The following is a 140,874-nucleotide window of genomic DNA, read 5'->3' as shown; positions in this document are numbered from 1 at the left end:
CAAATACATCAAAACACAACAATAAAAAACTGTTTTCTGAACTTATCAATATGACTCTGTCCTTCACAGGATAAGTAAAATGGATCACTGCAAAAACTCAAAATCTTAACAAGAATATTTGTCTTATTTCTAGTTAAAATGTCTCATTTTAGTAAAAAAAAATCTCATTACACTTAAAACAAGACTCATTACTGAAAAAAATGTCACCTGTTTCAAGTAGATTTTCACTTGAAATAAGTAGAAAAATCTGCCAGTGGAACAAGATTGTGTTGCTTGTAATAAGAAGATAAATCTTGTCCCACTGGCAGATTTTCCGGCTTATTTCAAGTTTTTCTGGTGATGACTCTAAATGTTGAAATAGCAGTAATACCACATTCATTGATGAAATGACATAAGGGATGGAAAGAGGGGATGGCAGTTTTACAGGGGGGATGATTTGGACCTTTTTATATTCCCCCCTCACCCCCCCTCAACTCCAGTACTGGTTATAATGGATAATGAATAACGATATAAAAAAAAAATATGTGTGTGTGTGTATATATATATATATATATATATATATATATATATATATATATATATATATATATATATATATATATATATATATATATATATATATACACACACACAACTGTTGTGTCACAACATGTGCAATATCTGTCTACCTCATACACATCCTACCTGCTTTTTTGCACTGTTTTTCTTTCTTTCCCGTACTGCACTACTTTTTTATTTTTCATTCCAATATATATACTGTTTATATTTTGTAATGATACATTTTTTACTTTTTTTTTTTTTACCCTTTCCCTGCATGTGTGTGTTGAGTGTACTGTTGCTGCACAAAGGAAATTTCCCCATTGAGGGAGAAATAAAGGAAAATCTTATCAAATAGATAGATAGATAGATAGATAGATAGATAGATAGATAGATAGATAGATAGATAGATAGATAGATAGATAGATAGATAGATAGATAGATAGATAGATAGATAGATAGATAGATAGATAGATAGATAGATAGATAGATAGATAGATAGATAGATAGATAGATAGATAGATAGATAGATTTTCAAAGTGGTTGAAAGCCAGCATGTAAGTTATATCAGTGTATCAAGAGGAAACTTTTAGATATTCAGCTTAGCTAAAGCAACTACTACTGATTACAGATCATGACAAGAAAAAAAGGAACTTCTTTGTAGTGATGTTCCTTTCCAAGCTATAATTTAGTAAAGTGTAATAAAACTTAAAACTGATAGATAGATAGATAGATAGATAGATAGATAGATAGATAGATAGATAGATAGATAGATAGATAGATAGATAGATAGATAGATAGATAGATAGATAGATAGATAGATAGATAGATAGATAGATAGATAGATAGATAGATAGATAGATAGATAGATAGATAGATAGATAGATAGATAGATAATAATAATAATAATAATAATTCATTTTATTTGGAGGCGCCTTTCACGACACCCAAGGTCACCTTACAGAATAAAAACACAGGAAATACAAAAAAAATACAATAAACATCCATACAAGTAACAAAACAAATAATATAACAGTAGACAAACAAACTGGTGGGAAGTAGTGCGTGATGTCCGGTTATAGTGAATGGGCAAGTTTGAACAGGTGGGTTTTGAGTTGTGTTTTGAATGTGGTGATGGAGTCTATTTGTTTTATGTGTGGGGGGAGGGAGTTCCAGAGTCTGGGTGCCGTGCAGCTGAAAGCTCGGGCACCCATGGTGCTAAGGTGTGAGGTGGGAGTGTAAAGGAGTCCAGCAGAGGTTGAGCGGAGGGTGCGGGAGGGGGTGTAATCTTGCAATAGGTCACAGAGGTAAGTGGGGGCTAGGTTGTGAAGGGCTTTGTGGGTGAGGAGGAGGTTTTTGTAAATGATACGGTATTGGACTGGGAGCCAGTGGAGTTGGATGAGGACGGGGGTGATGTGATCAGATGACTTGGTGCGGGTGATGATCTGGGCGGCCGAGTTCTGTATGAGTTGCAGTTTGTCGGTGAGTTTGGTTGGGAGGCCAGTGAGGAGGGCGTTGCAGTAATCAATACGGGATGTGATGAATGAGTGGACCAGGATTTCTGTGCTGGATTGGGACAGTGCTGGACGGAGTCTGGAGATGTTGCGGAGGTGAAAGAATGCAGTCCGGGTGATGTTGTAAATGTGAGGTGCAAATGAAAGTGTGCTGTCCAAAATGACGCCGAGGCTCTTGACGTGGGGGGAAAAGGGTACCGGAAAGCCGTCGATGATGATGGGAAGGGCGGGAGAGGGTTGTGACTTGGTGAGGGTGGATTTGGAGCCGATGAGATAGATAGATAGATAGATAGATAGATAGATAGATAGATAGATAGATAGATAGATAGATAGATAGATAGATAGATAGATAGATAGATAGATAGATAGATAGATAGATAGATAGATAGATAGATAGATAGATAGATAGATAGATAGACTGTTTGTAGTTAAGTCAGACTGACTTGGTTTATTTAATTTGGTAACACTTACTGTACAAAAGTCAAGATCATTATACTTGCTACTTTAAGTTTAAGTAACTTCGCAAAATTAAATAAATACAAGTATTGAGTTAAGTCAGACTAACTTGAAGATCAAGTTCATTATACTTTTTATTTTTAAGTTACAACTTCACAAAGTTAAGTAAATACAATTTAGTTTAAAGTAAACTTAACAAGTAACTATGCAGTAAACATGACTTATGATCATTAGTTATACATACTTACCTTTTTAAGTGCAATTGGTTTCCTAGATTCTTTAAGTAAGCTCAACTTGTCAGATCTTAGGGTGATATATAAATATATATATATATATATATATATATATATATATATATATATATATATATATATATATACACACACATATAATTCTTTATTTTATTATTTTCATTGAAAAAAGGTCAAAGATATGATCGGCTCCTGTTTATGCATGAAATGAAAAGTTGTTTCTACCAAACTCCATTTATTTAGGTTTGTTTAGTAATTTCCTATTTAAATGAGTGTTAATTACCAACTTGTTCTCTAAAACTTTTATATTTTTGCATTTTTGATTGAAAAATCTTAACATTTTCACTAAGAACACCAAGACCGGGACCCCATTTATGTAGACCTGGCATTAACATGCCTTCTGAGATATCCAATCACAAGTGGTTCTTGGTGCTTACATTCACACTTGGCATACTGTCCACCAAAATGCACCTTGAAAGATTGAATCTGACCTTCCTGCTCCATATGCAAATAAAAAGGAGAGCCTTGTGCAATTAACAAACACAAAACTCCCTCACTACACACCAAATGTGTTATTATTTTTAAATGCAGGTGCAGTGGCTGGAGATAACTATCCCTGAAAAATAAAGAAAAGAGGAGAATGTGGGCTCAAGTGTCCCAGATTAACTTCAGCTGTGTCCTGAGTTGAACATGCATTAGTACTGGCCACTTATGATCGGATATCCTTGAACGCATTTTAATAGCAGGTCCGAACAGGGTCAATTAATCTGTCACCACAACTGACCCATCTAATCAATTAATTGTAGCAGTGCCAATCAAACTTTAATTCAACTTGTGTTTCTTGTACTAAGGAAAAAATTGTTCCGATGCCATTTTTTTATCATCCAAAAAAGAAAAACCTGTCAGAACAAATTTTCTTAAGATTTGATCCAGAAGTGGAGCTCAGGAGAACGAGAAAGTTCTTTGATGCATTAAATTAGAAATCGGTCTCAACTCAGATGACGTTTTCAGAGCATCCCTGTAGGTGGAATAATTCAACTCTGTTTTTAATTTGACACATTGTGACTAAAGAGTAAACTAAAGATGATGAAGAGAGAGATTAGAGCCCCGCAGGTGCACTAATAGATGTTAACTGTGTTTGCATCACACATTTCTCATGGGTGTGTCTTTCTGCGAGTATGGGATGGCAGCTATTTTTGATAAGTTAACATAGTCATACTTCCACGTTGACTCATGTCTTACATGCTTCCACCTCACATGTTCATCCTGCTAGTGCTCACGCAGCAGCTTGCAGCATTTTTTCAGTTATTTCTATAACCCAAGCCAAAATTGTCATTGCTGAAACGGCCATTAAAGGAATTCATGTTCATTTTATACCTGCTGGGCTTCAGCACGGTTTTATTATATTTATCTTTATATTTTGGATATAAGATGAACAATTTAGACCGCTCCATCCATCAATCCACTCGTGCACACTGAGAGGAGCTGGTTAAGGTTAAAACAAATAAATTATCTCATCTCAGCGTTAAACTGTAACCCCGATTTGACTTTTGATAAGTCATCTGTTCAGTGAAAACAGTAACCATGGGAGTAAGAATGTCACAATACCATTGTTAATCCATAAAAGGAGAATAAAGGGAAATTTGGACCATGACACCATAAATTGTATTAATCATTAGTTGTAGTAGGAGTAGTAGTATTAAATGATTAATAATTAGCATAAAGAAGATCTTTTATTTTGCAGAACTGTGGTGGGCCGATGACCCGTCCAGGGTGTACTCCTGCCTTTAGCCCCATGAGAGCTGGAAGAGACGCCAGCAGATCCCGTGGCCCTGAATAGGAACGATTAGCATTGATGATGGACGGATGGATGATTGTACAATAAAATGTTATCAATAAACATCATGAATAAACTTTCACAACCAGCCCAATCTCTGGAGGAAGTCAGGCCGACGTGGACGAGGAAGGCGGTTTTCATGCGCACACATGTGAGTAATTCCTCTTTTATGGTTTTCAGCGTTTATCTGGAAGTAGTGACTGTTTCTGAGGGTCGTTATGGAAACAGAGGATGTTAAAAATATGTTGCTGGTCTGTAGTTTTATTCTTAGAGTGTGTCTCAGCAGGGCTTTTGGGTGATTCCCCGTCCGTCTCACATGCAGCAGCGGCAGGATAAAAATGAACCGTGTGTTAATCAGGTAACGAGGACACACAGTGACGTCTGTGTTATATGTTCATAAAGTGCACGTGGTACTTTGTAGTGGCACAGATTCCCTTCCTGTGACTTTGTGAGAGCAAATTGCTCAGTATCACCTGATTTAAAATAAACTACCATAAAGTTTGTCTGTATTTTCTGCTGATAAGAACAAACACAAGCCGTAAAACTGTGTCCTCTGTCGCCCTTAAGTTAAAATCCTGCGTCCACAAAGAGGAAAATACAGGCATATATGTGATTTCTTCTCAAGCACGTTTAGAAAATAAAGAATTATTAAAGAGAAAAACAGTCTACAGAAAAGTTTTGGACATTACATCTTAAATCTTAGATAAATGCAGCCTCAAACGAACAACTTTCATTATTATTTTATAACGAAAGCTCAGGTCAAGTGCTGGAAAAACTAAATCCACCCTCACTGCTGGATTGAGAGAGGACGGCTGATCACATGCACTTGATGAGGTGATCATCAGAAGGTGAGAAACGCTATAAAGAGCATAAGTGTTGGCGTTCAGGTGTGTATTATCAAAATGCTAAGGAGGAATGATATCAGCAATGATCTTAGAGAAGCATCTGCTGCCACAAGTCAATGCTGGAAGGTTTATCAGACCAGCAAAACTGCATCAGAATGAAGAGGATAAAGGTTTTACAAGGCCCTTTTCAAAGTCAAGACCTCAACCTAATGGGTAAGGCACTGGCCTCCTATACCAGGGATTGTGGGTTTGATGTCCCCCTAGGTTGGCTATGTTTAAAAATGTTCAATGTAAAACTGAGTTTAAACCTTCAGATCCAAATTTCAGAACAGCCAGATTTTGTAGGGAGCGGTTGTCTAGTGGCTACAGAGGTGGACTTGGGTCTGACTACCAACCAAGATGGACCACCTTGGGCCCCTGAGCAAGGCCCTTAACCCTAATTGCTCCCTGGGTGAAATGTTATGTTTATTCTCTCAGATGTAAGTTGCTTTGGATAAAAGCGTCTGCTAAATGACAGTAATAAAGTAATAAAGAACAGTGGGCCAGAAATTCATCACGATAACACGAGAGACTGATTACATCAGAGTAAAATCACTTTAGCTCGTCCAGAACATGGTTTCACTGGCTGTTAAATCCTGGGGAGTATTTAGTTACTCACTTCTGCAGCCTTATTGTTACAGAAAAGAAATAATGACCCTGTAATTTGTCCTGTCTTGCTTTTCATCTGCTGTTGCGTCTTTTCATAACTACATCGAGGTCGGCTGATGCCTCTCCATCGCTGTCGAGGACTTTAGGCTGAGGGAACGAATCTGGGGCAAAGTTCACAGACGTACTTACTCACACACACATGCAAACAGACACCAACACGTGCACACAACTATAAACAACAGCCTTCTTTGGCTTCTTTCAAACGTGGATCATTGACAAATCTTGACTCTTGAGCTTTCCCAACTTGAAGACTTGTTACGTGATATAAATATATATAAATATAGATATAAAAAGATTTAGTGGGAATGAAAAAAAGATTTTCAAATGGGTTGAAAGGCAGCGGGTAAATTATATCAGTGTATCAAAAGGAGACTTGTAGATATTCAGGTTAGCTAAAGCAACTACTACTGATTACAGATCATGACAAGAAAAATAAAGGAACTTGCTTCCCCAACTTGAAGAATGGTTACTTACATTCATGCTAAAAGTGTACGTGCGCACAAAAAAATCCTGATTTATAAAACCGTGTGCACGCACACCTGCACGCAATGTTCTCTTTATAAATCACAGTCCACCTAGAAGGTTGCGCAGGTGAATTTGCCTCATATCCCGCCCTCTACACGCCCACTTTCTACCATGAATGGTCAATGCAAAGTACTTCATGACTGTGTTTGCATATAAATGAGCCTGCTGATCACGTGCAGCGCCTGCCTGCAGTCTGTTTCCTACACTGCTGTGCGTCAGGATGAATGAGACATGTGTGGAGCCAGGCCACCGTGCCACTAAATTTGTCAGAACCATGTTTGAGGCACAAATGACTTATACATTTATTGAATGCGAATTTTTACGGTTCACATAGACAAATTCATTTTCGCTCGGAGCCCTTATAGCAATGTGAGTGCTGGTAGACCCGCCTATTCCGGCGGGTCGGTCTGTCTAACACTGGACCCAGTTCAGCACATAGATCCAACTGCACTGCTCTAGGGAATCGAAATCGGCTTATTAGCCAGTCATCATCATGGGCCAGGAAATCTTCATGGTCCCTAAATACTCTCTCCATACTGATCCTGCCATTTACGTGATCCTCAAGCAGTGCCAGCGCATCCATTGTGCAACATTACGCACGGCTGTCACCACACAATTTATATTCTTACTCAGCAATTGGACTGATTGTTACACACCTTGTCACGATAAATAATCAATCTGGTGCTATTCACCACTCCATACCATTTGAAGATGGAAGTATGATATATGAACGTAGTACCTACTGCAAATACAGGCGTAATGGTTCACTCACGGAACACATAGATCTATAACACTGCTGGCTTGGGTGTACATGGATCTATAAGTCTGATATGTGATGACCAGAGGTGTCAAAAGTCATTACTCAGGTAAAAGTATAGATACTAGAGTTTAAAAATACTCCTGTAGAAGTTGAAGTATCAACTCAAGTTTTTTACTCAAGTAAAAGTATAAAAGTACTGGTTTCAAAACTACTTAAAGTATAAAATTAAAAGTAATGTAAGGGGGAAAAAAGCCATTAAGGACAAAAGCTATTGAAAATGAATGCATCTTAGCATAATGCAAATATATTAAAGGACCATATATGTGTACTATTGAGCATTAACATGTGTTTCAGAGAGCAGGAGATATGATGACTAGTTGCCTATAAGTATTGTAATGGTGCAAAAAGTCAAACTTCAGAGGCATGTTAACATTTATCCTAACCTTTATTGGAATGTACATCCAAGTTTAGTTGCAGGAATCTGAGGGAACGGATGTAAGAACAAAACTGGACAAGAACATCTGTGCCACAACTACAACCAAACTCTATCCGGATGGAGCAATTTAACTAGATAGTTTTTTTTTATGGCCGAAATTAAATAGAGTAACGAGGATGTTTTTAAAATGTAAGGAGTAAAAAGTACAGATAATTGCGTGGAAAATGTAAGGAGTAAAAGTGAAAAGTCGTCTAAAAAATAATTACTCCAGTGAAGTATAGATAACCAAAATCTCTACTTAAGTAAGGTAACAAAGTATTTGTACTTCGTTACTTGACACCTCTGGAGATGACATTAAAAGTATGACATGAATCTGGCTTCATTTCACCACCTCACCTCCTGCGTCGCCAGTTCCCCATATTTTCAAAATGTTTGTGCGCTAGGATCAACGTTTGCATAGAGATACGCACATTTTCCCGTTAAGTTTATTTTTTATAAATCCCAACCTTTGCGTAGAAGATGGCGTGCGCATCTTTTAAGCCCTGTTTTGTGCGCACGCAAGCTTTATAAATGAGGCGAGGTTTTTAAAAAACCTACTTAAATGTTTTCTGTCTTTTCATGTTTGACTAAAAAATAAAACAACAACAAAAAAACTGTGATGGTGTACACATCTTCTGTTCCCCGTGTTAATAATAAAGTGAGTGGGAAACCCTCAGAAACTGTGTTTGAGGTGGTTTAAACTGGTTACAGCAGTCATAAGAACTACGAGGGGCCAGATATGTCCCAGAGTTCCTGAACTGGGTCACACTCGGGTTCTGGCGTGTGCTGTATGGGCCGGATCTGGCCCAAATGTCACCCGCTGCAGGTGACCTGGGATATGATCAGTGCCATTAATGCCATGTGTGGAGTAGTGCACACTAAACATGACATAATCTCAGGTGCCACGATGGACATAAACATATATGGACATGAAGCATGAACTCTGCATGTGAGTCTTCATGAGTGTTCGTCTAGTCAGCGCGTCGGAGGTGATTTCCATTCAAGACGTGTTTCATTCAAGCACTTCCTCTTTTCTGCGTGCAGGCCAGATATAAACGCTGGAGCCGGCTCGGGTCCTTCATCACACTCTGGGAACTCACTTCACAGCCTTCTACAGATCCAGAGAGAGGTTTTGGTGCCGTGCAATCGTTGGAACATGTGGACCTGTGTCTCCGTCAGCCGTTGGATCTGTCTGCTCAGCCTGGCTGCCGTCATGTCCCTCTCAATATCACGAGGTAAGCATGAACCCAACAACTCAGCACATGCTTGCAGGGAAATTAATTTAAGTCATTTTTAATGATTATTGTGATAAGAAATGCACGTTTTTTTTTTTAAGTATGAATGATTAAGTATCTTGAATTTGAAACTTATTTTAGTTCTGAATTATAATAGACTGGTAAGTTTAAACGCCTTTTTACCACCCCAGAGGATGTGAACACGTCCTGTAATAGCACTTTTAATTGATTGATTGAAATCTTTATTTCGAGCATACATTAAAAAAAAACAATTACACAAAACAACAAAAAAAGAATAAACAGTCATTAAACAAAATCAAAGGGAAATTAACCTTCATGCTTGAAAAGGAGTAGGACGAAGTAAAAAACTTATGAGGTCCTACCCCTTGTTTCTATTTCAATTTTGCTTGAAAATAAAAATAAGAAAAAAATATAACAGCAAGCTTTACTACTTTATCCCCCAAAAATTATACCTGTTGAAAATAGTACAGCACTTCATTGCAATATTATACCTCAGCCTTATAAATATAAATATACTTGAGCATTATAAATATTATACCTGAGCTTTATCAATAAAATGTTATACCAGAGCAAATATATATATATATATATATATATATATATATATATATATATATATATATATATATATATATATATATATATATATATATATATTATATATATATATTTTTTGTTTGTAGTTCTACACGACTGTAATTTAAAATTAATGTTCCCTTAATTCATATCTCCCACATTTGCTGTATTTGTCCGGGTAAAGAGTTATTTCTGGCTTTGTATATTATGTGTGCAGTCCAATATTTTGAGCCACTAGGGGCGCCCTCTGTCATGTTAATGCCAGCAGTTTGTGATAAACTGCCTCCCTGTGGCCAGAGGTGGTACTGCTACATGGAAAGGCTTTAATACAGTCCGAGGTTTCAGAGCAAAGAATGATTCTCTCAGGGCATCTGTAACCATAGCAACGGCATCCCTGACACTGTTTTCCTCTCTCTCCCTGTTGGGACGGTGCAGTGGACTCCAACAATCCGTATGTAGCGCTGGAATGCTGCGACAAGATCAGCGAGAGAGGCTTCAGGAGGATCGCTCAGTGTTTCGAGCAGGAGCCGCGGCCGAACTGCAACATCCACGCCTTCCTGTAAGTGCAGGTCCCCGCCAGGTTCACGCTGCTCCCGGCCTGCTTCACCGGCCCCCGGAGTCGAAATGGAAGCTTTAATAATCAGCTTTATTTGTCTTGTGTCTCTGATCTAAGGATTATAAACAAGAAGGGCAGGAGGCAGTGCATCAATGCAACCTCACAGTGGATCCACGCCAAGTTGGACAAGGTGAGCATGACGTCACATTTAAGGAAACTTATAATAATAATAATAATAGTAATAATAATATTAATAATAATAATAATAACAACAACAACAATAATAATAATAATAATAATAATAATAATAATAATAATAATAATATAATAATAATAATAATAATAATAATAATAATAATAATAATAATAATAATAATGATTATTATTATTATTACTATTATTATTATTATTATTATTATTAGTAGTAGTAGTAGTAGTAGTAGTAGTAGTAGTAGTAGTACTAGTAGTAGTAGTAGTATTAGTTGTAGTAGTAGTAGTAGTTGTTGTAGTAGTAGTAGTATTCAGTGCAGGAAATCATGTTGTAGTAAAATTGCAAGTTTAAAGAAACTAAACTATTTTGGTGTTTCAAGAATTTTTTAAACTTTTTGAAATACAATCTAAATGTTATGTTCCTGTTTAAATGTGTTTAAATGAATTAGTTGGATATTTCCTTTAGTTATTAGTTATTTTTACCCTCTCAAACATTTTGACTTTTTTTTTATCTTGCAAACTTCTCAAGAAAATGCCAGATGGTTGAATGTGGCACAAAATAAATAAAATATTCAGTCTTTAGATGCGCCTGAGGAGTGATTTAACAGCAAATAGAAAGACCATGTTTTGACTGACGTGTTTCCCATCCTCTCCCTCTCTCTCGTCCTCTTTTCCTTGCAGGGAGAGCTGGAGTGTCCTCCCGTCTTATCGTTACAGTCAAGTCCGAGGAGCTGATGAAGTGTGAGAGAAAAGAAGAACCAAGAAAAGCCACCACTGATTAACTATTTATTTATTTTACATAGAGAATGTATTTAAACGTACTTTATTTTTTCATTTTGTCAAAAAACTGTTATTTTCTAATTTATTTGATTCTGAGATTGTTGCCAGTTTCAGTAAGTTTTCTCTTTGTAACCTCGGAGCCAGAAATACACATTAAATTTGTTTTAAGAGTGTGCGGAAGTCTTGTGTTTTTCCATGACTCACTGTCTGATTTCCTTCAGACGCAACTAGGACGAAAAGACGCCACGGTGAATGAAGGCAGTGACCAATATTCAGACTTAATGTTATAAAAACGCTCCTCAAGTCATACAATACTACAATAACACTGCAGAAAATGGATCGATGGATGGATAAATATAGATTGTACATCCAAAATACTGATTAATAATGCATTAATTAGAAGGTTCCACACAGTAAACATTATTAAGAGACCTTATATGGCTTTTTAGGGGAATTAAGATATTTAAGTTTTTAGATGTTTTGAAATTGGGGTTAGTTAAAGCTATGGGTGGATGGATCATGACACATAGGGCCTTGGACCATTCAAACAAAACAACACAAAGAGATAAAAAACATCCCATTTCATTAGAGATTCAAGTCTAAAGTGCTGAAAACACTCTGGACACACCTTTCTTTACAAGAAATAGTGTGGATTAAGTCTTTACCTGTCAGGACGGGTAACTAATGCAGCAGTCTTGGTGGTAGAACCACGACTAATGCTTCAAAAATGATAAAAGTTTTGTCAGAATACTTTGATTTTAATGATTTCAGCTGCAGTATTGTGATTGTGCAGGTGTGGTTAGGAAGTCCATCCAGATGTTTGAGCATGCGCAGTGCAGTGCACAGCTGGAAAAGGTCTGAATATTCCTTCCAACATAACAAACATACATTTAAGGCACCTGCATATTAATAAAACATCAACCGTGATTATCAACAAGTGGAAAAACGAAGAAAGTGCCCAAGATTCACTTTAGAAAAGAGGTTTGACGGAGCCGGCTGGAAACTGAACCCGTGTTTGAACTAAAGCGCCTTTGACTACTTTGTAATAAAATGGGGAAAAACAAGTCCACCCATACTAGGACCTGAGTAGAGGAGCAGAGGTGTCAAGTAACGAAGTACAAATACTTCGTTACCTTACTTAAGTAGAAATTTTGGTTATCTATACTTCACTGGAGTAATTATTTTTCAGACGACTTTTTACTTTTAATCCTTACATTTTCACGGAATTATCTGTACTTTTTACTCCTTACATTTTAAAAACAGCCTCGTTACTCTATTTCATTTTGGCCTTTAAAAAAAACTATCCAGTTAAATTGCTCCATCCGGATAGAGTGAATTTGGATGTGGTTGTGGCACAGATGTTCTTGTCCAGTTTTGTTCTTACACAAGTTTATTTCAGGAGAGGAAATAAACTGGCTGAACAGTATTCCTGAGTCCTTCCATGCAAACACAACGCAGAGCCCAAACCGGCTACACATGTGTTGCTCTAAGATTCCTGCATCTAAACTTGGATGTACATTCCAATAAAGGTTAGGATAAATGATAACATGCCTCTGAAGTTTGACTTTTTGCACCATTACAATATGGTAAAAAATTACTAGTCATCATATCTTCTGCTCTCTGAAACACATGTTAATACTCAATAGTATACATATATGGTTCTTTAATATATTTGCATTATACTAAGATGCATTAATTTTCAATGGCTTTTGACCTTAATGGTTTTTTTCCCCCTTAAATTACTTTTACTTTTATACTTTAACTAGTTTTGAAACCAGTACTTTTATACTTTTACTTGAGTAAAAAACTTGAGTTGATACTTCAACTTCTACAGGAGTATTTTTAAACTCTAGTATCTATACTTCTACCTGAGTAATGAATGTGAATACTTTTGACACCTCTGTAGCGGAGGTAGGCACGTGACTCGAAGATGAAGACTCTTCGGTCTGCTGCAGTTTTTGTTTTCACCACCTGGTGGCGGTAAAGGTTTAACAAATGCTGATCTTTGGAGCGGGCCGGCCTTTACATGCTGCAAACCTGAAAGATTTTAGTATGTTTTGCTGTTTGTTTGTTTTTAAAGTCTCAGAAGGACACAAAGCACAAGACACACGTGTAGTTTCATGACTGGCCGTGCTGAAGTGGTCTTTGAAATCTGAAACAATTCATGTTGATAAAACGCTCATAAAAGACATCAATTCATGACGCCCACATGACGTCTGAACATTGGTTATATATAATTACATGACTTTACTATGTTAAAATGATGTAATTATCGTGCATTTTATAATATTTTATTGTAGAACAAAGCCTCGTTTCTTTTAAGTCGGAGCTTTAAAGGAAATATGAATTAATAGTGACTCATTCCAGTAGGTTTCCATTGCAAGTACCAAAATGATTCAGCCTGCATACATACATATATAATTATATACATATATATATAATTATAAAACAAATATGAGCGAGTCATCAACAATGTTCAAAGGTCTGATACTGAGTCATAACAGGCGCTGCGGCCTAAAAGGCGCGTGTAACGCTGTCAACCTAATTAAATACCGTTTCATAGTAAAAGCTACCAAATCTAAGTCCTGCTTGAACAACAAAACACTACATGTTAAAAAAGGCTAGCTCCCCTTCGCACATGACTACAAAGGGGCTTAAAAGGGGCTGAAATAAATGTATAAGAGCAAAACGAAATTTAAGATCATTGATGGGCGAGAGCACGAAAACCCCCTGCAGCCAAGCACGCAGCATCATTTCTTCTTAGATGATTTCCTCTCTCTTAAACTGATTTACTGTTGTTTTGATATTCCTGATAACAGCAGATACGTGTAGGATTTGGATTATAAACTTAGGACAGTCAACAGTCTTTAAAGGTTGTCCCTAAATCTGGCTCTTAATGATTTCAGCGTCCTGACACCGGGTGGATCTAGAGGATTTGAGGAGATCTGGAGGAGGACTGGAGCCTGAGCAGTTTGCATGCAGGATGCTACTGATACTCTGATTAACATCTCGTTAGTAACAGGCAGATTTTTATTGCAGGAATTGTTCACACATTCTTAAAGTGGCGTTTTGAGTTATTATTTGTCTTTTCCAGACGTCACTTTTTTTTCCATTTAAGTTGCATGTCTGCAGTTTTTTAGCTTTCATGACACATGTTCATCACAGTTTTGTAATATATATTAATATATATATATATATATATATATATATATATATATATATATATATATATATATATATATATATATATATATATATATATATATAAACTAAGTATTGTTTTTTAACATATTTTTATTTTCCTAAGGGAATGTATATTTTTTTAATATAAAAAAATCTATTTATGTTTAAAAAAAAATATTTTTATTAATATATTGCCTTAAAATAATAGATATATGTATATATAATATATATATTTATTTTTTTTAAATACATATCATCTGAACTTCCTGTTTTCCTCTTTAACACCATAAACAGCTCCAGCTCTTTCACATGATGCTCCTTTAAATACTTTATAAAGTTGCCTGCTTTATTTTTCAGTAACATATGTGTCCCTGCTGGACACCTCAGCCCTGCACACTGAACTTTCCTGTGTAGAATAAACACCCTAACCCAACACAAGGCCAATATTAGCTCCGTTCAGCGACCCAGGTCCTGCTGCTTTCACAGCTGTCGACACAAAACAGGAACTGCAGCATGGGATGAAAAAGGGAGGATCTGACAGGATGGAGGGAGGATTTTTGTAAAAATGACTTAGTATCGGATGATGCACAGACATAAATAACTGCAGATCCTAATATTTTCATTTTCAGAATCCGTGAATATTTCTGATGCTGGTTTGGAAACCAGAACATGTGATAATCTGCTGCCCTGGTTCCTTTATTTGATTTATTTCAACAAACAGGACACAGATAGTGGGTCAGTGATATTTTTTGTGAAGCAGTATCTTTTTAACTTGGACCCCCTAAGGGTGTCTGCTGTCCCCTTTATTGACATGAAATGAACTATAATCATGACTCAGTTGACGTCAGCCTGCTTCTTGATGATGAGCCACAGTCCGGTCACTGAAGGCAACATTTGTGAAACTAAGAGGATGGTTGTTGAGTTTAGGAAGATAACTTGTAAAACAGCTCATCAGGGTCTATGTTTTTTAAGGAAATTCTCGCGTTTCCCTTTGTGCTTTTACTGAATCAGTGCTCTCGTTTCCCTTTAGTGTCGTGGTTTAGTCACTCTCCTTCTTTAATCCAGACACCTAACTGGTGAAGCAGTGAGTTGCAGCTTTTCCCAGTATCCCTGAACTCCACGCAGCCAACATCAAGGCTGATTTTAAACCTATTTTAAAAGAGTTTAAATTAGAGACGTCAAAAAAGATGGCAGAGGTTTTTAGTTCCTGCAAGTAGGACAAAAAGGTTCAAACACATCATTATTGTATTTCTTTATTTATTTATTCATTATCAAAGTCTTCTTTCATTTCTTTTAAATATATCGTCGCCTCAAGCATCTTATTTCAGCGTTTTAGCATCTTAATGCTTTAGTCAGTTTAATTGCTGAAGTCTCCTGGAACGTGAGAGCTTTGTTGCTTCAGCGGTTGCGTTGCGGCGTGCTCATCTGTGTGCCGTGGGTGTCGTCGTCTGAGTGTGAAAGACACGTACATCAGTACAAATAAAAGAGCCTGAACATGAAAGTATCAACGACGGTAACCAAAAAGGTCAAATCTGATGAAAATAAGCAGACGCTCTGATGAGAAACGAAAGAGCAAAAGTGGTGAAAGCTTGAAATAATGCAAATTGCAGGATTAAACACTTTATCTGAGTCAGGATTAAAGCTTTGCTGATTAAATTAAATAATGATCCACATTAGAGTCTGAAAATACAAAACTACCAAGAATATTCATATATAAGTTACTTTAACTGAGTCAGCAAAACCATAGCAAGCTTTTTCCCACATCTACTTATTTGTTTTAACTTGCAGCTGAGAAACAAACCCATAAACCCACCAGTTACTCCAGATTCACATGAACGGATGTTCTCTACATGGAACATGATTGATTTAGTGCCACCGCAAAACCACCTCCATCTACCCACCAATCAAAACTTCCCTGAGAGGGCAGCAAGTGGTTTTATTCTGACTCTTATCTTTGTGAACTCTCCTATGAAGATATGTAGCCTGCAATGATTTTGAGTGCTGTGTAACACAATAATAACTATTTAAAAAGTTGTTAAATCTGTATTCTCACAATGTTTTCCAGTGTATGTTTCCCAACTTCCTGTCTGCGCTGAGCACACATGAAGACTGCGACTCTCCTTTTCTCACATCCCGTTTAACGCGGATATGATGAGCGTGACAGCGCTTCTTCTTGTGAATGACAGGGTCTTTTGTGCGGAAAGAGAGTAATGGTGAGCATGCACATGACCAAGTCAATCTTCTGACACTTTGACTTATTTTGAATCACCACTTCCTCTTTCCTCTCCATTCACCTCGCAGCAAATACTAGAGGAAGGGAAGGAAGTCATTGAAGGAATTCAAGGAAACTGTTTCTCCCGTGATGTGGAAACCAAAAAGTCACCAATTTTCCGCTGTGAAAGTAATTTCATTTAAGCATCACACACACACATATATATATATATATATATATATATATATATATATATATATATATAACTGGTGAAGCAGTGAGTTGCAGCTTTATATATATATATATATATATATATATATATATATATATAAACACCTGTATTTAATCTTGATTAACTCTTTAAGAAACAACTAAACATGACATATAACTAAAGGTATAATAAGTGAGTGTAAAAGAAATTATTCAATAGCCTGTAGAAAATTACAGAAATTACTCTATTCAATCACACATTGAGGTTACATGTTGCTTTTTCAGTGTCTTTCGCTCGCTTTTCACCGGGGTTGTGCAGCCACATTCCTGACGCTACCTTTGGCTGGAGGTGTTTAATAATAATAATAATAATCTGTCTGTCGCGCTGACTGACTTCGTCCTCCGTGCACAGTTTGCAGCCGGTGTCACGCCGCTGGAGTAACTTCCCAGGTTGTCATTTCATACCAAACTTCTTTTGATCCTGTTATTTATCTCTCAAGGCAGAATATACCCCCTTTCCACCAAACAGGCTCCAGGGCTGGTTCTGGGCCAGTGCTGGTGCTGGTTCACAACTCGTTCAACTTGGGAACCAGCTGAGAACTGGTTCGCTTTTCCACAGCTCGGGTGCTAAGGGGAGCTACGTCATTACGTCACTGCGTTTGCGTTGGCGTCAAAGTTGAAGCAACAACAAGGTATCTGCTGTAATAGGACTTGGTCCCCGTAGCTCCTCCAGGGACACATCTGTAAAAGACAGGTTGTCTCCTCCTCAGACCACTGCTGCTTTGCTGCATCCAGATTAATTCTTACTTGAAAATGTCTCCGTCTCCCAGTCTTGCTATTGCCGTTGGTCTTAATAACTCCCCTCCGCTTATGTAAGCGGTTCTTTTCTCTAGACAAGCAAAGAGTTGGTGCTACGTTGGAATCGTTTTTTCTGGCCCGGTGCCAGTTCTTTGTCAGTGGGAAGAGAAAGCCCAGTTCCACAATCTGCACTGGCCCAGAACCAGCCCTGGAACCGGTTTGGTGGAAAAGGGTTAACAGATCCCTGATAGAAGTGGAATGAAACTTTAATTCTCATTTATCTCCACACATTTCACTCAGCACACCGAGGCTGAATAAACTCTAACAGATGAAACTGCCCTTTCCACATAAGACTTATCAAATTAATGTAAAATGTTCCTGTAAACACTGAAGGACCCAAGTGTCCTCCAAAGGGACAATCTGCTCTGTCCTTTCTTGTTGACAGCCTCAGAGCTGCATCTGTAGTCCTCAATCCCATCCTCTCTCAAAATGTAATCTCTTTTGCCTTGTTCATGTTCAAATGTGATTTCTTCTACACCACGCCACCAGGCGGTCCACTAGTTCTGTGTACCCAGCCTGCTGGTCACCACTAACACCCGTTGGAGGGTGTCTGGTTTAGAAGTGTTGGGGTTTAATCTCTGTGTTTTGCAGATGATGTGGTCCTGTTCGCGACATTGGACATTGTTCTCAGTTAGAATGGGTTGAAGGTCCTTTCGGGAGCGGGGTGCTATCTCAAGCGAAGGAGTTCAAGCATGAAGTACCTACCATCATGAACTGTGGGGTGGCTGGTCTCTCCTTTAAGAAGAGGATGAAAAGCCCAATCACCTGGGAGGAACTCTGAGTGCAGTTGCTGGTCCTGCACATCGAGAGGAGGCAGCTGAGGTGGTTCGGGCATCTGGTTAGGTTAAGTTTTTTCTGGGCTTGAAACACCTCGGCGACTTCCTGGAGCTGGAAGATGTGACTCTGGGTCTCTGGTTAGACTGCTGCCCCCACAAACCAAATCCAGATAAACGCAAGTTAATTGATGATCTTATAAGATCTCAAGACATCAATTCAAAGCCACGTGTAAAATCTTTGTCAATGTGAGAAACTTGTCACCGATGACATTAACAACTCACCTCGGTCGATGTTGATGTGATTCAGTAGCCAATGAACCACAAGGTCTCGGCTATGCCCTGCCTCCTCTTTGTAGAGCGATGCAGCGCTGGTTTGACACTCATTTCAGAATTACAACCACAACAAGAAAAGGTGTAACAGAGGGAGACAAGATGGAGAGAAAAGAAAAGTATAACCAAGAAAGATGATTGAACTCGGTTACAAATTCGTTACAGATGCTGGCTTTTAATCCTGAGACTTTGGAGTTTTATCCAAATAATGCAAATGTAGAAGGATGTAGCTGAGCTTTTTTTGCATTAATAATTTTAATAATTTTTAATAATTAATAATTTTTTTGTATTAACAAGCACAAAGTCAGAATTTTAGAGTTTTTAAAGTCTGAATTTCTGACTTTATGAAGACAGGATTATAAAGTAATAAAACACCCTTTTGTTGGTGCACAGATATGTTTTTGAATATAAGATGATAAACATGAATGAAGGATGGCAAACAAACTAGAGTGGACTCTAGAGAGGGTTTTCTGCAACTCTGGCTCAGTAAGTCCTCTATCTTGACCTTAGACGTTCTTTTCCAATCCCTCTGGTGTGCTGAAGTATCATTAGTCAGGACAATGAACCTCCTCAATGCTCCAAATACGCTGCTCAATGTAAAACCGAAAGTTGCAGCGATTTCTACTAGAGATGAAACAGTCTGGTTTCACTACCTTTATACCGAGATTACTCACCCGGAAGAAAGTTTCCTTCTGCTAATGCAGATGCAAACTTGTCAAAAGGATCATGAATGCTGGACTTGTACGTTTCCGGTATAAGACACCCAGAATACTGCGGCTGTGAAGTTGTTCCCACTAATCCAAAGTCAAAAAAATATTTCCAGGTTCACGCATGCAAAACAATTTGTTGTCTACGGACATAACACATCCAGAGTCACCAGAAACAGTGACTTTAAAGCTTCAAGGTCACTTCCTAGCTCATGAAATGGGGTGCGAATGAAACATAAAGAGGAAATCGTCTTCAGACACTTCAATGGCAACACAACTTTGATCATCTACTGTATATCCTCTCCGTCCTCTTCTCTCACACCAACCAACCTCATGTCCTCCTTCACTACATCCATATATCTCCTCTTCGGTCTTCCTCTCGGCCTCCTGCCTGGCAGTTGCCGGCTTAGCATCCTTTTCACAATAAACTCACTGTCCTTCCTCTGTACATGTCCAAACCATCTCAGCCTGGCCTCTCTGACTTTATCTCCAACACATCCCTGATCTTATCCATCCTCGTCACTCCCAAAGAGAAGCTAAACTTTTTCATTTCTGCCGCCTCCAGCTCTGCCTCCTGTCCCCTCCTCAGAACCACTGTTTCCAAACCAAACACCATCACTGGTCTCACTACCGTCTTGTCAGGGCAGTTGCTAGGAATTCTGGGCCCCCTTAAAGAATATTGCCTTGTGCCCTTTTTTTTTATTGCTGTAACAATAACAAATCTAACAAAACTTTTTTTGTTGTTTTTGGCTACTCAAAGGTCGCACTAACACATCTTTACAAGACCACATTGAACACATCATGATAACGTAACAGACGTTCGTTTGATGCTCATAATTACAGATTAGGCTAAAAAAAAAAAAAAAAATACTGATTAGGCTTGAATGCGTCATAATACAATCCACTGCAGACAGAGACAGTCACTGTAGTAGCAACGTTATTAGTAACGTTCAGTTAGCGACTTTTTTTTATTCATGACTGGTCCAGTCCCGAGTGTAGCCCAGCCGGATGACAGCTAGTAAGTTGCAGCTGCGGCTCATCAAGGTAAGCTAATAGTTTCAACTGCATTGCACACTCTAGCCCACTTTTACTCTCACCATTCTTGGAGAAGAACAGTTTTATGTCCTGGGCCCCTGCTCTGCTGCTCTTATTTCGGGCCTCCCTTTTCTAATCTTTTCTGGTGCCCGGATTTGTGCTTTTTGGGGGGCATGATAGCTTTCCACCATCTAGCTACTGTACATCTAGTCCAGCTGTGCTCTCACGTTCGGGCAGCGCGCTGCTCACTCGCACAGAGCTGGGTGGACCAAACCATTTTTTAAGAAGGGAAGGGGCAAAGGGAATTATCGAAGTGATTTAAATTAGAGAATATTGTGTGACTGGTGGCTCTGTTTGAATTTGGATTCATTAGTATGAGTATATATTGTGTATTATGTATGCATAATCATTTTTTCATAGGTTACTGGGGGGGGCATGTGTGGGCCCTTGTGGGCTTTGGGCCCTTATAATTGTCACCACCTTTCCCCCCTATACGACGGCGCTGCGTCTTGTAAACCTCTCCTTTCATTCTTGCTGACACATCACTCCTGACACTTTTCTCCACCCGTTTAAACTTGCTTGGACACATTTCTTCACCTCTTTTCCACACTCTCCGTTGCTCTGGACTGTTGACTCTAAGTAGCTAAAATCCTTCTTTATCTTTTCTCCCCGTAACCTCACCTTTTCACCTGTGTCCATCTAAATCACACACATGCTACAGCTGACCTTCACCCTTCTCCTTTCCAATGCATACCTCCACCCTGCTCTCACTACAGATCACAATGTCATCTGAAAACATCACGGTCCATGGACATTCCTGTCTGAGGGGGCTCATGGCCGATCCCTGATGCAGTCCTACCTCCACCTTTAACTTTTCTGTCACACCTACGGTACACCTTACCACTGTCTTGCAGCTCTCATATATGTCCTGCACCACTATGACATACTTCTGTACCACTTACATCCTCATTCAGTACCACAGTTCCTCTCTCCCTCTGTCATAAGCTTTTACTAGATCTACAAAGACAGGATGAAGCTCCCTCTGTGTTTCTATGTACTTCTCCATCAAAATCCTCAAAGCAAATACCTCATCTGTAGTGCTCTTTCTGGACATTAAGACATACTGTTGCCCACAAACGCTCACTTCTGTCCTTAGTCCAGCTTCTGTGACTCTTTCCCATAACTTCATTTGTGGCTCATCAACTTTATTCCCCTGTAGTTGCCACAACTCTGCACGTCTCCCTTGTTCTTAAAGATTGGCACCATCACACTTCTCCTCCATCCTCAGGCCTCCTCTCGCCCTCTAAGATCTCCCAGACACTTCCATACCTCCACAGGTGTATCATCAGGACCATATATCATCCTTCAAAACCCTGACCTGCTGCACATTCTTCCCACCTTTCTCTCTCTGCTTCGCCAACCTGTAGCGATCTGTCTCTCCCTCCTCACTGTCCAACCTAGCATACAAGTCCTCATACGCCCCTAGTTTGTCCTTTGCCACCTCTACTTTCAACTTACACTGCATCCCTGTACTGCTGTCTACTGTCTTCCATCCCGTCAGTGTCCCACTTCTTCTTGTTGACCTCTTTATCATACAATCCTGCACTTCCTCATTCCTCCACCAACCCTCCTTGTCTACTGTCCTCCCAGATGACACACCAAGTACTGTCCTGCCCGTCTCCCTGATCACATTAGCTGCACTTGTCCAGTCATCTGGAGGCACCTCCTGACCGCCCAGAGTCTCGATTCCTCTCTGAAAACCACACAACATCCTTCCTCCTTCTGCTTCCACCGCTTTGTCGTTTTGTCTGTCTATGTTCCAACAATAGCCTAATAATAATATTAAAATCTCATCCGTACAGCAGCCTTTGTATCACTGACCCCTGTATTTTTCTACAAATAGTTGCATCAGAACAAGCCTGACAGTCCTTAAAAGCTGCATATTTCCGATAAGCAGTGTGCAGAATTCCAGATGAGGTCAAAGTAGTCACAGTCTCACTATTTGAAAAATGTAACTCCTCCAGTGTTATCAGTTTCTTGCTTGCACAATTTACACACTTTGAAATTTATGGGATTCCTTTGTTTTATATAGTCTCTCCTTTCTTTAAGCGGGAAATTCACTCAGTCTTCAGAAAAAACGTTGAAACCGAGAATGAGAAGTGAGCCCTCAGGAAATTAGGAAGCTAGGTTTATTTTAATCTTCTCTCTGCCAACACCGTAAATTGCTGTGTAGTTTAATTCAAACCACATGTCTTACCAGATCATTTCCTTTCACAGTTTTCGTTTGCAACATTTTAAAAGTCCATGCATTAAACAAGTTCATACATTATAAAATGATATCTTTAGACCTCTTAGATTTCCAGCTCTCCTTACTGTTTTTTTTTGTTTTCTAATACAATTAAAAAAGAAAAAGTGCATAACAAGTGTGAAAGTTGGTGCGTTATCAACCTCCTGTCTGAACCCCCACAGCAAAGCTTCTCATAAATTTCTCTCGGCAGCATTATATATAGATAGCCCTCACGCCCTAAACAGATAACCGTCTCATCTAAATACCCTCATGAGAAGAGATTTTTAGCCGCCATTTCATCTCTTACCCAAAAAAAAGGTTATCACTTTCTGCTGTTAAAAGAAAAGTGGTTGGTCACTTTGTTCATTTTGGACTTTTGTTTTCTGTGGAAAAGCAGTCGAGATATTACAAGAACAGACCAAACCGAAACTGTGCTAAGTGTGACTGACTGCTTACACGCTGATGTAATATCCTGTCCTCTTCTTTTCTTTCCATTTTGCCAGTGACTGGCATTTCCCTCATTCCACATCCATTCTCTGAAGCAACACCAAGAAGTTTGTGCAGGGCCTTTTCTGTACATGAAGAGGATAAGTCACTGCTGTGACACTGTCCAAAACTTTTGCCGATAGCAGGTATAAGAGACTGTGAGAACTAGACGATGCATCCTGGGATTAAACCAACAGTCCTTCAAGTGAAAATAATCTTTTAACATGTAAAAAGTTACGGCACATCATAGTTAAAGATAAACGTTTCACTGTTTGCAGATGACACTTCTGTTTACAGATGTGTGTGAACACAGGGTTTTATGGCTGTCAGTTCCTTAATCAAATGCTTTGATCACACCTACCATTGTATTTTATACATGAAAAGCTATTTCCACACAGAGATTGCAGTTTAAAGATGCACTGGAGATCCCATCTTCATACCGCCTCCACCTCTGCAGCTGTGCATTCACACTGATCCCCCAAAAGCACAATCCCCACACCCCCATTGTGTGCTTTATCAGGTGGACACCCTGGATGCCCTTCACAATTCCAATGACAGACTGATTTCATCCCCTGCAGAGTTTACAACTAACTTCCTAACCTCACGCCCCCCTTACACCTCTCCACAATGCTAATTCAAACAGTAATCATTTCTCCCCTTGTTACGGCTCTGTCACAGCACTGTTAATACTGTACCTCCCAAGGCTAAACTGTGATGGACGTGAGGTTGAACCCAATAATAGCACAGATTGAGGCCGGTGGAACAGTTCAATTTATTAGCCAAAAATAAGGTATTTAAAAATTCAGTCCTTTGACGCAGAAACCTTCAGGCAGGGAATCCGAGTAATCAGGAACCAGACAATCGACGAGCAGGCAGAGTAGTCAGGAACAGGTAGTGTCAAAAAAACAATAAGACAATCCAGAGAAAACTGCTAGAAGGCTTTGCATGGAGCTAAGACAACCAGGCAAAGACTGAGTGGAACTAGTGGGTATATATCTGGTGAGGGAGCTCAGGTGAAGCTGGTTGCACTGCAGAGGTGGGAGTGGCAGGAAGGTGGTCAGGTGAGGGAACACAGGTAAATGTGGTTGCACTGATGAAACTGGCAGTAGGAAAGGAAAGCCAGGAAAGGATCATAACCCCAAATTCTCTGCCAGAGAAGCAGATTAAACAGGTTGTGAAAAAGGGGCTTGTGATTCCTACAAAGAAGTTTTTTGAAAGAAAGGGAACGAAGCAGGGAGACAAAGTCTGATCAATAAAAGAAAGAATTGAGGACCAACATGAGGCACATTGCCATTAGAAACTGATTATTTTGATTCATAAACTTTTAATCGTAAAGGAAATATCAGCTGTATTCTGATCCGAGTTTTACATTCCAATCATGTGATTGATAAGTGTGTTCCACTGTAACTGCACAGATTGTCAGATGTGACACATCTGTGTGGCTGGAGGGCACGGTGGCCGCATGGTCCACCAACCATATTGCTGATGATTACCAAAAGCCTAAAGGACACAAATATGACTTCCTAAAAATGACAAGAGAAAAAATTGTGATGAGTCAAAGTGTGAGTGGTTTAAAAATGAAAAGAAATTTTTAATCCCATATTACTGGAATGGATGGATGATAATTGTGGGATTATCCACTTATCTGACCCTGGATAGGCAGCAGAAGATGGATGGATGGATGGATGAATGGGTGGATGGATGGGTGGATGGATAGATGAATTGAAACTTAACTCAATTTAAGTAAGGGATTTCTCACGCCTCCACAGAGAGATGGTGAAGAATATTGAATGAATTTTCCAGTCGAGAAGAAGTGATGAAAGTGCATGTGGGTCATTTCCTGGTCGCTCCGTGGAATTCCCCTTAAATCAGCATCTAATTCATTCACATGTCGAAAGACCAAACGGAAGATGACCAAACCACTTCTGCTTTTTCAGCCCTTAAGTAGCGCCGGTCTCCACAAACCGTCAGTTCAACAAGCTCTCAAGAGTAACGGAGACGACAGACCAACAGAGACGACAGACCAACAGAGACGACCTCCTCCGGTGTTTTATCTCATATTTATCAGACGTGAAGATGCTGAACTCTGGAACGCTGCTGAAGAGCTTGCTGCTCGCCGTCGTCCTGGTGGCTGTGGTCGAGTCTGGACCAAGTAAGTTACCTCTTCAGATAAAGTTGGTACTCAGTCTTAAAGATCACTTCTCTTCCATTAAAAATGAAATGATTTAACGTCTAATTGTGTTTCTGTTCCTCTACAGTGCAGAAGCTGTCTGACTGCTGCACAACCGTCAACAAGCTGGAGATAAAAGAACCAATCAAGGGATACCTGGTCCAGAAAGCTAATGCACCATGTGTCAATGCAATCATGTAAGTATGAAGAGCCATATTTATGAAAATTGTTTTTAAATGTCACCACTTGGTCCAAAGAATATAATGAAAAGGCAAATTAAATGGATGCGAGAAGCTAAATGTCAATTATGTGCTTTTCCTGCAGCTTTCAGACTGAGACGGGGCTTTACTGCAGTCCTGTGAACGCTCGCTGGGTTTTCAACAAGATCAGAGAATTCAAGTGAGTTGGACATCAACATCTGTAAACATTTTTTTTTTCCATTTTTGTTTAATCGAACCTTCAAGTCTCAATAAAAAATGTCTTTTAACTTTTCACAGGAAAGCAACGGCTACTGCGACTGCTCCGTCTGTGGTCACGGCGTCTCCTGTCTCCCTCCTCTCCATCATAACATCCACCACCTCCCCTCCATCTTCCCCCCTCTTTTCCTCCTCCTCCTCCCCCACGATGCCGGTGGGTGAGAGCATCTCAGAGAGTAAAGACGAGTAGGATTTCATCTCCACCATTGCCCGACGATGACAACAAGCAACGTTTCTGAAGAAATTCCCTATTTTTCATCGACTCAACTTTAAATTATTGATTTCAGCTTCTTTTAATGCCAGTTTTGATGAAATTATTTATTTTTTAAATTAACTATCTAGTGTGTACACAATACGGGATTATATTTATGAGCAAGTGTGTTTATCAGTGTTTACAAGTTATTTAAAACATGATAATCTGTGTCATATTTTTATTTCAACATACCTGAAGACGTGCGAATAGAGTTTTAATTTTTATTTATGAAATTGTCCTGATAAGATATTATGAGCTCTTTGTTTACTTGAAAACTTGTTCTAACTTTTCACTTACGAGTGAACATGAGATAATAAATGTTCTTGTGACCTGACATCCTCTCTGTATCTGTTTATATCTGTTTTATTCATTTATTTTTTCTGGTTAGATTAGATTAGAACTGATTCCAGTTATTGTCAGAATTAAAAAGATACCGCGAAACAAAATGCAGTTTCACATCTAAACCAGATGTGCAAATTGCTAAAGTGCTGAGATGGTATGGTAATAACTAGGGGCGTAACAATATATCGTGCCATGAAATTTCGCGATACAAAAACGTCACGATACGTGTCGTGGAGGTGACAAAGTGTATCGCGATATTGGGTTATTAATATTAATCTATTGTGTTGACTAGTAACGCGCATTCCGACCGCGACCGCGCCTCGACCCGTGGACCAAAATCTTACTCCGCTCAGAAGAAACTAGTCCCGTTTTGCGGTCCCGTTTTGAAATCTGAACTTTTACTTATGTAAGGCTGGTGTAGAGTTAAGCCTTACCTTATTAAATTAAACCTTTTTTGGGGTCGTGAGTAGGATAAACACGTGGGAAACTTCTGCTGAGTTCCAGTGTACTTTAATGTCCGCTCAACAGCGTAGGATTTTAGAACATCAACACAACACCTAGTGCTGTATCACTCGGCCCAATCTAAAACAGACTAATCACTACAGATAAACTGACTACATTATAGTCCCTGATTTACATCAGAATATAAAGAATATATTTATAAAATTACCAAAATAACCTTCTTAACAAAAATAAATCTCCTCTTACACTTATAAGGTGAGCATGAATCAATCTTTTTTATGATGTAAAATTGTATGTATTTATTTACTTTTATTTATTTATTTAATTTTAGTTGTTACATTTCTGGAAAAGAAAAAAGTCAAATCATACATGAGAGAAACTATTCAGTTTGTGGCAAAATATTTTTACTTGTATGAAACTGAAGATGCATAATGCAAACCTGACATTTACTTTTAGTTCAGTTTGTGGAAAATGGTTGGCCTGGCTTTCTCTTTAAAACTTAAACAGTTATAAAGCATTACAAACTGCAACAATAGGGCAAATGCACAGCATTGGTTTGTATTTTGTGTCTTTCAAATAAAAGACAATTTTTTCCAGTCATATGTTCCTCATTCAAGGTTGTTAAAAAAATACTGCTCTAATATCGTATCGTTAGCGTAACCTCAATATTGTGTATCGTACCGTATCGTGAGATTAGTGTATCGTTACACCCCCTAGTAATAACATAGGTGCAAATGTGCAAATCCAGTGCATAAAGAGGGCCTGAGGTCAGTCACAGTCCTCATGCACGGCAGAATAACATGCCAGGAATCGCAGTCAATGATTAAAGCAAACAAGAGTGTGTGTGAGTGGAGAAAACTGCTTCCAAAGCTGCTGGTGTTGAACCTAAGACTCCTACGACATCTCCCTGTCTGGAGGTCTTGGGGTCTGTTTTTATAGCACCTTGCAGGGCTTCATTGTCTGCTATGATGCTCCTCACCATATCACACTATGATGCATGTTGTCGGGAGACTCTGCAGTGCAGCAGTACATCAGATCTGCTCCTTGAGGTCTGCTGTCCCGATGTTTTAGATGCTTCCCAGCTCACCTGATTCAAATGCACAGGTCATAAACTTCATTGTTGCAGATCCTGGTGACAGGCTGATGGGGATTGGTTCATTTGAATTCGGTGTGTTGGATTGGACCTGGGACGCATGGAAAAAGGAAGGACAGCGGAAATTGAGGACCGGATTAGATGACCCCTGTTGAACAAAGTCTGAGGAGACATGACTTTTTCAGTTTCCTGGAGAAGGAGAGGAATTACTGTGCTTTTTTAAGCAGACTGGAGGTGTTGAAGGACCAGGAGAGGGTAGTAATAGTGCATGTGATGTCTCTGGGCAGGTGGAAGGGCCGGCACTTGAGCATTCGACTTTCCAGATTGACAGAGCAGTGATTTCCTGTTCCACTGGACATGGGAAGTGGAAACAAGACCCCGAGGTACTTGAACTCCTCCACTTGGGGCAGGATCTGATCCCTGGCTCCAAGAGGGTCATGGTCTCAGATTAGGAGGTGCCGATTCTCATCTCAGTCGCTTCACATTCGATTGGGAATCTGTCTAGTGACAGTTAGAGGTCATGGGTGACACCATCTCCAAAAGACAGTGACCCAATTGTGTGGTCGATCATCAGGACACCCTCCACTTCGGCTTTGTTTAGAAAAATTCCGTCCATAAAAGTGATGCCCCTCCCCCACCCCAACAGGAATCTCTGAGGGTTTCTGCCTTCACCAGGTCCACAAATCACATGTAGATTGGATAGGATGCCTCCTGGATTTCTCCTTGGTGAATGAAGTGTCTGGGAAGTCCTGGTGTCCCCCCGGGACCCGACCCCAGTAGAAAAACGGATGAATGGATGACTGCCAGCTACAACTCTGGGTTCCTCCCACATTTAAAAAAACATGCATGTGAGGTTTTCTTGTCTACATGTGACCCTGCGATGGACTGGTGACCTGTCCAGGGTGAATCACAACAGATCCCTGTGACCCTGAGTAGTTGGAAGAAATGGGCTCAGATCATGGACGGATGTCTTGAACCCAATTTATTGTATAAAATACTCTTAAATAAATACATGGATAAACAATAAGTTGTGGTGTCTGTAGTGGCACTCTGTTCACTCATATTTTTACCACCTTTTGAGTCAGTCCACAAAAACACTATTTTGGACGCGAGCGATGAGATTAAAGTAAATTACAATGTCTAACGCACGGTCAAAAGACTGTGTTGCTTCCAGCATTTTCTGACTCAAACTGAAAGTGAAACTTAACTTCTCCTTACATCAAACCACAGTCACAAAATTATTTTTTATTTTTTATTTTTTTTTATTTTTGTAATTGCATCACAACCTAAAATACAAAACATAGAAAAGACTTTATCATGTACACATTGCTAAATTATGGATTTTAGACCAATGTAAACCTTATGAGTTATAATGAAATTATCCATTACCTATTTTTAACTGTTTTAACTAAATTATTAATCATTACCTAATCAGGCCCTTACTGGCCTTTACAGTGTCATTAGACTAAAGTTGCTTTTGTCAACAAAAAATATGACTAAATATCATTGTCAACGAACCTTTATCACCTGAGGAAAACGAGACGCGACGAAAATGCTGGTCATGTGACGATAACAATAATTAAATATATAATGCAATATCGTAGAGGAATAAAAACGAGACTAAAATGTAGATTACAAAATAAAAACTAAATAAAAACGAAATGTTCTATCAAAGATCCTTAACCTCCATGTTTTCAGTAGTTTCCTCTGGTTTAGTTCTACTGGGTGACGTTAGTCCTCAATCCCAGTCGCTGCAGCGGGGAATCAGATCCAGAAGATGCAGCTGCAGAGTTAGAGGCTGATGCCGTTAACGCAGAGCTCTAGGTTCACGTCAATTAAAAACAAAGTTACATAGAGAAACGCAGGGATCTTCTCCCTCGCTGGGAGAAGAAGAAGAACCATCTTTGGATACACTTTCCTACATAGACGTGGAAAAGAAAACCCAATGTGTCGTCAAAAAAGAAAATGACGGGGAGAAATGTGGAAAAATAAATATGTTGTAAAGTCAAATTAGAGTCTTCTGTATCTGGAATGAATGTATTCTTGAGTCTATAAGTTAACAATAATATAATAATAAGATAACCTTGTTTGAATTGTAAAATGGGTTTGGCTAAATACAATCTTTGACTAAAACGAGACTAAAATGGTCCTGGACAATTCTGACTAAAATAAGACTAAAATGCTCAGACTTTTAGTCGATTGAAACTTGACAAAAGGAGAATGAACGTGACTAAAACTAATAAAAACTAAAATGACAGTTTGATCCAAAGACTAGACTAAAACTAGAATTGAAACAGGCTGACAGAAACAACACTACATTAGACAAAGCATATTTGCCTTTAAAGTTGCTGAAATGAACTGAAATTCAATTAATTCAGCTTAACTAAGGGATTCTTTACACCTCCTCAAACATACAGTCACAAAAGTATGAATGAACATTGCGGTAGAAAAGAAATGATGAAAGTGCATTTGGGTAAGTTCCTGGTCACTTTGAGTAATTCCCCTGAAATCAGCATTTTTATTTCATTCACATGTTGACAAGTCAGAAGATGATGACTAACTGCTTTGACTTCTCCGGCCCTTAAGTAGCGCCGGTCTCCACATGTCCCGGCAGTTCATTGAGCTCTCTGAGGAGGAACAGAGACGACAGACCAACAGAGACGACGTCCTTTGGTGTTTTATCTCATATTACTCAGACGTGAAGATGCTGAACTCTGGGTTGCTGCTGAAGGCCGCGCTGCTCGCCGTCGTCCTGGTGGCTGTGGTCGAGTCTGGACCAAGTAAGTTACCTCTTCAGATAAAGTTTGTACTCAGTCTTAAAGATCACTTCTCTTCCATTAAAAGTGAAATGATTTAACGTCTAATTGTGTTTCTGTTCCTGTTCAGTGCAGAAGCTGTCTGACTGCTGCACAACCGCCAACAAGCTGGAGATAAAAGAACCAATCAAGCGATTCCGGATCCAGGAAGCTCAGCCTCCATGTGTCAAAGCAGTCATGTTAGTACAAAGACCCATGAAATATAGTGTTTGAAAATATATGTCTAATGATAAAGAAAAAGATGACCATTTTATTCTTGAAATCGATAGAATAATCATTTTTAAATCTAGTTTTCTAATATTAAGAGTTTACAAGAAGCTAAATCCTCATAATTTGTTTTTCCTGCAGCTTTGAGACCGAGTCGGGGCGTTACTGCAGTCATGGAAATGCTCGCTGGGTTCGCAACAAGATTAGAGAGTTAAGGTGAGTCAAACATCAATATCCCTATTGATCGGTATCAGTTTATTGTCTTCACTTGTTTAAATCAAACCTGCAAATTTACTCACAATCTTCCTTTAACTTCACAGGAAATCAAAGGCTAAATGAACTCCTCCGTCTGAGGCCACGGCGTGAACATATTAACATTAAATTAGTAATTTTTATTTCTTTTGATGCCATTTTGGAGAAATAATTTATTTGTAATAAAATGGAAGATTATATTTATGATCAAGTATATTTATCAGTGTTTACAAGTTGTTTGCAACATGATTGGTGTCATATTTTTATTACAACATGCATGAAAAAGAGCTAATAAAGTTTTTATTTATGAAATAGTCTGACTCTGAAATATTATGAGCTGTTCTAACTTCCTCCTGAAAGTGAACTTGTGCAAACTTGAGATAATAAATGTTTCTGTGACTTAACATCGACTCTCTACGTGTTTATTTCCGTCTTTTTTTCCTGATATTTCCTTTTTGGAGAAGTTACAAAACAGCAATCGAGACTTTCATGCACTAAATAGTTGGAGTTGTCCTCAATAATGACGCTCTGGATGTGTCATATCTGCCGAGTGTAGACGTCTTCCTGGAAGCTCCATGAAGCAACCTGACATCCATTTCCAGTTTGGTTGGATAAATCAGTTTTTCTCATTTCTGTTGTCACACACTATCAGAAAGGATTTAAAATAAAACAATGAAAATTTGATCAAAGTGTCAACTTTAAGCTTTAATTTAAATAGTTTCACAAAACTTTGGTATTTATCAGTTAGAAATTACAACCATTTATAAAAACTGACTTTTTTTTCAATGTTCTTGCACAATTTCCATAAATGGGTTAGTTTGTATTATCAAACTATTAGTAAATAAATGATACAATTAAAGGGGAACTTAAACATTAAATGCAATCATTTGAACTCTACTTGCGATGACAGGAAGTCTTTACATAATAATTACCGTCATATTGAATCATCCCTATATAATAGGAGAAATAATCTTTATTTTTTATTAAAATAACAGTCTTTCAGGCTATTTACCATTTAAAGCATATAAATCCCTTTACATTATAAAATATGTATTACTTGTATTCAGTACTCGAGTTGTAAAAAAAAATCACGATTTTATCGTATGGGGACAGATAATTTGTGCTGATTACAAATAATATAATATATTACAAATAATTGCACTGACCAAAACACCTGCAGAAATACTGCAGGAATGACATAGCAGCAGTTAAATGCAGCCTTCTGTAAGCTTTAAATATCCACTGGGCTTACATCTAATACATCAAAACACAACAATTAAAAAACAGTTTTCTGAACTTATCAATATGACTCTGTCCTTCACAGGATAAGTAAAATGGATCACTGCAAAAACTCAAAATCTTAACAAGAATATTTTTCTTATTTTTAGTTAAAATGTCTCATTTTAGTAAAAAAAATATCATTACACTTAAAACAAGACTCATCGCTGGAAAAAACAACAATTTTCACCTGTTTCAAGTAGATTTTCACTTGAAATAAGTAGAAGGATCTGCCAGTGGAATGTTTTTGCTTGTAATAAGAAGTTAAATCCCACTGGCAGATTTTTCTACTTATTTCAAGTGAAAATTTACTTGAAACAGGTGAAAATTGTCAAATAAGTTATTTTTCTGGTGTTATTTTTCTGGCGATGACTCTAAATGTTGAAATAGCAGTAAAACCACATTCATTGATGAATTGACATTGATGATTTGGACCGTTTTTATTTCAGGGGGAGACCACCCCCCCTCATCCCCCCTCAACTCCAGTACTGATTGCACCAGATTACAGTTCAATTGCTAATTTATCTGCAATCCATGAAGCGAAGTTTTCCCTCCCCCCAAAAATAACACAGAAAAGCTTGTGTGATTACGCTTTTAGTTGTCGTCCAGCCATTCAATACACGTAACTGACATGGATGTATTCACAGTGATTCATTATGAGCTGTAAATGTACCTGTGTACGGTTTATTTACCGTTCAAAAGCGAGCTCATTGCTGTCTATCCCATAGACTGAAGGGTGATTTATGGTTCCGCGTTACACCGACGCAGAGCCTACGCCGTAGGTAACGCAGCGACGCGCGGTACACTACGCGTCGCCGCGTACCTTACGGCGTAGGCGCTGCGTCGGTGTAACGCGGAACCATAAATCAGGCTTAACATGACAGCGCGGCTTTGTTTTGGAACTTTCGGGGTTTACATGAACCACGTGACCGCTCTGGCGGCGAGATCAAAGGTTGTCGCCACTGTTTGATCCACTGCTCTGCACAAAACTGCGTCAGCGTGACGTCAGAGCAGGTGGACTTCATTGACGTATCTTAGCAACAGACCAGGATCGCACGTCATTCCCCTTTGTGACGACATAAAGCAACAGAGCCTTTATTAGGGCAGCGCTGTTAGAAAGATCCAGAACTTTACTGAATCAGTCAAAGTACACGCACGCACCAGTCCTTGACGCGTTATATAGCTGTTGTTTGACAAAGCTTATCCGACCAAAATATCAGAAAGTGACTCCATAATCGTTCACTACTCAGTAATAGTTCTCTACTCAATTATACTGAGTGACTCAGTATAATTCTCTATAATAGAGAATAGAAGCGAATAGCTATTGTTTGACAAAGCTTATCCGACCAAAATATCAGAAAGTAAGAGATGTACAAGCCCGTGAAAGCAAATTATGCCGAGATGGCCCGCAGGTCTCAGCAGCAGCCAACGGCGACTGACTGGTGGCAGATGGCGCCGAAACCTCAGCGTGTGGTCCGTAAACGCCGTGCACCTGAAAAACCTGTTGCAGCTGCACCTGAAAAACCTGTTGCAGCTGGATCTGAAAAACCTGTTGCAGCTGCATCTGAACAACCTGTTGCAGCTGGATCTGAACAACCTGTTGCAGCGGGATCTGAACAACCTGTTGCAGCTGGATCTGAAAAACCTGTTGCAGCTGGATCTGAACAACCTGCTGCATCTGAACAACCTGTTGCAGCTGGATCTAAACAACCTGTTGCAGCTGCACCTGAACAACCTGTCGCAGCTGGATCTGAAAAACCTGTTGCAGCTGCACCTGAAAAACCTGTTGCATCTGAACAACCTGTTGCAGCTGGATCTAAACAACCTGTTGCAGCTGCACCTGAACAACCTGTTGCAGCTGCTGGACTTCCAGATGTTCAGTCTGCCAATGAGAAGAAGCAGCAGGTGGCGGAAGGAGACTGCCATCGCAGTAAAGACTGCAGGTTCCCGATGTCACAGTCCGAGTTTCAGACAATACTGGAAGACAAGGACAAACGCATCCAGGACCTGGAAAAATTTACCAGGAAAATGTCAGACGAGATCGTGTATCTGAGAGGAGAACAACACAAAGATTCTCTCGTGGAGGAGGACTTGTACCGCGAAAGGGAGCAGAGAGAGTCCGCGGAAAGATTATGGACAGAGCAACGGCAGGAGATGAGCGACATGAGGGCGGTGATGGACAAATTACAGGCTATGTTGCAAAATAAGAATCAGGAGTTGATGGAGGTGAAAAAACAGCTCAAATCCCAACGAGCTCAAAAGGAGAAAGAAGTGGGTGAAAAGGCCAAGGCCAAGACCAAAAAGATCCACGAGCTGCAGGCGGCCGTCTCAGCCGAGAGAACCTGCAGAGAGCAAGCCGAGGAAAACTGGACCCAGAGAGTGGAGGAAACGGAGGCGGCTCTGCTGCAGATGAAAGAGGAGAAAGAGGCAGCTCTGCTGCAGATGAAAGAGGAGAAAGAGGCAGCTCTGCTGCAGATGAAAGAGGAGAAAGAGGCAGCTCTGCTGCAGATGAAGGAGGAGAAAGAGGCTGCTCTGCAGCAGATGAAGGAGGAGATGGGCGACCAGGAGCGCCAGTGGGAGGAGGAGAAGTCCCTCCTCCTGGCTGCACAGGTGGAGACAAGCTTCCAGCTGAAGGAGCAGCTGCAGGAGGCGCAGGAGGTGCTGCACAACGAGATGCAGCTGTGGAGCAGAGAGAAGTCCTGCCTCCTGCAGGAGATCTCTGACATGAAGGAGGCTCTGCAGAAGACGGAGCAGGAGAAGACGGCTTCCATCGAGGCCCTGACGGGCCAGATTCACAGTTTTGAAGTGCAGTTGGAGAACACAAAGAGAGAGAAACAGAAGAAGAAGGGACCCATCAGGAGATTCTTCCAGAAGTTTAAGAAGAGTGCAGACACCCCTCCCCAGTCCAACTCTTCTGCTGAAACTCCTGAAGCCTAGTTGTTTCCAGCAGTGACTGCAAATGTCACCATGTGGTGACATCAGTGGGGGAGCGTGGGTCTGGGTGACATATGTACATAAAACCAAAAACGGGCCGTACAGTGGGTGTCATGGTGTACTGGTTCAAATCCCAGTTCCCCCCACAGTTGTAAATTACTTTGTGTGTTTTTTTCCTTGAAGCAGAAAGGAGCCACGTCGTTGGGGCGACTCGCCCCGGGTATCGATGAGAGCCATTCATCGACGCGCGACTAAGTGGGGTCCATCTTCAACTCCCACCGCTGGCAGAGCTTCAACCACATCTATTAATGTAAAATAGTTCTGTATATATATTGTATGCATGTTAGTTATTTAATGTTAAATATTTATTGTAATTGTCTTAATATTTCATGTATTAATTGTATTGTGGTTTGTATATGTATATGTATGCTTTCGGCAACAATGGTTACCATTCATGCCAATAAAGCCAATTTGAATTGAATTGAATTGACTTGAATGGACACAGTGTATATAAAATAAAATGATTGTGAAGCAAAAAAAAAAAAATGTTTGTGTTGAACCTAATTTCTCTCCTTGAGAGATTAGAAGTTATAGAGATACCATTTACATTTTTAAGAAATCAATATTAAAAACAAAACCTCAGTCAGATACGCTTATACTCAGTACTCGACTTGTAAAAAAAAATCAGGGGGGGTGGTGGATTTTATCATATGGGGACAGATAATTTGTGCTGATTACAAATAATATAATATATTACAAATAATAGCACTGACCAAAACACCTGCAGAAATACTGCAGGAATGACATAGCAGCAGTTAAATGCAACCTTCTGTAAGCTTTAAATATCCACTGGACTTACATCAAATACATCAAAACACAACAATAAAAAACTGTTTTCTGAACTTATCAATATGATTCTGTCCTTCACAGGATAAGTAAAATGGATCACTGCAAATCTTAACAAGAATATTTTTCTTATTTCTAGTTAAAATGTCTCATTTTAGTAAAAGATATCTCATTACTCTTAAAACAAGACTCATCACAGTAAAAAACAACAATTTTCACCTGTTTCAAGTAGATTTTCACTTGAAATAAGTAGAAAAATCTGCCAGTGGAACAAGATTTTTTTGCTTGTAATAAGAAGATAAATCTTGTCCCACTGGCAGATTTTCCTACTTATTTCAAGTGAAAATTTACTTGAAACAGATGAAAATTGTCAAATAAGTTATTTTTCTGGTGATTACTCTAAATGTTGAAATAGCAGTAAAACCACATTCATTGATGAAATGACATAAGGGATGGAAAGGGGGGATGGCAGTTTTACAGGGGGGATGATTTTGACCATTTTTATTTCAGGGGGGGGGATGCCATCCCCGCTCATCCCCCCTCAACTCCAGTACTGCTTGTATTATGTAATATGTTTAAATGAAGTCCGGAGGCTTTGATACAGATGTGAAAACAGGTCTTTTATCTGGAAATATGTTTATTAGTCATCCTAAAACCTGACCATCCAGGGCTGTGGCCAGGATGCAGAGTCTTACACGGGTCTTTGCAGCTTCCTACCTGCTGCCAACCTCTCCCAAACCCCCCGTCTACTCCAAGATCACCCAAATTACAATATTCAGCAAACACAAGGCGAGTAGATAAAATTAAACCTCATAAAGATCCAGACAGGAAATGCAACTGAACGTCATCGCCTCCCTCCAGCTCTCTGAATGATGACATTCCTCCGACCATAGGCTGAGGGGGCGAGCAGTTTTTAATAAGGTGACATTTCAGCTGACCTGGATGACTAATAATTAGATCAACCTCAAGGGGTTGTATTTGGACCCGAGCGCTTCACGGATTCTAGACAGCATTATCTCGGCTTGTAAGGCAAGGCAAGGCAAGGCAAGGCAAGGGAACTTCATTTGTATGTTTCTTTTGTCCCAGTTAACCAATATGATCTCATTCCTCCAGGCACATACACATCTCAGTGTGTCTATACTTCACACACAACACCTTGGCTTATTCATTTCATTAGCTATTATTTATTTGCAAATGTCAGTTTTATCTATAACAGCAGAGAACTGAACATACCTGGTTATTTTCCATTAGAAAGTGAAAGGCAAAGTGGATGAGTGGCCCGATTCATTAACGGGAATCCCTCTGCTCCTATTTTAGTATTTAAACAAAAAAAAAACATGTATGTGTATATATATATATATATATATACACATACATACAAGTTTTTTTTGTGTTTAAATACTAAAATAAGAGCAGAGGGATTATATATATATATATATATATATATATATATATATATATATATATATATATATATATATATATATATATACATATACATACATATATATACATGTGTGTTATAATAATGATATTGGATAAACCAGTGCTTTAGTGGAAAAAAATAAATAACGGTACTCAACCTATTGACTTGACTTTCTATCTTGCAAATATGGGACCAAAACATAAGTGATACAGTACGTTTGTCTGTCTATCTTTCGTTTCATTTTACAAAAGTACAAGGCCAGTTCTTAGCCACTTTTTAGCAACAAGGCAATTCAACGTATGTTGCATAATGAAAACATAAACTAAAGAGAGAGAGAGGATTATGAGTTCCGTGAAATAATAAAGAAAAGTTTGACTTAATCCAGAGTTACAGTGAAGTACTGAACTTAAATTAAGAATGGTTTAAATAATTCAGTGAAACACTTGGGTTTTTATTCTCGATTCCAAGAAACTGAGTTGTTTTCTGGAGGTTTGTTCTAGATCTGTGGAGCATAGAAGCTGAATGCTGCATCTGGGGATGAGAGCAGACCTGGACCACAAGACCCGAGACCTGCAGTGGGAGGTTTTTCTGACCACAAGCTGTCATTTGATTCTAATAATAAACAGTTTTCACCATTGCAACGCTGCTAAAATTAGTAATATTGATGTCTCACAGCGCGTTTCCATCACCACCACATCTGTAATTTATGCTCTCACGAGGTGGTTTTTCAGACATGTCGATTAAACAGTTTAGTGCAAAAGTGTAATGGAAACGTTTTTTGTTCACATCTCCAGTATCACTGGTCATGTGACCGGGTCATGTGAGCATTTGAATGACCATCTGCTGCCTTCATCTTCCTTTGGCCGACTAGTTTTAAACTAAAAAAGATGTTTGGGTTCGGGAGAGGAGTCTCGCAGGACGGGTTTCTGGGGGAGTCATAAGAAGAGGTCTCATGGGACGACATTTCACAAGAATTACGCTCATTTGAAAAACACTAGTCAGCTCAACCTCAGGAAAGAGGGTTCAGTTGACTCGGTTTCAGAAACCAAGGTTACTCACTCTGAGTCTGTTACCGTGGTAACTGTCTCTGTCAACTAAACCCGGCCGAGAGCAGGTTTGCTTCATGATACCCTGGCGTACTTCCTGTCTCCTGCCCCAAAGAATTAAATCTCATCAGACTCCGTCTAAACGATGACATGTCCCGTGTGCGTCAGGAAAAAGCGTATCGGTGGTCTGAGAAGATCTAATGTTTAATGTGACAAACCATCCAGGACTTGTACCCTGATGAGGTTTTTATAGGATGATGCAACTTTTCTTTTTGTCACAGTTAACCGATATGATCTCATCCCTCCATGCAAGTACACATTTCTCCCACAGTGTGTCCATACATCACAAAAATACCTCAGTTAGTTATTTATATGCAAATGTGAGTTTTCTTAACATAACACATTTTTGTGGAAGCACGGGACTCCCCATGCTCTTTTTTCAGTCCTTTAACACAAATACATATACATATAAATTGAGTTACTTTCATTTTAGATTCCTTTTAGCTATTTGGGATGCAGAGGAACTAATAAATGTAGTTTCTGTACTAATTATAACCTCTGTTACCGGGATATTTGATGTAGGAGGTTCCGGTCAGAAATGTGATCCACCCATTAAAGTTGGATGACTGGTGTCAGGGTTTGACACTTCCCCCCAGTTTTTGAGTTTCAGTTCTGTCCCTCCTGTTTCCAATCTGCTCTGATTGTCTGCACCTGTGTCTCGTTATCCTCTGTGTATATATCTGGTCTTGTCATTCCCCTTCTCCCTGTGGGTCCGTACTGTTTCCTCCCTCTGTGTTCCTGAGCCCAGTTTTACGACGGAGTATTTAGGGCCACACTAAGACAAAAAAATTACGAGAATAAAGTCGTTAAATTACGAGAATAAAGTCATAATATTACGAGAATAAAGTCGTAATATTTTGAGAATAAAGTCGTGATATTTTGAGAATAAAGTATTAATATTACGAGAATAAAGTCGTAATATTGAATATATTAAATATATAACTTCACAAGATGCTGCTCAATATTCCTAATTTTAACACAGGGAGAATACTGCTCTTCCTGTTAGAGTTCTCATAAATTACCACTTTATTTTCATAATATTACGACTTTATTCTCATAAATTACCACTTTATTCTCGTAATATTACGACTTTATTCTCGATAATATTATGACTTTATTCTCGTAATGTTACGACTTTATTCTCGTAATATTACGACTTTATTCTATTACGACTTTATTCTCGCAACATTACGACTTTATTCTGGTAAATTTACGACATTATTCTTATTATGTTATGACTTTATTCTCGTAATTTCCAATTTTTTTGTCTTAGTTTGGCCCTAATACTCCGTCGTACAGTTTTGATCCTTGTTAAAGCTTGAATTTTTTGTTCCTGCTCAGCAGCGTTTTTTTTTTAGTTTTGTCTTTATTGAATAAATCCTGCTTTTTTTGAGAACTCCGGCCTCCCACTCTCTCTCCTGCGTTTGGGTCCTCATCTAACCAATCCTGACAACTGGGATGATATTATACATATGTTGTTGTACGTTTATAAATGTAATTTTAAATAACATCATACCACCTGATAGGAGTGTTAAGTGGCCACATTCGTGTTCAACAGTTTCCAGTTACACCGAATCGAGTATCACGGTGCATACCGTACAACCAAAACTATGTCAAGACGGGGAATTGTATCGCATACTGTATTATTTTTTTTTATTTATTTATTTTTTTAAATAATTTGTTTTGTATAATTGTATATATGTTATTTTATTCAGAGCTGTAATTTTTCTCTACCTCAAACTGCTGCACCTTAGTTGTTTATTTGTATATATGTCAACAAGTACCACATTTTTTTATTTACTGCCTAAAGAGTGAAATAACCGGAGTCAAAATCCTTGTTGGACAATGTTTGAATCTGGCCAATAAAGATGATTCTGATTCTGATTCTGATTATTATTATTACTATTATTATTATTATTATTATTATTATTATTATTATTACTGATAATGATGTATTGTATTAACTAAACTAATTTAGAATGAGTTGAATCGTATTCTTTATATATATATATATATATATATATATATATATATATATATATATATATATATATATATATATATATATATATATATCCTTTATTTAACCAGGTAAAAAACTCATTGAGATTAAAACCTCTTTTTCAAGAGTGACCTACAACAATACATACAAACACAGACAGTCAGTCACACATTCCGGGGAAACAATAATAAAACAATGGTAAAATTTACACAGCGGGGCAGTCGCAAAAACCGAGAGAGCTAATTTCTCTGTCTTTTAAAATGGATTTAAATTTACCCAAGGATACAAGCTCAACCAATTTCAAGTTCTTCTGCGCATCATTCCAAGTTGAGGGGGCAGAAAACTTGAACGCCTTTTTACCCAGTTCAGTTCTGGCTCTCGGGACCTGCATCTGAACAAAGTTCTGTGAGCGCAGGCCATAATGGCTGACGTTTCTACACATGTGCACGCACAAATATGTAGGGAGACGTCCCAAAATGGATTTGTAAATAAAAGTCAGCCAGTGGGAGAGTTTACGGACAGGCAAAGAAGGACAATTGGCAGCAGCATACAAAAAACAGTGATGTACCTGATAGCTGCAACCGGTGATAAAACGCAAAGCACAATGATACACAGTATCTAATTTCTTTAAATACTGCTCAGGAGCGTTCATGAAAAGCAGATTAGCTGCAGATGGACAGAACAAGAGACACGGATCCACTTCAGGACATTCAGCTCTGACATGTCTCCATGCAGTCGATCAATAAACAGATCTGATCAATACCACGAGGAGTGTGTAGCAACGCTAGACGCAGTTTCCATGGGAACATGCGGTCATACCAAACATGGACATCAGAGTGACCAGTGCGTTACAACTGTAACATACAAGTCAGATGTGGGCGAGGTCAGAGGTCAGAGGTCAGCGGCGTGACACGCCTGTTGGTCATCAGGATGGAGGTGGTGGCTGCATGTTCCACCAACCGTGTTACTGATGATTCCCACCGTCTTCATGACCTAATCACCACACATGTGACCTGATTGAGAAAAAGGTGAGTCACAGTGTTAATGATTTTATATTGTACATAAAATAATTGTAGCTTTTAAACACTTATCTAGTTTAACTTGGCTGGTTCCGACCCGATCTATACTTAATACAATATTCTTGAATAAATACACAGGAAAATCACAGTTGTGACATCATTCTACTTGGATATGTCAATTTAAAGTACAGCTGATGTGAAATAAAGTGAAATACTCTGATTTGAATTTTCCATTTGAGAAGAAGTGATGAGAGTGCATGTGGGTAAGTTTCTGGTCTCTTTGTGGAGTTCCCCTGAAATCAGCCTCTAATTCATTCACATGTTATGAGACAGGAAAGACCGAACGGAAGATGACCAAACCACTTCTGCTTTTTCAGCCCTTAAGTAGCGCCGGTCTCCACATCCCGTCAGTTCAACAAGCTCTCAAGAGGAACGGAGACGACAGACCAACAGAGACGACAGACCAACAGAGACGACCTCCTCCGGTGTTTTATCTCATATTTATCAGACGTGAAGATGCTGAACTCTGGGTTGCTGCTGAAGAGCTTGCTGCTCGCCGTCGTCCTGGTGGCTGTGGTCGAGTCTGGACCAAGTAAGTTACCTCTTCAGATAAAGTTGGTACGAGGTTTTCCAAGTGAAATGATTTAACATCTAAATTGTGTTTCTGTTCCTCTTCAGTGCAGAAGCTGTCTGACTGCTGCACAACTGTCAGCAGCCAGGAGATAAAAGAACCAATCAAGGGATTCCTGGTCCAGAAAGCTCAACTTCCATGTGTCAGAGCAGTCATGTAAGTAGTTATTAAAAACAAGACATTGTAGCTGGATTTCTTCTATTAAATGGTTGAAAGAAGGTTAAATGTGCTTGATTTGCTCATTCCTTTTGAAGACATGTTTTGTTTTTTTAATTACCTGACATATTTTGGCGATTCATTTCGCCTTCGTCAGAGTCACAAGATGGTGTGTGTGACCCGTCATTCATCAGCTGATGTTAAAGTTGTAATTATGTGTGTTTCCTGCAGCTTTCAGACCGAGTCAGGGCTTTACTGCAGTCCTGTGAACGCTCGCTGGGTTTTCAACAAGATCAGAGAATTCAGGTGAGTCTGACATCAACATTCAATTCAATTCATCTCAATTCAATTTTATTTATATAGCGTCTAATACAACAAAAGTTGTCTCTAGCGCTTTCCAGAGACCCACACATCTGTAAACATCTTTTTTTTCTGTTTTTGTTTAATCAAACTTTCAACTCTAAATAAAAAATGTCTTTTCACTTTTCACAGGAAAGCAATGGCTACTTCGACTGCTCCATCTGTGGTCACGGCGTCTCCTGTGTCCCTCCTCTCCATCATAACATCCACCACCTCCCCTCCATCCTCCCGCCTCTCTTCCTCCTCCTCTTCTCCTCCATCCTCCTCCTCTTCCTCCACGATGCGGGTGGGTGAGAGCATCTCAGAGAGTAAAGACGAGTAGGATTTCATCTCCACCACCGCCTGACGATGACATCATCATATTAACGCTAAATTATTGATTTCAGCTATTTTTTAAAGCCAATTTTAGTGAAATTATTTATTTTTAATTTAATTATCCTGTGTTGATATAATAGAAGATTATATTTATGACTAAGTTTATTTATTAATGTTTACAACATGATAACTGGTGTCATATTTTTACTTCAACATGCCTGAAAAAGTCCTAATAGAGTTTCATTTTTATTTATGAAATTGTCAGATAAATTATTATGAGTTCTTTGTTTACTTGAACATTTGTTTTAACTTTTCACTTAAAAGTGAATTTGAGATAATAAATATATTTATGACCAAGATCCACTCGTTGACTGTTTTATATGCTTTTCTTTCCTGAAGAAGAACAAAGTTAAAAGACCGACTTTGATCCACTTTTGTGATTTTCTTGCTGATACTGTATGTTCAGTAAACGGGTGCAAATCTGGGTCAGTTGTGTTTCTAATGTTTAACTTACAATTTAAGGAGAACATAACAGTTTTCAATACAGTTTTCTGTAGGATAAATAATATTTTTCTTTAGTTTTTTTTTTTGGCCTTATGAAGATTTCTTTTTCACTTTTTTGAGGCATCTTTCTGTTAAATGCCATCAAATAATACATTTGACCTTTCTCACAATTTTTTACTTAATAACTATCATACATAAACCAAAGCAGAAGCAGAAGCATCATTTAGTTTATTCAGAACATTCTCCAGAAATCTAAAATGACTTATTCAAAGCCCAAACACGGTTTAAGACATCACTTTGTGTAAAAGTCAATCATTTTAACATCAATTTGCTCAAAGTTGTGAGTCTGACCGGTTTTCCATCACAAGCGTTAATCACATTGAATAAGTTACTTTATTAATCTGAAATTATCTTTTACCAGCTGATGGCACAAAGAAGATGTATATTAGCCAACTGCTATATTGACAGACAGCACAAACATGACATTAATAGAAATCAATATTGTTTAATTTTAATGCTAAAAAAAGACCCAAACAGGCTGGAACACTCTGAAGCCGATTAGCTGTTCGTTTTATTGTTTCATTCTTTACACCAGAAAAGGATAAAAAACTATAGAATAACAAACTAATACATTTACTATCACTTAATAAGGAGTTAGAGGCTTATATTGTTGTAGTGTCGTCACTTTAAGGTTTGAGGACTGCAGGATGTTTTCTTTTGAGACATGGCGGTCGTGCTGCTGTGATTCGATATTTAGATTTTACTGAGCAACATTTCATTGGGTTTCTCGCTGAAGAAGTCCCAAGCCTGATGCTCGAACCCGGTTTCATCCAAAGAATGTGTGCTACTTGTTCTCGCTGTTGTCAGGGTGTGTACGTGCGACGCATCGATGCAAGTCGATGTATTGACCACGTAATCGATGTACATGTATCGAGCTAAAACAGTTGCAATTGACCCTTTGTCAGCCTTCTGATTGGTCCCTGACTGACCAATCACAAAAATCATCATCCATTGCTACATCCGGGTTAGAATATCCGGTTAGACAGAACAGCCGTCTCTCTCGTTCACATCAGTGGAAAAAGCTTAGCTTTTACTGCCTTGTATCAACATTTAAATCTATTTAATTGTTATGAGGGTGCAGCGTATATTTTATCCCCAAACTGGCAGAAATCCGATCCGTACTTCCAAAACAAAGTCGGCAGCAGCTACAACCCATAGCTACAACCGCGAAAGCAATTATTTATTTATCTAAAAATGGTGAAGCGATTGTAAAAGTGACACCCGCTACCCAGAGAGAATCACAGGAATACATTTAATCCTAAAACCAACGGTAAATTATGAAAAATGTCTGCTTCCACACTGGTGCTCTTCGAATTTCCACTTCTGAGGTGATGGCTGCATGTTCCACCAAGCATGTTACTGAGTGACTAATAAAAACTTCAGTCGTTGACTGTTTTATATGTTTTTCTTTCCTGAAGAAGAACAAAGTTAAAAGATTGAGTTTTATCCACTTTTGTAATGTTCTTGCTGATATGTTCAGTAAACGGGTGCAAATTTTTGTACGGGTCAGTTGTGTATTTAATGTTTAACTTACAATTTAAGGAGAAAATGACAGTTTTCAATGCAGTTTTCTTTAGGATAAAAAATATTTTTTTCTTTAGGGTTTTTTTTGGCCTTATGAAGATTTCTTTTTCATTTTAATTTTTCATTCTTATGAAGATTATTTTACACCTTTTTGATACATCTTTCTGTTAAATACCATCAAATAATATATTTGACCTTTCTCACAACTTTTTACTTCTGAAAAAATGTAATACATTTCAACATAAACCAAGCAAAAGCTTTGCAGGGAATCATTTTCTTTATTCAGAACAGTCTCCAGAAATCTACAATAACTTGTTCAAAGCCCAAACAGACATGGCCTGGATGACTGAGAGTCTCCACCTGCGTATCAAAGATGGGATTCCTCGCGGCTCCACAGAGAGATGCTCGACAACGATGACTTGGGTTTCCATTTGAGGAGTAATGATGAGAGTGCATGTAGGTGAGTTCCTGCTGGTCACTTTGTGGAGTTCCTCTTCCATCAGCCTCTAATTCATTCAAACGTTAGAAGAGGAGAAAGACAGGTCGGAAGATGACCAACCACTTCTGCTTTTTCAGTCCTTAAAAAGAACTTGTCATCTCGTCAGTTCAACGAGCTCTCAAGAGGAACGGAGACAACGTCCTCCGGCGTTTTCACATATTAGTGAGACGTGAAGATGGTGAACACTGGAGTGATGCTGAAGGGTGCGCTGCTCGCCATCGTCCTGGTGGCTGTGGTCGAGTCTGGAGCAGGTAAGTTACCACGTCAGATAAAGTTGGAACGAGGTCTTTAAAGTGAAATGATTTAACATCTAATTGTGTTTCTGTTACTGTTCAGTGGAAAAGCCATTTACCTGCTGCACATCTGTCGGCAGAGGGAAGATAAAAGGACCAATCAAGGGATACCTGGTCCAGGAAGCTCATCCTCCATGTGTCAATGCAGTCATGTAAGTAGTTATTAAAAACAAAACATTGTACATGGATTTTTTAATATTAGAGAGAAGGTAACGTTTGTCCTTCCTGCAGCTTTCAGACGAAGTCGGGGCTTTTCTGCAGCCCTAGGAAGGCCAACTGGGTTCGCATTAAAATCAGAGATTTCTTGTGAGTCAAACATCCACATCTGTAAATGATTAATATCAGCAGGTTTTTCAATACTTGTTTAATCAAACCTGGACGTTTATTGTCTTTTAACTTTTCACAGGAGAGAAAAGGCTATCTTGAATGCTCCGTTGTAACATCCACCATCCTCCCTTCTTTCTTCCTCCATCCTCCTCCTCTTCCTCCACGATGCCGGTGGGTGAGAGCATCTCAGAAAGTAAAGACGAGTAGGATTTCATCTCCACCATCGCCTGACGATGACAACAAGCAGCAAAGTTTCTGAAGAAATTCACGATTTTTCATCATATTAATGTTACATTTTTGATTTCAGCTTCTTTTAATGCCAGTTTTAGTGAAATTATTAAACGTTTGAATTAATTATCCTGTGTCAATACAGTCGAGGATTATAGTGTATTTATTAGTCTTTATAAGTTCTTCCCAAGCTGATAATTGTGTCATATTTTTATTACAAGATGAAATTTAATCATGAAATGGTCCCGATAAACACTTCAATGCTTGTGAACTTGAGATAATAAACGCTTGTTTGACTTAACATCCACAACAGTTTATCTCGGTTTTATTCATATCAGATTAAACTTCACTGCAGTAAAGAGTGAGCAGCAAAGTGAGCGAGCGGCAGATAAAGGAAGGAGATGGTATGATAACGGCGGCTACTTCCTTTATTATTTTGTCACACGACAGACTTTCAGACCAAGTGTTTTGTTTTCTAAACTTTCAAGGTGAGTTTAACTTATGACGGGAGGTCAAAGCAGAAGTAAGAAGACTTTTTCCAACCGCTTTTCTTCCGTTACTGACTGTTTTTTCTGACCGATGCTGAATTTAACCCCTGACCCTGTCTTCCACGGCGCAGTCGGTCCAGTTGCAGAAGAGATGAAACAAGTTGAAAAATGTCCATGAGCATCTTTAATTTGAGTCAACGCTTTTTAAGGTGGAAATGCTGCATATCAAGTGTTGGTTTCGGTTTTTGGACGTCTTTTGACGGCAACAGGACGATGATTGGGCCCCATCACACATGCATCAGCTCCATCCTACACTCCTGTCTCATGTCTCTCCGTTTGTTTTGACGAGTCAGAGTGAACTTCTTGTTATTCTGAACCACATGAATCCAGCTGCATCTTGCTGAGTCATTATACTTGTTTCTAGCTCTCATTGCTTTCCGGTTGATCAAAATTGACATCAGTCTATTAACATTGTACCCGTTAAGGAAAAACAAGTAGCTGCTGCGGTGGTTTGTGTAACTAATTACGGCATTGCATCTGTTGCTGTTGTTGCAGGAGGAAGTCTTGGTATAGAAGTTCAGGGTGGTTTTCATGATGTTGTAAGAAAAGACAAAACAAAAAAAAAACATAATTTTGGTGTCTGAAAAGGCTTTTAAAGAAGCATCGGACGTGATCTTGTGGCATTGATCTGGTTCTCAGAAAGATGTGAAAGAGATGTTTGTGGTTTAAAAGACCTGCAGAGCGAGGAGGTGTGATAACCACACGACAAACACGGCACAGATGACGACATGCATGTCATCTGTGCCGCTCGCCAGTCTTCACGCTTGTGCGCTTAAATACCAGAAGGTCGATCAGCTTGATCAGTTGCAGCCAGATCCATCAGCTGTTGTTCAAAATGTGCATGAAGATCCTCTTTGTCGCCCTGCTGGCCCTGGCGGTGTGTCCGTACATCCATTCTATACCAGGTAACACTAATCTGACCATTTACTCTCCTTTTTAACTTATTAATGCATTAAAAGAGAAAACAGACTCATTTCAGAAAAGTAAAGTTTCTGCAAGTCTTTCAGAATTAACGGTCCAAGCTGCTCGGTAGTCTTTCAGTTGTCCTATTTTATATCGCTCTCCTTGATTTGAGAAGTATTTTGAGAAGTATTACAAGTTTTTTTTGTTTTTCACTTTAATCTTGTGAGTATTTTTTAACCTATTGTATTTTCTATTTATCTACAGTAACTTTTATGACTTTGTAAAAGGGGATTTCTTAAAACTTTAAAACTTTTCTTAAACTGATCGTGATGATTGATCCTCTGAATTTCATGTGATGACAAAATTTTGTCTAACGGTTTTAATTGATCATTTTTTGCATCACTATGAATGCATATTGACAACTTTAATGACTAATGTAATTATGGGGGTGCAGAAGTGTCAAAACTTCAGGCATGGATCTGAGGTCAAAGGTCGTGAGAGCAGAGACCAGTCTAAACGAAGGTCACCCACGGAAACGCTCTGCAATTGTGGCTGATTTTTACTCTTATAATTATATGCAAATAAATAACAAAAACTTTCTAAACTGTCTTAAAACATCTAAGTTCTTTTAGAAAAAACAAAAAATGATATTCTTTTCTTCAGTAAAGATGCAGAAGTTCAACTTATCATATCACATTTGTACATTTGGACCTGGGATGATGTGCTTTTTCTTACTTTTTTAAAACATGTTTTATTTAAAAGCAGAGGCTAACCCAACCCTTTCTCAAATTCACGTTCATTTTCAGGCCGCTTCCCAACTGGAAAGAACCGACCGTGCTGCGTCGGCATCACCAGGAACGATGTCAGCGCAAGAATTACTGGAGACACATACCACAGGCAGCGCGCCAGACCTCCCTGCGTGGAGGCTGTACTGTAAGTTCAGACTTTGAGATTAACACACGCAAACCTGTTGTGATTATAATTATTATAATAATAATAATAATAATAATAATAATAATTATTATTATTATTATTATTATTATTATTATTATTATTATTATTATTATTATTATTATTATTATTATTATTATTATTATTATTATTATTATTATTACTATTCTACCTCTTTTTCCAGCTTCCTGACAGCTGAAGGGCAGATCTGTGTTGATCCCAAGGCTAAATGGGTCCCTGGCAGTAAGTTGTCCAAACAGACATGAAAACAGCAACATTTGGGACACAAAAAGAAAAAGAACGAGCACTAATGACGTTTCTTTGTGGTCTTTTTTTGTTTTTAGTCATTGCCAACATGACGAAGGAGAAATAAAACGTCTGCGCTCAACCCTTCCCGCTGCTGATGAAGAACAGCAACCCATCGGAGAATGTACCTGTTCACTTGTCTGTTTCACTGTTGTAACCTTCATGTGCTTTATAGAAACTGTGATTAAGAAATAAATATATATTTTTCCCAACATACAATGAGCTTTCATCTTTCTTTTCAGCAGAGTTGTCACTTTATAACTTTTCTAATCAGACATATTTAAGTATCATCAAAATAAATGCTGATGATAAAAGCACGTTGTCAATGACAATGACTGGCAGTGTTTACGTAAAAACCTCCAAGTACAAAAAGGCTGTGTAGTCAAAAATAACAGAGACTTCTCATTTGACTTTTGGCATCATTTGGTTGTTTTAAGAGGGATTATTCGACCTGATCAGAGCAAATGAGCAGAAATGAGACCATCAGGAAGTGCAGGAGCACGTATGAGACGCTGTCTAGTCTCGACCTCAGTGATCAACAAATGCAGTCTCATCAGTCATCCATCTTTCACTTCTGTCATACGAGGTATTAGTCTGGTTTCTCTGCATTTAGCTTTGAGTCCCAGGGTTCAGTATCAATGGGCGTAGAGGAAACAGCACCATATCAGCAGACAACCAGAGAAATTACTGGATGAACCCTCCGTGATGTCACCGTAGGCCTTCTGAAGCTTCACAACCCCGGGCATCTGTTAGCGATGTAAAAATGTCATGGAGGAAAAAAGTGTTGAACCAGACTGTGAATGTGTTTATTCCTGCAGAACTCTCAGCAGCTTGGGTATAATCAAGTAGCCAAGGCTGCAACCAGAGGAACTGCAACCGTTCCTGCAGTCAGGAAAACTGAACCCAGAAGCTGAAATATCGGCTCGTGACGAGACTAAAAGAAACAAAAGACTCAACATGCCAACGAATGACTGATGTTAGTTTTGTAGTAAAACTTTGATCTGCAGGCGTCTTAACTGTTTTTGGACAGGGTCATGACATAAACTCCGCCCCCGCCCTGTTGCAATGGTTCAGTTCCTTCAGTACCTTCGAAAATCGCTGTGCATGCGCAGGAGGACCACACAGACAATTTGCATGAGGTTAATGATACCCCTTTTCCACCCAACCGGTTCTAGGGCTGGTTCTGGGCCAGTGCTGGTTCTGGTTCACAACTCGTTCAACTAGGAACCAGCTAAACTTTATTTAGCTTTCTAACATCCATGTAAAGACCAGCTCGTGAGATTCAACCCCAGAAAGAGAAGTGGGCCTTCAGGAAATTAGGAAGAGCAGTTTGATTTATGTCCATCTTCGATCAAAGGCGAAATGAGAAGCTGAGGATTTTCATGTCCAACCGCAGGCCTCACCACACGGTTTCTGCTCGCTGAGCTGCAACAACTTAACAACACTGCAAACAGTTTATTCATGTCAGCTAAAATGGTGTGAATTTAAAAAAAAAAAAGGTGTGAATGTTGATCCGTTCCCATCTCAACCCCCCGCAGGGCTCGTTTCTCAGAAGTTCCCCCCTCAGACATACCAGGTACCAGGATGACTGTTTAGCACAAGCAGCCTGTTAAAGTCGTGCACAAGGCTTTAAAAAGGCTGTCAAACAGACAGAAATACAAATTAGAAGAAAGTTGCTCAGTTTTCACATTGCAGCCATGAACTGTTGTGTTTTAACAAGTAAACAAGTGTCTGAGCACAAAAGTGCGCTCAGCCGGAGGATCAGTAGCAAGTCATTTCCTGTCTCTCTATTTAGTCACGATGACTTGTCGTTTCCTTTTTCTTCTTCTTTCTTTGAGTCTCAGATTTGGATGCAGGTTTCAGAGTCTGCAGATGTTTTACAGATGTTCTTTTAACAACAAAACAAACAAACAATAACAAACAACTCAACGCTAAATGCTCTGACTGCATTTACAGTCCATACTTTTTGAGACCTTTATAAAGGAGAGTTTATTAGACGATGGTTTTTACAGACTGTCCTTGAGCAACAAAACAAATCAACCTGCAGGGTTTTAAGTTTAGCCCATGAGATAAACGACTATGAATTTATAATTTTGATTAAATAAACTTTACTGTCCTCCAGTGGCGTGACGTCATGGTGATGGGCCCTGGATTTGTTTGTGCCCCCACCCGTGGCACACACATGCACAGCCACTAACGTTGTGACTGGCCACATTCACTTTCATTGATGGAGGTAGCTGGCTTTTTCCTCGGTTGCAGTAAAAAACTAATACATATCTAAACTTATCTAATTTTGTCATTTTTGCTTCAACATCATCCTGGCTGTTTTTTCTTTTCTCTTTTGTGCACCAGGTTTTAGTTTGGGCTTGCTAAACATGATGGTATGCTATCTTTGTCGTCTATTTGCTTTAGTCTACTTTTTTTTCTTGCTGAAAACTCACGTCACGTCATCGCGTCATCATGCACTCCACATGACTCTTAAGGTAATTGGACACTTTGTCACCCTCCTTCATGGGCCCCTGACGGCGTCTGGGCCCCTGACGGCGTCAGCGCCACCGGTTGCATCGCCGATATTCACGCGTGTGCTGTCCTCTATTATGAAATGAATTCTGATTAAGAGACTGTTTCTAGGAGTAACCGTCTCTTAACTTAACTTCAGCGCAATTTGAAGAAAAAGAGGCTTCAACATCATCTCTTCACAAACTGATTAATAGCCAATATGCAAAAAAAAAAAAAACAAACATTTTTTTTACATTTTTCAGAACATTTTACAGAACGGGATACGTTATGCAGTTAAAAAGGTGCAAAAATCAGGAAAAAAAAGTAGTTTCATATGCAAATTTTAAAAAGTGACACAAGAGAATGAAAAAAGGATAAATAAGAATAAAAGGGTCAACGAAAAATGAAATAGATAAGAGGTCAAAGTGATGTACGGGGAGAAACTGCTCTTGACCGACCGGAGCCATGACGGCAGAGAAGGTCACGGAATAATGAATTTTTACTGATCTGAACTGAGGTGAGTTGAATTCAAGTAAACTAAATGTTCCTGAGGAGTTTCTTTCATGCCCCACAGTCAGGTGGCGATGGATTATGGTCTGGCCATGACTACATGTGTATTCAGTAATTTACATGTCAGCAACTTTGTGTGATTCTGTCTAATTCTATAGTCACATGTCAGAGAAGAGGGAATAATAAGGCGACTCGAACCGTGACTAACCGCTTCTGCTTTTCTTTGGTCCCTAAGAAGCGGATGTTTCTACGGCTTTTAATCCAGCAACCTCTCCATAGAGGAAGAATGGAAAACACTTTTTCTTTCTTTCTTTCTTCAGTCATTTCTCTCATATTAGTCAGACGTGAGGATGGTGAGCTCTGCAGGACTGTTGAAGACGCGCTGGTCGCCGCCATCCTGGTGGTTGTGGTCAACTCTGGATTAGCGAGTTAGTTTGGACTCTGATCAGGTTTCAGACTTCTGGAGTCTCAGAGACGGCACATTGTTGGGGTTTCCAGAATCAACCGCTCGCTGTTTTGTGAGCAGGAGTCTTGAAGCGATTTTACGATTGATCGCTGATGGAGGATCTCATTCTACATGATCTGAAAGAGACGCTTGTCTCTGAAACAACACTTTGTCCACAGAACACACGAAGGAAATGAGTCACAATCGGGCACAAAACACGAGTTGATAACGTGAAACGGTCCAAAGCTGTAACCAGGGTGTGTGCGAAAAAAGAAAAGAATGAAATCATTGGTAAAGGTTCCTGGGATTGTCTTTGACAAGTCTTTGGGTTGTTCACAATTACTGATCAAGTGCTGACCACCAACCTCTGACTGTTCGGTTCCTGTTTTCATTCAGAAGCTGGAGTAAGTTCCTGCTGCTCATCAGTCAACGGACGTGAGATCACAGAACCGTTCCCTGGATTCAGGGTCCAGTGACATAGTTCTCCATGTGTCAGCGCAGTCATGTGGGTATGAAGATCCACGGTGTCCTAGAAATTCAGCCTTGGCTACTTGATTATACCAAAGCTGCTGAGAGCAGCAAAACAACAGACAAATGTACAGACAAAAAGATGAATACTGACCTTAAAGATGTTTGTCGACTCTAATCGTAGGAATAAATCATCCTTTGTGTCTTAAAATCAGTATGCTTCCTTTGTTTCATCGTCATTCTGCATCAAGACACCTTATGTAGAGTTCTGACCCTTTTACATGCAACTGTTTAATTAAATCTACTGAAATTTGGATCATCTCTCAAGTCTTATTCTTGGTAACGTAGACTCTCAGTTTCAGTCCAGTTATTCAGTTGTAAATAATGTATTAAAGAGCATTTGATGCGTTTTTGCACAACACAGGGTTAGGATTAAAACCAGCAGCTTGGGGAGTTTACCTGAGGCACTAATAAAGTCTTTGTTTTTCCTGCAGCTTTCATATAAACTCGGGGGATTATTGCAGCCCACTGAGAGCTGCTGGGTGTACGGCAAGATTAGAGAATTCAGGTGACCGTAATAATCATCTTCATTCATTATATCATTTTTTTAGTTCTACATTTTATTTAGGTGAACCTGTAACTCTGATTGTAATATTTTGAATTGTATCTTTACAGAAGGAGGCAAAGGCTCCATCAGGAGGCGACGACGGGAACGTCAACATCTCCACCTTCTGATTCACCAACATTTCCAAATCTGTCCTGAGAAAACGTTTTGAGATATTTTTTTTTTTTTACCTACGAGCTTGTTGTAGGTGATCTCATGCAGAATTGAGATCATAAATGATTATCAGTCCGTCTCTGCATATCTCTTTCTTATTTATGTCCTAATTTCTATTAATTTTTGGATAATTCCTTAACTTTTATTATTGAGTAATTCCTGTTATGTCCACTAGATGTCACTAAAGTCAAGGTTGAAGTGTGAATTATTTTTGAGTCCCGTTTCCTCTATTTTTAAGTTCATTTTAACTTTTTATTTGGACTTTGATTAAAAAAAACTCAGTTGGAGTGTTGTCAGTCAAAAAGCAAGGCAAGGCAAGTTTATTTGTGTAGCACAACTCAACAACAAGGTGATTCAAAGTGCTTTACAAAGACATGAAAACGTCATCAAAGCGTAAAAGAGACATGAAAAGTGCTTTATGCTTCAGGATAAATATATTTGTTCTTTAATAAACACACTTTTTACAGATATATAAACTCGAGCTCAGTAGTAAGCACAGTGGTAGGACGGTTAATACATTAGATGAGTAAATATTGCTCCTCCATCAGCAGCAGGAGGGCGTTTCCTCAGACTCCAGTGATGTTTCATATCTACTTTGTCCGACTGGGAATTACTACAGGGATAAGAGAGTGGAATTAGTGTTTGTTTTTTATTTTTCTTAAATTACTGCTACTTAGGTGTCTGTGTTATTACAACTCACATGTTTGGACCCATGGAGCTTTGGGATCCACACAAATCTGCCCCTGAGCTGTGGTGAATCTGGAAGAAAAAATAAAATAAACCATGACAGTTGATTGTCTGAGCGTTCACGCTTGTGCCAGTTGGAGGATCAGTGAAAACCTACATGACAGCCTTCACACAGGGATGTCTGGCGCGTTGGAAACGGTATGATCTCCCAATAACCGCCCTGCTGACATCACGCTTGGTGACGGTGACGCAGCACGGGCGATTCTTCCTGGGAGGGTAGTGACCTGAGGGGGGACAGGGTGAAAGGTTTAATCAGGGCATCTGTTTACCCTGTACCTGCAGCAGCAGCTTCAACTGTTAGAGGAAAAGATGAATACTACGTTATAATTCTGTATTCTTATAACAAAACTTCATATACTTGTGTGAAAATCACAGCAGCTCAATAGATGCTCAGGGTTGCAGAGGAGCAGTTATCCTCTGGTCATCTCCAGCAGCAGGTTTAACATGACGATGTGTTTGAGGTTTGACGAAAGTTATTTCTCGTGCTCGATATACAAGATCAAACGTAAACACTGAAGAAGTGCGACGCTGAATTCAAAACAAGAAGTAGGCTAATCATTTCCTGTGCATCTCTCAGCTCCCAGCAGGGTTTCTAATTCCCTCTTTATTTCTGTGCACTTTCAAATGCATTGAAATGTCTCTTGATCGGTTGGTTTCAGGAAGATCAAAGAATCAAACAAATTGAATGAAAGAAATAATAATAAAAAGCTAAAATTACAAACACTGTGCTCATGCAGCTGCAGGAATCCCAGTGAAATGGAAGAAGAGTCACATCAAAGAGCTCTACTGTCATGAGATGACTAAGCGATGTCTTTAGAGTAGTGTTACCTGAAGAGGCGTGGACGGACAGACACACTGTGAGCACGACGAGCGCGCCGAACAGAAACCTCACTGACATCTCCATCAACAGATGATGATCTCGCTGCAACTAAACAAGTTGATCGGCTTGCTGATATTAATAGAGCGCAGGCATCGTGTTTGGGTGGGTTTTGCTTGAAAGCGGGAAAGATGACATGCATGTTTCTGTGGTCAGCCCACTGTCACATCATTTGTTCTGACACATTTCAACACCGCCGTGCAAACAGACTCCAGCGTGGCGGCTGGCGCTGCGTTTAGGGCCTTTTCAGACGTCCTAATGCCGTAACGGCTGCAAGGTCAAGGTCAGGCCAGAAACACTCAGGCATGAGGTGAAGTGAGCTCGGTGTCTGTTTGATCGTGCATGCATGATGATTGACAGTCATGACTGTCATGTTAACCGTCAGTTTTTATGCAGAAGGAAAAACCCCAGAAGTTTTGAAGGAACTCTAAAAAAGGGAAATGAGTCAGTAAGGTGTCACTTCCTGGTCATGCACCATCTATTTAAAACACTATATCAATTAACTTTGATCTATCAGAAGGAATGAACCATCATGAGACGGGAACTCGGGCGGAGGAGCGGAGGATTATGCAGATGACTGAAGAGGTGGAGCTGCGGCTAACCGATGGAAAATAATATTAGATTAGATGTGGAGGCTTGAAAGGTTATAGTCAAGTAAAAGGAGTGGAAACTCAAATCTTTATTGATTCTTGATTGGAATTTGTTTTGATGTGGTCGTACAGAGATATAAAATCACAAGATAAAATAGATAATGATAAGATGAAGCCCTTTTGAAGACAAATAAAAGTGAATAAAACCCTTGATTAATACCATCGTCTGAAGTCTGGTTTTGTTGATCTCAGTGTGCGATGGGACCTGAAAACCTGTAGTTCAGCTTGTTTGCATTGCGGCAAGATCAAAATATGATTTTGGATTTCTGAAATGTACTTTTGTGGAGAGAAACCAACATGTTGACAGTTCCTCACCATAATGAGTCAAGTGTTGCAGAACTACGACCAGTTGCTTAAATTATGTAATGTATGCGGTTAAAAGATGACAAAATAGGAGTGTAGCATCAGTAACGGAACAATGATGGGTTGACAAACTTGGTGTGGTTCTGGGCGGTTTTAGTGATTTGTAGTGTGGTCATAATGAGTGTCGCTGGGTCGACGGTGGTGAGTTTGGTGATTAAGGAACTGGACGTATCCAGATCTGATCTGTGGTGTTGCAGTGAGGGAGGACTTGAAACGGAAGAATTGATGGATGGATGGATGGATGGATGGATGGATGGATGGATGGATGGATGGATGGATGGATGGATGGATGGATGGATGGATGGATGGATGGATGGATGGATGGATGATCCTGTGATCGATAGTGAGTAAAGGTGTTTGTAGCTGTTTTCTAACGTATTTCTTTTCCAGAGAGGAATATTGGAAAAAAAAACTGAATACAGGAATGTTTTGGATTTTCGTGACAAATTTATTGTTTATTATCTCATGGTTGAATACATATGTTTTTAATGAACGAGCAGCTCAAAACATCTTCTCATGACAAAATTTCGTTAAAAGATGATTTTATTAGCATTTTTGCAGAAATCTGGTGAAAAAAAAACCAAACTATTATAATGCCGTACATTTGCTCATGAATATAATCCTCCACTTCTCACTTCACTTTATGTTGCTAACGTGAATATACATCAAGTATTTCAGCCAAGATTGTTAACTATAGCACACGCAGCGAATATTTATTCACGTTATTTTTGTATCCGACAGCAAGTAAAAGTAAGTAAAACAGCAAGTTTTTAGTGATGTGTCGCCCCCATGTGGTCAGAAGTGGTATTTCTACATTCAAAGAGAGAATTAATTTCATCCAAACTCTGTTCAAAGAATTAAAAGGTAATTATTTAATATCATTAGTTCACAAATAAGAGATCAGATTATAGCAGTGCTGAAGCAAAAATGAAGAACTTTTTCACAAACATGGCTGTTTGTTTCCATCAGCTGGAAGAGTCCCACTTCTGCTTCTCCCGCGCCGGCGTGATGGACAGCTGAAGGATGGAGGAGGAGGAGGAGGAGGAGGAGGAGGAGGAGGAGGAGGAGGAGGAGGAGGAGGAGAAAAGACAGGTGGACGATGAAGGAGGGGAGGCGCTGGATGTCACGACGGAGACGAGGGAGACTAGACACAGGATCGCTGATGCTGCTCCAAATGTCTGTGAAAATTTGAAAGACGTTTTGAGAATTGAGAGTTTGTTAAAACAAATGCAGAAAAATAACCGATATTAAAGAGTTTTAATTCACGTGAATTCATGGATCCTCTTTCTAACCCAGGGCACATGGATTGAACTGCAGTAACACCTTTTCTGCGTTTTAAAGCTGCAGAAGAAGAAAAAGAAAAAAACAAATGCAAACTGAGAACCTCATCGATTGATTGATGTATTTTATTTCAAACATAAGCATAAAAAATAAATAAATAAATAAAACAGCAGAACAATAAATTATTAACATAAAAAAGAACAATAATAATCACTAAATAATAAATGTAACATTGTAAACGAAGTAGAAGAGAATTAATAAATATAATAGCAGATGTGTTCTGCTCAAAAAAGCACAAAAGATTACATTTAGAACATTTAGAAACAACAGTTTTCCAGTAAACATTAAGAACAAACATGATTTTTTAAAGGATGTATATTAAGACGATACATTAAGTGTATTAAATTGTATTTATTTGTATTTATTGTACCTACATGATGGCGTTGATACAGGGAGGATTTGCTGCCTGCTTCCAGTACCCCAAGATCGGTTCTCTGATCTTCTGTCTGCTGGCGACTGTGCAGCATGAAAACAGCTTCTCCGCTGAAAATGCATGAAGATACGTTACGTTTGAATCATTTCCCCTTTCGCTGGAGCCAAACCCATCTTTAAAACGTCTATGACCCCTCTCACCTGCTGCAGACTGGACCACGGCGGCCAGGATGACGAGGAGCAGCGCGCCCTTCAGCCGACCGTTAGCCATCTTAGAGAGGGAGAGGTGTCGTCTCCGTTCCTCTCGATGAGCTCGATGAATCGGCAGGACGCGCAGAGGCCGGCGCTACTTAAGGATCAGGAAAATGCAGAAGTAGTCAGTCGTCCTCTGAAGGATCCGTTTCACAATTCTTTCAGATTAGCTGCTGTTTTCAACCGAATCCACAAAAACGTACCTTTGAACGGAATTACGTCTGTATGGTTCATGGCGTCTGAGCCGCGGCTGCCCTCAAAGGCCGCACTTTTAAACTGAATAATCACTCTGTAACGTACTAATTTCTTATTCAGGCTGCAAATATTACATATATACTGAAATAGATGTAAAAACATGTGTTTTTAATTAGGGCCCGAACACTTACAGTGCGAAGGCCCTATTGTATCTGTAGGAACTGTTATTCTTTATTCTTCTGACAAAAGGAGGGCCTTTTTGCCCCCCTAAACGTTTCCAAAAAGTCGCCAAATTTTGCACTCAAGCCAGGCCTGGCGAAAAATTTGATATTTAATGCAGTTAATGGGAGTGGCAAAATGGCTCAACAGCGCCCCCTAGAAAACTTTGTGCCTCAAGCCCCACAATACGGTTTGACGTACATGCACGAAAATCGGTACACACCTGTATCATGTCGCAACTTAAAGAAAAGTCTCTTGGCGCCATGGCCGAAACCGAACAGGAAGTCGGCCATTTTGAACATCTTGAATTAATCGTGTAATTTTGGCGCAATTTATGCCATTCCTTCGACAGTTAATACGGCCCGAACCGTAACGTGCCCCCAGGTGTGTTATACATCAAAATGTGCGTCTCCATCCTGCGACGACGCGCATTACTTTTCTCTTTCAAAAGTGTTACCGTGGTGACGCTAGACACCAAAAAGCGCGCCCTCCCTTCATCTGATTTGTCCATATTTGATAGTTCGCCAAAAGTCACCAAATTTTGCATGCAAGCCAGGCCTGGCAATAAATTTGATATTTCATGGTTTGCATTAATGGGCGTGGCCTAACGGCTCAACAGCGCCCCCTAGAATACTTTTCTTTACCATAACTTTTGAATGGTTTGACATAAAGACTCGTGGGTGATGTCATCGGACTCAGTATTGAGTCCTTGAGCTTCATTGGCCTGAATTAGCCCCGCCCCTTCTTCTGATTGGTTGTCCCTATTTTCTGCCATAACTTTTGAATGGTTTGACATAGAAAGTCGTGGGTGGTGTCATGTCTGATATGCTTATGGGGGGCGGTGGCCATGAGTGCGAGGCCCCGTTCATCGCTGCTTGCAGCATTAATTGTTAGTTGTTTTTCATCTTCATCACTCGTTCAAAGCCATGTTTGGTAACACTGCACTTGTTTGTGGATCCCCCAGCATGCAGCTGCACGCGGCAGCAGAGAGAGGAGGTTGGCTGCTTTGGTTGTTTTTGCCTCGTCATAACGTCTAACGGCGACTCTGGTGATGCAATAAGGGGATGATGCTTGGTGTCACGTCTATACAAAACATACGGAACACAATAAACCAAATCTGCTTTTGAATTTGAGGACTCTTTCTCCAAACCCGACCCTCACAGAGTCATTTTTGTGCCTTCAGATTCCTGACGCTCCAGTTTGAGCTCCTCTCCTTAGCAATGATACTGTACATTCAGGGTGTTTTTAATACTGTCATGTGTCTTCACTGATGTCTGTTTGTGCACGATGTGGTGCAGCGCCTTAGCAAAAAGACCAAACTTCAGGCCCCGTCCTAAGCTCCCTTCTCTTCTCAGGTTCCTATAAGGTAGTTTTCAGTTAATTACTGGCATCAAATGATCTTTCTGAGAAGTTCAGGTCTGGTTTTATGTTGCGCCACCGCCACAGAGTTTGAAATGCGCTACATTTAGCCGTTTACTCAGGTAGAGCTGCGGTTCTGCTGGTGTTGGACATTCTTTGACATTGTCTTGAGTTGTGAGACGTATTTAACGTGCAAAAATGGTTCTGGTCTTAACTGTCTGATAGTTGTTTTTGGTGTTTTTTTTTTTTTTATTAAGTTATGCCAGTATCCTTTAGCCGTTCCCCAAGGCTCCATGTTGGGCCCCGTTCTCTTCTTTTGAAATATCTGTCTGTAAGAGCCATTTGTGTTGGGTTTAAATGATTTTTGTTTGGATATGTTTTGTTTTGGGTTAGTCTCCTACCACTGGGGAGTGGTGGCAATCTCCATTTTTGTGAAGGTCAAAGGTTATATAATTAAGGTGATGACTGAACTCAGGTGTTGCTGAGTAGGAAGCAAACAGTTTTTGGACCGTGTGGTTTTGTTGTAAATGAAAAGGAAAGATTTGTATGTTTTTTGGAGTAAAGAATTGAAATGCAGAACTGGACAGCGTGGACACATTTTGTTAAATTGGAAACAAAGTGAGAATAAAGTTACTCAATAGAAACAGTTTTGGACATTTGCATTTATTGCACGCGTCACTACAAGTAAAACCGGCAACTTTTTTTGTTAGTATGCAAAAGGGAAACTACACCGTCCTTTGGGGTTCATTTTTAAAAAAGGAAAATATCTTTTCTCAAGTCATTGTTCTGCAGGTGACCTCCAGAAATATCTGCCAATAAAAGTGGAAACTTAGTTCACTAAGGTGTGTGCAGTGCAGTCATGGATGGAGTTAAATATCCTGAGTCTCAACAAAACAAAGACAGAAATCATTGACCTCCTGGATGGGTACGACAGTGTTACTGGTCGCTTGGACTCTCACTGCCACTCAGTTACAAGAAACCTTGGTGAAATGTTTGATGGTGCTTTTTTTTGGGGCTCTAGTGGCCCTTTATTGAGAATGCAGACTGGAAAGGGGTAGAGAGAGAGAACGGGGAAGACACGCAGCAAAGGTGCGCGGGCTGGATTCGAACCCGCGACCGCTGCAGGAGGAGGACTGTAGCCTCAGTATATGAGCCGCCGCTTAACCCACTGCGCCACCGAGCGGCCCTTGATGGTGCTTTTAAAGTTAGTTCAGTCTTTCATTTAAGACTCCCTGATGAAGTGAAGGACTATCGGCCTTCACAGAGTTATTTGTGCTTTTATTACATCTTTACTAGATTACTGCACGATGTCAGAAGCAGAATATCTGAACATGTTTCAGGACAAACTGCTGCAAAATCTTCAGTTCACACACACCTGTGTGCAAAAGTACCGTCTGCACGCGCTGAAACATGCACAGTCATGGTTCAAAGCATGAGTGTGTAACAAGAAACAAAAATAAAGATGTGTGGAGGCACACAGGAAATGACTGCATGGGCGTAGATCACTCAGACTTGTGAGTTCTGGTAACATCTGAAGCTCTGGAAACCCAAACCACCGCTACGATCTGGTCCAGGGTGAACCGAGCGGAGGCCTCGCGGGTTTTCCTTTCTTTTATTTGGAAGAAAAAGAAGCGGCGCCCTGTGTGCTGAGTCAGCTTGAGATAAATTAGCTGCAGGTCTTTCAACACAACAGTATTTGCAGAACAAGGTCTCATCCCCTCTGCTGAGAACGTGGGGACGATAGTTCATGTGTTGAGTTCAGTTGATGTGGGGGATTATGTGGCCGCTGCAGATTATTAAGATTTTTTAAAAAGAACAATAATCAGCCAAACTTTTCATACTCAGCACATTTATCATAACCTTGTGTGTAAATGCTCCTAGGAGTTTTATTTTCTCCGGTGACTAAAATCACCGGCAAAGGCACATAAATGACTCAACTTTCAACGAGCTGATTCATTTTATGAAACTAATCGCACCTCCTCAGGCCTGGGACGTTTATAATTCCCAGGCATCATTTATGCATCTATGTCTCCTCTCTACATCAGATATGATCACCTTGGTAACCACTGCAGGTGCCTCCATCCCAATGTTTTGTGTGAACCTCTATCGCTGTAAGCGTTGGATTTGGTGGCAGTTCTGCTGATCAGAGTTGGGTGTGTTTGTCTTTTTGAATCACAGTCTGATTCAAACTGGAGATGACCTCAGTTAGATAAACGTGATTAATTGATAAAAGCCATGTCATGCTGTATCTACACATTAAAGTGACCTAAAGTGCTCGTTTGTGAATTAAACCACTCAAATCCAATAGTTTTGGACTAAACGGTCAGAATAACGAGGAGCAAATACGAACTGAGAAAACTCTGCACATCTTCTACACCAGGTTTGAAAAAGACACACAAACCAACATAAAAGCTCTTCCTGCACCCGCTACCACCCTGCTACCACCCCGCTACCACCCCTCCCACCTCCCCCTGCACTGAGGGTCTGTGCAGACGATGTGTGCCAAACGTACCAGACCAGAGGGGCTGCAGGTCCTGGTGGCGAGTCTTCGTCCTCGCCCTCCCTCACTGGATTAAAGGACCACAGAGCCTTTGCTCTGACGCCTGTGGTCATGAAATCCTTTTTAGGACTCGTCCTGAACCACCTGGGGCATTGCATGACTCCTGCAGGACCTTCAAACAGGTCAGTTTTCTGCTGGATTTCATTTTGTTTTAGTCTCTACTGTTCGTACCAAAGTCCCTTCATTTGGTCCAAAGCCGTTATTTGCATCAACGAAGGATGAATTTGTAGCGTTAGCCACAAGTTGACTCATGCATGTACCTAGATATTTGTATAAATGATGGTAAATGTCTACTTCCTTACTCGGTATTTAGCAATTTAGCCATTTGGGTTCCTGGGTTCTACAATGTCCCGGCATCTGAAGTGGGACAGGGTCAGGGTCAGGGTCAGGGACCAGAGCAGGTAGCATCGCTGCAGATGCTTCACATCCTGGACACAAACCTCTCTGGGTGACGCTGCAGAGCAACGTGCACAAAAAACAGGCAGAACAGCTTCTGTCGTGAAGCCGTCACTTTGATGAACTTTTACAAACACAGAGCAGCAGCAAGACCCAGACCACCGTCTTGACACCTTTTGCACAAACTTCACATCATGCATCTCTGCACTAACTGCTGTTGTACTTGAAGATTTCCTAAGTCAGTATTTGCAGACATGTTTTTAATTCAAACTCAGAAGTCGTCCCGACTCCAAACTCCTCATTTGTGTTTTTAAACCTGATCAATGAAGCTGATTCTGATCTGATCGGTGAAATATATGCAGTTCCAGACTCTGAAATAGTAGGTGAACCCCCTCCGTGCACCGTGGATTCAGCGTCTGCTAATAATAGTAGTTTGAGTGTCAAGTGAAGAAAAAAAGCAGCCGCTGAATCATTTTGATCCCTCCGTCACAAACCTACGCAGAGCTGCGGCACATAATGAGTCAGTCTTCATTCATAAGTCGGGTTTCTTTTAACAAACCCGACTTAAAAGAAACCAGAGTCTATATAATAACAGTGTTTAATACGTTACTGTAGTGGAAGCTGTGCAGAAACGTGTATTCAGAACCAGTGGCCCACGCAGACCCCCCTGAATGATAGATGATATTATTCTACTCAATGTTCGTGCAGCAGGACTGTGAGGTGTCTAGGACGCAGGAAACCCCCTTTGCTGCATCTGGAGGGTCTTTTTTAATCAATGAGCATTGAGACTTGACTGCTTAATTAGGAGCTGCACGAGCTGGAAGCAGGAAAAACAAGCGAGCATTGTTTCCTCTATCAGCCGAAGATGCTTCACAGACCACATCTGTGGGATTTATCGCAGGTTGGTTGAGTTCGGTTGCATTTTACCTTAATTTGAAGAAGCAAGTTCCTCTTTGAATTATTTTGTTACTTTTATTTTAACACAGGTTCCTCTTTCCATCTCGTTTCATCTGCACAGTCACCATGACAACGCAGAAGCCCTACACGCCCAGTGCAACGACTCAACCCAGGCTTATCAACACATCAGTGCTTTGTGTCATGCTGTGTCACTCCTGATTATTCCAGCGGTTATCAGAGTTTATCACATTCGTTCAGCTCATTTTACCAGTATTTTACTGCATGGACGCATCATTTCTGTTGTAGTTCAACTGTAGGACTTGTCCGCACATCCTGCAGAGATGCTCCCAAGGTCTTGTCCGGTGTTGGTGTACCAGATATGAAGATATGAGAGGAGAAGCCCTTCTAGCTTTAGTGGAGTGACAATGATTCATCCCATAATTCTGCTCCGCTTCACGGAAAATGTGAGAAACTTTCAGTTATAAACGAAGATGATGTTGGACGCTATCTTCATCAGTACTGTGCATTAACAGGGCGGTCTTCATAGTACTAGGTCTGATTATAATGATTATAATGATAGTAAGATGTTTTTTTGAATAAAGGTTGTTTGAGAGGGGAAAAAATTGATTTACAAGAAGAAATAAAACAAACAAACAAAAAACAATCGAGAAAATAACTATGGAAGCATATGAGGGCCTATATTCAAATTAAAATGCATTTGCGGAAATGCTTTTTCATTTTAAGAATGTGGCTGCATCATTTGAGTCAAAAATAAAATTAATAATATATAATCCGATTTGCATTTTAATTTTATTTTTCAAGACTGCTCATTCTTGTACTTAATTCAAATTAAAAAGAAAAAGACGTTTGAGATTTAATTTTCAAATCATGCCTCAGCAAATAGTTCCCGCTATTCAATTTTAAATCTAAAATTTGAAAATTAAAATGCATTTGCAGAAATGTATATTTTATTTTAAGAATGTGGCTGCATTATTTGAGTCAAAAATAAAATGATAAAAAAAATGATTGATTTTCACATTTTAGATTTAAATTGAATATTGGGAACTATTTGCTGAGGCATGATTTGAAAATTAAATCTCAAACGTCTTTTTCTTTTTAAATTTAAAGTACAAGAATGAGCAGTCTTGAAAAAGGAAATTAAAATGCAAATCGGATTATATAATATTAATTTGATTTTTGACTCAAATAATGCAGCCACATTCTTAAAATGAAAAAGCATTTCCGCAAATGCATTTTAATTTGAATATAGGCCCTCATATGCTTCCATAAAGGTCCGTGTATCTTTTGGTCATTGGATTTTTCCATCATGAGTGGGAATCAAAAAACAAAAAACGATTGGTTTATTTGATTTGCCTTTTAAAACAAAAAACAAATATTGAATACACTGCATTTTTTCTTTGTCTGTGTTAATATGATTTAACAAAGATTCAAAATACGCTTTTATTTTCGTTTTCTATTTCATATAAGAAAAATGAAATCCCTAGTCAACAGGAAGGAAAAAACGAACCAAAAACAACCGTTTATTCATATTCGTGCACCGGAAGCTGGCATTTACAACCGAGTGAACTTAGTTCTGGATATTTAACAGGCATTCCTGTGACAATTCTCTCCAGGGGAAGTTTGATTTTAATATTTTATTGGTCGGGTTTACGTAAAATGGCTCTGTATGCTGCAGTTCGGGTAACCATGGCAACCATAGCGGCGCTGAAACAACAGATTAAGGATTATTTTTTAAAGATTGATTAAGGACTTGTTCCACAGCGGTTTGACGCACAATGACATTTCCTGCACGTTGCAGCAGATGTGTCTCCTGCAATGCTCAGAAATGAGCGTCAGAAGATTCTGTGCTCGGCATCATCTGAGGAGAAAAAGGCTACGCAGAGCTGGAGAGCGCTTTGATTCAATCTATTTATGAGGTTTTTATTCAGATGTCCACAGTATATTGCAAATATACACACTGCATGCGACGCGAGCGAGAGTCAGCGTCAAAAACAGTTCCATTGCTTTATTTTTTATTGCACTGTCTATACTGGTTGCGAGCGACGCGGTGTCGTTTTGAGCTGGACTTTTGTCGCACGCCCTGCTTCTATTTTCTTCCCGTCGCTCGCGTTGAAAGCCGGTTGAAAGTTGAAAAAAAAGTGTAAAGCGCTGTAGGAAACAGTCATTTCAATACAAGAACTTCAATTAAGTGGCAGCTGCTGGAGGGAGATCGCCAGGCTGGAAGATTCTGATAAAATAATAAGATATAATAAGAATCTTATCTTAATCTTAGGGCTTAATTTGTCCCGGATCCTGCCGGATTGATCGTGTCCTCTGCTTTTTCCCCACATCCCAGTAATGATCTGACATGCTGACATGTTTGCACCGCACGCCGGTCACTCCAGCTGTTCGCTGTTTGATTGCGTAATCACACGCCGTTATTAATTGTTCGGTTTTTTCCCCACTTATTCCACCGAATAATAAGCTTGTTTTCTGTTTAGAAAGTACAAACGTAGGGAGATTACAAGTAATCACCCATCTTTTACTTGTCCCTTTACTCTTTTAGGAGTCGGCTAATGTTAGGAGTTTCTTTCAGGAGCGCACGGGCCGGTGAATAAAGGCTGATTTATGGTTCCGCGTAAAATCGACGGCGAAGCCTACAGCGTAGGGTACGCGGCGACGCGTACCGTTCGGTGACCGCGCCGCGTACCCTACGCTGTAAGGTCTGCGTTGGTGTAACGCGGAACCATAAATCAGCCTTCTAAAAGGCGAGTCTCAGCTGTCAATCACAAGAACGTGGTAGAACGTGGGGCCGATAACGCGTTCAGAGTGGGTCCGATGCCACGCATTGCGGCGCGACAGTCGGACGCTCGCATGCAGTTAGGACAGGCTGTTAGGGAGCCGTAGCCTAATTTTTGTTGACAGCTTTGTACTGAACACTGATCACCCCGATCACGTTTGCAGTGTACACGTTTAAAACCCATTAAGCATGTCGGAAGGCCGTTGTGGCTGAGTTTTGTCATTAAACGCCATAAAACTTTTGTCGGACTCAGCGTGGCCTACTTCTCTGTCAGCAGCGCGTCATGCAAATGTACAGGACCTAACAATAAACTCTCAAGCGGCTCTTAAAAGTACAGGAAAGCCGCAATACCGGCTATCTGTCTTCACTGGGGGTGCTTGCTGGAGAAGGTCGGGTTGGAAGAACCTGAGAGAGCTCCATCAGCCATACCATGAATTCCGGCGTCAGGTAAAGTTTGTGCTGCAGTGCAATTTATACATATAATGATAATCACGTGGATACCTCACGCGTGGGACTAAATTAATTCTTCCAACCCGACCTTCTCCAGCATGCACCCCCAGTGAAGACAGATAGCCGGTCATTCGGCCATGATGAATCAAAGCGCTCTCCAGCTCTGCGTAGCCTTTTTCTCCTCAGATGATGCCGAGCACAGAATCTTCTGACGCTCATTTCTGAGCATTGCAGGAGACACATCTGCTGCAACGTGCAGGAAATGTCATTGTGCGTCAAACCGCTGTGGAACAAGTCCTTAATCAATCTTTAAAAAATAATCCTTAATCTGTTGTTTCAGCGCCGCTATGGTTGCCATGGTTACCCGAACTGCAGCATACAGAGCCATTTTACGTAAACCCGACCAATAAAATATTAAAATCAAACTTCCCCTGGAGAGAATTGTCACAGGAATGCCTGTTAAATATCCAGAACTAAGTTCACTCGGTTGTAAATGCCAGCTTCCGGTGCACGAATATGAATAAACGGTTGTTTTTGGTTCGTTTTTTCCTTCTTGTTGACTAGGGATTTCATTTTTCTTATATGAAATAGAAAACGAAAATAAAAGCGTATTTTGAATCTTTGTTAAATCATATTAACACAGACAAAGAAAAAATGCAGTGTATTCAATATTTGTTTTTTGTTTTAAAAGGAAAATCAAATAAACCAATCGTTTTTTGTTTTTTGATTCCCACTCATGACGGAAAAATCCAATGACCAAAAGATACACGGACCCATAAATAACAGATTTTATTGGAACTTCTTACCTTTCACAACCAAAACATGGGGAGGAAAAAAACTTAAATTGTGAAACAATAAATGTGCAAATCTTGAAAAACAGAATTCAAATTCTGACTGTAAACTCTGTAAATTTGGAGGAAAAACAACTAATGAACTGCAACACTACCAATCTGAGGAACAAGGACGTAATTGTTCCTAATCAGGTTATTTTATCGCCTATTCTTCTTCAGGATCTGCTGGAGCGTATCTCATGTCTCTTGTGCCTAAAAGCAGGGATCCACCCAGGATTTGAACCAGGAACCAGCGGGAGCCACTAACCCTAACCCTTACCATGGATGTATTATATTAACCCTAACCCTAACCCCCAAGACATTCTCTCTTTAGCCGCCTCATGTTGGGGCTGAGCGTGCAGCTCGGGCGCCCCCTGGTGGCCGGAGAGGCCCTGTGCATCCGCATAGTCCAAACTGTCATGTTAGCTGTGGGTTTCCTGAACTTCTCTCTATCATCCATCACCTCCACGAGGGTATTTACGAAGTTAGTTTCAATAGTTGTGAGACGGTTGACCTGAAAAGTGGGAAAATGTTTTAAGAAGAGGAAAAATTAAAACCAAATGCTGCAGCACTTTAAAGAAATGTTTTTAATTCATTTGAGATATATTTACAAGCCTTTATCTTTAAAAAAAACAACATAATTTTCTCCTCTTATGCAATAATCCGAGCGTCACAAACACTGACCAAAAGCATCGCTTCCATTTTAATATGACTCAAGATTAACACACGAGGTCACTTCTATTTACATTCATTTCACCTCGTAAACACTCACACAGCTTCCTGCAGACTTTAAGGCGGGATATGATGACAATAAGCCTCATGCTAATGTGAGAAAATGAAAATACTTCTGAACAAATGCAGTTTTTTGCATAAACTTTTCAATGTCTTGATAATTTTGATGCAACTGAAGAAAAAGATGAAGATTTTTCCTTGTATGTGAATAAGAAGCCATCCTACAACTCATCTTCATCTTTATCTTTTAACTTTGTGACTATTTTCTTCCGAATTTCCAACTTTGTCCTTTGTAAAAATGTCATCTTTACTCATAAAAGGTTAGTTTTTTTTCCCTCTACAACTCTGTTCAACAAAGAGCTTTTATTTTGTCAGTTCTTTGGTCAGTTACAGCCACATCTATGAATTTCTGGGTGACCTGCTCTGTTGGTAAATAGCTGTCATGGGGAATTTGTGCAGGAAATGGCTTTATACACTAAAAACCTTCAAGTATTAGACCTTTATAAGAGGCAGGCCCTTATTTTAAATTCTCATCATTATAACTTATATTTGCAAACACATCTCCATTATATCAAAAATAATGTTTCTTAGTTAAATTGTACGCTTATATCTGTATCTCAGAGCAAAAGCAGGAGAATTAATTCGATCTGAACTGGTTCAGATGAAATAATCGTATGACAATACAGCAAGATTATTAAATTAAACTGATAAGATAAAACAATTTACGTTTTACTCGCTGAAGCTGACAAATAAAGAAAAAAGGTGAATCTTGGTATTTATTTAAGGAAATTGTTTTTTGTGGTCTTTTTGAAGTGGAGATGTGTATAAATGATATAAATGATTATGAGAAGAAAAGAAAAAGCACCATTGGTTACATTCGGATGTCAGGATCGTGTGGCATGGTTCTGGATGGACCTGCAGAAATTTACAGCATTTTCAAATATTCAGTCCTAAGAAACAGAGAGTGAATTTATCAGACTTTTTCTTAGCTGACTGGGCGCAGTTTGATCTCCCAGTTAATAAGAATGAAAACAGAAACAACTTTGACGTGAAGAATTCCCCCACAGTTCAGTCTCTGCAGCAGCAAATGATATGTCTGGAAAAGGATCCTGGAGTAGAAGGCTTACAAACTAAAACCTGGTGCCTTTATCATGGAAACAGAGAGTAGATGATCTATACAGACGGTAACAAGACCGGTTTTAAAAGCTGCCCAACTGAAAACGCCAGACTGGACCCGGCTCAGAGCATGCTGGTCTCCGTCTGCAGGATGGACTGGGCCCGGGTGTTCCTGGGAAACGGAGGCGCCTTGTCGGTGCCGTTGGGGTTGGCTGGCATGGTCCGGAGTCTGTACTCCCGCCCGGCGCAGCGCTTCGCGCAGACACTCCTCCACGTCCTTCTCAGCTCGCTCTGGACCTTTTCATACACAACACAACATCATTGCAGGATATTTGTATTCCTTTCATGTCCAGGTTCTGCTGGCGGGACTCACCTCGCTGTTTAGGAAGCAGTAGAGGACGGCTACGATCAGACCCTGCAAGAGGCATGAATTTGTTCATAAATTATATTAAACCACCGCGGATGTCGAAAGATAAACACCAGAAAAGTCAACTAAGCTCTTTATATCTGAGATGTGAATAAAACCGGCGGTTCTGCGGTACCTGGAAGGATCCGATGCCCAGGTCGAAGAAGATCTTGATTTGCTTCAAGACTTTATCAGCCGGCTCCATCAGGTAGAAAAACACCACGTAGTTGACCCCGAACAGAGGGATCAGCAGCAGGGTGGACTTCGCCAGCCGCCTGGAATGCACACGCGCACACACACACATACACACACACACACACACACACACACACACACACACACACACACACACACACACACACACACACACACACACACACACACACACACACACACACACACACACACACACACACACACACACACACACACACACACACACACACACAATAACACGTGATGGACCCAGTTTTACCTGCAAGACCCTGACTGGAGAGAAACTGGAGTAATTTCAGGAAAACTTGTGTGAGAAGGTGAGAAAATGTTTTTCTCCAGTAATCCAGGAAATCGTGTTGCATGATGGGATATTTTTAGTCGAGGTCGGCAGATATGGAGGTCGTTTCTTGTTTCAGTTATCATTATTTAGTTTTACAGTTGGCTGACTTTGTTTCTATGATAAGAAAAATAATAAAAACAATGAAAAAACTATGCACAACTTTGATCAAATGAAAACAAAAGCGATGTATTAAAGCCACCTTATGTAGCAATACCATTTCTGACCAAACGGGGGCATATGGAGCCTGACGTTACTGAGTGGGGATTGTCCAGCTCGTCTTTGTCCCACTAGTGCAGGGGTCGGCAACCCTAGTGGCTCCCTGGAGCTTTTTAAAAAATGTTTGACCTTTTTTCCCTTTTTTTTTCCATTTTTTTCTTCTTTTTTTCTCTTTTTCCCTTTTCTCTCTTCTTTTTTTCTATTTTTTTTCTTTTTTCCTTTTTTTTCTCTTTTTTCTTACTTTTTCCTTTCCTTTTTAATCTCGATATTTCAACTTTTTTCTCAAAATTTTGACTTTTTTCTCAAAATTTTGACTTTTTTCTCGACATTTTGACTTTTTTCTCAACATTTCCACTTTTTTCTCGACATTTGGACTTTTTTCTCGACATTTCGACTTTTGTTTCAAGATTGTACTTCAATATTAATCTTGACATTTCGACTTTTTTCTTGACATTTCGACTTTTTTCTCGAAGTGCATAATGAAAAAAAATCTTGTTTGTGTTTTTGGTCCAATATGGCTCTTTCAACATTTTGGGTTGCCGACCCCTGCACTAGAGGTCTACGTCATCATGCCATGCACCAGAGGTTGACATATAAACGCTCGTCTGAGGTGTTGCTACATAGCGTGGCTTTAAAGTAAAAACAAGGACATGTTTAACATTGATTAACCAGCTTAATGAACCAGTTAGGCTCTCATATTTGACATATCTGGGTCAGATACTGTGGTTACAATCCCACGTCAGCTGGAGGCACTGGAATGAACCAAATCGATAACAGTTCAGAGGTGATGTATGATCTGTCAGCGTACCCGTACTGAGAGTGATAGGTTCCTCCGACATCCGAGCAGCGCAGTTTCTGCACCAGGACACGAATGATGCTGATGAACAGAGCAAAACTGATCTGGAAGACAAAAAGCACGAAGAAAAACTCACATTAATGAAACTGAGACGTCGAAATCTGACGTGAATATTTGTTTACAAACAAAAGAGAAATTAAAAATAATGTTTTTCTAGTTCCCAAGTCGCTTTTAAAAGCCTCTCTTTGTAGTAAAAACCAAAGGCATTGTCATCACCTGCATCACGAGGGAATCATATCACAAGAAAGTTCTTGTTTCAGCCCCTAGTGACGCAACAAAATTCTTGTTTTTGCTCCAGTTGGACATTTTAACATGAGATTCGATGGAGGTTGACTCGTTTTTGGAGCCATCTAGTGGCCAGTCGAGGAACTGCAACGAGGTCATTACTCCGGATGGCCTCCTCGCCTGACTGATGTTTCACGTGTCCCTCCTTCGTCACTTTTATTTGATTACATTTCATTTATTCATCATCCGCCTGTCTCCTGCCTGCGAAACTGCATCTGGGTCCCCTTCTATCGTCACCGCTGCTGGCAGAAAAACACCATCAGGGTGGAGATGTGCTGGAATAGAAACCTTAAGAGATCCTTCACTACAGAAGAACTACTGCAGAAAAGTATTCAAGCTGCAAGTACTAAAGTAAAATCCGTGCATTGTATAGGTTAACAATTAAAATGCAACATGAAGAGTGAGAAATATTAAAGTATGCAGGAGCCTAAAACAAGGTTCCTGAGATGTAAGAAGAGGAAAAGCTTGGTTAAATAAGAAAAAGGAAACAGAGAGTAAAAAGTAATGTTACATTAACGTAACTCCACCAGACGCAGATGAGAAAAACGGGATGAAACTCACAATCACCGATGCCATGATGGGCCAGTTGATGAGTCTGTCGGGGATGGGGCTGTCGTTTATCTCCCAGCAGCTGAAAACGAGACGGCAGATCAGGGACGGCTGTCTTCTGATGAGGTTCAGCAGGACACGTCTTATTCCTCCTGTTATCGGCTTCCTCTTAAATCCAGGCTTGAATTTAAAAATTCTTTCTGACTGTTTCAAGTGTTGGAGATAATATTCTCCTTCTCACAAGGGAAGCTGTTAAGATCTGTTTCCTTTTTACTCTAAACATCTCAGTTTCTTATCGTCCTAACATCTGGCTCTCAGACTGCAGGTTTATTTCTTATCTCAGACCCTCAACTCAAAGCAAGTGTTGGTCCTCCACAAGGTTTTATAGACCTGTTAATGCTCAGACCAATCAACCAATCAATGGGTTCCTTACCGTTTTTTATGATTTGTGAACTTTAAATATGTATAAAGTGGTTTGGGATGACATTCGTCCGTACAAGGAATTTGAGTCAGACAGAATCTCGGTTTTACCTAAATTTTACATAAATGTAGTAGATAATATGCAGCATGCAATATCTCTGTTAGTGTGTAACTGACCAGTTTCTGTTGCATTCAATATCCCATCATGCAATGTGTTAGCTAGTTTTATGGCGGATACAACTTCTTAACAACCACCACTGGACCAGTGTACATTACATACTGTATACTACATATTCTATAGTACATACTGACACCTACATACTGTATACTACATACTGCAACCTACATACTGTACCGGCATTCTGTACACTATATAATTTACACTAAATACTGTATACTACATAGGGCCTGATTTACTAAAGGTTTGCGTGCGTAAAAACCTGTGCAAACTTGACAGCACCCGCAAACCAAAGTGCCAGCTGATCTACTAACAGCGTGCAAAGACGACTGCGTCTCTCAAATGCGCAAAATTGCACACGCAATCCATTTAGTACTTTTGCCCTGATGAATAATCAATATGGGGCGTAACCGCCAGAGAGCGCTAAATACTGGGAGGGGAAGATGCAAATTGCTCCATTTTGTCAGGGTTTGACACTTCCCCCCAGTTTGAGTTTCAGTTCTGTCCCTCCTGTTTCCCCTTTGCCCTGATTGTGTCTGCACCTGTGTCTCGTCGTGTCTCGTTATCCCCTGTGTATATCTGGTCTTGTCATTCACTTTGTTGCCTGTCGGTCCGTACTGTTTGTTCCCTCCATGTGCTCCTGGTTTTTACGTGAGTTTATCTTGATCCTGCCAAGCAGTGCTTTTGTTTTTTGCCTTTTGGAATAAACCCTTGTGTTTTTTTGAGAACTCCTGCCTCCAGCCTCCCTCTCTCTCCTTGCGTTTGGGTCCTCAACACCACGCCTTGTGACAGAACGGACCGACCAGCATGGACCCAGCAGGAGAGAGTGCATCGGCCCCTGCTCCGGTGATGGTCCCGGACCCCCCACAGCCTGCGCCTCGGACCCGGGTACCCCCGCAGCCTGCGCCTCGGACCCGGGTACCCCCGCAGCCTGCGCCTCGGACCCGGGTACCCCCGCAGCCTGCGCCTCGGACCCAGGTACCCCCGCAGCCAGCGCCACGGACCCGGGTCCCCACTCGGGCAGCTCCGGGGATCCTCTGCGCCCCGACGCCGGCTCCCCGCAGCCTGTCTGCCCCTGTTCCGGCGCCCCGCAGCCTGTCTGCCCCTGTTCCGGCGCCCCGCAGCCTGTCTGCCCCTGTTCCGGCGCCCCGCAGCCTGTCTGCCCCTGTTCCGGCGCCCCGCAGCCTGTCTGCCCCTGTTCCGGCGCCCCGCAGCCTGTCTGCCCCTGTTCCGGCGCCCCGCAGCCTGTCTGCCCCTGTTCCGGCGCCCCGCAGCCTGTCTGCCCCTGTTCCGGCGCCCCGCCTCCTGTCTGCCCCTGTTCCGGCGCCCCGCCTCCTGTCTGCCCCTGTTCCGGCGCCCCGCATCCTGTCTGCCCCTGTTCCGGCGCCCCGCAGCCTGTCTGCCCCTGTTCCGGCGCCCCGCAGCCTGTCTGCCCCTGTTCCGGCGCCCCGCCTCCTGTCTGCCCCTGTTCCGGCGCCCCGCCTCCTGTCTGCCCCTGTTCCGGCGCCCCGCCTCCTGTCTGCCCCTGTTCCGGCGCCCCGCCTCCTGTCTGCCCCGACTCTGGCTCCCCGCCTCCTGTCAGCCCCGACTCTGGCTCCCCGCCTCCTGTCAGCCCCGACTCCGGCTCCCCGCCTCCTGTCAGCCCCGACTCTTGTTCCTGAGGCGGTCCCGCAGCCAGTCTCTGTTCTGGAGGTGGTCTCTGTTCCCCTTCCTGAGGCGATCCTGGATAGATCTGCCGCAGTCCCAGACCTACCCCCTGACCAGCCTGCCGCAGCCCCAGACCGACCCCCTGACCAGTCTGCCGCAGTCCCAGACCGACCCCCTGACAAGCCTGCCGCAGTCCCAGACCAACCCCCTGTCCAGTCTGCCGCAGTCCCAGACCGACCCTCTGACCAGCCTGCCGCAGTCCCAGACCGACCCTCTGACCAGCCTGCCGCAGTCCCAGACCGACCCTCTGACCAGCCTGCCGCAGTCCCAGACCGACCCCTTGACCAGTCTGCCGCAGTCCCAGACCGACCCCCTGACCAGCCTGCCGCAATCCCAGACCGACCCCCGGATCCGCCTGTTACGCCCCAAGGGCGACCCCCCGAACTGCCTCGCCGGTCTGCCCAGCACCGAGGACGGCCCCCGGAACACTCTCGCTGGTCTGCTCGGTCCCGAGGACGGCCCCCGGAACTTTGGCCGTGTGTGGTTTGGGCCCTCCTCCGGGCCCCCTCCGCCTGCCTTGGGTGTGGACTGTTGGGACATCTGGGATCTGTCCCTTGAGGGGGGGGGTACTGTCAGGGTTTGACACTTCCCCCCAGTTTGAGTTTCAGTTCTGTCCCTCCTGTTTCCCCTTTGCCCTGATTGTGTCTGCACCTGTGTCTCGTCGTGTCTCGTTATCCCCTGTGTATATCTGGTCTTGTCATTCACTTTGTTGCCTGTCGGTCCGTACTGTTTGTTCCCTCCATGTGCTCCTGGTTTTTACGTGAGTTTATCTTGATCCTGCCAAGCAGTGCTTTTGTTTTTTGCCTTTTGGAATAAACCCTTGTGTTTTTTTGAGAACTCCTGCCTCCAGCCTCCCTCTCTCTCCTTGCGTTTGGGTCCTCAACACCACGCCTTGTGACACATTTACCACACGCAATGAGATTTACCAAGCCTGAAAGTAATTGCGCGTATTGTGATTGCGTCTGTATTTAATACGTTCGAAAGGAAGGTGCTAATCTGCTGCTGCTGTTATTGTGGCAAGGAGGCGACATCCAAAATCAAAGAATACGCAGAGAGAGAGTCTTTATTCTGCTGCATGCTATTTTAAAAATGGTTGCACAAGTTTTATTAAAGGCCACTTTTTCTTTAGTTCTTCGCCTTATATCTTGCCACCTTCTTTTATTGTGCCCCCCTCCACTCGCCCACAAGCAGGCCAAGCCTTTGTGCAAAACTTTGTATTTTATTGATTACTTATCTTATTGAACGTGAAATCATCCTTCGTAAATTACATTTAATTAAAACCAGTGCTTATTAATCACAAAACACAGGTTAAACATCATGACCAAATCCGCTCCGACCCGCTGTGTCAGGATCAGCGCAGAGACTGCAGCTTCGCCTGAATTATGCTTCTGCGTTAAATCGACGGCCATATGATGGTCCCGTCTGTCACAAATTTACTGTCAGTGTTTGCTATATAATATATAATATTTGCAATATACTGTGGACATCTGAATAAAAACTTAACTCATAAATAGATTGAATCAAAGCGCTCTCCAGCTCTGTGTCTGATGTCTTTTTCTCCTCAGATCATGCCGAGCACCGCGGGGTCACGCAAACCCGACCAATTAAATATTAAAATCAAATTCAGTCCTGTGGCCCGTTTTTCTATTTCGTATTTTTGATCTGTGCCTAAAATTAAAATATGAAAAACCAGACGTTTTTCCGTTTTTTGTGTTACCAACTGCATTTATTCTATCGCAGGTTTTCTCCGATATTGCGTTTCTTTTGGTAATGTTTAAATTTCTTTGCTGTAGTTCATGAATGTGTTTATTTGCCTCTTCCACTAATATCTCTAACTCCAACTCGTCAAATTTCATTTTGCGCTTGTGACTTGTGACTGTGCATTCCATCCAGACTCTCCATGGCGCAGATTTTGCGCTCGCAAACCTTAAGACACGCAACACCTCATTTAAATACAGCTGTTTGCACCTGTTATCAATTGCGCACGCAATCTTAGTTGATCACCCGCAAACCACACGCAAACAGCACGCGCAAACGTTTTCAGTGCACACGCAATTTAGTACTCTTTATTTAGGATCTTAGTAAATCGGGCCCATAGTGTATACAACTTACAGTATACTACATACTGTACACTGTATACTACTAGGCCTGTGTTGAAAAAAATCGATTCTCAATCGATTCTCATATTAACTCCTAAAAATCGATTCATATGTCTAAAGATCGATTTTTTTTTCCTTTTATTTATTTATGTATTTTCTTTTTTCATCATTACATTACTATTTTTGGTTATTTTTCTTGTTAATCCCCAAAAAAGGAATATTTTGTTGGACACGAGAATAACTGGTGCCATGTTTTTGCCTTTAAATATGTTTAAAGGTATGAAAACATTAAAGTGTTAGGTTATAATTGCATACATTGTCTATATTTCAATACTTTATATACTGTCTTGGGGTTACATTTGCAAAAAATGCTAAAAACCAAATGCTAAAAAATTAAAAACCAAAATAGACCGAAAATGGAACAAATAAAAACGGAATGTGGGAAAAAATAAAACCGATTTCATCCGTCTCTGTTTGCTGCCCTGGATTGTTTGGTAATTCTGCCCCACATGATGTTTCTGAAAGCAGTTCTATCAGCATTCTGGGAGCTGAGCCCTATATACTACATACTGTACACATCGTTTTGGTAAAAAAAATTATTTTGCTTGTTCAATCTGCTAATGTCATAATAAATATATATCTGTTTTTAATAAGCAGCTGATAAACGGCGGCGTGTTAATGACTAACATTATTTACATTCTTACGAAGGAGGGAATCTGACACAATGATTAATCAACAAATGTTAAAGGAGGGAGAGTACAGTAAAGTTTATTAGTGGAAACTGAGCCCGCCAGAGGAAGACGGGCTCTACCTCCGGCTGGAGACTGGACTGAACCGGGCCGGCGGCCAGCCGAGCTCTGTGTTGGCTGCATCCGTGTAACGGCGCGTAAACACTTCTGACATGAGCTTGGATATTAAGATGAGGCTTTCTGATTGAGATTACAACTCTGCTTTGGAAAAGGAAATATCCAATGAAAGTGGACGCCAAAATGAGCAGGAAGGTGCATTTGTGAACTACGAATGGGCGAAGGAAGGAAGGAAGGAAGGAAGGAAGGAAGGAAGGAAGGAAGGAAGGAAGGAAGGAAGGAAGGAAATAGGAAGGGAAGAAGGAAGGAGAGAGCAGGAGGAAAGCAGGAAGGAAGGGGGAAAAAGAAGAAAGGAAGGAATGAAGGAAGGAAAGGGGAGAAGGAAGGGAGAAAAGAGGAAGGGAAGAAGGAAGGAAGGAAGGAAGGAAGGAAGGAAGGAAGGAAGCGAGGAAAGAAAGAAAGAAAGAAAGAAAGAAAGAAAGAAAGAAAGAAAGAAAGAAAGAAAGAAAGAAAGAAAGGATAAATTCCTGTTGATGACGTTTTTGTGTAACAAACATGGCGAATCTGAGAGCGAGATAGATTTATAGTTAAAAAGGTGGAGTTGAATTGGTATTTTTTTTTATCGTCATTTTTATCGTTATCGGGATAAATGTCAGAAATTATTGTGATACATTTTTTAGTCCATACCGCCCATCCCTATTGTGAACTGACCTGGTGTCCTCCAGTTTGATCCTACTGATGATCCACGCCACCATGAAGACGAAGGGGATTCCTGCGAGTCAGAGAGAGGAAAGGTCTGCTCAGATTCCTCCTCCGACACAGAGGAAGTGTGACATGGGCCTCGGCGGTGATGTGTGTGAGGGGGGGCAAAGTGGTGAAAGTGAAAGAAGGCGTCAAACAGCAGCAGCTGAGACGGAGCAGCACAAAACGATCAGAGACTGTTTACGGGCCGAACTTTCCCAGACGAGTCCACTTCACCAGCGTGACGTATGGTCTGTTATTCCGTCTGACAGTCTCTGCAGCCGCTCACGATGGAGTGCCGCCGAAAAAAGAAACGAGTGCAGGGAGGGGAGGAGAGGAAACCGCGGCATTGTCATCACCTGCATCATTTAAACAAAAGAAGGAACCTGAATAGTTTTGAAAAGCTCTGACTGTCTGTGAATAATTGAAGCGCTCTCTGCTGAGCAACACTTTTCTTTTTGGCAAATGGAAAATATTAGAGTCCAGCGATTCAAGGAATGTAAATATTTTGACAGATATTCAAATAAAATAGTCTGTTCTGTGCCAAAGTCAGTTAATAATATGGATGTTTCACAAGTGCTTGGGAAAGAGTCGGGCCGGCCGTTTCTCACCGCTTCCAGGCTTCACCAGCTTCGTCTGCAGGACTCTCACGCTCAAAGCCGCCGGCGCGGGACTCGTGATCATTAAAGTGCTTTATTTAAACCTGAAGGTTCTGCCAAGCCAGGACATTTGAAATCCAAACGCAGGAATCAGGAGGTGCCCTGTGATGGACTGGTGACCTGTCACTAAAGACAGCTGGGACTCGCCCCTGCAGGTTCAGGTTCATAATGAATGGACGGATCAATCAATAGACGTGATCAGGGCTAAATGACCGGCAGGCGGAGGAGGAAGGACGGGATAACATACAGGACTGTCTCAGAAAATTTGAATATTGTGATTTTCTGTAATGCAATTACAAAAACAAAAATGTCATACATTCTGGATTCATTACAAATCAACTGAAATATTGCAAGCCTTTTATTATTTTAATATTGCTGATCATGGCTTACAGCTTAAGAAAACTCAAATATTCTATCTAAAAAAATTTGAATATTCTGGGAATCTTAATCTTAGACTGTAAACCATAATCAGCAATATTAAAATAATAAAAGGCTTGCAATATTTCAGTTGATTTGTAATGAATCCAGAATGTATGACATTTTTTTTTTTTTTTTTTTAATTGCATTACAGAAAATAAAGAACTTTATCACAATATTCTAATTTTCTGAGACAGTCCTGTATACAAAGATATGAAAAGGAGTGACGGGGTGAGGTCCCGGCGTGCAGCTTACCCCAGCCGATGAACATGTAGACGGAGAGGCGGGTGGAGTACGTGCGCATGACCAGCAGCAGCGTGTGCAGGTACAGGCCCTCCACCAGCAGCCAGAAGAAGTTGGCCATGACAAAGTAGTTAAAGAAAACCAGGATGGCCTTGCAGCCCACCTGAAGCAGAAAACACAAACACTTTTCAAAATAAACTTTGGAAACATCTGGCTACTTCAGATGGACGATACATGAATATCCAGAAGAGTTCTGATCTCCCGAGGATGAGCATTTGTTCAGAGGAGAACGGTCCAATTATCATAACAGCTTTTCTCTAATAATATAATAATAATTTGTTTCCATCTTACTCTAAATGTCAGCAACTAACTTCAGTCCTTCAGTACACCAATAACGGCAAGCCTAACATATGAAACTGGCCCAAATCATGATACTACCACCAAGTTCTCTCAGTTTTCTTTTTTTTTTTTTTTTTTTTAAATATTTTTATCCCGGTTTTTTTCCCATTTTTTACCACCCAGTGCTCCTACCTAAGTGGCAGTCCTGGGCATTGCTCCCTCTACCAACCCCGGGAGGGGCTGCACTGAGCTCAGGTCTCCTCCTTAACCTGAGGAGTGAGCAGGCCGCATCTTTTCACCAGACAGGGTGGGGCTTCTCCGGCCGAACGTAGCGCGTGGAAGGATCACGTTATTCCGGCCGGATCCTCCCCACCCCATCTAGCGCCCCGGTTGGCCAGAGGGGGCATGTATAGCCCAGGACTGTGTGCATGTTTTTGTGAGGGTAGCTCCCATTAGCTACCCAGGGGAACACGGGGAGAACATGCAAACTCCACACAGAAAGATCCTTTCGCCAACCCCACCCATGGTGTGGGCACTGAAGTCATGGGGGAACTAACACGCACTTCAGCACCCACAGCGTCCCCCGGCGGGAATCGAACCCAGGACCTTCTTGCTGTGAGACCGCTGCACTACCAGCTGCGCCACCGTGCCCCAAGTTCTCTCAGTTTTCTAAACCCAAGTGGGCAAAAGGTTTTATTTAATATTATTGTTGAAGTTTATGTGTATTTAAGTTGTATTGTAAAAAACACTGATGTTGTTATTTATAAGTATGAGTCTGTTTAAGTTCTATTATTGAAGATATTAAGGCAAATTCCTAAGATGTAGCTGGACATTGTAACAGGTCACATGTCCGGAGTTCAGTCAAAAGACACGAGCAAGGCATTATGGGTCATGGATGCACAAGAGAGAGACGGGTGCGAGGCTTATTCTGCATGGGGTGTGAGAGGTGCACACGGTGATCCTTTCCATTATTATGGTCACGTGATATCCAAATGCCTTCATGTGGACTTCATGTTTGTTGTTTACCTTTCTGTTTAATTCAAACTGTTGCTTAAAAGGACATGTGATTTATTTTGTAGTTTTCCCGGTGTCTGACGGAGGAAAAGACGACAAAGAAATAAAGCTTCAAAGACATCAGTATGATGCGTGGCCATTATTTTATTAGACCCATGCAGCTGCACCAAGACTTCCCACTTCAATAATAAACCGTGGTTTCAGTCTCATCCGTCCACAAAACCGTCGTCTGACCGAGAGACTCTCCCAGCTCGCCCAGTTGGAGGAGAGTCCAGATGCGGAGGCTGTTGCCGCGGAGACCCAAGCTCAGATAGGTGGGGGTTAACAAACCGATGGACGTGTCCACCTGTAGCTACACGTAAACATCTTGGACCAAGATTAAAAAGATTTGCCCCAGGTTACCTAGCAACCCCCTCTACGGATGTATAATATATAAAGAATAAATGATTAAACACTTCATCTCGGTTGTTTAATCGAGCCGTCATTATTTATTTTTAGGACTTGAATGAAAATTTGTTAATGTTTTAAATCATATTTATGTGGAAACAGTGAACATTTAGAACTGCTTTTTCACTGTGTGCATGTATGTGTGTGTGTGTGTGTGTGTGTGTGTGTGTGTGTGTGTGTGTGTGTGTGTGTGTGCAGTCACCATCGAGGGCTGCGTGCTGCAGTCCGTAGTTTCGTCCTCGGTGAACAGCACGGTGTCTTTGGCCAGAACCGCCACGGCCCGCAGCATGAACGACACAAACAAGTTCAGATGGATGTAGTTCCTCATGCAGCGGAGCCTCCTGCACACACACACACACACACACACACACACACACACACACACACACACACACACACACACACACACACACACACACACACACACACACACACACACACACACACAAGTGTGTTTACACAGAGTGTGTGGGTGTGAATCCAGGGAAGGATGAGCTATCTAAACACGCTGATAGCGGCCGCGCCGGCGGCTGGAGCTCGTCCAGACGGAGCGGAGCTCCAATCTCTCACTTCTACACCAAACTTTTGTCCCCGGGGAGCCGAGAGCGTTGCAACATAAACGCGGGAGAGTTAGATGTGTTGTAACACTGTGTCAGTGAGGAAATGCATCAGCTACCAATCTGGAAGGCTTTTCAAGCCATTTCATCAACTTTGGATTATTCTCAGGAGGAAAAAAGTGAGTGATGGTTGTTTAAGATGATAATAAAAGCTGTAAAGTCCCAATGCAAAGAAAAATATTGAATAAAAAGTGTGATTCGGTGAGAAGGAGCCGAGCTGAAACCCTTGAATAGTTCAAGAGAGAGCTGCACACAAGTTAAAGCCCCCACAAGTTAAAGCCCCCCTCGGCTGGAGGTGACGGGGTGCAGGACAGGTCTCAGTAAGACCCTTTCTCCATCAAACCGGTTCCAGGGCTGGTTCTGGAACCGGGCTTTCTGTTTCCACTGACAAAGAACTGGCTCCGGTTCCAAGGTAGCACCAACTCTTTGCTGGTCTAGAGCAGAGGTCGGCAAACCGCAGCTCTAGAGCCGCATGCGGCTCTTTAGCGCCGCACTAGAGGCTCCTGGATCTTTTTCAAAAATGTTTGACCTTTTTTTTTCCTTTTTTTCTTCAGTTTTTTCCTTTTTTTCTTCTTTTTTCCCCTTTCTCAACATTTCAACATTTTGACTTTTTTCTTGACATTTTGACTTTCTCGAAATTTTGACTTTGACTTTTTTTTTTCATTTCTTTTTTTCCTTTTTTTTCTTCTTTTTTTCTCTATTTTCCTTTTTTCTATTTTTTCCCTCTTTTTTCTTTGTTTTTTTTCTTTTTTATTCTTTATTCTGTTTTTTCTTCTTTTTTTCTTCCTTTTTCCTTTTTTAATCTTGACATTTCGACTATATTTCTCGACATTTCAACATTTTTCTCAAAATTGTACTTCAACATTAATCTCGACATTTCGACTTTTATCTCGAAATTTTGACTTTTTTCTCGACATTTTGACTTTTTCTCAACATTTCGACTTTTTTCTCCACATTTCGAATTTTTTCTCAAGATTGTAGTTCAACATTAATCTTGACATTTTGACTTTTTTCTCGAAATGTTTCACTTTTTTCTCTGCATTTCGACTTTTTTCTCGAAGTGCATAATGAAAAAAAAACAACCTCCCCCCAGTTCTAACTAATATAGAAACATGCAGCATGCGTTGCCTTCACTCTAAAGCTGATACAAGACTTTTCATTTTTTGCATCTCCAGACAGATGTGTTTTTGTGTTTTTGGTCCAATACGGCTCTTTCAACATTTTGGGTTGCCGACCCCTGGTCTAGAGGAAAGAACCGCTTACGTAAGCAGAGGTTGTTAAGATAAACGGCAATAGCAAGACTGGGAGACGGAGACATTTTCAAATAAGAATTAATCTGGATGCAGCAAAGCATCATGGGTCTGAGGAAGAGACAACCTGTCTTTTAAAGATGTGTCCACGCAGGAGCTACGAGGACCAAGTCCTGTTAGAGCAAATACCTTGTTGTTGCTTCAACTTTCGCGCAAACGCAGCGACATAACTGACGTTTACAGCGATGTAATGACGTGGCTCACCTTAGCACCCGAGCTGGAAAAACAAACCGATTCTCAACTGGTTCGCAAGTTGAACGACTTCTGAACCACCAGCACTGGCCCAGAACCAGAACTGGAACAGGTTTGGTGGAAAAGGGGTATTTTGCTGTAGCCAGGCCGAGAAAAAGCGCTTATAAACATTCTTTGTAAAGGCAGAGATGTGACTTCAAATGGTTCCACTCTGGAACCTGGTTTCAAAAACAGTCTCTCAGACTTCAGAGGAAGTTTTTCCATAAAACAAGACAAAACTTTTGTTTTTTTAACCCAAAATAGGACCCTGCGGGTCGTCCGGCTCGATTCTCCGGGTTGGTATCCCGGTCACCTGTGGAGATGCAGGGGGCGGGTGAGTGGCGGCTGCAGCTGTGTGTGTTTACCTGAACAAACACATGATGACGGTGCTGCTGAGCAGAGAGACGAGCGACATGCTGTGGCCCAGAGTGGACAGAACCTGCACCACCTTGTAGAACACCAGCTGGACACAAACACAGAAAAACAAGTCGCTGAGCGTTGAATCAGGAACAAATCAGGAGGCTGATTATCTGGAGCGCAGGTGGGGTTGCTGCCGCAAAGTGCATTATGTTTCCTGACTGAAAGGTGAAAACCGATTATCTGCACGGCGGCCGCCGCGTTTTAATCGCATTCTTCAGCTCCGATCGGCTGGTGAGCGATGGCTGTTGCTGTTCGCGTTGATGTCATGTGGTTAGAAGTGTTTTATTTAGGGAGGAAGCATACATGAGGGACCTAAATGAAAACATACCGGCCCAGATTAATGAGGTCTGGGTCGGGCAGGTGAGAAATCTGCTGCTGCAGGACAAGTGCATGAACCGGTGAGGAGAACACGGGACTGCTGGAATGCTGCCCTGCAGGAGATGGGAGATCCGCCTAAAACCTCCATCAAGGGGCTTCCCCCTGGTCAATATTTACACACACTTTAAAGTCACACCTTCATTTCATGTCATCATGGGAAGAAAATCTAAATAAATCAACCAAGACTTCAGGAAAAGACCTCCAGATGTTGATGTTCTTCCTTAAATAGCATTTCTAGATGCTTAAAGAACCACATCAATCAAAGGGATACAAATATCTGACTTCCAAGAAAGTAAAATAAAATTATCTTGAAGAAAAAAATCCTAAATGACGTCAGGAACGAGCCTGTAGAACAAGGAAATCATTCAGGTTGAATAAACGGATGATAAAAATGCTTGAGATTATAAACATTTCAAAATAAAACTTTGATTAATGTGGAAAAAAAATGAAAAAGAGCACGCCAGGAATTTGTTCCCACACCCCTCTCCACGGTTCAGGAGGCTGAAACTTGGACACAAAGTGAACACTTGATGCTTGTCAGGTTTCTTTTTTTATTCTTAAGAGTGGAGGCTCTTTCACAATAAGAGCGCGGCCTGGAGCGGGTCTGGTCAGTCTCAAAGCTGCACCAACGAAGTGCTTCGGGTTGAGACACAGCCGTGGATCTGGAGCTGTGGACGCTGCCTACTAGTGTGTGTGTGTGTGTGTGTGTGTGTGTGTGTGTGTGTGTGTGTGTGTGTGTGCGCCTGGCGTTCATTGCTCTCTCATCATCTATAAACAACATTCCCCATCTCTGACACACTATCTGGCATTTAACCGGACATATACAATTATCGGGTACACACACACATACTCTCGTACTACTTCCAGTCTCACGATGACAGTCTTCAGGTGGACACACACACACACACACACACACACACACACACACACACACACACACACACACACACACACACACACACACACACACACACACACACACACACACACGGAGAGACAGCGTTTACTCAACATCCACATGTGCAGCTGCTCTACTTGAACATCATTTGGAGACACTTGTCCTTGACTTAAATATTTCCATTTTTGGTCACTCGGCCGTCTTCTTTTGCCTCATTGGGGTTTTTTTCCCCCTGTTTGGTGAGTCTCATGTGTTTATTCCCCGTTATTTGTTCTTAGTTTCATTTAGCTACTCCATGCTTCCTCTTCTCCTTCTTTTCAGGGTTTTTTTCATCATCATTGAAGTCCGCTGCTCCTAAACCAGTCTGGATAACTGATGGGATGTTTGTGAGTTTCCTTTTTTAGCCCCTCAGATCTTAATCTTCCCCGTCTCTCTACTTCATCCCCCTCTTCCAGGGATTGCAGATGTTTTCCTCCTGTCCCAGTCGTTAGCAAATTCGTCCAAACATCCTCATTTTAAGCTCAAATATCGGAGCTAAACCGAGGACGAGCACTAGTCCTGGAGCCGGCCGCCAAGTAGCTAGTCGAGGAACTGCATCTTTTCTTATCTAACACAAAATGTTGGCACTCAAGCACCCAAACAGAGAAGACCAGGAGGCAAAAGTCACAAAATATGTCTTATAAAATGCCACCCAAAGCAGAATAATCAAAGAACTGAACATATTAACGTAACGAGGCAGGACATACAGGCATGGGACGACAGACTCAAGTTAAGGGAAGATGGAGGAAGGAAGGATGATGGGAGGATGAGGCAGACGAGGAGGGAAGGCCAGATCCTTTCAAAATAAAAGAAGATAAGGGACTGCAGAAAAGAAAAGCAGTTTCCGCTCTTGAGGAGCAAAGATGTTGAGAAGATCTCCACTTTAAATGTTTCAACGCCACAAAGACAGATTTAAAGGTCATTTTTTCCTTCTATGGAGTAGGATGTCGTTAAAAGATCCGGGGAATCTGGAGGAATTCCAGTGAAAAAAAGGCCAACGGCACCAATTTAAGCGGGAGGCCCGTGACTGCTGATCCTGCAGATGGCACTGCATGAAGAACCACCTTTTGGTGAAATCCTCGGCGTGGATAAATGATTAGAGGAAACCGCCGCCAGGTATTCTATCAGAGAGATAAATGCATGAGTGCTCTTTTCCACTTTTTGTACAAGAGTATGAGACTTTAGAGGAAAGTGTGCTGCCTTCAAATGCACAGCTTTTCCAGGGAGTCCCGTGCATCTGTTTCAAACGAGAGAGGGAGTGACTTTGCACGCTCTGGCCTCCATCATCTACCTGCATGGATCTGGTTCATGCATGTGAACAATGCCAGCAGGGCTTTGATACAACCGACTGTGAGGGAGCAGCTCTGCAGCCCAGATGTTGTCACCCAAACCCAGATGAGCATAGATAGTAGTAGTAGTAGCAGAGATAGTAACAGCACTGCGTCGACGTCTCGTTCCTGGCGTCGAGCTGATGAGCCGCCGGCTCTCCTGTGCCACGGCAACGCTGCTTTCTTCGTCCAAACACTCGCCCACCTCTCCGTCTTTTTCTCCGACACCAGAGAATTAAACCGACACTGATGTGTGAATATACAGGACCGCCTTCGTCCTGTGCTCCGGTGGGGTTTAAATCACAAATGCACGGCACCGGAGTCCTGCTCCGGGTTAAAATCACAGACTGAATAAGAAGAACTGGACAAATGCAGTGTGACATCACACACACAAGCCTCTTTCGTCCTCCGTACTATCACTAAGAAAGTCACAGTTGGATATTTTAACTTGGCTGTCTAAGCTAAAGACAACCTCTGATTGCAATTAATATTTCGTCTTAATTCATTTTTAAATCAAACATTTCAAGGGCCACGACTGAACCAACATCTAAAAGGTAAACCTTCATTAGAAGGATGATGACCGCTAAGCCCCTCCTCCATCACAAGACCACGCCCCTAACAATGCATGAATTAACCCCCCCCATGAATCCCCCCCAGTCTATAAACATCTTTGGTGAAATATTACAGGACCGTCTTCCTCTGTGCAAGTTTTCTTTCCTCTTCTTTGACCTATTTAACCAAGTTGCTTAGAAACCATCTTTACCGTGACGAAACGCGGCTTCTTTTATCTGACACGGACCTGCAGGAGGCGAAGGACAAACATGCACAGTCAGAGCTGGAGGTCAGCTCTTTTACAAACCGCCGGGTCTGTGGTTGCTTCGCCTCGGCTGCAGAAGTGGGTCAGAGCAGAGATTTCCATCTACATCAGCTCAGCAGAACCGCCGCCGAGCCCGAGCTGTGAGGCCTCTCTCCGCCTCCACCTATCCAGACCCGCCAAACGAAACCTCAGTCGCAGTTTGTTGCTTCTGTTTATATAAATATAAAAGTGGGAGGAATATTAGTTATCCTTTCACTCGTGTTGTATTTGCACGTTTGTCAGTTTCCCTGTGTGGCGAAGCCGCTCCAGCGTCACGCCAGGTTTCCGTCACCTGCCCGGCGTGAGTCACCCGCCTCGCCTCTTCTCTTTGTCCTCTGACAGATTTATGTTGCCTCCTTCGTTTGCTCTGCACCTCCGTGCGCCTGCATGTCCGTTCGTGTTTCTTGAAGCCCCGGCTCCGAGCGGCCAGGCCGTTGGGGTTTGTTGACAGGGGCTTGAGTCTCGCCCACCTTCTGCCTGTTGAGTCCTGATCTGAGTCTCTTCCAATACACACGGTGGAAATCAAGCCTCTCCGCAGCTCCTCACCTCCACATGTTCCAGGTCATCGCCAGGGCATAAATGTGACCCACTAATAAGTCCCGCCCCCCCGTAGTTACTGTTGCTACCCTGGACAACCTCAGCTTGTTTACCGTTTTACAAACTGACCTCCAGGGTGGAAACCTTATAGACTTATAGGCCGACTTGTAGTCAAGACCAACTAAACCGAGACCAGGACACTACCAAGACCAGAGAGTACCAAGACCGAGACCAAAATAAAACCTACTTATTTCCTGATCTTGCGTGATTGTAGAACATCATCCTGGTTCAGCTAGTTTCCATATGAGCTTGTATTCAACTGCAGCACAATAACACAGAGAAGTGGATGATGATGTTGAACTCACTATAAATGTTTTCATCCATCAGCTGAGATCAGATATGTGTGGCGACTGCACTACCGCTATTTCTACACTATTGGAGGATTGACTCCAGTGCTTTTAAGGATTGACACGACTACTAACTAGTCCCAAAGTATCTACCAGAATAACCAGCTCCAACACCCTCCTCCACCTCAGAAAAGTCATGAAGAGTAAATGTTATTGATTTAAATTGAACTTAATTTGGAGATGAAACCTGAATTTTAAATATTAAAGATACGATTATCAACTTCAAATCAGATTACACCGTATTGAAATAGACCTGATTCTTAATCAATCATAACGATATGCAAATATGATTCATATATTTATTCAAACAAGGCCATTATAAAAACAAAACTGTAATTAAATACCGTCTCCTTATAGACTAGTCTTCTACATTTGAAACGTACCGTTTATGAGGTTTCCTACTCGTGTTCTGTGTCATCATGCGGATGTTTTCAGTTGTGGTCTTTATTTTTCTGCTTTGTCGACTTAAACCATCAGCTCACCGCTCATCTTGTCTGGGAGATGCTTTCGCTTTATGTGGTTCCTCCGTCTCCTGACCCGTTTGTCCATTTATTGTCACGTCTTTCCTCTCGTCATCGCTCTGTTTTCAGTCTGAAATGATTCAGATTTGGGTCCCGAACCTCTTGAAACCGGAAATAAATGGACTAAACTACTTTTATTCAGTAAAAAATGTCACTAAATTTTAATTAAGGAAAATACAGTTCTCTCTTTTTTTTGTCAAACAAATGCAAAACACTTTACTAGTTAAACGTTAGATACTCAAGCAAGATCATTTTCCCTGAAACAATCTGGCGACCCACGCTGACTCTGTGGGTGACAGCAACCGAAATAAAACATCTCTGATTACTCGGCGTTGATACAGGGAGTTCATTGCTCTGCTTTTATCTCTGATCTTGTGAAAGATTTCCGGCGTGCTGAGCAGCTACAAAACCAAACCCACAAAACTGATCGGGTGATGAGATACAACAGTCATCTACAGGTCGAGTATGAAGTCGGTCAGTTTGACGATGCAGAATGAAACCGAGCTGTCATTCCAACCCCAGCAACATGAAGCCTCATCACAGCGACAGTTTGAAGCTTCTAACGATAAAGACGTGCACTAGATCTGGTCGGGGGAGTGATGTGGAGTCAGAGAGGCTGTTGACCAGCAGAGAACATGCAGGACAGCTGCCGGTAGGCCTGTGTTGAAAAAATAGATTTTCTGATTCTAAATCAATTCTCATATTCATTCCTAAAAATCGATTCGTATGTCTAAAGATCGATTTTTTTCATCATTATATTACAACTTGTAGTATTTTTTTGTTTATGCCCAAAAAAAGGAATGTTTTGTTGGACACGAGAATAGCCATGTTTTTTGCCTTTAAATATGTTTAAAGGTATGAAAACATTAGTTTTCAGTTATAGTTGCATATTGTCTATATTTCATTACTTTATATACTGACTCGGGGTTACATTTGCATAAAATGCTAAAAACCAAATTCTCAAAAATGTTAAACCGAAATAGACCGAAAATTGAAAAAATTTAAACGGAATGTGGGAAAAACTAAAACAGATTTCATACGGCCCTATCTCTGTTTGCTGCCCTGGATCTGTTTGATAATTCTGCCACACAATGATTCTGAAAGCAGCATTATGGGAGGTGATTGGTCCTTACAGTCATCATTACAATACTTGCTGTTGAATCTCAATATAATATTAATATGTTGCATAACTACAGTCATATCATTCATTCAACAGCTCAAAAAACTGTTTTAATAACACTAACCCAAATCAATATCGGAATTGAATCAAATTTCGATAATCGATTCTGAATCTTAAGAATCAGAATTGAATCGATTCGTGACATTTGAATCGATCCCCAGCCCTAACTGCTGGTATTCCCAGGAGACGACGTCTCGCTGAGGTCGCCTCAAGGTCAGATGAGAAAGATCCGGTTGCTGCGAGAAGAATCTGATGAGCGACAAGCCGTCCAGCTGGTGTCCCCTGGTTCTCCCCTGGTTGTAGAGATGCACCGATCGATCGGCAACCGATCAGTATCGTCCGATAATAATCGGTTTTGATCGCCGTTCTCAAAATAATAGTTCAAAGCAGGCCAATCCGATGACGTTTACAACAACGATTACAACTGGGCCCCCTTGGTTCCAAAATGAATTATTTTAATAAAAGCCTTGGTGTCACTTTTGATAGTGATTTTAAATTCGATAGACAGATTGGGTCTGTAGTCAAAGGTGCTTTTTTCAGCTAAGGCTCCTGGCCAAAGTAAAGCCCTACCTATCTCCTAAAGACTTGGAGAGGGTCATTCATGCCTTCATTACGTCAAGGCTAGACGACTGTAACTCTCTGTACGTGGGCTTAGACCAGCGTTCTGTGCGACGCCTGCAGCTGGTGCAGAATGCTGCTGCTCAACTTTTGACTGGCACTAGAAAGTGTGACCACATGACCCCGGTTCTGGCCTCCCTGCACTGGCTTCCTGTTCACTACAGAATTGATTTTAAGATTTTGCTGTTTGTTTTTAAATCACTGAATGGCTTGGCTCCCCAATACCTTACAGAACTTCTCCACACTCACACACCAGCCAGAGCACTGAGGTCGTCAAGTCAGTTGCTCTTAGACAGGGGTGTCCAAAGTCGGTCCTCGAGGGCCGGTATCCTGCATGTTTTAGTTGTTTCCCTGCATCAACACACCTGATTCTAATTAACGGTCTTCACCATCTTGTCATCAAAGTCTGGATAGTTGTGTTGATGACCAAGCTCCTTGTATCACGGTTTGATAAGAAAAAGGGACACTGTTGGAGCCAATATGGGTGTTTTTGGTTTCTTTTGGTTGTAAGTTAATTTTGGGTGTTATTTATTTACCAAGCCACAAGGGGGCAGCAAAACCCTTGGTAATGGGTCACGTCACGCAATTAGGTGATAAATAGACACAGGTGTGTGGGCGCAGCGTGTTTGGAACCACATGGAGAATAATGTTTCTTACCGCACGCAGCACGTATGTTAAACACTTAATTAAATGTTATATAAACTGCAAAGAAAACAACATCCCACAACAATAAAGAGAGAGAGAGAGAAGATCGGCGAAGCAACAACAAACAAACAATAAGGTGCGTGTAAAGAAGTATTCATCTAAGGTTCCATTCACCACCGTGGCTAATTGGGTCACAACAAAAAGTAAGAAACATCTCCAAAGAGGAAGGATTGAGGACATAGTTGGATTGTTTCATGAGGACATAGTTGGATTGTTTCATGAGGACATTGTTGGATTGTTTGAATGGGACATGTGAGCTGAGCAGCGGCAATCATATGGAAGAAGACACACTGGTGGGTGTGATTCAATCTAACACTACCTAAAGTTTGGAACAGCATTGGGCTGTAAAAGATTTGGATACGGGTCGCGAGAAGATTGATTATTTTCGAAACTCCTGTGTGTGTGTTGTGTGGAGGTGTAAGCTCACTCCCTAATTAAAATGGATAAAGCCAATGATGACTTCTATAATACTGGGAATAATGAACCAGCTAAAAACACTAAGGAAAAAAGGACAACTAAATTGACTCCGAAAGGAATGGAAATGCTTGTTGAGAACATTCAAAAAAGAAGAAAATCGATGTTAACTGAGGCAAGCAAGTTGAAAAAAGAAATCGAGACTCTTATGCAAACAAAGGCTGAAGTGTTTAAGGTAAAAAAGAGTCTGAAATATTTCATGAGCATATGCGATGAGGTTGTTAATATGCACAGACAATTTATTGATATGCCGCTTCCCGAAGATGAGAGGAAAAGGCAAGAAGAATGGTTTAAAACGAAGATGGGTTCAAATAAAAAGTTCATGAGCAATGTGAAACAATGGCTGTCTGATAATGCTGCTGGTGGTGATGATGATGATGATGAGGCCGATGACATCTGTGCTAATGCTGCTGCTGATGATGCTGGTGATGATGACTGTGCTGCTGCTGCTGCTGATGGTGATGATGATAAGGCTGATGACATCTGTGCTAATGCTGCCGGTGGTGATGATGCTGATGACGTCGGTGTTAATGCTGGTGATGGCGCTGACGTTGAAATAAACCCAGAAGATAGTGTTTCAAATGTTTCAGTGAAACACATAAAAACTAAAGTGTCAAATAAATCTTCTGCTTCAAGTAAATCATCAACTTCAAGTAAATCATCTGCTTCAAGTACTTCATCAGCTTATCGTAAAGCTCAAGCGGAAAAGGCTGCATTGCTTCAGCGTGCTGCTGCATTGGGGGCTATCCATGCACTGCAAGTTGAGGAGGAAACCCTTAAAAGAAAAATGGAGAAGTTACAGCTGGACACTGAATTAGCAGCTACCAATGCAATGATACAAGTGTTGGAGGGAAGCGTTGTGTCTAGTCGTTCCAAAAGTAGTCGTGATGGCATGAACTCATATCTTGCCACATCCAAAAGCCAGCAACTTTTGACGGAACTGAAAGATGAATTCAAAGAAACCCAACCTACAACACTACAAGCTCTGAAAGATCCCCAGCGTAAGAAATCAACTTTTCAACCTACAAATACAGTGTCGTATACACAGGACGTACGACCAAAGCAAAAAATACAAACAAGGAAGCAAAGTCAATATGAACCAATAAATATCAACATCAACAGGTCTCATGAACATCAAGCCATACCTGGATCAACTGGTGTTCACCATCCTTTCAATAGACCAACTACAGAATCAAGAACCACAACAGACCAACAACAAACTAAAGGCAACCTCCACGGCATATTAACAAAGCAGAATGAAATCACAGCATTAATAGTTCAACAACAGACTGCTGCTTTGCTACCACAAAGAGAGATTCCAGTATTTCATGGTAATCCTCTGGAATATCAAACATTTATCAAAGCCTTTGAACTCACCATTGAAAGGAAAACTGATAACAGTCAGGACTGTCTCTATTTCCTAGAACAGTTCACTAAAGGACAACCTAAGGAACTTGTGAAAAGTTGCCAACACCTGAGTCCCAGTCAGGGTTACCAAAGGGCCAAATCACTGTTAAAAACACACTTTGGCAATGAAAATAAAATAGCCGCAGCCTACATGGAAAAGGCTTACGCCTGGCCTACAATTAAGCCGGAAGATGTCAGTGCATTGCAATCTTATGCTTTCTTTTTAAGAGAATGTTGCACTGCTATGGAGGACATAACCAGTATGGAAGAAATGAACATCACATCCAACATGCGGCTAATAATGATGAAATTGCCGTACAAACTTAGAGAACGATGGAGAGCTGCAGCCTGTGAGCTACAGGAGCAAAGAGGCTACAGAGTGATGTTCCCAGACCTGGTTAATTTCATCGAAAAACAAGTGAAAATATTGTCAGATCCTCTGTTCGGAGATATTCAAGATCTGAGATTTGACACCAGCAAAAGGAATTTAAAAGTTAAAAATCAGAAGTATAAAGGAAGCAGTTTTGCTACTGTAGCAGCTGTTGTGGAACCAGAACCTCAAGTAAACACTGTCTCACGTGGCGATCGCAAGGAAGGCTGTTTGTGCTGTCAAGGAACACATCCATTGGGAGAGTGTAATAAATTGAAGAGGATGATGCATAAGGAAAAGATTTCCTTTCTAAAGGAGAAAGGTGTCTGCTTTGGTTGCTTAAAGGTAGGACACATGAGCAAAGACTGTAAAGGACGGCTCATTTGCAATGTGTGTAATTGCAACCACCCAAGCATTCTTCACATTCAATTTAAAGAAAAGGAGAACAAGCAACTTCAGCAACAGGAAATGCCAGTAAGCAGTGCTCTCATAACCATGGAACCATGCAGTCATACAGGGGCCGGAGAAGAGGATAACTGCGTCCTTTCCATTGTACCTGTTCAGGTGAAATCACAAAAGGGTGATAAACTGGTGCAGACATACGCATTCTTAGATCCAGGAAGTACGGCTACATTTTGTACTGATAATTTGTTGAAGCAGTTGAACCTGACAGGAACCAGAAGGGGAATACTACTTCGTACAATGGGACAAACCAAGGTTGTGACTTGTAATGCATTCAAAGGTTTGGAAGTATGCAGATTTGATGGTGACCAATTCTTTCACCTCCCAGAAGTCATCACGCAAAAATCGATGCCTGTGTCTAGGAACAATGCTCCTAAACAGGAAGAGGTACAGAAATGGCCATACCTGGACAAAATCCAAATCAAAGAAATTGACACAGATGTGGGTCTGTTGATAGGCACCAATGCTCCACATCTCATGGAACCTCTCGAGGTCATCAACAGCCATAACAGTGGACCATATGCTGTGCGAACCCAATTAGGTTGGGTCGTTAACGGACCTCTGAGAAGTGGGAATGACAACAGTGATACTGTTACAGCAAACAGAATTTCTGTTGCCAAAATAGAGGAGCTTTTGGTGTCACAGTATAACCAAGACTTCAATGAAAAGGTTACGGACGAAAAACTTGAAATGTCAAGAGAGGACCTGAAGTTTATGGATATCATGGATCATTCAGTCAAACTTCGAGAAGACCATTACAGTTTGGATCTACCGTTCAGGAGAGAGGGTATAACTATGCCTAACAACCGCAACATTGCCGTGCAGCGTCTGCTGAACTTAAAGAAAAAATTCAAAAGAGACTTCAACTATCAGAAAGACTACACAGCTTTTTTAAGTGAAGTTATCAACAAAGGATACGCTGAGATTGTACCATCACATCAGTTACAGCGTAATGACAACAAGGTGTGGTATCTCCCTCATCATGGTGTGTACCACCCCCAAAAGAAAACTTTGAGAGTAGTTTTTGACTGTGGAGCAGATTTTCAAGGTGTGTCGCTTAACAGCCAACTACTCCAAGGTCCAGATCTCACCAACTCTCTGCTTGGGGTACTTTTACGATTCAGAGAGGAGCATGTGGCTTTAATGGCAGATATACAAGCGATGTTCCACCAGGTCAGAGTGTCAGAGAAAGACACAGATTTTCTCAGGTTTTTGTGGTGGCCTGAAGGAGACTGGACTAAATCTCCAGTAGAATATCGGATGCTAGTACATCTATTTGGTGCCACTTCGTCACCTAGTTGTTCCAATTATGCACTGAAGAAAACTGCTGAGGATAACAAGGATTTCTTCTCACCAATGGTGTATGATACTGTCCAACATAACTTTTATGTGGATGATTGTTTAAAATCGCTACCATCGGAAGAAGAGGCAATCCAGCTGATACAAGATCTGACTGCCATGCTTCAGAGAGGAGGATTTTATCTGTCAAAATGGATCACCAACAGTCGGACAGTGTTGACATCTATTCCAGAAGAAAAAAGATCTGTGACAATGAGAGATTTAGACTTGGATAGGGATGAGTTACCCATGGAACGAGCTCTTGGACTGTACTGGAATGTGGAGACTGACACATTTCAATTTAGAACATCTGTGGAAGCACGCTTGCATACCAGACGTGGCATCCTGTCTGTGATAAGTTCAATCTATGATCCCTTAGGGTTTCTATCTCCCTTCATTCTCCCGCCTAAACTGTTGCTGCAGGAGATGTGCAGAAGAAACATCAGCTGGGATGAAGACATACCTCAGAGTTTCGCTTGCCAATGGCAAGAATGGGTGGCAGATCTAAGAAAGATGTCAGAGTTCAAGGTACAACGCTGCATCAAAGGAAAACATTCTGGAAAACCAGAAATTGCAGAATTGCATCATTTTTCGGATGCAAGCGCACATGGCTATGGTACTGTATCTTATCTTAGACTGACTTTGGAAAAGGGAGTACAAGTCTCATTTATGTTGGGAAAATCAAGAGTTGCGCCAATGAAACAAACTACTATTCCAAGACTTGAACTCACAGCCGCTGTACTAGCAGTTCGAGTCGACCAAATGTTGAAGAGGGAACTTTCATTCCAGTCGGAGAAATCAGTTTTTTGGACTGACAGCATGACAGTACTGAGGTATATCACAAGTGAAACTACAAGGTTTCACACCTTTGTAGCAAATCGAGTGGCTCTCATAAGGGAAATGACAGACACCTCACAGTGGAGATATGTCAATTCAAAGAATAACCCAGCCGATGACGCCTCCAGAGGATTGTCCTCAGACCACTTTCTGGCTTGCAAAAGATGGCTCAAGGGTCCAGACTTTCTTCTGAAGGCAGAAGAGGAATGGCCAAAACCCATATTTGATCATAATCCGATCAACAGTAATGACCCAGAAGTTAAAAAGGAGGTTTCTGTGAATGCCATTGCTGTGAATGATCCGGAGAATGCAACACAACAGTTACTGAGCTACTTTTCAGATTGGAATCGACTGAGGATCTCAGTTGCGTGGTTTCTCAAAGTCAAAGATACCCTTCTAAAGCTTGCAAGACACAGACAAGACATACAAGTCCCTGTTGATCAGAGCAAGTCAAGAATTGGAGCAGAAAAGATGAAAACAGAGATGACTAAACTGAAAGCTACACTTGGTGGTCAGTCAGTAACTGTGGAAGATATTTCAAAGGCTGAGGCTGAAATTGTTCGTTTTAGCCAAAAGGAGAGATTCCCAATGGAAATGTCAAACCTGGAAAATGGAAAAACTGTAAAAGGAAACAGTGATATTTCCAGATTGGACCCAGTGTTGGAAGATGGCATGTTGAAAGTAGGAGGCAGACTCAGTAAGGCAGCTATGCCTGAAGAGGTTAAACACCCTGCAATCCTAGGCAAGGATCAACTTGTTTCCAAACTCATTCTACAACATATTCATAAAATCACAGGACACGCTGGGAGAAACCATATGTTATCGACCCTCAGAAAGAAATATTGGATAACACATGCCAACTCAGCATGCAGAAAAACCATATCTGACTGTGTTGTATGCAGACGTTACCAAGGAAAGCACGGAGAACAAAAAATGGCTGATTTACCAGTGGAAAGAGTTATTCCAAGCTTACCTCCTTTCACAAACACAGGAGTGGACTACTTTGGACCCATCGAGGTTAAGAGAGGTCGCAACATGGTCAAACGCTATGGTGTCATATTTACCTGCATGGCAAGTAGAGCCATACACCTTGAAGTAGCACATTCATTGGATACAGACTCGTGTATTAATGCAATAAGAAGATTCATGTGTCGACGAGGTCAAGTTTTCCAAATAAGATCTGACAATGGCACAAACTTCGTTGGTGCAGAACGAGAGCTCAGAGAAGCATTGGCCTGCCTTGACCAGAGCAAAATACAGAAAGCTTTGCTGTCAAAGGGACTAAAATGGAGCTTCAATCCGCCCGCAGGGTCTCATCATGGAGGAGCATGGGAGCGTCTTATTCGTCTTGTTAGGAAGGTGCTCTACTCTGTTCTCCAACAACAACATGTGGATGATGAAAGTTTGCTTACCATCATGTGTGAAATTGAAGCCATTTTGAATGATCGACCTATCACAAAGGTCTCAGATGATCCAAATGACTTGGAGGCACTTACGCCTAATCATCTTCTGCTTTTGAAGACAAAACCGTTGCTGCCACTTGGACTTTTTCGGAATGAAGACCTGTACGCTAGAAAGAGATGGAGACAGGTTCAATACATGTCGGACCTATTTTGGAAGAGGTGGTTGAAGGAATACCTCCCACTGTTACAAGAAAGACATAAATGGAGAAATCCAAAAAGAAGCTTCACCATCGGAGACTTGGTCATCATCATGGATCCCACTGCACCAAGAGGATCGTGGCTAATGGGAAAGATCATTGATACTTACCCTGATAAGAGAGGTTTGGTGCGTTCAGTGAGGTTGAAGACCAAGACTGGACAGTTGGACAGACCAATCTCTAAGATCTGTCTACTGCAAGAAGCTGCAGAGGACTCAGATGACACCTCTGCTTCACAAAGAAGATAAAGACTAAATCACTTTAGTACTGGCTCCTTAGAATTTTGTTTTAGTAATTGTTTATCACAATTAAGGGGCCGGTGTGTTGGAGCCAATATGGGTGTTTTTGGTTTCTTTTGGTTGTAAGTTAATTTTGGGTGTTATTTATTTACCAAGCCACAAGGGGGCAGCAAAACCCTTGGTAATGGGTCACGTCACGCAATTAGGTGATAAATAGACACAGGTGTGTGGGCGCAGCGTGTTTGGAACCACATGGAGAATAATGTTTCTTACCGCACGCAGCACGTATGTTAAACACTTAATTAAATGTTATATAAACTGCAAAGAAAACAACATCCCACAACAATAAAGAGAGAGAGAGAGAAGATCGGCGAAGCAACAACAAACAAACAATAAGGTGCGTGTAAAGAAGTATTCATCTAAGGTTCCATTCACCACCGTGGCTAATTGGGTCACAACAGACACATCTAAAACACGCAGGACACCGGCCCTCGAGGACCGACTTTGGACACCCCTGCTCTTAGACGTCCCAAAATCCAGGCTCAAAACAAAAGGTGAGCGAGCCTCTGCGCTGGCTGCCCCTAAGCTGTGGAATAGCTTGCCACTAAACATTAGATCTGCTCAGACCCTAGAGGTTTTTAAGTCATCTTTGAAAACGTATTTCTTTTCATTGGCTTTTGGTGTAGGGTAAATAGTGGCCCACATCTGTGAGAAGTGATTGTGCGCTTTGTGTGTCTGTTCTTTGCTGTCTATTTTTTATTACTATTTTATTGATCATCCTAGTACGTTAGTGATTTCATTGTTTCTGCACTTTATACTGTATTTTCTTTTGGAATTGTTTAATTTTAATACATACTGTACAGAACTTTGGTCGACCTCGGTTGTTTTTAAATGTGCTATGTAAATAAAATTGACATTGACATTGACATTAACAAACGTGGCAGTCTCTACAAAACATCGAACGCTGAAAATGGCGTGACCGGTACGGGAGTTTTACAATGTCCGAAAAGGACAACAAATTTGCAGTTTGCAAAGTGTGTACAAAGGAGATACCACGAGGAGGAATGTTACAAAAACAAAGCTGATAAGACATTTGAAAGTTTTGAGATTTGACAGTATATTGAGTTCCCAAAGTCCACTGCTGCTAAGGCAGAGAAAGAAAAGTAGCGTGCAGCAACGCCGCTAACTCAGCTGAACGTAACAGAGACCTATAAATGAAAGCAACAACAGCAAGAAAAATGAAGAACTACATCATCAGGTAATGGATTCATACGTCTCGATCATCATTTCTGTTTAAATGCGTCGTTAGCAGCTTGGATCGCTTGGATCGACACGCTGCTGGGTCGTTAATACTTCACTGATGAATGTCCGCCGGAGTTATACCAAACTATATCACATCCAACCCCTAACCCTATTGCAGGACGACAGTCGTGTCAGTCGCTTCACGAGTCACATTTGCAGTTCTAGTGTGAAGAGTTGTGCTTCACTCACAAGAGTTTCCTCACACGCGGCGGATGCTATCGCTAAAGCTTTTGCAAAGCTTACATAATTAATTTTTATTTTAAAGGAGCATGAGGCTCCTTTTAAGAAATGAGACTCTCTAGCGCCACCCTTCGCCCCCCGTCGGGGGTACTGCAGTCAACAGTGAAGCCGGCACAGGAGAACGGGGAGAACGCACATGCAGCGTCATGTGACGTCACATCCGTAGGACAGCGTGGGAAATTCGGTACCGAATTGCAGCACATTTTGCAGCACACAGCCTGTTCAAGGCAACGGAGAGATACACTAGAGGGCTCATTCTTTTTGGTTTGGAACGCTTCATCTGACATTATTACTAGAAAACTTAAAACGTATACGAATTTTTTTCATAAATCCTGCCTCAATCCTGCCCCATGCTCCTTTAAGATTTAATTCCTTTTTCCACAGGAAAACTAAGGTTTATAGTTTACAACTTGTATGAACTACTACTAGTCTACTGTCTACTACACTTAGGGTGCTTTCACACCTGTGGCCCATTTGTTTTGTTCCAATTCAGGGGCTAAATAGATACAGTCTGTAGCGGTTCAAAGCTGTTAACAAATGCCATGCAAGAACCAACTGTTCTCTCATTGGTCAGAAATGAACGCGGAAGGAGTTTCCACTTCCGTTCCCCCAGGAAAAACAACAACTATTGAGCATCGTAAGCGAGTGTGGCTAGTTTGTTTCTGTGTGTTTCTGTGTGCTGTGTGGATTATGTTCTCACAGCAAACGAACCGCTCCAGGTCTGGAATGGAAGCGAGCCGAGACCACCTCTCCTAGGAGATCTCGGCTCGCTTGATTTGTCCCGCATCCGAACACGATTGCTATGTTCACATATACCAAAGGAACCGATCTTTAGGGGAAAATGCTCCCTGTTTCGGAACAACTGCTCCAAACAGGACAGGTGTGAAAGCACAATTAATCTTTGTAAACTAAGTCTAAATCATCTCTAAGAGTCTCCAGAGGGTTGAAATATTACACATCAGTCTGCAATAAAACAGACAATTCATGATACTTAGTTAGATAATACAATGTGTGTTTTGTACTGTATATGAGACAACAATATTGAAGAATTTATGGATTTCACGCTGTGATCGGCAATATTGGGATCGGCAGATACTGATTTTGGACATCGGTTATCAACTCTCAAAATCCTGATCGGTGCATCTCTATCTGGTCGTCCCCTGGTTGACTCAAGATATGATCAGAACTCAAGATTTCTGGTCATTTTTACGTCTGTAAAAGACAGACGTCTTCAGAGATGGAGAAAGGTAAAGGGACTCACCTCTTTGGGCTTGTCTGTGACGTCTGAGGAGCAGGCGGTGCCGATGTCGGGGTAGACGGAGGACCAGCCTTTGTCGGTGCAGTTCCTGCTGAGGCTGCCTGAGACAGAGACATTTCACAGTCAACCACTTGCTCTTCAGGTAGCGCATCAAACATTCGTGTTTTTGTGACTTTTAACGATAAACCCAACGGGTCGTCACCGACTTTGTGCCAGTGGAGGAATTAAAGAGCAGGATTTCCCCCCCGAAACTGGTAAAATAACAGGAAAAAGTGCCTAAAAATCCAACTTCTGTCACGAAAAAACATAAAAAACAAGCTTAAAGTTTTAATATTTATAAAGACATGTACTATTAATTAATTCAAACTGTCCCCTAAAATCTTTTAATTCTCAAACTCTGAGGAAATCGGAGAGTTGAAAATAAATAAAGAGATTAAACCTTTTGTTCTGAAGTATATAATTTTTTCAAGTGCTGATGTGCAGAAAAGCCAAAACCACATCTCTGCATCGTTGCAAAGGTCCGGTTCTGTCTCAGATAAGAGTTGTTCCCTGGAAGCAGCTATAGATCACTAGCAGCCGTTATCTGATCATCTAGCCGCCGTCACCCATCCTGCAGCGCGGACGCCGTGGCGTGTTGAGCAGCAGCAGCAGAGCGGGGAGGCTCAGCGGCCACATCCTGTGATGCTGAAACAGAGCAGCTGCCGCCCGGTACGTCGTGATGATGACACGTTTCATCAGGGTGCCAGTTATATATTATATAATATTCAGAGATGATTTCAGAGTTTTGAGGCTGTGAATTCAACTTTGGCGGCAGAAACTACCTCTTTTAACCTTTAAATCCCAGCGTTCACATGTATTTTACTAAACATGAGGCTTCAGATTCCTCTTCCTGATGCTCAGAGCTGCAGCACTTCCCAAACGGCTGTTTCCCAACAAGGAAGTGCAGAATACTTACAAAAATGTCCAAAGTTGCGTCACCCAACATCTGGATTAGAAGTTTGGTGACACATCAGGACGATCAAAGTAAACCCGCCTCGGAACAACAAAATCCACCTTTTTGGATCGGCCCAGACCATAATAAGTCATAGAGGCGCTGCTATTATAGAAACTAAAGTTGTTTCTCCTCTTAATACAAGAAAAAGACTGATTCAGGCAATGTTTGTATCAATACTTGATAGACTTGTGGTCAAGAGCACCTAAACCGAGACCAGGACACCACCAAAACCAGAGTATCAAGAGACCGAGACCAAAAAGAAACCTAGTTATTTCCTGATCCTGCGTGATTGTAGAACATCAGCTCCATCCTGGTTCAGCTAGTTTCCATATGAGCTTGTATTCAACTGCAGCTCAATAACACAGAGAAGTGGATGATGATGTTGAACTCACTATAAATGTTTTCATCCATCAGCTGAGATCAGATATGTGTGGCGACTGCACTACCGCTATTTCTACACTATTGGAGGATTGACTCCAGTGCTTTTAAGGATTGACACGACTACTAACTAGTCTCAAAGTCCTCTAGCAGAAAAACCAGCTCCAACACCCCCCTCCACCTCAGAAAAGGAATGAATAGTAAATGTTACTGATTTAAATTGGACTTAATTTGCAGAAGAAACCTGAATTTTAAATATTAAAGATACAATTATCAACATTAAATTACATTATTAATAATTATAGTAATCAGTTTACACTGAAGAACTGGTGATCACAAGATCCTGTCACCTTAGTGTGCAACGGCGTCTCAATTATCCGAGACAAAACCAAGAGCACAAAAAAGTGGTCTTGAGATGAAGACCGGTCTCGAGAACTACAAGTCTAATACTTGATTATGCTGATATCTTATACATGAATTCAAAAATGCTGGATTCAGTGTTTCATGCAGCATTAAGATTTATAACAGATTCAGGTTTTCCTGCTCATCGCTGTGGTCTTTATGAGACTGTTGGCTTCTCTGTACAATCGTAGATGGTAACACTGGTGTTGTTGTGTTTATACAGGACTGTCTCAGAAAATTTTAATATTGTGATAAAGCCCTTTATTTTCTGTAATGCAAAAATGTCATACATTCTGGATTCATTACAAATCAACTGAAATATTGCAAGCCTTTTATTATAATAATATAGCTGATCATGGCTTACAGTTTAAGAAAACTCAAATATCCTATCTCAAAAAATCAATCTTAAACTGTAAGCCATAATCAGCAATGTTAAAATAATAAAAGGCTTGCAATATTTCAGTTGATTTGTAATGAATCCAGAATGTATGACATTTTTGTTTTTTTAATTGCATTACAGAAAATAATGGACTTTATCACAATATTCTAATTTTCTGAGACAGTCCTGTAAGTCCATCCTGTGTGACTCGCCCCCTTATTTGAGTTCTCTCTGGGTTTCTAAAGTCAACACCAACAGCTGTAGTCTCAGGCAGGACAGATTAATAATGTACAATATTCTGTCTGGGGAACAGGCCTTCAAAGCATTCACACCCTCGTCCTGGTATAAGTTGCAGAATCATCTTAAATTTGATTATCTCCTAAGGATGGAAGGTTTTAAAGCTGGGATCATGGACTATTTGACTCCTGCATGCACAGTGATTATACTGCAATGATGTGGTTTTAGCTCTTTTTATCTCTGTGTTGTTGTTGTTCCAGTGTGTATTTTATGTGGACCTACTATGCTGCCGTTGTGGCCCTTGCAAAAGAGATTCTGAATCTCAATGAGATTATTTCCTGCAGCACTGCCACGGCGTCTTCAATAAAGAAACAGTTATCCCTGTTTGCATGTTTCATGTGTCTTTATTGTGATTTTGTGATCTTATGGCAGTTTAGAGCAGAATAAGTAGTTAATTCAAAGTGTTTTAGATGTTTTCATTGCCTCTGTATTTCCTGACCTGCGACAAAAGCATCTTTACGTCCCGAGATAAACGTGTTGGAACTTTTAAGTGAAACAGCAGGTGTCGGTGAAGCTGAAGTTAGGTTTTGGTAACTTTTCAACTCTCTTAATGAGCTCTGAATGGTCGGAAATGTCTGTTTGTGTGTGTGTGTGAGTGTGTGTGTGTGTGGGAGGAAGTGTGTGTTTGAGATGAAGCTCACCGTTTTTGCCAAAAAACAGCTGGAAAGGGAAAGGGCAGCGGACGGTCCGCACTTCACCGACGGTCACGCTGTGCCAACACGAGACGTTGTTCCACTCGCCTGGACATCCTGCTCACACACACACACACGCACACACACACACACACACACATTAAAAGCTTTCCAGGGGCGGACCTCCTGTTTAGTTGAGCTGCTTCTTGCAAACTCCTCCAGAGTTTTCACAGTTTTTCTTTTTTGTTTTGTTAAAATGTAGAAAGAATAAGTTGCAGGTTAACTTAGAGGTAAAATACAGGTGTGGTATTTCGGGGAACAAAGAGAAACTGATTATGACTTTTGTCTTTGTTATGGTTTTTATGACTGTCATAGAGCGGCCAGTGATATTTAATATATTTAAGAAAATGGGACTTAAGGTACCACTTTGGAGCAATATTGATATAATTGTCGTCGTGTTTTCTACAGTTAACTTCAGAAACCCTGCAAACATCAGGAACATCTGCAGCCGAGCAAAGCCGGCTGATGGGTCCTTCAGGGACGCTTCGAGCGCAAATGTAGACGTGCACGGTGGAAATATTTCACATGCAAGACAAAAGTGTAACTAGGAACTAAGACGCCTGAGAAGCAGCTGGGACACTCATGTTACACCCGGGACGACTAAAGGACTAATTACTTTACATTCATTCTCTTCAGATTTGCCCAAACATTTCAAGTTTCACTACCAAACATGGATGTTAACTAACTTGACCAATTAGCAGTAATTGTGTTGGCTCCTGCTAGCGAGCCGAGCAGTGCTATAATGTGTTAAATAAAAGCACTAATTTAGCCAAACATTTTAAAGATCAACACGGTCGTTTCCCCTCAGTAAAAGCTCCTAAATTAACACTTTTTCTATTTTTTTTTTCCAGAGTAAAACTGAAGCTTTTAATCTACAATTTCAAACTTCTTGAAGATAAAATTAAGGTTTACAAGATGTTTCTTTTTTTTATTATTATTATTTTAACCCTAAATGCCGGATGTATCATATCTGTTAAGTGAATTTCCGAGACCTCTGATCACCTCCAATTATCCAAGAAGAAAAAAAAAAGATTTTAGACAAACCAAAAAATTATTAGAAAAAATAAAAAAATGAATTAAAAGATACATAACTTGCCTAATGTATTTATAAAAATAAAGGTAAAATACTTATTTAAATACAAGGTGTTTTTAATTTCAAAATATAATTAACACTAAATTAAAAACATATTTTTTCTGTGTTTTCATATAGAAAAGTATTTTTTTTTACCACATTGTGACACTGAAATTGATGTCTTGGATATTTTCCTGAGCATCAAGTCGATCCTGTTTTTGAGTGATGCTTCTAGAGATGGTTCACTCCTTAGTAAATACTCATATTATGTACCAATTCTTACAAAAACTATACATAAGATGTCAAAGTTTTAAAAAATATCTTGTTTCCCAGTTCAGAGAAATGACTAATGTTTGTGGCAGAATGAAAAAGGAAATGTGTGAAGACAACAGTTGTAATTAGAACAAGTTAAATAAAGTAAAGTTTATTCCAAATACAGAAAACCATCTGCTTGAAGCTGTTAAAAATTGTTCTGCTAGTGAAGACAACAATAAAAATGTGGCCGAATACTTCTGACAGAATTACCTCATCCTGGTCTCTCCCTTTAAATTAAACGTTTGACTAGTTTGAGGTAAAAACTGAACTCACGAACTGCAACAGATAAAATAGTTTCAGACATGGATGCCCAAACCAGCTCAGCGTTGCAGTCTCAGCACTGGCTCAGGTCTTTTTTAATCTTTCGGTTTAAAAACAGCATGCAGCATCAATTTAACCTGGAAACCTTCAGCTTTCAGGAGTCGTTAGAGCGAAGGAGCTGCACCACCTGCTCCATCATTAATACTAAAACAGTCCTCGCTCACAGCTGCATGACTGACAGCCAAGGGAGATTCGTTAAATTCAGACTTCTGCTTTAAGAAAATCTGACAAAACATCTATCTAACGCCTGATAGAAGCTGGAAAGTTGGCAATAAGGACCTGAGGGGGCTTGAACAAAGCAGAACATAAAAAACGTTCACTTTCAAAGATATGAGTAAATTTAGTAAAGTGATACGGACCTCCTGAGCCCCAAAGAGCAGCTAAAGGCCAAAAGCACAAATGTTTACCACATTTCATCCATTATTTGTTCGAAATATCAGCTCATTTTGAATTTGGTGTCTAACAAAAGTAGGACCAAAACCTGGAAACATAAAACACATGGAGGAAAATCTTGAAACCAATCAGAAACTCTGCTGTCCGGTGGTCAGATTAATTGATGAAGACCACCAGAAAGAAACCCGGCATTGGGGAGCTGCTCAAATATCCGACTAGACCGGGACAGAAACCCAACAGCAGGTCTCCCCAACTCCCAGACATGTGGACTGCTTTCATCCGTTTATCGCTAATGGTACATTTCCTCAGTTTAAACATTTTTCAGCGTTGTACTGTGAGTAATATGACTGTTCGGGACTCCTTGTAACTTTCCACTTCCGTCTTATTTCTCAGCTGGTCAAGAAACTAGAAACATAACTATTTGAGAGCCTTTACTATTACTGGGAATCACTGAATTTACACGGATGTTTGTAAATATTTAGAAATGCAATTAGTTTTCCTTGAAAACGCTGGTGTCCCACAAGCCCAGTGCTCCGGGCTTGAGAGGTAACACGTGTCGCATCGGGTCGTGTCAGGTAAAGAGCTGGTTATGGATAAAGACAAGAAATGAATCGTACACTACGTTTGAACACTTAGTAGCAATTAAAACAACTCCATACAAATATTTGATAAAAGTTAAGAGGGTCCAAATGTCCCCACAACTACAGAAAGACCGGAATGTGTGTCAGGTAAAGAGCTGATTAAGAGATAAAGAAAAGACAAGACATTAATTGTACACTACGTTTCAACACTTCATAGTAGGGCTGTCAGTTTAGCGCGTTAATTAGATTAATTAATTACACTGCTAATTAATGTGTTATGAAAATTAACGCAATTAATTATGAGTGGCAAAATGCGCAAGCATTTTAAATTTGGCCCATTGAGGGACCCGTAGGCCACTTGGCAGTGGCAGGTCCCTTCCCACCTGCGTTGCTATTTAAACAAACAAAGCAGGTGACAGACCTGGACGCGACCAAAGATCCTCTATACAGAAGATAGCGCATTACCGTTACTGCCAATGGTATGAAATGGTAACACTTCCCGTCTCCTAAGTGGGCGTGGTCGCCCCTCTCCCCACATCGTTTTGGAACATAAAACACTAGATACAGTACAACTTTCTTCCAAAAAGAAAATAAATAATAATAATAAAAATAACAGTATTATTAAGCAAAGAAGCAAGTTTTATTTTAGTTTTAAACTTAATTTTATCCGATGGGAAAACGATGAGAGCCAAATCTCGCGAGAGTGTGTTGCTCAGACAGAGACAGGTCTCAAACAAAGTTGATTTTCTCCTAATCTGTCGGTCTGAAAATTGCCATTTTGGTGTCAGAATGTTCAGAAGGTTTGTGGCTTTTGAAAAATGGGTCCCATATTTACTTAGGTTACTATGGGGCGAAGGAATTGGTAATAATCTGTGCTCACGTTCACTTTTCCCATAGGACTCAATAGACTCAGGACCTACTTCCGGTCTCCTAAAGGGGCGTGGCAGTCACGTGACACAGATACAGGAAAACGAACCGTAGTGGGCTGTCTCGTTTATAGAACGTCTCTGACGCGACTCAGGGGAGCAAATCTTTGCCAGGGCCTTTGAACGGCAAGTTTATGTATACAAAGAAAGAAGACGGGACTATCAACAAGAACGCAGTGATTTGTACATTTTGTAAATAAGAATTTTCCTATCACCGGAGCTGCTCCAGCCTGAATTATCATTTAAACGCTAAACATGTCCGGACAAGTTCCACTGTAAACGTTACAGGTACTGGTACTTGAATTGCTGTATTGAGTCAGCTTTAGTTTTAATTTTGAATTCAGAGTCTGCTTAAGTGCCTATTTGAGACTCAGCCGTATTTTATTTCAAAATTTTATTTATTTAACTGTATTTGCATTGTATTTTTGAATAATGCACCTGGCCTAATAGGTTTGCTGATGTGCTTGAGCTTTTTCTTTTGAATTTCATTCATGAAACACACTTCACCAATAAAAATGTGGATTTCAAATCTCCTCTTCTTAGTGTATTCAATTGATTAGTCATGTACTGCAATTTTTTAATGTCCTAGAGTTCGAATTCTTTATTTGGGGACCTTTAGCATGAGATTAAAATGTGATTAATTAGATTAATTCATTATAAATCCTGTAATTAATTAGATTAATTTTTTTTAACCGCCTGATAGCATTCAAAACAACTCCACACAAATATTTGATAAACCTTTGGAGGAACCAAATGTCCCCACAACTACATAAAGACCGGGCTGTGTGTCAGGTCAAGAAAAGAAAAGACATTAATCGTACACTACGTTTGAACACTTAGTAGCATTTAAAACAACTCCACACAAATATTTGATAAAACTTAAGAGGGTCAAAATGTCCCCACAACTACAGAAAGACCAGAATGTGTGTATATCTGTGTGTAGCCTATATGAAAACATGAATGATTGATTACACGAGTGTTGAAACAGTGTTTACACACAGATATATTTCATTGGCACGTTTCAGCATGTTCGCACCTCCAGCAGCCGGCGTCTGTTGCTGCAGTTGTGTCTCACACTCTCCTCTGGCCTTCTGCATCTCCCAGAGGAACAGGCAGTGAGGAAACCTCCCATTAACCTGCTGCGAGGAGGAAATAAATGTTATGATCATCATCTCCAGCATGAACAAACCTCCTGCAAGTCACAAGTTCAGGTTCAGCCTCTTTGTGTATGGGCTCAAATTAATGCCATAAGTATTTTGTATCTGTAAATAAACTTTGTACTTGTAGAAATATTTTGTACGTGTGCAAAAAATATTTGTACTTGCAAAAAATATTTGTACTTGTAAAAATATTTTGTGCGTGTGAAAAAAATATTTGTACTTGTAGAAATATTTTGTGCGTGTGCAAAAAATATTTGTACTTGCAAAACATATTTGTACTTCTAGATACAAAGCTACAAACGTTTTACAAAGCTACAAACTTTTTTTACAAAGCTACAAACTTTTTTTACAAAAGCTACAAACTTTTTTACAAAAGTTACAAACTTTTTTTTACAACTACGAGTTTTGGCAGTGTTTTGACGTGCCAAAACTATAGCCAATCAGCGATCTTTGGCACGGGTTTCAAAGGGTTTCTGGAGAGCCAATCAGATCATTGCATCGCCTACTGACGTCGCCGCCATATTGGATGTGGCAAGACTGGGCTGCAAACTAATACAAGTAAATGGACTTATTTTCATAAAGCGCCTTTCTACAAAGAAATGTACGTTTTACGTCTCATTTATTCATTCAAACACGCACTAATATACTTGGGAAACAGTTAGGCAACAAATATAATATATTTAATTTTCTCAGACGGCAAAAATAAGAACTTTATTGATCCCACACAGGAGTAATTCATGTTATATCAGCTATAGAGAACAAGGTAGTGCCGAAAAACAATATATATCCCCCCTCACAAAAATAGAGACACATTTTTTTATCAACAAAACAAATAAAAAAAAAATCAAATAACAAAATAACACATTTGAACCATTTTTCAGACAATAAAATAACAATAACAATAAAATGTAATGTAATGTGTAAAAATGTAAAATATGCTTTGTTAATGAGAGAATATGTTTCTGTATTTGTCTTATTTTTGTGAGGGGGGATATATATTGTTTTTCGGTACTACCTTGTTCTCTATAGCTGATATAACATGAATTACTCCTATATGGGATCAATAAAGTTCTTATTTTTGCCTTATTTTTTAGTATATTAGTGCGTGTGTGAATGAACAAATGAGACGTAAAACATACATTTCTTTGTAGAAAGGCGCTTTATGAAAATAAGTCCATTTACTTGTATTAGTTTGCAGCCCAGTCTTGCCACATCCAATATGGCGGCGACGTCAGTAGGCGATGCAATGTGCTGATTGGCTCTCCAGAAACCCTTTGAAACCCGTGCCAAAGATCGCTGATTGGCTATAGTTTTGGCACGTGAAAACAGTGCCAAAACTCGTAGTTGTAAAAAAAGTTTGTAGCTTGTGAAAAAAAGTTTGTAGCTTTTGTAAAAAAAGTTTGTAGATTTGTAAAAAAAGTTTGTAGCTTTGTAAAAAGTTTGTAGCTTTGTATCTAGAAGTACAAATATGTTTTGCAAGTACAAATATTTTTTGCACACGCACAAAATATTTCTACAAGTACAAATATTTTTTTCACACGCACAAAATATTTTTACAAGTACAAATATTTTTTGCAAGTACAAATATTTTTTGCACACGTACAAAATATTTCTACAAGTACAAAGTTTATTTACAGATACAAAATACTTATGGCATTAATTTGAGCCCATACTTTGTGTCGGTGCTGCCTGTTTATGAAACGTGCTTCACTTATTAAACTCATGTTTCTCCTGCTGCTGCCGTCAGTCACCTGACAGGCTTTCAGGGGAGGTTTATGAGAAACTGGAGCCCAGCTTAGATAGTCAGGTCTTTCTTAACACAGTTTATTGTTCAGTCATGTACAACAGCAGGATTTAAAGATACATCTTTTGAAAACACAGAGCATATATTTGGGAGTATGTATTTGAGACTAAAGTAGCCAAAGCAGGATATCCTGAAGCGTAAATCAGAGGAAAACACAAGGAGGAGCAACAGCACAAAAGGTTAAACAAGAGACAACAGATGAAGAGGAGCCAGAAGGAAGACAGGACAATATATAGACAAGAGGGTTAATGAGACACAGGTGGAAACACTCAGGGAGGCCAGACTCTTTCAAAGTAAAACACCAAAACAAAAGGCACTGCAGAAAAGAACTCAAGAAAACCAAAACATCCTAAAGTTTAACCTCCGGCTCTGTCCACGCAAATCTGAACGGCTCACGGCAGACTTTGGTAGCTCCAGACAAGATAATAAAGCCGGGATATTTTAGCATTTCTCTTTTTTTAGGTAGTATAGACCGTATAAAAAGCACCGAACATCCCCTCCATGATGTCATCCATAGCATTTGTGAAGAGTGGCATTTTTTAGGGGGGGGGGGGGGCATCTTGGCAGGAGCTGATTCCTGTTAATCCAAAAAAATTGGCTAATTTGGAGGAAAGAATGAGAATAACAAAAATAACAGGGGGATTTAAAGATACATCTTTTGAAAACATAGCATATATTGGGGTGTATCAGAGAAAAACACGAGGAGGAGCAACAGCACAACAGGCTAAATGAGAAACAGATGAAGAGGAGCCAGAAGGAAGACAGGACAATATATAGACACCAGGGTTAATGAGACACAGGTGGAAACACTCAGGGAAGAGTAATGGAGAGCCAGACTCTTTCAAAATAAAACACCAAAACAAAAGGCACCGCAGAAAAGAGCTAAAGAAAACAGAAACAACTTCAAGTTTAACCTTTGTCTCTATCCACGCAAATCGGAACGGCTCACTTACGGTACATTTTTAGACTTTCAGACTGAGTTATTTTAGTGTTTCTCTTCTTTTGTGGCTTTGAAGCCCATTTTTTGAGGGGGGGGGGGCATCTTGGCGGGAGCTGATTGATCATTTGGAGGAACAAATACGTCTGGCAGCCGGTTGGGACACGCCCACCTCACTTCAGTTACCATTTGTCCATCTGTCCTGATTTCAGACTCTGCTGGACCCTGCAGCTAGCTGAAGACTAACAAGACCGGTTAGCAAACCTAGCCGGGTCCAGGTCCAGGTCCAGGTCAACCTGGCGGCTGACCTGGAAGGTCAAATATCTTTAGTGGCCTGTAATAAGTGGAATCGGCCTCCCTGCACACGTACGGTTGCAATGACAGAGATGAAACATAACGAGTGGATGAAGGAAGAAAAGAACACGTTTGAAGTTCATGAGGAAGATTTCTTGTTTTTTTTTCGCAACACAAAAATCCCACTAGCAAGAAGAACGGGTTAAAGTTTTGCTTCTCTGCATTAACCCCGCCCACTGTAAATTTCTGACCAATCAAATGCATTTTTCTGAAAATGAGGCAAAAACAAGACACAAGTTGTTCTGTTGATGGTTGATGTTTGTCCAGTTTAAGGTTTTTTGTCTTAAACAGATTTTATTCTTCCCCACCGCCAGCGGTGCTCGTGTCAGATGCAGCATGAACCCATGTTTGGGGTTTGTCGCCATCAGGCCAGATGTTGCATCTCCCCGTGGAGTTGATGGTCGCCAAGGAAACATGCACCCAAACACAGTGAATACAAAGGTGAGCGGGAGCAGTTTACACACCGAGAGAACCAGTCACACACACACACACACACACACACACACACACACACACACACACACACACACACACACACACACACACACACACACACACACACACACACACACACACACACACACACACACAGCTACAGGTTTCTCTCCACCATTTCTGACCAGCCAGCACGTTTATTGCTCTGCGTGTGTCGACATGCATCAAAAGGAGTAAATGTAAATACAAGCCGTGCACCCTGGTTGTGACTCAACACTCCTGCCGGGAGGTTATTTTTGAAAGTTCCTTTCAGAAATATAACAAATGTAAAACATTGTATTCAAGGATGGGATCAGGTGCATCTGCTCGGGACTTTCGTCGGCGGATTAATACGCGTTTGGAGCTGTTGAGAACAATTAGTGCAGAAAGCTGTTTAATGTGTGACTGAATCTAGGTAAATGTCTGTTTTGTGATTATGTAAATACTGAGTTCAGATTATTGTCGGTGCAGCAGGAACTCGTCAGAGTCGATCCTCTGCTGAAGTACCCGTCCATCCATTAACCTGGGGGGAAGCAGCCTCTCTCTCCTCCAGCTCTTCCAGGAGGACACCGATGGCATTTGTCCACTAGTACCTACTCAGTCCGGCTCGGCTCGCCTCCACTCAGTTTAGCGCTTTTCCACCAGGGGTCTAACGTGCCGAGTAGATACTTTTCTGTAACTATTCTGCTGAGGTTCTGAGGTTCTGAGTCGGGCTGTGATGTCATCACACTACAGGCCACCGATTGGTCGGGGGGTTGGAGTCAGACGTCTGAGTCAGGATGTGACATCAGAGAAAGAGAGACTCGCAGCTTCTTGTTCATTTTATTCAACAGGCAATGGCAGCGCAAAAGTCTGTTTCATGATCCAACTCTGAGGTGCAGATGTTCATAAACCTGGTGGCTGAGGAGAGAATTAAAAAGGGATCTAGACGGGCGATAAGGAACGACCAGATCTACCAGGAGCTTCATAGCTGCTCAGCTCCCAACAGACCTTTCAGCAGCGCTGAGACGATCTAAAAAAAATTAAAAAGCTTCGCTGCCTAAAGCTTCTCTCTCTCTCATTTTTCACTTGATATGGAAGACAAGCCACAGACCCAGCAGCACATCTATCATCTCCTCCAGGTTCTACATCTTTAGTGTTGTCTTCTTTGTTTAGATACACAATCAAATACGTCACAGCAGATTTGCTCCAACCTCCTACTTCTGCTCCTGGAGCTGAATTGTTATGGAAAAGAAACCAGGCCGAGTTGAGTTGAGTAGGTACCAGTGAAGTGTCACAAGAGGTTACCAGACCAGCATGTCCTGGTTGGCTGAAACAGCTGTACGAGGAGGCCTCCAGGAAGCATCGTGACCAGAAACTGGCTCCTCGTGTTCAGAGGCTTCACATATCCGTACCGGCTCCGGGTTCTTCATCAGGGTGCTGTCAAACTTTTTGATAGTCCTGTTGACGCAAAGGCTTTCATCAACAAGTTGGAGAAACGGCAGGCTGATGCAAACTCAGCAAAGTCTGATCATTAAAAGCAGTGTTGGGACGGAGCATTGTTCAATCACTTATAAAAGCAAATAAAATCCGACTTGGGTTATCTGAAATAGAGGATATATTTATAACCTCATATACAATTAAAGGGAAGATCAGTGAATTTTATAATATTTTATCACAAGGAGGTTTGTCATCTTTCCAAACTTTAGTGAAGATATGGGAGAAGGAGTTGGGGATGGTTTTTGAAGAAAATACTTGGTTAAATATATGTGAAAAAATACATTTTCCATTTACTAGTAATAAAATTAAAGAAGCTAATTTTAAATTTATTCACAAACTGTATTTAACTCCAATTAAAATGCACAAAATTTCTCTTCAAAATCTCTTCAAAATGTCCAAGATGTAAAAGAACCGATGGAACATTTGTGCATATGTTTTGGGAATGTGATCTTTTAATACGTTTCTGGAAATCAATTAATTCCTTCACACAATCAGTTTTAGAAATGAATTTTGAGTTAAGCTCCAATTTGTATTTATTGAATAATACACTGGATCTTCAGTTAGACCGGAAAAAAAGCAGGATATTAATTATGATCACATACTTCGCTAAGAAATGTATACTTTTACTTTGGAAAGATGATTCCCCTCCAACTTTCAAGTTTTTTTTGGATCAAATGTCAGTTTTTTTTACCATTGGAAAAATTAACTTTGGGAAAATACAACTGTGGTCATATCTTTCAAGAATTTTGGTCTCCATTATTTTCAAAACTGGAGAACTTTTCCAAGGGGGACCAAGGAGTATCTCTATTTTCAAACTTGTGCCTTATATGTATGTATGTTTGTATGTATGTAGATATATATAGTTTGATATCGCTGTTGCTGCCATTTTTTAATTTCTTTTTTTTTTATATTTATTTAATTTTGTTCTCCCTTAATGTATGATTTTTTTTTTTTCCCCTGGGCAATTATGGGGAGGGTAGGAATGTGGGTAAAATAGAAATTGTAAAGGCGAAAATGTGAATTATGAAAATTATTGTGAAATAAAAAAATATTAAAAAAAAAAAGAAACTGGCTCCTCTCAGAGTAGAGTTCCTTCTCAATGCCTGGACTTCTCAACCTGTCTGCACTCTGGAGGGAAAAGGGATTCAACATCTCCTTCTCTCAGTCATCGCCCAAAGTGTTTGACCAGAAAACTCCAGGATACGTCCAGTGAAGAGGGATTAAAACTGTTCCTATGAGCTGCTCTGGAACAGGACTCAACTTTTTACCTCAAAACAGAGGAAACGTCCTCTCTCACCGTCTGATTAGTACTTTTATCCTATCAAAGTTCCTCGGCTCTTTAAATCGCTAAATGTGATGCTGATGTGACTGAACTTTCCACAACAGACTTATAAATGACATTCAAGATCTTTCTGCAAACACTGAAGGACCAAAGCTCCTTAAGAAGTAATCAGGGTTTTATCTAGTCTGTCATCTCAACCTGTAATTCACCACCATTCCTGCAGGGGGCGATTCGTCTAGCCCCGATCTCGGGTTGTTTGTGGTTATTTATTTGGGGAAAAACAGGTTTGCAAATCTTTTATTTTGGTCACTAAACTATATTTTTTTGAGACAATCAATGCAGGTTCACCTGTGAGGTGTTTTGAACAGATAGCAACATTACAAATGTTTTTATTGCAGATCTGAAACATAAAAATGGATGTAAATGAGATAATCCCGGCGTTATTCATTTCCTTTTTGTTAATTTCAACCCAGCTTCGTCTGATTTGGGCTCGAGTCCAGCGAGTAAGCGATCCATCATTTCCAAACAACCAGTTCAATCTATCGCTGTCGAACAGAGTCCACATGTGTAATCTGGTGGGATTATGGGATCCATTATCTGAATTCGAGCCTTGGTAGAACTTGTTCAGAAATCAACCAACTCATTCAGACAGAAGAATAAACCAAGGACATTAAAAGTTAAATGTGGATGGTCTTGAAACGATGTGATGGATCCACGCGAGGTACAAGAGACGTGTGGAGCGTCTTGGAGAGCTGTCATGGTTCTTTGCTGGATGTTTCTTGGTAATCTGCCTCCTGATGGAACCAAATCCTCCATCCACCAAACTCCTAACTCGGATTCATTCAAATTTAAGGAGGAATGTTTTCGCAGGAACATTTAAATGCTGCACATGGTTCAGTCTGAAGCTTATGGCTGCAGTTGTAACACAATAAAAGTGGGACACGTGGACGTGTGCAGCTGCTACACCGACTTGTGCACAGAGAGATGAGGCACTCAGTCAGCGAGCAGACAGATCTGATTCAAACACACCCAGTAAGCATTGATTTGTGAGGTCAGAAAATGTCTAGACGTCTGGGTTAAGATGGGGTTAATCATTTTACAATGATGGCACAACAAAGAACGCATCATTCTTAAGATAAAACAAAAAAAAAACACTTGCTGCCAATGCTTTCATCGAAAAAGATCATTAAACAGTGGAAACAGTTAGGACAGACCAGTGAACCCCGGGGGAGTGGATCTCCCACCAAGGTCACCCCAATGTCAGACCCTGCAAAGCTGCAAAAGCTCCATCTCAAACCATCCAAGTCTGTGATGGCAAAATTAGAAAAAGACTGAACAAGTTTTACTTTTGTTAGAAAAAGAAACGTTTGCCAAGCTGAATCAGAGCAAACCACAACCGGAACCAGAACCAGAAGAAACATCTCAGTCCAACAGAGTGACGGAGGGGTGATGACCTGGGCTTTCAGCCACCTGAAGTTTCTGAGTGGACAATAACTGCTTTCAGATAATATTTGTTTATTTCCAAATAAAGTAAGACATTTGTTCATACAGTAATTCATTTGTCCATCTGTCTGTAAGCTGCGTGTCATCCTATGTAGGGCCTCCAACATCCTAGGACCGGCTGTTACCAGAATATTCTAGAGACAAGTGTGAAAATAATAAGTCATCCGGCATGAACATGATCCAACGTACACCAGCAAATCCATGTGAGAATAACTGAGAAATAGAAGAATTTAAATTTTTAATGGTCTCGTCAAAGAACAGAAGAGCTGACTCGGGGGGAATTCGGTGGCGGGACCTTAAGAGAGCTGGGACCTTAAATGGGACCAATTATGGCCTCTAATACCTCTTTTAAACAGGCCTTGAATGTCTTAAAAACAAGCTTTTGATTGTTTTTGCTAAATAAATTAGAAATTCAGCCTCTAAACCATGTCTTTATCATCCCAGTCTCTAACCTCATTATCTATGCGGGATTCTGAGTGGGCGGGGCTATGATAATGAGGCACTGTGCTGATTGGCTGCCTGAATGACGCGATACACCGCTACGAAAAAATGGCGGAAGCTCCGGCCGGTGGAGTTACCGTGTCCTAACATCATGTCATAGCTGCATGCAGTAGTCGAGTTGAGGGGGGATGAGGGGGGATGGCATCCCCCCTGAAATAAAAACGGTAAAAATCATCCCCCCTGTAAAACTGCCATCCCCCCTGCCATCCCCCCTGTCATTTTAAAAAGGGGGTTTTGTGCATATGAGTAAAATACTGTGGGAGAGAGGGCACGGACACATGCGATGACACAACGTGATTATTTTTTTTTTGATTAACGTCAGTAAGGCTGATTTATGGTTCCGCGTTACACCAACGCAGAGCCTTCGCGTAGGGTACGCGGCGACGCGGACATACGGTGTGCGTCGCCGCGTACCCTACGCCGTATGCGCTGCGTCGATTTAACGCGGAACCATGAATCGTATTTAAGCGTCACGCCAGCGCACGCAGGTGCAATTTCAGCATCATCATGGCCAAGCGACCAGGACAAAGCTCTCTGAGGGACTTTGGGTTTTCCAAAAAGACAAAAAAAAACGTTACAGGTAAGTCAAGAGTCATGAATCTCAGTCACTACTTTAATTAGCCTACAAAAAGTCAAAAGTGAAATCTCTGGACATAAAAACAAAGCTAACTTTGATGTTTGGAGCTTACGTTTTTCTCTCTTGTTAACTAACATTAGCTAGCTAACATAACATCTTCATTACAATTAACTTAACCTCAGGTTAGTCTTGACATTCACTAGGCTAATGTTAGATCTGAAAAAAAAAATCAACTGGAAGAGCAAGGTTGTGTGCTTTTAATAATTTGTAAAACATATTTAAGGTGCTCACAGTGATATATTTTTTTTATATAAGTGTTAAAAGGTTCTATATCCTGACTGTAATCAGTTAATTAGAGTGGCTGGTCAGTGACTTGTAAACATTTTAAACATTTCTGTAATTAGATAGTTGACCAAGTACCTGGCCTATTTTAACCAAAAAACATCACTTACAGCACTTGACATAAGATGTGTGCTCATTCTAACAAAACCTTAATGATTTCTCTGTTTTCTGTCATAGAGGATAACCCCGGCCAGGAAGCAGGACATGAGGAAGCAGGACATGAGGAAGCAGGACATGAGGAAGCAGGACATGAGGAAGCAGAGAGATGGGGAGAGAGCGAGCAGGAGAGCGTGGGAGCTGGAGGAGGAACAGGTTTGATAATTCTACATGTTGGGTTAAAACACTTTTATTTGGCCTAATACAGCTCATTATTTCAGTGGACATCAGGCAGATTAGATTATTATAGATGTTTTGTTTTTGTAGTGGAAAGAAGAAGCGAGGAGGAAGCACCGGCAGGGAAAGATAGTACTGAAGAAGTGCTGAAGAACAGTGCAGAAAATGTAAACATCCCAGATTCTGATGGCCAACGTTACCAGAAAGAGAATAATAAAGATGAAGATATCCCTGAATGCTGGACATCTAACATGTTCAGAGAGAAAATTAAGCAATATCCATGGCTAACATGCCAAAGCAAAAAGCTTGGCTGCCTAACGTGCCAGAAGATAAAAGTAGTCCGGCCAAATGTAGGTGGGAGCCAGATGCATATTGCCGACGAGTGGTCTAACATTAAAGTGACAGCCTATGGTGCAACCAGAGAAGCACAGCTGCAGTCTCTTCGTAAGAAGATACACAAGCATAGAATGACAGACTATCACCAAGAAGCTGAGAAAACCATGGAAAAGTCAAAAGAAAAAAGAATGGAAACGTTGACTTCTGATATGCAGAGGGATCACTTCTTAACCACTGATCGGGTATTTCGCACAGTTTACAAGATTGTGAAATCTGCAAGGCCTTTCACAGATCTACCAACTGATATTGATCTGCAAGTCTTGAATGGACTTGACATGGGAAGAACTTTACATTCAGACCATTCCTGTGCAACAATCAGCCAACACATAGCAACTGAAATGAGAGAGAGAGTAGTTGGAAAGGTCCTTCAAAGTGGAACAAAATTTTCTGTTCTAATAGATGAATCTACAACTGACAGTAAAAAATCAGTTTTGATCATTTATATTAGAGCAAGCCTAGGGATGAGTGAGGAGCCACTAACATTCTTCTTGGATCTAGTTGAGCTTTCTGCAACCAATGCGGATGGAATTTATCAAGCTCTGATGAACAACCTGTCACACCATGGCTTCTCTGATATTATTATAAAGGAGCGCTTTGTTTGCTTTGCTTCAGATGGAGCTTCTGTCATGCTTGGAAGTAAATCAGGTGTTGCAACCAAAATTGTTGAAAAGTTTCCCAACGTGATGGTGTGGCACTGCATGAACCACCGCCTTGAGTTGAGTGTTGGAGATGCTGTTGAGGAAATTACAGGGATGAATGATTTCCAGTTTTTCTTTGACAAAGTGTACAGTCTCTATCATGCATCTGCCAAAAACCGCCGTGAGCTCACTGAATGTTGTGAGGTTCTTGCATTACAGTGTCTGAACATAGGGAGAATTCTCAGCACTAGATGGGTGGCATCCAGTTATAGGACCATTAAAGCTGTGTGGCAACAGTACCCTGCACTCCATAAGCACTTTTCTGATGCCTCAGTTGATCCCAAAAGAAGCTCAACAGAGAGATGCATGTTCAGTGGTTTAGCAAATCGCCTTTCTAGTGCAACCTTTGTCCACAATCTTGGAGTCATGTATGATGCTTTAGAAGAGCTGTCTGAATTATCTCTCTCCCTTCAAGAAAGAAACATGACGCTCCCCAAGGCCGAAGCAAGTCTCAGTCGGCAGGTCCGCGTGTTAAAGTCAATGGCAGAGCAACCTGGACCAAGGGCAGAAGAGGCTCGGACAGCAGTGGATTTGAAGCTATTCATAGGAGTGCCACTGACAAATAATTCAAGGTACAGCAGAGAAATAAACCACCAACGTTTTTTTCATGCCCTGGCTGCTAGTATTGAGACGAGAATGGGCTGCCTGCCTGGCAAACACAGAAGCAAGGAAGAATACCAGAACTTTCTAAACAACATCAAAGTGCTGCAGCCGTCTAGCTGGCCAGATGTGTGTGGGGTTCGTTATGCCGAAAAAGAAATACAGGAACTCTGCTCCTTTTTCAAGCTTGATAATGGCAGACAAATTCAAAGAGGGATGAGGGAATATATTGACATAATCAGACTCAAAACTGTTGATGAACTAAAACCACCAGCACCAGAAGAGCTGAAACCTCTCCTTCAAGCAGTGAACACACTGGTCATCTCCACAGCTGAGTGTGAGCGTGGTTTTAGTCAGATGAACATTTTAACCACAGGTAGGAGCACCCTAGAGGTAAAAAGCATGTCAGCCTTGCTTTTCATCAAGTGTGTTTGCCCTCCACTGAAAAAGTTCAAACCAGATGTCTATGTCAAGTCTTGGCTTCAGAGCCATTGCTTAGCTAACAATCCGAAAGCAAGAACCCGAAAAATTGACAACAAAAAACATGATTACGAAAGTCTTTGGAAACTTCTATGAGTGGGGTAGGCAGCCATAGCCAAGTTCAGCAAAGTGACCACACAAGAGTTATCACTGCAAAAACTCAAAATCTTACCAGGAATATTTGTTTTATTTCTAGTTAAAATGTCTCATTTTTAGTCAAAAAATCTCATTACACTTAAAACAAGAGTCATCACCAGAAAAATAACTTATTTGACAATTTTCACCTGTTTCAAGTAAATTTTCACTTGCTATAAGTAGAAAAATCTGCCAGTGGAACAAGATTTATCTTCTTATTACAAGCAAAAAAATCTTGTTCCACTGGCAGATTTTCTCTACGTATTTTAAGTGAAAATCTACTTGAAACAGGTGAAAATTGTTGTTTCTTCCAGTGATTAGCCTTGTTTTAAGTGTAATGAGATATTTTTGACTTAAAAATGAGACATTTTAATAGAAACAAGACAAATATTCTTGTTAAGATTTTGAGTTTTTGCAGTGATCCATTTTACTTATCCTGTGAAGGACAGAGTTATATTGATAAGTTCAGAAAACGTTTTTTTTTATTTTTGTGTTTTGATGTATTTGATGTAAGCCCAGTGGATATTTACAGGACTGTCTCATAAAATTAGAATATTGTGATTTTCTGTAATGCAATTGCAAAAACAGAAATGTCACACATTCTGGATTAATTACAAATCAACTGAAATATTGCAAGCCTTTTATTTTTTTTATATTGCTGATCATGGCTTACAGCTTAAGAAAACTCAAATATCCTATCTAAAAAAATTAGAATATTCTGGGAATCTTAATCTTAAACTGTAAGCCATAATCGGCAACATTAAAATAATAAAAGGCTTGCAATATTTCAGTTGATTTGTAATGAATCCAGAATGTATGACATTTTTGTTTTTTTAATTGCATTACAGAAAATAAAGAACTTTATCACAATATTCTAATTTTCTGAGACAGTCCTGTACAGCGTACAGAAGGCTGCATTTAACTACTGCCATGTTATTCCTGCATTGTTTCTGCAGGTGTTTTGGTCGTGCTATTTTGTATTATTTGTAATATTTTCAGATTTTGTAAACTGTTTCATTTGTTTTCAACAATTTTCACTTGAATTAAAATGGACTTGACTTGACATGAGAGGATTCATATGTTCATTTACAGTGTTTTGTGGGGTTTTGTTTTGAATTGTAATAGATGAATTCCCAATAGATTTAAAAGTACCATGAGGAAAAGTTACACTTGATTGATCCTAGTGGGGAAAATGCATCCTCTGCATTTGAACCTAAGTATTAAGAGCAGTGGAGTATGGCAACCCGGGGACCAACTCCAAATCTGAGGTGCCTTGTTCAAGAGCAATGACAGAAGTATCTGAAACCTAACATCCATAACAGCATATTGTTTTAGGAATATAATCATTTTCTTTGTGCTTTAATAATAATCAAAAGGGTACACAGTTGGTCTCCCACCCTCTGCGCTGTCATCAGCACAAATTATGTGTCCCCATATGAAAAAATCCACCATCCCCCCTGATTTTTTTTTACAACTCGAGTACTGGCTGCATGCGATGCGAGCGAGTGTCAGCGACAAAATCCATTCCATTGCTTTATTTTCTATTGGACTGTCCTAACTGGCCGCAGCGCTGCGCAGCATTTTGAGCTGAACATTTGTCCGACGCCCTGCTTCTATTTTCTTCCTGTTGCTCGTGTTGAAGGCCGTGATGGGTGAGGAACGGCTGATCCAGTTAGTTGAAATGAGAAGTTATCTCTATGATTCCTCCTCATTTCACTACAAAAACCTCAATAAAGTGGCAGCTGGCTGGAGGGAGATGGACAGAGAGCGTCTGATGTCACGCAGTGCGACGCAGTAGTCGAACGCTCGCATGAAGTTAGGACACGGTGTTTAGTTGTGGGCGTGGTTTGCATTTTCGTTACGTAACGACGGGAGCAGAATCTGAACGGCTCATAGAAGCCACATCACACTGGATGGCTCATCTGGGCAGCTGTACAGACACTGCAGAATTTGGATGCTTTCCTCCTTCTCTGAGTTGGCAGGCTCAGGGGAGACCACTTTATATATGTTAAAGCCAGAAAAAATGTGTTGTTCATAATAGGTCCCCTTTTATAGAGCTGGGACCTCAAGAGAGCTCAAGACTTGCAAAGCTCAACAGACTGAAAGGATGAAGAAGTCAGAATTCTTCCCCGATCATGTGACTCACTGATAATAATTATATAATAATAATAATAATAATAATAATAATAATAATAATAATAATAATAATAATAATAAGTCGTTGCTCCTGAAGACATGAGGGTGACATCGTGAGGATGATCTGTGTCATATCTTGGGCCATGAGATCATGCATTTGAAGGTGTATTATTTTTGAACTCACACTCAAACTCTGCACATAACACCCCCCCCCCCCCCCCCCAAAAAAAAAGAAAAAAAATCCAGGACTAAACCTCGTCTTGAAAAAGTAATATGTTTAAGAGCCCAGATGGATCGATCCCAGGTTGTCCCTGCATCTCTGATGGGGAGACATGATGGTCTGGAGCCTTTACTGCGTCTGAAATGAACGGAAGTGAGAAGGAAACTCCAATCCTCCAACAAGCAGTGACGAGATCAGGGGCCTCATGTACTAAGAGTGCGTGGATTTCAACGTGAATCCGTGCGTGGAATTAACAAGACCGCAAAAATTCATATGTACAAAGCTGTGCGTTCGCCCAAATCCACGCAGGTTTCTCTGTACATCCCAATCAGCGTGGATTTGAGCGCACATGCGGGAGCACAACACTCCGCCTTGTCTCCTCCCTCAAATATATGTTTGAATATGATATGAAGATAATTATCCATTAAAAACCGCTCATCCTAACAAGAAAATGCTCTGAGCTGGAATAAATAATTCATTTTGGGGCATTTAGGGGTGTCGGACTCCAGTCCTCAAGGGCCGGTGTCCCTGCAGGTTTTAGATGTTTCTCTGCTTCATTGCACCATGATACAAGTGACTGTGTGATCAACAGAACTATCCAGACTTTGATGACAAGTTGGTGATGATGATTAATTAGAATCAGGTGTGTTAAAGCAGGGAAACATCTAAAACATGCAGGACACCGGCCCTTCTGGGATTCAGTTTGACACCTAAATTATGGTGTTCTTTGCTTTGCGTTGCGTTCGGTGAAGAGTTGTGGTTTTATTATGATCGTACGGGTTTGTTAATGTTTATGGGCAGCGTTAGTGCATCATTACACTCTGCTTTTCTTGTTTGTATTTTAAGAACCGACACCAGAATTTTTGGTGGATGAAAAACGGCTCCTCGTTGTTTATTGTCATGCATATTATATACTAACGGATTAAGACCAATGTACACTTTTAAATAGTCTTACACATTATGGATGTCCGCGATCACCCCTCTCATAAGTATAACAATGTGAACAAAATACATTTATATTTAAAACATGAAGCATTACGATCTGATTCCTCTGCTGCAGAAATAAAGACAATTTGTGCCGACGGGATTATCGAGGTGCAAACGTGAGAAATAAAGAGCAAAATTGCTGTAACTCGGAGTGTTTCATCCGCAGGAGGAGAGACAGGTGTCGTGCCAAAAAGTGATTGAAGGCCAAATACAGTTAATGAAAGGTTGTTTCTGCCTAAATATGACTTGATCTCATTCTTGAGCTTCATAATCTGAAATCTGACTGTTTAGCGCTCTCGCTCAACGGGCTGCTGTGCGCGCTCCCGCGGCCACAAATCAGAAGAAATCAGATTCTGGCAGGCAATCACTTTTTGGCACAACGCGGTTTTTGCTTCAAAATTAATTTTAATGTATTTCTGTCCAGACACAGTTATGGGATGTTTAGGATCTGGCTTTTATCAGTAGTCCTCCCATACGGTCGTCATGACGACAGACAGATGTCCGACCTGCAGCTCCAGCTGAAGCATCATGTTGGTCTGAACCGGAGCAGCTGGTCCAGTTCAGGGCAGAGATCCAGAAGATCCTCTTGGTACCTGAACCAGCTGATGGTCCAGTCTTAGTCCTGGACCAGCAGATCAGTGTGGTGCCTGAGGACTCGCTCCTGATCCTGCCATCAGCAGGTTCCTCTAACGGAGCCAAAGCTCCATCGGGATTTGCTGGTTCCATCGTTGAGCTCCTTTAGTTGTTTGTTCAGATCATGTGGTTGATTGTGAGATTGTTGCAGCTCCACTCTTGTGTAATTTATCTGGTGATGTGGGGACTGTCATGTCCTTCACGTGGTCGTGAACTTATTGTTGACGTCATGTTTCCTCATATTCTGCACTTCACTGCATCACCAGTGAGTGTCGCCAACGGACAAAACCTCAGAAAAGTGCGTGAACCAGCCTTAATGTGTGAGTGCCGGACCGCAGCTTTCTACGTTCACGTCATTCTTTGTACATCCGACCGTGAGCGTTGAAAGTGGCGTACGCACGTTTTTTGTGCGCCGCACTCTTAGTACATGAGGCCCCAGATATTTAAGATCCTCTCTCCATCTTTTTGCACCTTGATTCTGAAAACAAACACTTCTGAATTCAAATAATCAGCAAATCCGTATTCCAGAATTTAAACTCACAGAAACACACGGTAAATCTTCAGGGGTCATAAAGCATTAAAAGTGCGACCATAAACACGTTGCTGTTTCAGGGGGTTGAGTGCGTTTTTGGACGTGTGACATCAGCGCAGCGGCATCCACTGAGGATAACTGAGTAAATCTCCACTCTGCTGCTGTTTCCAGACCCAAGAAGAACAAATCTGCCAACAGCTCAAATCTCTGTTATCAGTTTCTGCAGCTGAGCCAAAGACGAGGGTCGAGAAATGAGCCAACAGCAGACAGACCGTCGTCGAGAGAAAAGGAAGAAAAGGTTGCAGGGAAGTTTGTTTTAATTTGAGCTCTGAACCTGCAAGGGAAAACTAATGCTCCCACCCTGATAATTACATAAAAATATAAGAAACAATACTGCAAAAATGAGTTTGAAGACTTAACAAGTTCTTCAGGATGTTTGAAGAAAACAATTAGAGGTGTTACTCAGATGAAGACAGGGGGCATTTTTGCAAAAGACTATAAAGGGAAAACAACGTCCTTAAATAAAATGGGTGTCAAATTAATTGTAAAAAAAATAATTGTAAAATCAATCCAGAGAAGAAAAAGAATGATATTTAAAGCTGAAGTGTGAATTTAATGAGAGGACTGACCGCGTGGATGAAGGCGAAGCCGAGCAGCAGCAGAGCGAGGCGCTGCGTAAAGGACATGCTGGCATCTCATCCAGCGGAGGTGCAGCCTCCACACCCGCTCCAGACCAGCTTTACACCAGCTTTAGACCAGCTTTAGACCATCCGACAGTCGGCAGCAGCAGCAGGAAACACGCACGGACAAGGGCTGTCCAAGTGCGCGCGGAGACTAAGTTTCAACGCTTTCAGATAATCAGATAACTTCTGGTTCCACGGTTTTACGCACGATGTCATCACATCAGCGCATCTCTCTGGAGGGGAAAAACACGCCAAACATGCCAAACTTTCCTCAGCGACGCAGAGAAAGTAGAATATTCCTCGGGAAGTTGCTTAAACGGGCTGATCCGAGCAGACCCAGCTGGAGCGGGTTCGGGGGTCCGGGTCAGGAGCTGCGCAATGGCACTAAAACCAGCCCGGGTTCACGCACGGGTCGCATTCTGGTGCAAGCGCGTTCCCTGTCAGGAGCGATGCGCGCCCCCGCGACCAAGACCTGCGAGCATCACCAAGGATCACGCACGCACGCACGCACGCACCCAAACACACGCAGAAAACAGAAAGCGAGAAATGTAGAAACAGCGACCTCTTGTGGACAATTCTGTCATTGCGTCATTCAGAGAACTTTTCCAGTTTTTCTCCTCCCTTCAGGCTTCATTTGATAGAGCCCGAATTTAAAGTGAATTACAGACCTTACTGAAGGAATCACTGTAGAAGAGTGGCAGGATATATGTTACCGGTGCCAACTACAAACAATAAACACAAGGTTCAAACTCCTACAATATAAATGTGTGATGAGAACATATATGACACCAGAGTTACTACACCGCATTTACCCTAATACAGTGGTTCTCAAATGGGGGTACGCGTACCCCTGGGGGTACGTGAAGACACTCCAGGGGGTACGTGAGATTTTAAAATATACATATAGGCTATTTAAAAAGTAGCATCCATGCAAAAATCCTTTAAAAATAAATATTTCATAAATAATTGAGGAAAATATGTCGAAATTCATAAAATGAATTTTATCTTCAGGAGTAGGCTATTCAACTTATTATCCTAAAACCGCAGAGTATCCACACACCAGGATGGTTCCACCTAACCTGTCAAATGCCACCTGGCTTCACCTGTCAATCACTTGGACCAGCGATGGAGTCGTGGTTGAAGCAGCAATATTTTTATGTTTAATAAATCAGTTACTGATGGCACAGTGCTCTGTTTTAGGTCTTTTTTTTACAACCGAAAGTGCTTTGCGCTGGTTAGGGGGTACTTGGCTGAAAAAATATTTCACAGGGGGTACATCACTGAAAAAAGGTTGAGGACCACTGCCCTAATACACCAGATATTGTGTCAAGTGTGGTATACAGAAAGGTAGCTTGTTTCACTGCCTCTGGGAATGTACCCTCATTGAAGAATTTTGGAAAGAGATTATATTACATTAGATAACAATTATATAATTCAAAAAGCAACTTCCTCTTTGTCCCAAGCTTTGTATTTTTGGTTGTTTCCCTGCAAGCTGTACTTTGAACGATAGCAGGAAGAAGATGGTGGTATTTTGTCGTCTAGAAGCTAAACATAAAATTGCACTGTCATGGAAATCTGTTCACAGACCAAGTAGGCAGAGTTGGGTTGAGTGATTACTGTAATGCTTTGCTTTAGAGAAAATTACACATGTTGTTAAAGGGAAATATAACACATTTGAGAAGATTTGGGGCTCTTTTATGCAATTTCTGGAGGAGGATTTTATTGCAGCTTTGTAATCTAATGTTGTGCTCTATATATTTTTTTATTCTTATTTTTATATATACAACTTCTTGTTTATTTCTAATAAGGTCACTGATCACATTTTGGATGGTGGGAGCGTTCTATAAGTACACAATAGAATAGAAGACTTTATTGATCTCCCAGAGGAGAAATTCATTCGTGCAGCCACCAAAACACACACACGCTTTATACAAAAAATCTAAAATAGAAATAACCAATAAACAGTTAAATAATAAAAAGAACAATATAAAAAGTAGAAAAAGAGTATGTACAAGAGAGAAAAAAAAGTAAACACCAAAAAGAAAAAAAAAATGTGTTTCCATCTGTGTATGTACATGTTGGTCATTCATTAGCGTTATCCTTTTCTTTTCCCTAAACGCCATGATGAAAATCAGTCATTTACCACAAAAGTAAAATATACCACTTAAATCCATACATTTGGAATATCTTCAAGTGCCTATTTGTACATATTAATGTGCCTGTTTCTGTTTTGTTCTGTTTTGTGCCTTTGTACTGTAAATAAAAAAGTTAATAACCCATATCTTTTATCAATATGATTGTATTTATCTATTTAATGGATGCCCTCTGTGACGTCATCCAGAGGTTTTCTGGAAGGTGGTAATTGTATCTTTTATTTTTTCTTTTCTCAGCTTTGTTGGTTAATGCAAAGCCTGGCAGCTCAGCACACACGCAGGTTACCGTCATGCTCAGGTCAGGCCCGTTAACGGCAGAACCAGCCCCGCAGGCCCGTCCCTGGGACAGCAGCGGCAGATTCTGCTCTTCTCCGTCCTGATTCGCGGCTCGGATGTCAGGTTCACCTAAAGTGCAGCTGGAGGGATAACAGCGCTGCAGCTGTCGCTCAAAAAACAAAAAAATAATACATAAAGCGACTTCTAGGAATAGCCTACATTTGCTGGAACTTTAAACGAGCAGATGTGGTTCTTGACCTTTGGCCCCATGCAGTTGTCATGGAGATGAAAGCTTTTCTTTCATGCACAGCTGTAAGGTGTGTCGGTGTGTTGTTGGAGCCGGTCCACGGTTCTGCTCAGCAGAAGGTCCGTGAAGGATCCTCCGGGGGCCTGAGCGGGGCATAAATTTAACATCACTGCATTTTAAAACTTTTTAAGTGAATCGATAAAAATGAGCGGTTCCAGAGCCGAGCCCGACCCTGAGCGGAGCAGAACCTGCAGCCGTCAGCTGAGCGGCTCCAAACACGCCGACTGAAGCTTTTACTGCAGATTAAACAGAGAGGACGGAACATCCCAAACAGATTTGTTTTTATATTCTTAAATCTTTGAAGCAGAACTGTTTAATTGTGTTTGTGCATTTGTGGCTTTTTTTGTGTGCACCTCTGCTGACTTGTGCGCATGTGTGAACTTCACTGTTGGCTACGGAGGATGATGAAGGTACCAGGAAACCTCCTTTCTGGCCCACTTTGAAGAAGTCGCTTTAGTAAAAATTGTAATAAAATATACACTTTTTTGCTTTCATCATTATTAATCGCTGCAGAAGCTGACCCGTGGGAGCAAACAAACCTGCTTTCATCCCGGTTTCCAGAACTCAACACCACATTTCCTGCAAACCTTAACGACGGAGATGAAAGATTTATCGACATCAAACAGCATTGATTCTTTTCATCCCCTCTTTTGGCCGAAACATGCAGAAATGCTGGCAGAAGATTCACGGCCGCAGCTGCAGACTGAAGGAAGGTCCCGCACTTTTATCTCCAACGTTAACCTTCCTGCAAGGATTGTCTTACTCCTTTTTATCATCAAATATTTCTGAGGGTTGAACAATATGGGCAGGAAAAAAGTGAACCTTCTTCTGCAGCATCACAAGTCACCATGGCAACAAGTGTTTTGGGTTTCTCATCATCTCGGCGGCAGTTTACGGTTTCCTCAAATCAGAACCAGGCTTTGTTTTGTTGCAGATGTTTTCCAGCTGTTCCTGTTTTGAGCTCTCAGGATGACCGAATCACTTCTCTTCCTCTCGTTTCTCAGTCCGAGCATCCTCGGCTCCTCACCCGGCATCTTAGTTTATCCCAGCTTGGTTGATAAGACGAGGTGAGGACCAGAGGACAGGTCAAGCGCCAAGACATCAATTGATCACCTGTCCAATGATCACACTTCACCATAGAGCTGTTCAGATGTCCAGTCAGCAGATTTATCCAACCCTCACCCCACCTGCCCTGGCTTAAGAAAACACCCCTCAAAATAAAGATTTAAATTCAAACTGGTGCCACTATGGCATTTCTTCCAAAGGAAATGTAAATGGCAAAAATGAACACAGGTAGTCAGTTAAGGATGTTGGATTTCTCTGTCAGGATGAAAAGCATCGATCCAGAGGACAGAGGACATTAAAACCTGACATACGTCCGCAAGAAAGATGTCAACTCAATGACGTGGCCAGTAAACAGTCGGATCAGGATCGGATTTAAAAGGTGATGGAAAAACCAAGCAGTCCTGGTCCTCATGGACACCAGTCCACCTGTAGACAGGTGTTCTGTTCCTCATGGACAAACGTCTCCAGGTGTCTCAGGTCTGAAGGTTTCTTCTCCAGACTGCAGGTTCCAGATGTTTCCACAGATTTCCAACAGGAAGTAGACCAGGGGCCGGATTCACAAAACATTCTTAAGAAAAAAAATCTTCTTAAGTGTCATTTTTTTCTTAAGTTCAGTCTTAAGAAGAAAAAAGAGAAGAAGTCATATTCTCCAAAAAAGTTCTTAAGTATTTTCTCAACTTTCTTCATAAGAAAAAACTTAAGAATAAATGGTATTCTTGAAATAAAAGTCTTCTGTGAAAAGGTAAGACTCTGATATCACCTTTTTCACACATTTTAGACAAGTTTAGACTAGTAGGTCATAGTTTGAGGATATACTTTGTAAATAATTACACAAAGAGCCTGTTAACTGTTTGTTAGCATGTTAGTTAGCGTGGTAGTTAATTATTATAAAACATTTTTTTGCACATTAATCTCATCCACCATAACCTTGAAAAGTTCCTGCGTCTCTTTTTCTCCTTCTCCATGTTTAGTGAGTGACTGACGGTTAAGACGCAAACTACCTGTATAAATGTTGTTTGTTGGCGCGTGCAATGCAATGACATATTTTAAGAAGTTCTTAAGTAGGAAAAATAAGAAATTCGTAAGAAATGACAGTTCTTAAGACGGTTCTTAAGAAAATATTGAGGAATTGCACTTAAGAACTTTCTTATGAACTTCTTAATTTTAGATCTTAAGATATTTCTTAAGATTTTTCTTAAGAACATATTGGTGAATCCGGCCCCAGGACTCAAAGAGGGACACTACAGAACAGTCCAGAGTTCGGTTCTGAGTGGTTCCTGGCTGGTTCTAGTTGTGTGTTCTGGGTCGTTGTCCTGTTGGAGGCCCATTATCTGCGACTGAGACCAAGCTGTCTGACTCTGGACGACACATTTGTCTCCAGAACGTGTTGATGGTCTTGAAGTTTCGTTGAACCTGCACAGACTGAAGACCCCCGGTACCAGAGGCAGCAGAGCAGCTCCAGAACAGAACAGCTTCCTCCACGTCTCACAGCAGCAACAGTCGTCTGTAGAGTCCTCCTCCATGGTCCACTGTGGTTCCAGCAGTGATGGACAGCGTGTTCTGACTCTGCTGGACTTTGACCTTGAAGTTGACCTTGATTCTCTTTGGAAATTGTTTTGGTTTCCATTTGTATCATCCGTCTCTTCAGTTTGTCCTCAGCTGTCCTCGTGTCCACGTCCAGGGAGGTTTTCTTCAGTCCTGTGGAGCCTGAACCTCTGGATGAAATATTGACGACTTTTAACCCTTTAAATAATGTGATTGACTGAAGACACCTGGTACACCTTTTCCACCAAACCAGTTCCAGTGCAGGTTCTGGTTCACAACTCGTTCAACTTGTGAACCAGCTGAGAACTGGTTTGTCTTTCCACAGCTCGGGTGGTAAGGAGAGCTACGTCATTACGTCACTGCGTTTGCGCAAAAATGGAAGCAACAAGGTATTTGCTCTAAAACGCCCAGTCTTGCTACTGCCGTTGGTCTTAACAACTCACCCCCTCTGCTTACGTAAGCGGTTCTTTCCTCTAGCCCAGCAAAGAGTTGGTGCTACCTTGGAACCGGAACCAGTTCTTTGTCAGTGGAAACATAAAGCCCGGTTCCAAACTCAGCACTGGCCCAAAACTATGGAGCTAGAACAGTCTCATAATTCGCAAATGCACACACCGTTTCACAAATGCACAGGACAAGTTTCACAAATGCACAGAACAATTCACACGTGCGTAGGACAAGATACACAATTGTATTTTTGATGCACACATAAATATAACCTGATTTACAAACGTTTTTTTTGTCTGTGAGCTGTGCTGGATTTGCGTGTGACTGACGTGACTCGATCCACAAATGTTTTTTTTAACACGGAAGGATCTGCAACCAATCAGATATCTTCCTTTGTTTCAGCCAATCATATGAGCGCACCCCACGTGGGGGACGCACGTGGGGTGCCTCCCCCACGTGAAACTTGTGAAACTTGTGAAACTTGTCATTTTTGAAACAGTGTATGCATTTGCGGATCGGTGTGTGCATTTGTGAATTTTGTCCTGTGCATTTGTGAAACGGTGTGTGTGCATTTGCGAATTATGAGACTGTTCTAGCTACATACAGAGCCATTTGGTGGAGAAAGGGGTACCAGACGTTAATTACAGGACACGCTTCAGTTCAACAGGTGTTTCCATATTTTCTTTATTATTTATTTTGTCCAGGTACACGTTGTGGTGTGACGCCCTGTTTTGTCATGGACACTGAAGACGGTCGGGCGAACACATTCAAGGAGAGGAGGAGTCTCTTCCCCTCCCTTCTCCTTTTTGACCCTCGTTCTTTTCAGCAAGGCGGGTGTAGACCCCTTGACCCTCGTAGGTTCAGTTCTAGGTCCTTTCTGGGGTTTCGGAGGCCGAATGTGAGACTGGCAACTGATCCAACAGCAGTATTATCAACCAGTCGCATCGTTTAATCTGCTGGATTCATCTAAAGTAAATAATAATAAACATTTTGTCTGTTTAAATCCGTCACTAAAACATTTTCTCCAATGTCTTCCACTTTTGTTCTGATGAGTTACAAAACAGAAGAAGAAGAGCAGAATGAGCAGTTTTAGCCAATCAAAGCACTTTATTGCACTGTATAGTGTGACGGGGAGCCAGGAGCAGGCTCTTATAAAAGTGTCATTTCATCTTTTCATCATCATGTGTACAAAACAGGTCACACACACACTTGTACCGTACAAAATCAACACTATTTACATACAATACACACACATACACACGCACATTCACTCGCTCAGGGGATGAGACTGCTCAGGTAACCAAACAAGCGTGAAGCAACTTCTGAGATACATAACGTTTGTTTTTTTTTTCTTTAGTTTTTTTCTTTTTTGGCTCACAAGGAGAAAAACGATGACGTGAAACGAAGAGATGGGAGGATGAGACGCATGGAGAACCCACGGGCATGTAAACCTGCAAGCAAGGACGGGTGGGATCCTGCAGCATCAGCGACGCTGCGACCGCTTTCACACTAAACGATCCTGGGATAGATCTGTTAAAACTCTTCATAAAACTCTTTTTACTATCTCTGTTAAAATCTGATATATCCTCGCTTCACTCGAGGGAAGGATTCTTCTTTTCATTTTTTCAGATGAGTTTTATAATTTTCTTTGCGATGAAGTTTGATGAGCGACGGTCTTTTTATCCTATCACCATGACGACAACAGTTTTCCATCGTCCATGACGACGGTAACAGGATGGAGTTCCACCAGGACGCATGCGCGGCAGCAGCGGCTCCAGTCGCGGGTCCAGGTGGGATCTAGTGACCTCTAGTGACCCCTGCAGCATCTGCGAGCTGCACATCTGGATCAGAGGGAAGACTGGGAGGATGACGCGGGGACGAGTCCTGGCGGCGGTAGAGAACATCCTTCTGGGGATTATTGCTACAGCAGGAGCTTTTTTCTTTAACGTAAACTTGATCCGGAGCTGCCTTCGTCCCGACAGCTTCCAGATGTTTCTGCAGGGACTTGATGACGGCGCCGTGTCGTTCCAGGTCTCTTTGGTTCGTTAAACAAAAGGAAAAGACGTTTCACATTATCTGGCTGATGTATTCTGAGTCGTGTTCGGCGTGACCCGACAAATAAAACGGATGAGGGTTGAACTCGCTCCGATTGGGCGGCGGGTCACTTCTAAAACATCTGGAGGCGGTTTCCCTCCAACTCCACGTAAAGAACCACAGTAATGCTCTCTTCTATTCACACAGTGCACTTTGCTGGCGGAGCCGCTTCGGGACGTCGGACACGTCAGAGACAAGGGGCGGGGCTTCCTTTCGTCTTCTGGGGATAAAATCTGCACCTGAAAGCGAACCGACGTCCCCGTCACACATCGACACAGACGGATGAACACACACACACACGCACACACACTCGGGTGCGGGTGGAGAGAGCTGCATATAGGGGCTACTACACCTCATCGTGATCTCGGTTCCTCTCCATATAGATTATTATGTCTATTTACAGTATTTATATTTGTACAGGGATCTGGACGCCGCCGCTCGCCGTGGCGTGTTTCCACGGATCTGGGAATCCTCCAACCGGCGGTCTCCGGGCGTCCCCTCTCTGCTCAGACCTCTGAAGGGCGGCGGGTTGCCATGGCGAGCTCCCGGCGGCGGCTCCGAGCAGTCGGCACGACATGACTCCGAAGAAAAGGGACGACTCTAACACCGTATGCAGGTTCAGGAATACAGCACATGGTTCTGGGGAATGAAAGAACGACGACGGCGATGTGGCTCCCTCCCTCGCGCTGGTGCACGCCCGCGCCGGTGCACGCCCGCGGGCCCGGCTACATGTTGTAGGCCACGTAGATGGGGTCCAGCTGGTCCTGCAGGAAGCCGTCGCGCAGGTGCATGCGTTGCTTCTCGCCGCGGGAGTTGATGGGGATGACGCCGATGTCCGTCACCACGACGACGCCCACGATCAGGTAGTGCTCCTCCAGCACGGCCTTGGTCACCATGGGAACCAGGTCCAGGGCCTCCTGCTCGGAGCCCTCCAGCTCCACCACCACCACCAGCAGGTTGGTCCACGTGAAGACGGCGCTGGGGGAGACACGGACGACAAACGTCAGTCTGTCTCTCTGTCTGTCTATCATGATATCTATCTATGCTTCTCTCCATCCATCCATCTATGCTTCTATGAGCTCAAATTAATGCCATAACTATTTTGTTTCTGTAAATAAACTTTGTACTTGCAAAAAATATTTGTACTTGTAGATACAAAGCTACAAACTTGTTTACAAAAGCTACACAAAGCTACAAACTTTTTAACAAAAGCTACAAACTTTTTTTCAAAAGCGGCGACGCCTACTGACGTCGCCGCCATATTGGATGTGGCAAGACTGGGCTGCAAACTAATTAATACATTTTATTTCATTTCATTCTAATTTCATAAAGCGCCTTTCTACAAAGAAATGTACGTTTTACGTCTCATTTATTCATTCACACACGCACTAATATACTTGGGAAACAGTTAGGCACCAAATATAATATATTACATTTTCTCAGACGGCAAAAATAAGAACTTTATTGATCCCACATAGGAGTAATTCATGTTATATCAGCTATAGAGAACAAGGTAGTGCCGAAAAACAATATTTGTATCTACAAGTACAAATATTTTTTGCACACGCACAAAATATTTCTACAAGTACAAAGTTTATTTACAGAGACAAAATAGTTATGGCATTAATTTGAGCCCATATGCTTCTATCTATCTATCCATCCATCCATCCATCCATCCATCCATCCATCCATCCATCCATCCATCCATCCATCCATCCATCCATCCATCCATCCATCCATCCATCCATCCATCCATCCATCACTACTCATGGTCCACCTAGACTCAGATTTCTCCTTGTTTTTTTGTTTCAAGAAAGGGTTTAAATGTGAACGAATGTGGATAAAAGTGTGTTTTCTTTCGTGTTATGTTCATCAGTAATATCTGACTTCTCTCCCCTGCCGTTGCCGCGGTTACCCACCACTCCATGATGCTCTTGTGCGCCCGGATGACGGAGGTCTCGATGTCGATGGGGTGGTACCTCATCCCCCGCAGCTCCATGGCCTCCTCCAGGGCCCCCACCACGAACAGGGCGTCGTGCCGCTCTGCTCACACACACACACACACACACAGTCAGCATCGCCATGGCGACCAGGGGCCGGATTCACAAAACATTCTTAAGAAAAAAAATCTTCTTAAGTGTTTTTTTTTGCATTTTTTCCTTAAGTTCAGTCTTAAGAAGAAAAAAGAGAAGAAGTCATATTCTCCAAAAAAGTTCTTAAGTATTTTCTCAACTTTCTTCTTAAGTTTCTTCTTAAGAAAAAACTTAAGAATAAATGGTATTCTTGAAATAAAAGTTCTCAAATTTGTTCTTGACTTTTTTCTTAACTTTAAGACAACCTTGATCTGTCTTAAAATTTCTTCTGTGAAAAGGTAATACTCTAATATCACCCTTTTCAACACATTTAGTGATGCATCGGTGTAGTAGTGTCTCGCTTCAGGTGCATCGACTGAATATAATAAAATTATTAATAATAATAATAATAATAATAATAATAATACTATAATTCTGGGATACTTGGCTGCACACTGCTGTGTGAACGGTCTGCTGGAGCGGCGTACTGAATCGTTCATTTAGTATGGAGTATACAGTACATACTGATGCAGTATGCAGCATGTAGTACTTAGTATGCCATTTCGGATACAGCCATATTTTAAGAAGTTCTTAAGTAGGAAAAATAAGAAATTCGTAAGAAATGACAGTTCTTAAGATGGTTCTTAAGAAAATAAGGAATTGCACTTAAGAACTTTCTTATGAACTTCTTAATTTTAGATCTTAAGACATTTCTTAAGCTCGTTCTTAAGAACATATTGGTGAATCCGGCCCCAGGTGAGACCTGCCGGGGAGGAGGGAGAGCTCACCTCCGTTGGCGTCGGTGAGCTCGGTGCGGCGCAGGAAGCCCAGGTATCCGGTCCGGGCCCAGACCGTCTGGGTGTCCCCGAAGCTGAGGCGGGAGCTGAAGTGGTCCGACTGCAGCACCTCCTCGCCGTAGCCGCTGTAGTAGCCGCTGCCGTTGTGGGCGCTGTGCACCCAGATCTGACCCAACACACTCACGTTACTAATGTGAACCGGAAGATTTATCAAATGTGAAGATATGAGATGAAGAGGGATTAAACTCAGGAGCAGGAGAAGGTTTAGGCGGAGGAGGAGAAAACGTCCACCGACCTCTCCGAGATGCGAGTCTCCCAGCGGTCCTTTGGTCTCCGGGTTGGCGATGATGATGCGAACTCCGGGCAGGATCTGGAGAAAGCGTTTCCATGGTTACTGCTTCAATCTGAGCCATTTGATTACATGATCAAATCTCCATAAACTGACACCAAAATAATACTAATAATAATAATAATACTACTAGTACTACTACTACTACTAATACTAATAATAATAATAATAATAATAATAATAAATACAATATTTAAAATATTATTTAAAATAATGTATATTTTATTAATAAAATATTTTAATAAATTTAATAAATAATGTATTTCATAAAATACATAAACTGGCTCAAATCTAACTGATCTGAAGACACACCTTTTATTATTTTTATGTATTTATTATATATATATATATATATATATATATGTAAAAATATACATACATACTGTATATATATATTTTATATATATATATATATATATATATATATATATATATATATATATATATATATATATATATATATATATATATATATATATATATATATATATATATATATATATATATATATATATATATATATATATATATATAAATGATACATTTGTCCAGTACAGTAAATGTATTATATGTTTAATAAAACAGAACCAAACGGTCCGGGTCCAACTAAAACCTGGTCTGGTGTTTGATAGTCATGAAGCGACTGATGGACCTGAGAGGTTTTATTTCTCACTCCTCCCACGTGCGGTGAGTCAGAAAACACCAGTGTTGCCGATCAATGACCGGCCCGAAACACGGCGCCCCGTCTCCGTCGGCGAGGGGGAAGATCAACTCATCAACACGAAACGATCCACATCTTAAGTGCCTTCGTGCTTCTCACCATCAAAGAGCAATTATTTCAGCTTTTGTAGACTCATAAAAACGTTGTGATTTGCTGTCACTTGGTGTAAATGTTCCTCTGGAACCGGACTGGCAGTACCGGTTTGTGCCACTACAGGCCGACCCCTGATCTTTGTTGCTCAGCTGAATCAAAACTCCTTTTCAGGGTGTGAACAGTGAAACTTTAAACGGAGAACCGCCTCCACCCTCCTCCTCCCGGCCTGATCCTCATCAGAAACGCAAGACTCAATCAGCCGGAGCCAGTTGCCGTGGTTACCAGTCTGTGCTTGCCCATCCGCCCACTGCGTGGAAAGGTCTGAGGCACAGTGGGGGGTCGATGTGGACGAGCGCGGGATGATCGACCTCCAACAGGACCGGTGGAAACCCCCGTTCACCCGTCCGTTCTGCAGCCTCCCGGAGAGCAGCGGAGGCAGAGCCGACATTCACGCCGCGGTCGTCTCGTCTCCTGCGGCCGACGGCAGCGTGAGGACGAACACGTGAAGGCTGACTCAACCCTCCGTCTGCTCTGACTCACTGGACGTGGGAGGACTCACGCCGACAGCAGCAGAAATAGTTCTCTCTATCTGAACATGACGGCTCCGCGCACGTGTCGCTTCCTCCGAGCATCAGGTTCAGGGTCTGAACTGCCAGCCCTCCCCGGACAGACATCCAGCCCATCACCTGAGTAGACTGGTGGTTTATGAAGTTCAACTCCTGCAGGTATTCACAACTCTTGATGGAAACCTACTTGAAAGATCTTTCTCCAGATTCAGTGAACTGGAGAAGGTCGGAGTAATGAGTAAAATCGGAGAATGTCTGAGTAAAATGATCAGATCTCTTCCATGTCATGTTTCATGAGGGGTCTAAGCCTAGATGGTTAACAAGTGCACACTAGTGTTGTTTCTGTCAGTCGGTTTCAATTTTAGTTTTACTTGTCTTTGGGTCAAGCTATCATTTTAGTTTTTATTAGTTTTAGTCACGTTCATTCTCCTTTTAGTCGTGTCAAGTTTCAGTCGACTAAAAGTCTGAGCATTTTAGTCTTATTTTAGTCAAAGATTGTATTCAGCCAAACCCTTTTTACAATTCAAACAAGGTTATCTTATTATAATATCATTGTTACCTTATAGACTCAAGAATACATTCATTCCAGATACAGAAGACTCTAATTTGAGTTTACAACATATTTATTTTTATGCATTTCTCCCCGTCTTTTTCTTTTTCCACGACACATTGGGTTTTCTTTTCCACGTCTATGTAGGAAAGTGCATCCAAAGATGGATCTTCTTCCTCTTCTTCTCCAGCCCCAGAGCAGATCCCCACGTTTCTCTATGTAACTTTGTTTTTAATCTACGTGAACCTAGAGCTCTGCGTAAACGGCATCAGCCTCTAACTCTGCAGCTGCATCTTCTGGATCTGATTCCCCGCTGCAGCGACTGGGATTGAGGACTAACGTCACCCAGTAGAACTAAACCAGAGAAACTACTGAAGACATGGACATTAAGGATCTTTGTTGGAACATTTCGTCTCGTTTCGTTTCGGCACCTTTTAGAAGAGTTTTTATTTTGTAATCTACATTTTAGTCTCGTTTTTATTCGTCTACGATATTGCATTATATATTTAATTATCGTTATTCTCACATGACCTGCATTTTTGTTGTGTTTGTGTTTGTCGTCTCGTTTTCCTCAAGTACGTTGACGACGATATTTAGTCATACTTTTCGTTGACGAAAGCAACTTTTGTGTACACTCGTACTTGCAGTTTATCCTGGATAAATGATGGGAAAGGTGTCAGAACAAGATGTGTATAGGTGCAGACCCTGATGCACAAGAAAATGAATTCTAGAGAGGATGCAACATCTGGAGAGCTCCATCCCA

General features: G+C 41.0%; 2 protein-coding genes and 1 long non-coding RNA gene across 8 annotated transcripts in view; all 3 read right to left on the bottom strand.

Annotated features, from left to right (window-relative positions):
• Positions 1-54,784: 54,784 nt before the first annotated feature.
• LOC133423056 (uncharacterized) lies at positions 54,785-55,282 on the bottom strand. The gene is made up of 3 exons (XR_009770793.1): positions 55,202-55,282; positions 55,058-55,116; positions 54,785-54,970 (listed from the first exon to the last, which is right to left on the bottom strand). It is a non-coding gene; the product is annotated as an uncharacterized LOC133423056 (long non-coding RNA).
• A 15,290-nt stretch (positions 55,283-70,572) lies between these two features.
• LOC133423070 (vasoactive intestinal polypeptide receptor 2-like) lies at positions 70,573-127,514 on the bottom strand. Of its 2 annotated transcripts, none has more exons than XM_061713173.1 (13): positions 127,026-127,514; positions 109,870-109,972; positions 105,175-105,282; positions 102,087-102,184; positions 84,975-85,072; positions 82,654-82,792; positions 80,664-80,814; positions 79,303-79,363; positions 73,394-73,463; positions 72,500-72,591; positions 71,056-71,194; positions 70,887-70,928; positions 70,573-70,810 (listed from the first exon to the last, which is right to left on the bottom strand). In XM_061713173.1, the coding sequence occupies exons 1-13, from the start codon at positions 127,080-127,082 to the stop codon at positions 70,637-70,639; spliced, it is 1,332 nt and encodes a 443-aa protein (XP_061569157.1). In that variant the 5' UTR covers positions 127,083-127,514; the 3' UTR covers positions 70,573-70,636. The 2 variants fall into 2 exon arrangements, with proteins under 2 accessions (XP_061569157.1, XP_061569158.1); XM_061713174.1 differs by having other exon boundaries at positions 82,654-82,789.
• A 6,040-nt stretch (positions 127,515-133,554) lies between these two features.
• Positions 133,555-140,874, bottom strand: part of LOC133422972 (disco-interacting protein 2 homolog C-like) — a 76,198-nt gene continuing 68,878 nt past the window's right edge. For all 5 annotated transcript variants that reach the window (XM_061713040.1, XM_061713044.1, XM_061713042.1 and 2 more), the window contains 4 exons: positions 138,128-138,202; positions 137,824-137,998; positions 136,883-137,006; positions 133,555-135,941 (listed from right to left, as the gene is read on the bottom strand). In XM_061713040.1, coding sequence (XP_061569024.1) covers positions 135,689-135,941; positions 136,883-137,006; positions 137,824-137,998; positions 138,128-138,202 — 627 coding nt within the window. In that variant the 3' untranslated portion in view covers positions 133,555-135,688. The remainder of the gene's footprint in view (positions 135,942-136,882; positions 137,007-137,823; positions 137,999-138,127; positions 138,203-140,874) is intronic.

This window comes from Cololabis saira, chromosome 22, assembly GCF_033807715.1.
Source record: "Cololabis saira isolate AMF1-May2022 chromosome 22, fColSai1.1, whole genome shotgun sequence".
In the NCBI taxonomy this organism is placed as follows: Eukaryota; Metazoa; Chordata; class Actinopteri; order Beloniformes; family Belonidae; genus Cololabis; species Cololabis saira.
Note: the sequence above shows the minus strand (reverse complement) of the source record. Positions and strands in the feature narration are given on the sequence as shown.

What these genes read in the sequence shown, in the direction of transcription:
- LOC133423070 (XM_061713173.1), bottom strand. Translation starts at nt 127,082, where the DNA reads ATGTCCTTTACGCAGCGCCTCGCTCTGCTGCTGCTCGGCTTCGCCTTC. An exon ending in GCAGCACGCAGCCCTCGATG is followed by an intron (nt 80,815 to 82,653) that starts GTGACTGCACAC and finishes TTTCTGCTTCAG; the next exon opens with GTGGGCTGCAAGGCCATCCT. An exon ending in ACTGCTTCCTAAACAGCGAG is followed by an intron (nt 70,811 to 70,886) that starts GTGAGTCCCGCC and finishes GTGTATGAAAAG; the next exon opens with GTCCAGAGCGAGCTGAGAAG.